The sequence below is a fragment of the Leiobunum rupestre genome, chromosome 8 (genome assembly GCF_980474605.1).
Source record: "Leiobunum rupestre chromosome 8, qqLeiRupe1.1.hap1, whole genome shotgun sequence".
Lineage (NCBI taxonomy): Eukaryota > Metazoa > Arthropoda > Arachnida > Opiliones > Sclerosomatidae > Leiobunum > Leiobunum rupestre.
The window spans coordinates 18,101,422-18,208,786 of record NC_143391.1 but is presented as its reverse complement, the minus strand read 5'-3'; the positions used below and the strand labels follow the sequence as shown (position 1 = coordinate 18,208,786).

Genomic DNA, 107,365 nt, shown 5'->3' with positions numbered 1-107,365 from the left:
ATGATGGCTAAGAAAAAGTTCCTTCATCCGAAAATATATATATAAAATTCTTTTACGTGGTCGTTACATTTTTAAAAGACTTAAAATTTCCAACTATTTCTTACGAAGGTTAACGCCGTAATGCTGAAATAGCGACGTACGGAATATTCGAAACATGATCAAAATTGACGTCCTAAAAAATCGTTTTGTTTACGTTAAAATTTAAGGGTCTTTTACGTTATCATTTTGGATGATAAAGACTTATTGTAGCCCATCTTCGTAGATTAGAAGCGAGTGGTTAGGGCATCTATTTACCTTTGTCTTTGGGGCTAGATGGCGCGTTACCGTTAATTAACTCGTCAGACGAAGTTGGTTCGCGACTCTACGGGGAATATCCATTTGGAGGGATGTTTATTAATAGAATCTGGCGGCCTACTCTATCATCGCGCTCGCTCATTCCTATCTATCCCGCTTCGCCATTTGCGGCGCTGCAATCGCGAATATTACCCATCTTGGTAATTAGGTCAGGAAGGGAGCCTATAACGGGTATATCTCTAATATTCTTTTGTGTTATACTTGTTTATCAGAATGTGGTTTTTTTATCCGACGATTACCGAGATACGTCTCCAAACTTATTTTAAAGTTAAAGTTAAATTATTCAGTATTTTGTTGATGATTTACTTTTAAAATATATCTAGTTATTAAGAAAATTATTGCGTGGTTTTCACGGTTCGATTTTTCGGAAAATGTTCTAAACGTGATCTATTAGTTCAGTGGCGTAGGAACGTTTGAGAAATTTGAGGGGAGGGGCAAAGCAGTTTAAACCCGACGGTCTGGGAGGGGGGGAGTAAACTGGCGATAATAAAAATAACATTGAAACGCAAAAAAAGTATTATTTTTTTTGCATTTGGACATTTCATAGATGAATTTAAATTGATAATTAACAGGAAAATAGAAGAAATTTTAGTAAGTTTAAAGTTTTTTTTGATACGGTACCAATATTTCTTAAGACAATTAAGAACCGTAGTCAGGAATCCATATCTCTAGTTGGAATGCTTATCGGCGCAGATTTTCGTCTCGATGTGGCTGACGGTTTTTTGACGTCACTACAACTACGTGAGAGGGGATTTTCTCTCTCGTAGGCGGGGCCAAAGCCGTCAGAGTGATATTACCATACGCCATACGCCAGGATAAGCATTCAAAATAGAGGTATGGATTCCTGCCGTAGTTTAATATATTCTACCTACCTCTTTTTCATAAATTTAAATTTCCAACCGGGTATGAAGTTGGGGGCTGGGGCACTTACATTAGTTGCAGGTGGTTTGGGAGGGGAATTGCTCCCCCTTGCTCCCCCCGGCCCCACCAGTTCCTACGCCCCCGTAATAGTCAATATTAAATTTGAGCTTAGACGTATTTGTTCAATTTCTGACGTCATTTGATTCTTAAGCATTCTACTACAACTGATAATTTTAAATTTATTGACTAACTCATTCTTTCGTACATTCATGGTACCTTTAAATATTCGAATTTAGTTAATTTTGAAACGTTTAAACTTTTCAGTTGTTGTAATTAAGTTGAATAATCGAAACGATGACACTAAAATTAAATAAATCTGTAATAATTTTATCAAAAGTTACAAAAAATAAATCGTGTTGTACATAATACATATGTAATTAAATATTAAAATCAAAAGCCACGTCAGTGTAATTTTTTCCTCGTTCAACTGTCCATTTTTGAACAAAATTTTTCCTTCCATATAGTCCAACTGGCTATATAAAATGTCATTTTAATATTATTTTTGCAAACTTTATTACGGTAATTTATCACTTTTTTTTATTACGGCCAAGATATATTTAGTAAACGTGGAGATTACGTTTAAAATAAAAAGGGTGGACGTAAAAACGAATGTTTTGGTCAAGCTTTGTTGGCTAATATTATTAGCTCCGAACAACGGTCGAGTTTGAAATATGAGACGAGATTAGAGGATCCGACCTATAAAAGTAGGTTATTTTATTTCCTATTAATTTTGACTAGGAACTTAGACCATCCAGACACTCCGGGACCGATAAAATGTGATTTCGAGACCATAATTGTTCCATTTATCGAAAAGAAGGTTACTTTGGAACTATTGGTTCGGGGCCCTAAAAAACAAAATAGAAAAAAAAATGGAGAGGATCAAAACAAAATGAATCCACGAAAAATAGCAAAGAGGAGTGGTATAGTGTTCCAAAAATTGGGTTATTTTGGGGTCGCTTTTTAGCGGGGATCCGGAGGCGAGCGAGGCTTAGGGTGAAAGGTTTGTTGAAAGGAAAAAAAAAGACTTTCCAGAGAATCGACGGGCCTCGGCAAATACGATGGATGATAGTGGATTGGGGATCAAGTCGAGGCGAGGACGGAGGAGCCCTAGGTGACCCCGTTACAGGTTCGGCCATGGTCGAGAGGCACGTCTTGACACTCCAATCGGAACGAAGGTCGAAATCGTGCGGTGGCTCGAGGGGTTGAGGCGAACAGAAAGGTTCCTTTTGGAAGAGGTCTTCCCCGTTTTTCGGTTTACCGGCGGCTATATTCCCGGAATTGGATCGTTGACACGACATTTTTTTCTCCAAAGATTCAATATCGCTGACTGTCAGTCGGATAAACGCGCCACCTTAACCAGTCTGATGTTTTCCTAATGTTTATTTCCGTTATTATACCTACCAAAAATGTCAATATTCGTTAAGCTAGGAAAAATTATTCGTATTACTGTATTAAATAACAAGATTTAACAGGGGTATTGAATTCTTGATAAATATTGATTCTGAAATGCAGGCGTGGGTCTGGTTAGCTTCGAAAATATTCGCTGAGCTTGGTTATACAGGGTGTTTCAAAGGCTTATAGGAAAATTTTAAGGAGTTGTAGGGGGTGAGTTGAGAAGTATGCCTGTTTTTTCCCCATTTTCCTACGATGAGTTAAAAGAGCGCCAGAGAGCTTCAAAGTGTGGCGTACTAGCCCCTGGAAGTACAAGCGCAAAACCAAGCAGCAGGGACTTTAAATACTGTTTAAGTTACCATTTTACGCTAGTTACTTCGATTTGTTTACAAAGTCCTTTTCTTGAATATAAGTCAAATACAGGGTGTTTCAAAAGGTTATGCAACAAGCGCAAAACCAAGCAGCGGGGAAAGGCCGAAAGGCGAACATTAAGGTTTGGGTTCGTGTGATAGGTAAAAAAGGATTTTGTATACAAATCGAGGTAACCAGCGTAAAAAGGTAAACTTGGTTTCGCGCTCGTTGCAGCCTACTTCCAGGCGCTAGTAGGCGACACTTTTGGAAGCTCTCTGGCGCTCTTTTAACTCATCGCAGGAAAATGGGGAAAAAACAGGCATACTTCTCAACTCACCCCCTACAACTCCATCAAATATTTGCATAACATTTGAAACACCCTGTATAATTCCTCATTTTCGAGGTCGCTTTAAAAGAGTCCCTCTAAAAAAAATACGAAGAGGAATGACTTGTCTGATTTTGGGCGCGCGAGTAAAGATGGCCAACCTCTTACTGGGGCGTCGTCGGGGGACTCGTGATTCTCCGCGCCTCGCTCCAAAAACTGCCAACGAACCAGACTCGTTATCCCCCATGTTGGGCGTCACTCTTTGCTCTTTGGGGTATAATTTTGGAAGAGACCTCTCTCGCTTTTCGGATAGAGAAAGCGTATTTTTATTAAAAACTTGTTGCGGGATGATTTTGCGTTAGTCAGTTGAACAATTGAACCAAAAAGGGGAGACTATCTTACGGCATTTGTATAAAGTGTCTGGTTAGGCGGTGTTTACGCGTGGTTTTCATTTTGAATACGAAATACTATTTGCTTTTCTCAAACTCCGAAAGATATAGCCTCGTAAATCATAAACTCCGCTTAACGTTTGAGTACGTGGAAAAACTACTTTTCCGACCTGTCTTTTCGTACTATTTTTTTTCCAGCTTTTGGAAAGCCACCATTGACAGTATCTATATATTAACCATCGTCGTTCACCGTGAATGGCGTCTAGCGAAAGGGAAATCCCGGATTTGATCCAGTCAGTTCTCGCGCGTTTGCGAATCACGTATTTAGCGGAGCGGAATGTGACGCATCCTCATCCTATTATACCTTTCATATACATAGTCCATACGGCTATAAATATCCGCTCTTCTTCTGTGGCGTCATCTCTACTTAGGTATTTTTGTCCGTTCGAAGGCGACGTATAGGCGGAAACAAATGGTTTAAAAAGCGGTACATCCCCGGTGAAGTATATTGGGGCCACTTTGACCCGGCACCGCTACAGGAGTTGTTGGCTCCGAAAATATATTTCCCCCGCTCCCCGGGTGTCCAATCCATCTTGTCTAAGTGGAGGTCATACCGACCAGCCAAGAAAAATGGACGCTCTGCCAAAAAATAACGCAGTTTCTCCAGTTCCATCATATTTATTTTCGCGACGTAACTCTTCCGTCGCGGATGACTCGTGGACTCGGCTTCAACCGTATACAGCTTTACGAAAAATGCTTTGGATGTTGTACTATATTATTGGAGAAATAGTTCAATATTAATCCGCATTTTAATGAATGGGCTTTGACCGGGATCAATTGTAGAATTTTCGTCCATGATCTCGAAGATTTACAGGGTGTCCACTGAAAAACGAAAAATTATTAATAACTTAAAAAAATTGAATGACCTTGAACCATGTCTTCAAGGTCATTCAAAAACTATCTCGAGAACCGTTGGGTTTACGGATTTGGTTGCAATTAGAAAGTTGTTGCTCGCCATATTATTAGTTCAAATAACTTTTAATTGACCAATCAGAAGCCGATAAAATGAAGGTTAATGAATTGAACCTGATTTATGTAAGATTGGTTGTCTTAGAATAATTGAACTCCGTCAAGCATGTATCGTAGCCGACGGTGGCATAATTGAACCGTTGTAAACTATTCAGCATTTATTTGATTAAAACTAGTCAAATTGTTTTATTATCAAACACTGAATTCATTAACCTTCAATTTATCGGCTTCTGAATGGTCAAATTTGGTCAAATTTAAGTTAATTGAACTAATAATATGGCGAGCAACAACTTTATAATTGGAACCAAATCTTTAAACCCAACGGTTCTCGAGATAGTTTTTGAATGACCTTGAAGACATGATTCAAGGTCATTAAATTTTACACTAGTAAATGAAATTAAAAAATAAAAAACGTTTTTCAGTTATTTAACATTTTTCGTTTTTTAATGGACACCCTGTATAAAAGAGTGGCCCGTTTCGAGGAAAGGGATAAAAATGATACGAAAGGGACGTCAGGGGGAAATGAGAAAACTCTTGATATGAGCGTCTCGAGATGGTGGAGAAGTCCATAGCGCGTTTTCTACCCTGTGGCGCAATTTTTTCCGTTTCTCTGACCCAGAACGAATGGCGCAATTGTAAACAGAGAGATATGAGAAAGGGAGCCAGCGACTTTAGGGGGGACAGGGAGTTTTCTCTTTCCTTTTTGTCGTCTCTTTCGACTGTTGTCTCCGGCTTATCACTCAAAAGGGGCGCGGGTGGACGTTAAAGGGACTTCGGAGGACACCGTCTCTCTCTTTCTTCGGGGACGACTGCAGTTTCGGATTGGTTCGCTCTATACCGAGAGCTAAATCGAGCCAAATTTCTTATCTTTCAGCCAGAGTCACCTTAAGCGTGAAATTACGTCCTCCAGCCCGACTCTTTTGGCTTTTGTTTTTCGTGAGAATGTAGGGATTAGGCCGAATCCTACGTTTATATGGACCCTTCGCTGACTGGCTAGTTTTCACGCTAAATTCGGGCTTGAATTTACGTTTTTTAAGCGGAAACTTTATATTTATCTGACGAGGATTTAAAGAAATCTCGTATACTTTATACTTTTTTTTTCTTAAAAAGAAACGTTAACGGAGGTATAAAATGTAAAAGAAGTTACGCCTCTGCCTCGAATTTGAAACATATACCTTCGTAGACTTTAGCTAGTTTTACAATGGGCTCAAATGTACCGCCAAAAAGCGTTCACTGCATAAATTAGTAATAGTTTAAAAAAGTTATATGATGTAGAGGTCGGGGACGGTTAATCATTAGGGCTAGTTTTTACTAGGACAAAAACGCCACGGCGGTTAGCTTCGACGCAAAAAATCCCCGTTAGGCCTAATACAATATTTTTGCGTCTCTCTAGCCGTCATCGCGTTTCTGTCCTAGTGAAAACCAGCCTTTATCCATGTTTAAATTGATTTTTTTCGGGGAAAAAATGTAAACAAAGAAATTTACCGGTTAATATTTCGGAAAATGATTAAAAAAACATGTATTATTCGTAAAATTTTAGCTTTTTATCGAAAAAATCGTCGTTTTTCCGATTAATTTTAGAAATTTATCACAAAATTAATCGGATAATACAGAAATATAAATAACTTGATCAAAACGTTTTACGAATAACTTTGAGAGCTTTATCTATTGAATAAAAGTTAACCATCCTCGACCTCTAATATGACGTAACCACGAATTTTTTTTCTGTCGAAAGATATTTCGTAAAATTCAGCGGGAGCTTGCAAAGGTTCATGTTTCGAGCGAATAAAATGATCAGTTTAAAAAGATGTAGGCTTTATCTCGTAGTAGAAACGTTATAAACTTCTTAAGTTACGAAAGGGAAATCCCTATAGCCAGACTGAGGAGTGGAGTGTTTTAGGGGACATTCCTGAAACATTCTTTACACGATTTGGACATAGTTTCGCGTAATGACTTTTCATTAGTGTATTTTAAGTTCCATATTAATTGGTCGACATATTTAAGGAAGCTTCGTAAGGCTTAATCTAACGTCATTATACTTTAAATGAGGGAAATAACTCGCAAACTCTCTCCTTCGAAAACGTTACTGGTATCTTAAAATCTCGCCAAATTTCCTTTGTTTCTCTGATTCTCTTAATTTCAAGTATTCTCAGTTTTAATTAAATTGTTCCCGTCCCCCGCGTATCTCTTTCTCGTCGAGTTTCTAGTAACGCGTCGCTTGTGGGGTAGTCAAAAGTTCTTACTACGCGCATTCACCCCTCAGGCTCTCGTCGCGATAGACGCTCACTATAGGTGGTGATATTGGCCGAGTTTTTGTCCTTAAAAGTAAAGCCTGTTTGATTCAATCAGCTTCGATTTGAAGATTGCTCGATGTCACTTGACAGCGAAGACGAAGGCTGCCTTAAGCGGTCATTAAGGGCACGAAAGTCGATCGAAAATTCGGTCGGCCGTCAGACTACGCCGTTTTTTCTCAAAGTAATCGCGCGCGAGGTCCAATAGCACGGCCTAGTTGATTAGCTTCAGAAATCGTGGTTCCGTGAGTCATTTGAAGTCGGAAGCGGGTAGCGGTGGCGGCGACATTGACTTTCGCTGGAACCCGCGTCTAGTACCGGAGTTTTCGCTAGTAAACGCCAACTGTTTCTCGACGATCGATTTCGTGACTGAGTTATTCGTTAGACGCGGAGATTGTCAGTGCACGCCGAGATATCCTAATCAAAAAGCCCCCGCTTGAAAAAGCGGAAAATTCTTAATCCGATTGAGAAAATGGATGTAGATCGTTACTTTATTGAACCTTTAAAAGAGTGAGTAATATTTCTTCGCTAAATTAAAGCGCGCTCTTAGACATTGATTATTGTTTAAGGGCGTATTACATTGGCTTTTGACACTCCGCTATTCGAGGTAGACAACGTCTAAAAGTTAGATATTTAGTTTTCGCCCTAGAGTCGTTATTTTAAATTAATGAAATAGTTTCGAATCGATTCGCGACCCTTTTTCTCGCCATAAGAAACCCGATAATTAATCAATTCCCCTGCTTTCTCTCTTAGTTGGGAAGGACGTCTAACTAGAACGTAATTAACTATCCTAAACTGGAGCACAGTTCGAGTGGATAATTAATCTATCAATTTCCGTTAAAGTTTTTATTCTGATGCCTTTTAATATAGGAGTAGTAGTTCCGACTTTTCACCCAGTGCCGCAAGCTGGGATCGAACCTGGCTCCTTTTGCTGCGAGGCACCCCATTACTGCAGCCCCTTTCGCTGCGAGGCGAAAGCGCTAACCCCTCCGCCACCCCAGTACTGCGGCTTCCAAAAAGTGCTTTAAAAAATCAGCGAGCGAGTAGCATTGGCAAAATAGGGAAATAGACACTTCTCGTGTGAGAAATATATACCTCTGATTTTATCGCATTTTAAGATTGTTTTAGTTTAAAATCACTTTAATAAAGTTTTAGTAGGTTATTACCCTTTAAGGATTTATAGTTAACTATCTCTTTAAGAACGTTTTTGAGATATCTTTCGGAATTTTTGTAAGTTTAATTTCGGTATTATACCGAAATATATCCTTTAATATAATCCCTAAATATATATCGGTAATATATTATACAGGGTGTTTCAAAAGGTTAGGCAAAGATTTTAAGGAGTTGAGTTGTATGCCTGATTTTTTCTTATTTTCCTACGATGAGTGAAAAGAGCGGCAGAGAGCTTCAAAGTGTGGCTTACTAGCCCCTGGAAGTAGGCTGCAACAAGCACGAAACCAGCATCAGGGACTTTAAATACTGTTTAAGTTTACTTTTTTTACGCTAGTTACCTCGATTTGTTTACAATGTCCTTTTTTCCTATCACACGATTCCAAACCTTAATGTTTGCATTTCCCTGCTGCTTGGTTTTGCGCTTGTTGCAGCCTACTTCCAGGGGCTAGAAGGCCACACTTTGAAGCTCTATGGCTTTTGAAACACCCTGTATATTATTATTAACTTAGTGTTTGTTTTGATAGACATTCAACTTCCATTCCATTCTATTCTATTCCATAAACAATTATATTTAAAAATTGAAAACTGATTTATGGTTATTACCAAAAATTTCATTGAGCAACCCGCCAAGTAATTTCGTTTAGAACCATAAATTCACTTTTCATCGTCTCCATTAAAAGCATCATTTGATCAACAAAAATGTATGAAAAATGTAATTTATTGTTCTTTACTGAATTGTGGAATACCCTAGAAAATATAATAGTTTGAAAATAAAATGTCCCATATACTTATAAACCCTTTTCGTAAGAAAACATCTCTCCGAGGTGGTGTTTGTGATGAGCGATGAATTCGGGTAATTCTATGGTTTTAGCCCATACACTCGCGATGGCAATGAAAATTGGACGTCGGCGCCCTTGGGGGAATCACTATGGCGAGAAAAATCCCAAACGAGCGTGACGAATGGAGATTTGGCTAAACTACCTCGTTCGGATTTAACCGCGGACTATCGTCATAAAACTGGCGTTTCGCTCATTAGCGGGATTACGTTTTTGTTTATCCCTCACCTGCAATGGGAGGATGCTTGCTTTTCCGTGATGGAAAGAGATAATTACTCGCGTTACGTGGGTTTTCGCGACTTTAATAACTCACGTTATAGTCAGGGAACGTGGTATAAAATTGACCTCTGAGAAGTCGCCATTTTATAATATTATATTATATTTTATTTAGAAGTTTCATTAATTGTAATTAGTGCTCGGAATTGTTTATTCATTATCCACAAGTTTTCCGATTTATTTAAAAAATGTTGGTAAAAAGAATATCATTTTAACTTATTTAATTATGTTTTTTACGCAACTAAGCATTTATTTGAATAAAAGTGGCATTTATTTAAATAATTGTTTGTTTTATTTAAATAATTGGCTTATTTACTTTCGATTATTTGAACATTTTACAATTTTTATTCAACTATTTGTTATTTAAATAAATATTATTAAAGGCTTTAAAAGTCGCTCGATGACTTAGGCCTAAGGTGGTGCCTTGGGTATTAGCCTAGCTGATTATTATTATTATATCGCCGAGCTTATTTTATTCATGGATAAAAATTTATCGAAATCCGAGCACTAATTATAATTAACCGTTTTTATTGCCGTAAAAGAAAGCAAAAATCGTAATAATTTAAGTGGCGACGTTTAGGGGGTAGTATAGATATTTTATGGCCTACCCTGATAATTAAAGAGGGCCCCCAAATCATACCAAGGGGCCCAAAAAATTAAAATGGTTAAATTTTTAATTTCTTAATATTGCTATATAAAATTATTACATTGAGCGAAGAAATTGCAATTTGAGTATGAGTTACCGTAGGTAGCTTTAGAAAATTAGAAGGGGTCCCAAAAAATTGACAAGTGTTTAAAAAATTAAAATTGGGTCCTCTCCTATGTTTGGAAATTAACGTTGTTTGGTACTTAAATTTTTGGTTTCCAAATAAATGAACGGTAACGCGAAGAGATTCATAGACACACAGTTGAGTCACCTTTTAGGCAGCCAAGAGACACGATTAGCCCCAGCATTCAGTTCGATATCGACGCAAATAATGTTTTTTTTCTTCTTTTTGGCAATGATATAACGACTTGGTAAATAGAGTGAGCAAACCCAGTTCAATCTCGAATTATCCCCGTTCAACTTCCCACGAAAAGGTCAGCCTCGAAGTTGATAAAAGGTCATTCCCCACAGGCGGATTAATTAATCGGGGGACGGCCAATCTATAGCGTCTATAAGCGAATCTCATTATTGTCCAGTCAGCCGCGAAGACTGACGTACATGTGACTACTTCAATACGAGCGTCCAACTCGTGAGCTACGCTTTCAACTCTCCTCAACCCCACGAATAGTATTTGCCGCGTAGTTCGAGCGTAATTTAGTGGCTACTCGAATGGTTCTTGATATTTGGAGTTGGTTTACCTTTTACTCATTAATTCGTGGGAGTTCTAATATAGGGATTCCTCGTTCCGAGAGATATTCCTGATAGGGCTGTGCGAGTAGTGGTTTTAGGCAATCGAGTCGCGTACCGAGTATCTGAAAATTATTTCGTTGAGTATCGAGTCGGATAGTATTATTGTCGAGTCGGGTAATCGAGTACTCGATTAAGCCCAAAAATTATTTATTCGAGTAGTCGAGTAGTTAAGAAAAACGTTCGGGTATTCGATCAAGTTTTTTTTCGGGTAATTGTCTTTCATTATTCATAACGGTATTCGTGATTATTCATAGCTGTATTAAACTTAATATATGATAATTCATAATGAATTAACAATTTAAAACTTAACAATTCATAGATGAGTTGACTGATTAACTGTATTATTAAACATTTAAACTACTAAATTGATACCTAAGTAAGCTAAGCGTAACGGTGCCGTAACCACCAAAGCGCCATCCGAACTCAAGGAGAAGAAAAGCCATCAGAGCGTCGCGTTGAAATGATTGCGGCGGAAACAAAAAATTAGTCAAATACTCGTTGAATAGTCGAGTACCCGAACATGATTGGAAAAATAATAACCGAACGAATTCAGCAAGGTGGCTTATTCGAGTATTCGAGTATCCGAATATGTAAATTTTCGATACTCGATAATCGACGAGTATTGCATTTTTCTTAATCGAGTTACGAGTTCGGGTACCAGACCTAAAAATATTACCCTTTAAGGATTTATAGTTAACTATCTCTTTAAGAACGTTTTTGAGATATCTTTCGGAATTTTTGTAAGTTTAATTTCGGTATTATACCGAAATATATCCTTTAATATAATCCCTAAATATATATCGGTAATATATTATACAGGGTGTTTCAAAAGGTTAGGCAAAGATTTTAAGGAGTTGAGTTGTATGCCTGATTTTTTCTTATTTTCCTACGATGAGTGAAAAGAGCGGCAGAGAGCTTCAAAGTGTGGCTTACTAGCCCCTGGAAGTAGGCTGCAACAAGCACGAAACCAGCATCAGGGACTTTAAATACTGTTTAAGTTTACTTTTTTTACGCTAGTTACCTCGATTTGTTTACAATGTCCTTTTTTCCTATCACACGATTCCAAACCTTAATGTTTGCATTTCCCTGCTGCTTGGTTTTGCGCTTGTTGCAGCCTACTTCCAGGGGCTAGAAGGCCACACTTTGAAGCTCTATGGCTTTTGAAACACCCTGTATATTATTATTAACTTAGTGTTTGTTTTGATAGACATTCAACTTCCATTCCATTCTATTCTATTCCATAAACAATTATATTTAAAAATTGAAAACTGATTTATGGTTATTACCAAAAATTTCATTGAGCAACCCGCCAAGTAATTTCGTTTAGAACCATAAATTCACTTTTCATCGTCTCCATTAAAAGCATCATTTGATCAACAAAAATGTATGAAAAATGTAATTTATTGTTCTTTACTGAATTGTGGAATACCCTAGAAAATATAATAGTTTGAAAATAAAATGTCCCATATACTTATAAACCCTTTTCGTAAGAAAACATCTCTCCGAGGTGGTGTTTGTGATGAGCGATGAATTCGGGTAATTCTATGGTTTTAGCCCATACACTCGCGATGGCAATGAAAATTGGACGTCGGCGCCCTTGGGGGAATCACTATGGCGAGAAAAATCCCAAACGAGCGTGACGAATGGAGATTTGGCTAAACTACCTCGTTCGGATTTAACCGCGGACTATCGTCATAAAACTGGCGTTTCGCTCATTAGCGGGATTACGTTTTTGTTTATCCCTCACCTGCAATGGGAGGATGCTTGCTTTTCCGTGATGGAAAGAGATAATTACTCGCGTTACGTGGGTTTTCGCGACTTTAATAACTCACGTTATAGTCAGGGAACGTGGTATAAAATTGACCTCTGAGAAGTCGCCATTTTATAATATTATATTATATTTTATTTAGAAGTTTCATTAATTGTAATTAGTGCTCGGAATTGTTTATTCATTATCCACAAGTTTTCCGATTTATTTAAAAAATGTTGGTAAAAAGAATATCATTTTAACTTATTTAATTATGTTTTTTACGCAACTAAGCATTTATTTGAATAAAAGTGGCATTTATTTAAATAATTGTTTGTTTTATTTAAATAATTGGCTTATTTACTTTCGATTATTTGAACATTTTACAATTTTTATTCAACTATTTGTTATTTAAATAAATATTATTAAAGGCTTTAAAAGTCGCTCGATGACTTAGGCCTAAGGTGGTGCCTTGGGTATTAGCCTAGCTGATTATTATTATTATATCGCCGAGCTTATTTTATTCATGGATAAAAATTTATCGAAATCCGAGCACTAATTATAATTAACCGTTTTTATTGCCGTAAAAGAAAGCAAAAATCGTAATAATTTAAGTGGCGACGTTTAGGGGGTAGTATAGATATTTTATGGCCTACCCTGATAATTAAAGAGGGCCCCCAAATCATACCAAGGGGCCCAAAAAATTAAAATGGTTAAATTTTTAATTTCTTAATATTGCTATATAAAATTATTACATTGAGCGAAGAAATTGCAATTTGAGTATGAGTTACCGTAGGTAGCTTTAGAAAATTAGAAGGGGTCCCAAAAAATTGACAAGTGTTTAAAAAATTAAAATTGGGTCCTCTCCTATGTTTGGAAATTAACGTTGTTTGGTACTTAAATTTTTGGTTTCCAAATAAATGAACGGTAACGCGAAGAGATTCATAGACACACAGTTGAGTCACCTTTTAGGCAGCCAAGAGACACGATTAGCCCCAGCATTCAGTTCGATATCGACGCAAATAATGTTTTTTTTCTTCTTTTTGGCAATGATATAACGACTTGGTAAATAGAGTGAGCAAACCCAGTTCAATCTCGAATTATCCCCGTTCAACTTCCCACGAAAAGGTCAGCCTCGAAGTTGATAAAAGGTCATTCCCCACAGGCGGATTAATTAATCGGGGGACGGCCAATCTATAGCGTCTATAAGCGAATCTCATTATTGTCCAGTCAGCCGCGAAGACTGACGTACATGTGACTACTTCAATACGAGCGTCCAACTCGTGAGCTACGCTTTCAACTCTCCTCAACCCCACGAATAGTATTTGCCGCGTAGTTCGAGCGTAATTTAGTGGCTACTCGAATGGTTCTTGATATTTGGAGTTGGTTTACCTTTTACTCATTAATTCGTGGGAGTTCTAATATAGGGATTCCTCGTTCCGAGAGATATTCCTGATAGGGCTGTGCGAGTAGTGGTTTTAGGCAATCGAGTCGCGTACCGAGTATCTGAAAATTATTTCGTTGAGTATCGAGTCGGATAGTATTATTGTCGAGTCGGGTAATCGAGTACTCGATTAAGCCCAAAAATTATTTATTCGAGTAGTCGAGTAGTTAAGAAAAACGTTCGGGTATTCGATCAAGTTTTTTTTCGGGTAATTGTCTTTCATTATTCATAACGGTATTCGTGATTATTCATAGCTGTATTAAACTTAATATATGATAATTCATAATGAATTAACAATTTAAAACTTAACAATTCATAGATGAGTTGACTGATTAACTGTATTATTAAACATTTAAACTACTAAATTGATACCTAAGTAAGCTAAGCGTAACGGTGCCGTAACCACCAAAGCGCCATCCGAACTCAAGGAGAAGAAAAGCCATCAGAGCGTCGCGTTGAAATGATTGCGGCGGAAACAAAAAATTAGTCAAATACTCGTTGAATAGTCGAGTACCCGAACATGATTGGAAAAATAATAACCGAACGAATTCAGCAAGGTGGCTTATTCGAGTATTCGAGTATCCGAATATGTAAATTTTCGATACTCGATAATCGACGAGTATTGCATTTTTCTTAATCGAGTTACGAGTTCGGGTACCAGACCTAAAAATATGTCGGCTACTCGATGATGATCGAGTACTCGCTCAGCCCTAATTACTGAAGAACCTTGAATCAACGTTAAAGTTGAAGTTCAAAACCGCATCGCTAAATGACCCGCTCTGATATTTTCGAACGCTCAAAAACACTCGAAAACGATCCGATCTTTTTAAGAAACCCTAAAAAAGTGAATATAATAACGATTGGCGAATGCCTTCGGGGCAGATAACGCGACTAATTCGAGGCTGTCCTTTCGTACATCCGCTGGCCCTCTTATGAGAAAGAATGGCTTTTGATAGTTGGGGGATCTGCCGTTTGGGCTGGTATGGCCATTCAAAAGGTTGTTTTATCGCCGAGGTAATAGGGGCTTTCTGCCAAAATTATCGCCACTCGTAAAAACTCAAATTATTTCGATTGAGGAAGGCCGATTTTTCTCTCTTCTCTCGGGGCTCCGAGGTACATTCCGCGACTAGCCGGGCCCCCCTGCCCTCCCCCCACAGTTGGTTGCCCCCCGCGGGTTGTGGAAGGAAGAAGTTTCGATCGGGCATCGGCGGCGCGCGCATTTGCGGAGAAGCGGCGTTATGTCGAGACCATCATCGTCTCGATGACGTCTCCGCGTGGCGCGTGCGCTTGACCGTTTGGCGATTCTCCTTATATTCTCGGCGTCCTCCCCCCTCTTCTCCCGAATGTCGGGAAGCCTTTTCCGAGCCTAGTTTCTTATCCCGTCGTCGTTGGCGACGAACTAGCGAAAATCCGAACGAAGGGGAAGAGGCCATTCGCGTCGTGGCCGGGTTGCCGAAACCAGCAGGCGCGGGCTCCCGAAGAGCTTCCCTCCCGTCGCGTGCTCTCTCCTTTCGCGCCAACGTCCCCTTCTCTTCTCCATCCGCGGTCCGAGGGAAATCCTTCCCCGAGCGGGAATCCGAAACGAAGGGGTCCCTTTTGGGCCCCCAAAAGCACCATCACCGGCCCACTTCCGAAGAAAAGCTCCCGTCGCGCGGTTCCTCTCTTTCTCCTCCCGCCGAGATCCCACCAGAAACGGCCCTTCTTCGATCAGTTTGGCCCCGACCGACGTTGCCGCGCCGCCGATCTCCAGACTCTTCCGCCGCCGTCTTCTTTTGACAAGACCGAGGCTTAGCGAAATATTCCCTCTCGACGCGTTTTTCGAAAATCCGAGATGAGACGCTCGATCTCCGCGCTTCCCCCCGTTCAATTCTCGCCACCGAAAGGACAATTATACCGAACGAAAAATCACCCCTCGACACTTTGTAAATAGACCGGAGGAAGAAGAAATAAGCCCGCTTCTGGGCTCTAGATTTAATTTTTTACGATCAAGTCCGGGGAACACTCTTTTTAAATTTCTTCTTCAAAACGTTCAAAACATAAGAATTTTTAAATTGAAAAAAAGCAAAAGCTAAAGTCGCTCGTGTATTAATTGAAGCGTAATTCCGCGCCACAGCTCGACCATGCCACGCAGTTTGAACTCTTCGCTGATGAAACCCTTGGTGGTGCTAGCCTTGCCCGGCATGTACCTGGCCTACAAGATCACCGAGTACAAGAGGCAGCAACAAGAACAGAAGAGAAGGAAAGTCACCGAGAAGGAACTCACCAACCTCAACCACAAAATCGTAGGTCCCTCTTTCTCAATTTTAATTTAAACTTGTTGCCTAAGCCACCGTCCCGTCACGCTAAATCCACCCCACTTGTTTACAGGGTGGAAAGTAAACAAAGCGCGCTTTTATCATATATACCGCTATCCTAAAAGGGCTCGTCTTCTTTTGAGGGTCACCTAATGACCCATAAAAACGAAAAGAGATCCCCCAAATTTGACCCTCAAGTTTGTCTTCTCTTTCTCTCTCGTCAGATGGCCGTCATTCACCACTCCGTGACTTACGCGAAAGCGGCCTCAAAACGTATAGCCGCCGTTGCGAGGGAAAAGGCTGGGCGGAGACGTTGGGGAGGTGTAAGAGGCCGAGTATTGTCGGGTAAGATCGGGAGAGCGCATCCATCCGAAGTTTCGCATCCGCAGTACGCCAAAAGACCTTCTGGCTGGGTCGATGGCGAGCTTTCCTCCGCGCACCACCCACCGTATATCGCCTACCGCAACGACCCCCCTCCCTCCGCACTCTCCGTATCTTTCATTTCCTCTTCCTAAAATATGGCCCCACTTCTTCGAAAAATCGATGTATTTCGACATCTTTTGTATACGGTCTACAAGTCAGGCATCGAAAAAAATAATTGCATCTTCGGCGAGAGCCCGAAGTTAAATTATTTAGGCGCGGAATATTTTGGGAAAAATCGATGAATAATTAATTTCCGTCTCGCGCTCGAGATTTTACCGCGCGCGGTTGTTTCTATATTTGAGCCTTAAAGATATGAAAAAAATAGGTCAAACGCCTGTAGAAGTATTCCACACGCCGAACACCAGTGTGCGGGGAGAAGTTAATTTACGGGGTCTAGACTACTAGCGTCATCTATACGTATACCTCGTTATACACCGAAATTTTAAGAATTGGGGTTTTTTAATACGTAATTTCCGTTATAGTTTGGGAAACAGATCTCGAGTGATTGTCCACTCTAAAAGCAATGTTCCGCTTTCCATTTTGTGTACCAACCCTTATCGGATTTCCAGAAGCGTATCAAACGCGTTTCGTCGCCAAAACCTTTTAAAGGTCAAAGGAAGCTTTGGTAGACTTAAATTAGGTAGCGGGGGGTGGAGGGGGGTGCGGTTAAAGAAGTGCGTAGATAAAATACGTCCGTGATTTAGCGCTTGCGAATTTCTCAATTGGTCGACCCACTTTCTTTAATTGAGGATGTAGAAACTTTAGTTCTGATGTATATTTTATTTGACAATCTAAATAGGATGAAACGTTTACGCTCAATTGTGCCCGTGACAAATTGAAAAGCGTCTATCAATTTAAAATTTACTGTACGGGTTACAGATATTTTATTTTCAGTTAGATAACACTTGCTGAATGGTGTGGCAAATATTAAGAGTACGTGACGTAAGCGATGCTAAAATTTTGCCAAATTAGATATATGTAAAATATATTTATATATACTATATTATACATATTCTATATATATTTATATAGACTATATTATACATATTCTATATATATTTATATAGACTATATTATACATATTCTATATATATTTATATAGACTATATTATACATATTCTATATATATTTATATAGACTATACTATGTATATACTACCTAAAGGTTCGTGTTTCCAGCAAAGCATATTAGCGAGATAGGGAGATAAATACTTATATATTAAACTTATTATTTACCATGGTGAATATTAGTAGAAATTATGTTTAATTCAGAGAAAACGGCATGGTATTAGAATATAAAACTTATTTTATACAAGACGTTTCGAGCCGAGGCTCTTCTTCAGTCGTTCGTTAGTTTTAATTTGATTTAAAATTTTACCACGCGCCATATTCAAGTTCTAATATCACGCGAGCAGAAGGTCAGCGTGTTAAAAAATAAACAAAAGTTTTACTGATTTTAACAATTTACGTGTGTAATAGAATCAATGTAACCGATAAATCCAAAGTATATGTAAGTCAGTGTGAATTATTAAAATATAAATATAAAATAAAATAAAATAAAATTTTAAATCACAATATTACCCCAATTAGTTACTTCTTGACATCCTTTATCTAAATTTAAATTACCTAGTTTACGAATATACAATCCTTCATAGAATTTTCTTTTGTACCAATTGGTTTCCCGTTTTAAAATTTTGTAATCATCCCATTTAATAGAGTGGTTTAACGTAGACCAAATATGTTTTGAAATTCCGTTATTCATATCGCCCTTAGCCACGCAGGATTTATGTTCACGTATCCTGTCTAAAATGGAACGTTTTGTTTCACCAATATACGTTTTTCCACATGAGCAAGGGATTTCATAAATAACGCCTCGAATGGCGGAATCTTCTATTTTAGGTTTTAAATGAGAAATTTGATTTTTTAGTATATTAGTGGTTTTTGATACTAAGTTTATTTTATAATTTTTCAAAATACGTTTAAGTTTCTCTGTGGTTTTAGGTATATAGGGTAAAACTAAAACCTCCTCTTTAGGTTTACTTTTCATATCAGAAGGCATGCTGATTAAGTTTCTGTCAAATATGGTTTCTATAAGTGTTTTTGGATAATCTGATTCAATTAACTGATTTTTAATTTTTAATTTATCCGCAATTGGGTTATCAGATATGGATTCAATATGGTGTTTTAAACCTTTTACGACTGATGTTTTTACATGGTTGGGGTGGTTTGAATTAAAGTTTAAAAAGGTTTTTGAATGAGTAGGCTTTTGGAATAATGAAAAGGTTAGTTTACCATTAACATTTTTAATAAATAGGTCTAAAAAAGGAATTTCGTGGTTAACTTCTAGTTCAAGAGTGAAGTGAATAGAGTTATGTAAATTATTTAAATCATTGTGAAAAGTCGTTAATGAATCCAAGTCTCCCTTCCATACAAAAAATATATCATCCATAAAACGAAGCCAGCAAGCCAAATGATTTTTGTCCATGTCCGACCCAAAAATGGTATCCTCTAGATTTTCCACGAAGAGATTTGCTATAACCGGTGATAATGGATTCCCCATTGCTAGGCCGTCTTTTTGTTTATAAATTTGGGAATTAAAGTCAAAATAAGTACTATTTAAACATAATTCGGAAAGCTTAAGAATTGTATTGATTTTAAGAGGAGATCTTTGTAATAAATTAGGGTCATTTCTCAATTTAGATTCCAATAATTTAAGGGCTTCATTTATAGGGATACTACCATACATATCGGTTATATCAAAACTCCCTAAGACGTCATTCTGGGATAAGACAGGGCAATGGGATTTTAGTTTTTTAATACAATCTTCAGAGTTTTTTAAACAAGAAATATTGTTTCCAATTAAAGGGGAAATTATATTACATAAAATTTTTCCCGTGTTGTACGTTGGGTTTCCATATGAAGCTACTATAGTTCGTAGTGGGTTATTCGGCTTATGAATTTTGGGTTTTCCATAAATATGAGGGGTCTGAACATTGTCATTATAGAATCTAAATCTCTCCTTTTCCGTAATTTCTTTTGATTTCACCGCTTGATTTATAATAATCCTAAGTTTCCTATCAATGTCCTGAGTACAGTCATTTTTTAGCTTTAAGTAATTGTTCTTATCTAAAGACTCAGCCATCTTGTGAACATAATCAAGTCTATCCATAACAACTACTTTTTTACCCTTATCCGCTTCTAAAACAATAATGTCCTTATTTTCTTTAAAGAATTTGAGAGCTGTTCTTTCAATTTTGTTTAGATTTGATGGAGTTAAGTTTTTCACTTGTTTCTCGTGTTTGAACGAATTTTTGATTAGACTCCTTATTTCCTGTTTATCTTGATCGGATTGTTTTGAAGTGCGTAAGAAATTTTCAGTTGTAGCATAGATATCATTGATATTGGGATTGGTTTGTGTTGGTTTGAAGTTAAGACCCTTTTCTAGTAGCGAAGTTTCGCCGGTTGTCAATTGTCGATTAGAAAGGTTGGTGATTATAGAAGGGTTAGATGGATGATCAATGTGATGTCTCGATTTCGGATTACTTGTAGCGTGTCTGAGGCACAGTTCGTTGAATTTTCGGATATGTTTAGATTTAGCTTCTTGGAACTCTTTAGAGTTAGAACGTGAGATAACGTCAAGTAAAATTGATAAAATCTGAGTATCAAGGGTGTTGGAGAGGCGGTTAGAGAGAAATTTAAATTCTTTTTGAAGGTCCGCTTTCTTTCGTCTTAGGGCTAGAATACTATCATGAAGGATGCTACTCTCCAGAGTATAAGTGTCGCGTTGAATTCTTACATTCCCACCCGACGTGGGTGTATAGGATGATCTAATTCGTAATCCATTAGGTATCAAATTCCATGACTTACATTTACTCAAGAAGGTTAGTTGATTCGATACTCTTGCCAAAGTATTGCCAACATGACGAGTCCGATAAAATGATGATACATGTCTCTGATCATGTATATAATCGTATATATTAAACTTATTATTTACCATGGTGAATATTAGTAGAAATTATGTTTAATTCAGAGAAAACGGCATGGTATTAGAATATAAAACTTATTTTATACAAGACGTTTCGAGCCGAGGCTCTTCTTCAGTCGTTCGTTAGTTTTAATTTGATTTAAAATTTTACCACGCGCCATATTCAAGTTCTAATATCACGCGAGCAGAAGGTCAGCGTGTTATTACTTATTTCTAATTACAACCACTTCGCCATCCGCAACACCCTAAAGTTTATATAAATGTTCGTTAGTGATGAGATTAGTCTTCGAGAATGAATCTTTTCCATTTCGGGCATTCGGGGATTATATTTATAGGTTCTCTCAACTCGGATCTCTCTCTTCTAACTGTCGCTGTTTTCGCTCCCTCCGATCTAATTTGGAGAATTTTTAGCGGCGTTGACGTCACGGGTGCATCCACCCTGAAAGAACGCTGAAAAGAGAGCTAATTACGGTCGCCATAGTAACGAGCTCCGGAAAGATTTATCCTCCTCAGTCTTCGCTCTTCAGCCTCTCTTTCTATCCGGAGAGTAGCTTATTGCGGCGTAAGAATGCTGTAGCGTTTAGGCTGGAATGATGATGCCCCGCCAGGAATATTAGATCGTGTCGCTGAAGAGATTCGCGCTTAGTGAGTCCGAGATGAGGTCGGGCCCCGCTTTCTATATTACCGACCGTTTCGAAGTTTTCTTTTACGCTTCTACCTGGAAATTTACCCGGAGCGTTTCGTACAGGTACGCGTTCGTACTTCAATGCCCCTAGGATAATCTCTCACTGTTTTAGGAAATTAAAAAACTTGCGGTAATGATGCCAGAAATATTTAATTATCACTCGCATTGGCGTCATCTCTATTAAATATGAAACATTTTGAGTAGTGTTGTTAATTTTCCGGAAAAATAAAATGCGGAAAAATTTCAAGAACATTTTCCGCAAATCGGAAAATAAAAAATTGAAACAAATTACTTTTAAAGGGTTTTTAATGTTTTTAACTTTTTATCGATATAAAATGTCTAATATCAGTAAACATACTACAAAACATTAATAGTGTTACATTGTTAATCAGTTTAAACTAGTTTAGTTTTACTTTCATATTTGAAAAATTTAGGCGAAAATGTAGCTTTATTTAAATTTGCAAGCAATATATTAGACTAATCATGGAGTGAAAACTTTTTTATTTTTTTTCGGAAAAATTCGGAAAATGTTCCGGAAAAAAGGCCTCGGTCATTTTCCGCGTAAAATTTTCCGACTTACAATACTAATTTTGAGTCTATACTCGAAAGTCTTGTTCAAAAAACCAATAAATTCGACCTATTTTATAATTCTATAATTTATCAGCTGCTCGGATAAATTGTTGTCTGATAAAAAAAAGGTATAAATTGAATTAAATTTTTATGCCGTTGCCAAAATTTATAACTTTACAAAGTATTTTCGGTACTAGAAAATACTTTTCGACTGGAAAATATAATATTTTCTTATCTTTCGCAATATTTGGAACGAGTTCGAAAAGTGATCTGTTTGAAAAGCTATTGAAAAGTTTCGAACCAAGTCCCGCGTCATTTATCAAAATTTTTCAGATTTTAGGCGCGGTGACAGAACGGCGCTTGGCCAACATATATCGACGCAACATCGTCCGCTTTTCGATGACCTTCTCGCCGGATTCTGCTTGCCACGGTGTTTTCCATCAAATCCCAGGATGAAAAGGGGGAGACACCTAAAAGGGCAATTGCCTCCCCTCTGTCAAAAATAGTCAGCCATAGCCCGGGTGATAGAGGCTAATCTAGGCAGTGGAGACTTTAGGGTTGAATCGATCGAATCGGAACCCAGATCGATACGAGAGCCCAGCAGGGGGGGAGGGTGCTAAAAAAAAGGGGGGGGGGAGTTTTTTTAATCGACGGTGAGCGTGTCACCATCAAATGACTTTCCGTGTTAACATCAATCTCTTTCGATCCAAACATGGGGAACCCTACCTTCGGCAACTTTGGACTGATTTTATTTTCTTTGCCATTGGCGCCCCTGGGCCAACGACACCCTCCCTTTAGATTGCTAAATTGACCCTTTTCCGCACCCGCTTCCGCCTCTGCTCTTCATTAGGTTGTCCGCTAGAAAGGTGTAAGATTTTGTACCGAAACGGGTGAAGTTTGTCCTATCGAAGGGTATACGTTATAATGCATCTGTTGTGCTTCTTTATGGTTGGATAATCGAGTTGAATGATCACGTTCCAGGTGTCTCTCTCTTGATTGACCGTATGAAGAAATCGCGTCGTCTTTTGCTAGCCTTGACAATGATGCTTGATGAATCGTTTCCTCAGCAAACCACACACTCCCTGCCTCCCTCTATCACCGAAGTAATTAATTCATCCGTTCCTTTTCGAGTCAAGCTACTGCAAATTTAAGGCCGCTAATAGGTGAAACTATAAAGTAAATTTGGTCTTAACCAACTTGTTGAAATGGGAAAACAAAATCACGTGACTACCTTTTCACAGCCAACTTCGATTCGGTAACTCGTGTTCATAGTTGGCCGGGCGACGGTAAAGAAAAAAATTATTCCTTCCAGATACTGCAGACAGCCAATTAACTTACACCTTTCTATTACAAAATGTTTTAATTAATAATAATAAATAGATCATTTAGACGAATCGATCAAAATTGAAACCACCATTAGCAAAATAAAATGAAAAATAATTCGTATTTCTTAGGATAGATGGCGTTGCGGTTCTCCACAAAGTCAAGTGACTACCATCTTTTCAGCCCCCCTGGACTTTATAGTTTCACCTATTGGAGTGTGACGTGTATTATACGTCATGTTTCGTGACTTACGTCATCACATTTTTATCTCTGACTTGGACGCTGATGGTGCGACCATTGCGTTGGGAATAAATAGAGGTACAGATAAATCTGGCTATCACGGGACAATTCTCGTCCAATAAGGAGACTTTATGATATTTATCATTCTACCGTGGCGACATCTTTCATTAGCGACGACAGTTACTCCTTATAGAAATTACCCTCGCTCCTGGTTCACGCGACCGAAGATAGGTGTCGCCACGGCCTAATGATAAAGTTGATAAAGTTTCTTTATTGGACGAGAATGGTCCCGCGTCACCATGGGAACAGAAATCGTAGTTGTAATTCTAGCAGTACTATTCCCAATTCAATGGGTGCTACCTCATTAATGATTGAATACGACCCTCAATTCATTACCACTCGCGATAGACCGGCAATAATCAATATTGATGATACATTTCACATTATTTTATATAACAATTGGCTTTACAACTTTTATCGAGAAGTCTACGACCTAAATTGCGTTTAATCCGTATAGACCCTCTGTGTGAAAACGTATTATTTAAATTTGTAGACCAAATCTGATACGATTTTCCCTTTGATGTTGCTCTATTTAAAACAAAGTACGAGTTAATTAAAGGTTTGAGCCGGATATACCGAACAAAGCATATATGTGACTGGGAATTCTTGCACTTCTCTCATTGCCCGACGAAGTACGAAATTAATAATCTCGCGACTGTTTGCTAACGTTCTTTTTCTCGGAAACCACTACTTAATTATTAACTCAGAGCGTCTTTCATGCGTACGCTTAAGCGTTAAATTATAAGCAGTCGCGATTTTGTTAACCTAACTTTGATTTCGTTTAAACTCGGTAAGTAGAACTTCGTGTAACTGGAAAATCCTTAAAAGGGTTGACAAGAATGGGCTTTCATTTTGAATTTCTCTACGGAAATTAAACAACTTTACCCATATTTACTCAAACTTACCCAATCTACGTATATTTACCCATATTTACTCAAACTTACCCAATCTACGTATATTTAGCCAAATTTACCCATATTTACCCAAATTTACCCATATTTACTCAAACTTACCCAATTTACCCAAACTTACCCAATTTACGTATATTTACCCAAATTTACCCCAAACTTACCCAAACTTACCCAATTTACGTATATTTACCCAAATTTACCCATATTTACCCAAACTTACCCAATCTACGTATATTTAGCCAAATTTACCCATATTTACCCAAATTTACCCATATTTACTCAAACTTACCCAATTTACCCATATTTACCCAAACTTACCCAATTTACGTATATTTACCCAAATTTACCCAAACTTACCCAAACTTACCCAATTTACGTATATTTACCCAAATTTACCCATATTTACCCAAACTTACCCAATCTACGTATATTTACCCAAATTTACTTAAACTTACCCAATCTACGTATATTTACCCAAATTTACCCATTTAATGTGTATTTACCACAATTTACCCAATTTAAGTATATTTACCCAAATTGACAAGAGATACAGTTGAATAAATTTCCCATCGTTCCATAGAGAATAAATGTAATTGACATTGACAGTGGGTTTATTTATGTATATCTAAAACCGCTAATCACCTGAATATAAAACTAAAAAAGATGTTGCTTAGGATATTTGGATGCAGTGTTTGTAATCTAGTCAAAATCTGTGAAGTCGTTTTCGATATATTACCGGATGTGTGATTGTTCCCATTTTTCCATTGAAAATATAAGCAAAATGTGAAAATTACTCGGACCTGTATCTCTTGAAAAAACATTTTGTCGGATCTAAAACTTTGAATGAATTCTTGTGATTGATATATAAAGCATCTGTGCAAAATTTCATCAAAATCGTTAGGGAGGGGGAATTTTCCCATGTTACTCCGCCCATGTCTTTTACCCAATTGAAGTATATTTACCCAAATTGACATGTATTTCCCCAAATTTACCCATTTAATTTACCCTTTCAGGGATTTTCCAGTTACACGAAGATCTACTTACCACCCGAGTTTGAACGAAATCGGGTAGTCTCCTTGTTAGTTTAAATGGGATTTTGGTTCATGCTCCTGTAATTTTCCAAGTATAAATCATAAGACGCTCTTAATTAAGGTCTATTTTTAAGTTTATACGTCAAAAGTTAACTGACGCGCCGGCTCACGCGCTAGTGGAAACCAAGCGTAAAGATATAGAAACTTTACTCCGTCACCCCGTCTTGGTAGCGGTAAAGGGAGATTTATCCTAGAAGTAGTATTTCCTTCGTGATCGCCGAGAATATTTGTCATCGGCCACCCGGAGATGTCCGTGATATAGTTCCCATCAGCCCCGCAATTGGGAATAAGTGAAAGCTTTTGTAACGTTTACGTATTGGTCCTTGTAGGGAACATTCGCCTTTGTCTTTCGTCTTGACGGGATTGGCTCTTCGTGTTTTACTTGTTGATATAGAGAGGAAGTGTCGTTCTTTCAATTTCCGGCTCGCGTGTCCCTCTCCCGCCGCTTTTCGCGAGCTACCATTTTGCCCTTTCTAAAGCTTTCCTCTTTATCCGAGAGTTATTCCGTTTCCTTACTTCCATCTTCGCCATCTTTCAAAATGCGTTCCACCGTAAGTAACGTAATAGAAATAAGTATAACACTTCCTAGGGTTCTAATGCTAATTTTATCATCGAATCTTTTCTTAGCAATAACATTATCGCCAGCTCCAATTTAGACTCGAGCTGTGTAGGGTTTTATAGTCTTTGGTACTAGTAGTATCATAAGTGTATAATATTGTAACATAAGTGTGACACTTCCTATTCTTCACGTTTTACTAAGAGCTATTCACATGACAGACTGCATTACGGGCTTCGTCGCCGTTTTGCATCCGCTTGCTCCCGCGTTACACCATTCCTCTATGGTCACACGTAGCCTTTGACAGCGCCTCACTAGGTGGATATTTTTTTGTGGTGATGACGTCACTCCATTACTAGCTCTCAGGAAAATATTCCCCAAAGAAACAAACTTATGGAACCATATTATAGACTTATGGTAGTATATATATTACCTTAGGCATATTTACACTCTGTGCCAAGAACGAAACCTAGATAGCTTTGAAAATCAGTTCGGTGATAATTTTTCATAATTGACATACTTATTATTTTACTTATGTTTCCAAGAATATCCACCGAAATATTTCCAGTTTTCGCGCATAAAGAGAATTTTAGTTTCTCTCGCCTAAAATTAACGGCTTAATGTAGCGAGGAATAAACCCCGGTAATTAATAAATCAAAAAGTACGACGTTTCAAAGTTCAGTTTTTGATTAATTTTTTAATGAATTTTTGACCTCAAAAAGGCACTCATTCGTCAACCACTCGCGCCGTTTATCATTAATAAGGTCCGGATAAGCCGTCACTTCGATGTCAACGCGCTGATATCTTTATAAACGTCTGTGTGAAATTAAGTTTGGTACGTGGCTAGCTTGTTCTTTTTTCGGAAAAATGTCGTAAATTCATTTTGGTGCCGAACATTTGTAAAACGTGCTCCGAATTCGATAGAACTCGAGATAAATTTCCCACCAACGAGACCTATTTTCAGTTCCAAATTTCCATTTTTCAGTTTCCTTAACTTTCTTTTATCGTAAAAATAGACGGATTAAGCCCGCTCTTAAAAACGCGTAGGTGGAACTCGTAAGAATATTGACGTAGCTTTAAGGCTAGTTCCCACTTGGCGAATTTTCGAGACGAATAAAATTTTCGCGCAATGAAAAAATACGCGTTTTTTCGGTCGCTGGGAAAGCGGTTCTCACTTTAGCGCGAAAATTTAAAAACGCTGAAAACAACTCGTGCGGGTTTTTAGTAATGTTTTAGGCCTAACATAAAACATCAGTTAAAAATGAACCAAATGGATGTTCCTGTTGATAATTTAAATAAATAAACGATTCTATTCGTGAGATAATTACCTTTACTTGAGACTCTTGGTCAAGTTGGCTGAGCTGCTCCTAGGCTTAATAAGTGACGGACGGGAGGGGAATAGATCGAGGGAACGCGTTTTCTGATTGGCTGAAGCTTTTTATCGCCAAGGTGTGGACGTCAAAAAATAGAACATTCGCTAGATACCGCGGAGACGCAACTTAAGCGGCGAATTTGAAAAAAAATCGTAAATTTTATTCGCGAGCGTCAATTTTCAGCGCGAAATTTTTTTTCGCTAAGTGGGAACTAGGCTTAAGATTGTTTACGCTACACGTTCCTCGTTCACGTTTTCTAGGGTGAGCTTATCCCGTCCAATATCAGCGAGCGTTTAGAGTCTCGAAATAAATCTTTTAAAATGGACGCTAAGCGCTTGACGTTTCGAACGGGAACGTCTCGGTTAACACTCGCCGTCTTTCGTAGACGTTCTGTCAAGGTAACCCAAAGCCGTCGTTAGAAAGTTTTTGCTTACACCCGGGGCGCGTCAAGTTATCGAGATCTAAATCTTACCGCAAGATTTTGTTCTTGCAAGACAATTTCTTAGTTAAAAGAATTTCAAAAAAAGTGTCAGGTTGTCTATCAATTTTCTTCGATAAGCTGGATCTGTAAAATAAGTAATACAACTTTAAGCCTTTTTGGAAATAATAGTTCGAAACGTTGCTTTAATTTAAAAAAAAAACGACAAAAACAATTACTAATATATTTACCATTTACAAGTCGTTGGAATTCTTCGGCGGAAACCTCAAAATTATAATTTATTCCCGTAATATCATCTTTTAGAGCTACGCCAAATAATTCATTGGCATTCGACGCCATCTTGATTCTTGTTAAAAACTACCTCGAAAGCGATCTTGGGAATCTCGCAAGATTTGTGAGATCTAAAGTTCTGGTTTCCGGTTTTGAAAATCGTCAAGTTAGCAAGATCGCAAGAAATCTTGCATTTCTTGCAAGAAATCTTAATAACTTGACGTACACCTGGTCTATTGTAAGGACAATGGCGTGACCTATTTGCCTATAGCACCTCCGGTTACGCAGTTCGAATTTTCCTATTTCTAATTTTCCCCATAGAGGTGGGCGTTCACTCTCTTTAAACACTCTAACAGTATAGCTAGAGGTAACGATCTTGATTGGAGCGATGTAACGGCGAGGGAGGCTCGTAAATCCATTTCGTGCGGAGAGGAAAAGTTGTTTTGGCCATTTGGAGGTGACATCTGGGGGGACACCCGAAAGAGGGTTTCATTATCTTTAACACCGTCTTTTCACAAAAGTTCATTTGGCGACTGTCACTGGCTGAATTGTCTTCGTTCACCGTCGCCAGAGGGCACCCGTCGTGGACCTGTTTTTCTTCGCGGTGGCTCGCTTTTGGTAAGCCTCCCTCGTCCCATCCTAGTCGCGCCAACTTTTGTTTTATTTTTTCTTCGGGGTGTCTTCCGGGCCGCCTGTTCCGTGGACGCGCCTAATCCAGCCTGCAGGACGCGTCTTAATGAGAAGCCTTCTAACCGAATTACGTTCGTTTGTTCGCCTTCTCCATTTTCACCTTTTTCTGGTCGCCTACTTCTTTGGAAGGAAGATGGCGACGCCAACCTTTTTCTCCCCCGGGGTAAAACTCTCTCTCTCGTTCTATCTTTCCGCTATATTTCCGTCAGACTTCGCTGGCTGTCGGGCCGAATGCGGTGGTGGAGTCGGGCCTCGCTTTGACTGCCATCTTCCCGTGACCCCGCTCTTTCTTCGAAAAACTCGCGGATGGAGAAGCGTATAGTATTTTTCCATAGCCGGCGCGAACGGCCGAGGATGGCGAATCCAACATCCGGGATCATCGATTTCCGATAATGGAAGGAGCGAGATGGGTCCTCCTCTTCGCCACACGCTACCCTCTCTTTTTTGGGGGCGAGCGTAGCCACCCCTCCGGAGACCTTCCAACCTCCTCCGCAGTTTCCCACGTAGCTCTCTTTAGAAAACGCGACGCCGAAAGAAAAATCATCCGATGGTTTTGAACTTTAAAGATGGGGCGGTTTTTTTCGCGTGGCCCACGTAGATATATATGCATGGAGAAGAGGAGGCGTCCGAGGCTAGATTAATAGGATTCATTTCAAACGCGTGTCCCCCCCCCTCGGGTTCCATCTCCCCCGCCCAGTTTAGGCTTTTTCCGAACCCCGACTAGAAGGTTTCGTGTAAACAGTTTTTGCTATTTATAGCGATTTTCGAAAGGATTTTAGGTTATTGGATTTATCTCCCCGGGGACTTCTTGTTTATTACGTTAGGTCCGTTGATGGGATGTTTCTAACGACTGTCCGTCTTTGGTTTGACTCGGCGAATATTTTGGCGAGGCCCGGTTATTATTTTTATATTTAATTTCTCGTAACGCGAAAGAGCTATTTTCGTATAGACAAATGGAAGGATGTTTTGGAGATTAGAATCGCTGACGAGAGTTCCGTGTGGAGAAACGATTGCTAACGCAAACTGGTAGACGGGTTCTGGAAATAAAAATAAAAATATATAATACACTCAATAACGCTGGACACGGAAACATTTCTTGGGAATTGGGCCACCTGCCTCCGACTAAATTGCGCCATTTATTCCTTTAAAAACTCTTTTTTAAATCTTTAAGAAAAAGAGCTAGTATTCGTTACGTTCAAACAATTCGTATATCCGCTATATATAGTCTCGAGTTTTAAACGAAGCGAAAGAATTCGCCGAAGAACGTTCATTGAAACTTAACGTCGTATTTCTCTCTACCCACTTTTAAAATAATAACCGTTTCAAAAAGTTAAAATCAAATTTAAATTTCAAATAAAATGACTGTTTAAATAAATAAGATTGTAGACTCGTAAACCGTTTTATTAGGGATCTATAGCTTTTGCGTACTCATTTGTTCGCTTTAAAGTTTTCCGCTAATAAACAAGCGGCCAACGAGGAAAGGACGTCACTTTGAAGAGTTTCCGTTTTGATGACGATTTCCAAAGCCGGCTTCGTTTGAAAACCCGGAAAAATATGATGATTCGTAAAGAGCGAAAAGGAAAAATGAAATCTAAGCGCGTCCGCGACTCTTCCGTAACCCTCGACATTTAGACGCCATTGTTGGTCGGTCAGGATCCAGTAATGGTAGACCCCGCGGTTAGGAGTCTCCGTTATCCGAACGGAAGTCGAAAACGCGTTCGGCTTCCGAAGGGACGCTGTCCTCGCTGTCCGATAAAGACGGGGCTGGAGCCAACTCGCTCGGTGGATGAGGCTGGTGGTTGCCTTTTTATGGGTCGCCGACTCGTCCACTTTTTACGAGTCATTCCAAAGAGCCCAAGTGCTCCATTACTTAATACGAGCGAGGCTTTATAAAGAAAAGACACTTTTTGGCTGCTAACACGCTTTTATCTCTCCGTTCTCTCGGAATGCCCCGATTCTCTCTATCTCTTCTATGGCTCGGACGATCCTTCCCGGCCATTCTCGGGCCGGGTTTGCTTAGTTCGTAGTATACGCCTTTCGAATTATCCCGCGCCGTCTTTAATATTAGCAATCGTTTTATATCTTTACGACTTCGTAACACGGACGCGTATCTTCGTAACGCTTTAGTTACGGTTTGATATTACACGACGCGTCGTGCTGGAAATATTAGAGAACTTAAGCCCGTACAAGAACCAAACTTTACCAAAGTGTAGCCCTAACGGACGCTCGTGTAAACGTAACCCGTTTGTGCCCATTCTACACGTAGTACGCGTCCTGCCTTGACTTATTTTATGAGCTCAATCTCTCAATTATACTGGCTTGTCTTAGCGAAGGGAGCTGTATGAGTAGTTTTATTGAAATGTTTTATCCACTATAGCTCTATAATAGTAATGAACTTTCTATCTAACAGGATTAGAAAGATAAGAGTTTTTTCCCGATTTAAAACCAGGGTTGGCAAGAACCAGCCAGACTGGTTTAAACTACTTTTTTATTAAAACAATACTGAGAAATGAATAAGAAATATTGAAAATTTAAAATACTATTTATTTCAAATAAAAAATGCATTTTTTATTTCAAAACGAAACTAAAACTTAACCTTCACTTTTTGTCGTCTGCTACGTCGTCTTACGAAGTAATGAGGGCTAGATATAAGCAATTAGGGGATCTTAAAATTCATTTGGCGCGTGAAAATATGCCGCCATGTTAGGATATAAAAGCGGGTAAATAAGCCTACTATACCTCACAATGTACTGCCACGCTCAAAAACGTAATTTTGAAATGGGTCAATTTGAAAATTTTCGAGGTAATAAGGGTTAGATATAACTTCATATAAGCAATTTGAGCATTTTTATTAGTGGCTTTAATAGGTTTAAACCACTGGTTACATTCCCAACTCTGCTTAAACGTCCCAATAATGCAAACCATTTGTTATTGTTAAACTCTCGAATTTTCACTAAGGTTTCAAATATATTTTAATTAAGAACGTCGATTTGATTTAAATTTAATCATAGGTAGTAATATAAACGTGTAGGGAAACCTTGTAGGGATGTAGATTGTACCCAATAAAGCTACGTTTAAACTCCTACCAGTTTCCTCTACAGGTTTTCTAGCGATGTCTAATATGCGTATGACCATAAAGAAGAGGTTAAGAATGAACTATAGCCATATTTCTAGATGAATTTTCCGTTCCGATCCTCTGAATTAACTAATAATTTTAGGTCCTAAATATTGGGGTACGAAAGATAAAGTGGAATGGTGTTTCTTCATTTGATCTGATTGAGAAACATGTATCATTTTTATGTTGCTTTATCACCACTTCCACGTTCAACAGCCCAACCCGGCCAGCAGCCCAACCCGGCCAGCAGCCCTCCGCGAACGTAACGAAAATAAATTGAAGCGAAACTTTTGAAACGTTGGAAATGATTTTTCTCCTGTTCCACACCAACGGCGGAGTTCTCGCGGTTCGTTGAGTTAGATAAACCATCCCTGCGTTCTGATTTCGATTTATGTCCTCCGAAATTTCGGCTAGTTGAGAGAGATATAGATCAAACTCCTCGTATCCAAGCTCGCCCGAAAATCGCGTTTTCTTTCCCGATTACGGTATATTTCTTTGACCAATTTTTTCGTCTTTCCCCGGAAACTTTTGATTTCTCGAACTAATTAAGCCCCATTGATGATGGTCTCTTATCGGCGAATTTTTCTTTTACGGATCTTCGTGAAAGGGTTTTTTTTTAAGTTAGAAAGATGGTAGTCATTTTGCTCTCGCGGGTCCCTTCAGACTTATCCGCTCTAATGAGGCCTTCACTGGCCGGGATTAAAACCACGGATATTAAGAGCAAAAATGCTTGTATAGCTAAGCCTAACGTTGCCAGGATGCCATTTATACTTCCGCGTACGCGTTTTATAATGATAAAGCCGATATTAAATGAGCGAAATTTTTAAAACAATTTTTTTCTATAAGGGAGAAGGCCTTTCAAAACAATTTATAAAAATTCGAGTTTACGACTAAGTTGAAAAATGGTAATGACCGGAATTTTTCCGAGGTAGGCTATACTATGATAAATGGGCCCCCAACCCCATACAATGATCAAAAACGCCATATCAGTGTATACATTTTGGGGCCCCTTCCAAAATTACGGATAGGCTGTAGCCTACCTGGTCTACCACCTAGATCACGAAACTCAGCGTACTGCAATGGCGTAGATAGAAATTTCTCAAGAGGGGTCAGACTATATAAAAATTTGGAGGTTGGTCCATAGCTGGGGAGTGGAAACGTAATGCAGTAAAAGCTCACAACCTTAAACCAAATCAAAACGTAGGAATGTTTTAAAAGTTGCAGGAGGAAAGGCAAGCCTCTCTAGTGGTCTGGAAGATCTTTTGCTTTTTGGAAAGCGAAAAACACCCTAAATGTAAAGGGGAACGGTCAAGCTTTAACCAGTTAGATAGCCCTATAGCCCATTAAAAACTAAAATTTATGGTGAAAACCGCATTAAAAAATATTGAGTGGTTAATTTTTAATAAAATAAAGAAATTTCGGGAAATCGAAAATCGCGCGTCCGCCGCGACACCTGGTGAGAAGTCGGTGAGACAGAAAAACAACGTAAAAGCGCGCAATGCTGAAGACGCGAAAAATTTGTTTTACACGCGCGGCGCGTTCCAGTTATAAGAGACTTAAGCCTAAATTGCGCGATTTTAAAAGTTAGGGTAGTTCGCAAATCGCTCATACGGGGTTAGGGGCGCTGGCGGTAGCCCCTAAGATGGCGGCGAAAATTCAAACCCAAACACCTGGCGTTATTTTTCGTTTCAACTTTTTGGGCCAAAAGCTATTTTTTCAAGACCACAAAAGGTACGTGTTAGTATGTTGAACGTCTTGTTAATCTTTTAATACGGAAATAAGGCCATATTTGGAAAAGCTTGGCCGTTCCCCTTTAATATTTTTTTTAATTAAAAAATATTCGTTACGGAAAATTTTGGTGTATTTCAAATATAATTATTTAAAAACACAATATTTATTCCACACTAAAGATGTAGTAGCGAAATTTGCTTCAATTAGCCTTCTTTAACGATTTCAACCGACCAAAAGTTAGAGTCAGGTACCTCTTTGATGAAAATATTTGGGAGAGGTAATAACCCCTGCCCCCTCGGGTTTCTACGCCCCTATCTTAAAAAAAAACCAAAGAGACTGGACGCGTGAATAACACTTTAGTGATAAAATTGAAAGTCATTCAAATTTACCTTCAATTCTATTACGAAAGCTTTTAACAATTCTTAAATAAGAGGTTTTTTTAATGTAATGCAATCTATCAGAAAATTTAGTATAAGTTGAGCTAAAATCATTAACAACTTTGAAATCACATTTGATTACATATTCAAAGATATTCTCGAATCTTAACTGGCCGCTCGTAGAACCGGCTCAAATCCATTTTTCAACACCGCAGCCCGACACGTTGTTAAACGTAATTTTAAAACTTACTTTTATACAATGAAAGTTTTTAAAAAAAAACTCTGTCGAAATGGCCATTTCGCTTTCAAAAATTTAATAAACTTTCGGGCGAGTTCAGAGTCACGCAAGCCGAAGAGGGCAAGAAAACCGGAGAAAATGTCTTTAGCTGTGTCTCGAGTTGATAAACGTCGTAAAAAGTGCTCTCCTTGAAATAATTCCAATTTATACGAGGAACCTTAAGTAGATCGCGTAACATGTACGTTTGGTAATTCAAACCGTCTATTTCGCGGAAGGGGAAATTTCCATTAAAATTCTCCATTTCCTTTAAAAAAATATTTCCATCTCTAGGGTGAGAAAACAGGCGAATTCTCGTTATTTTTCGGACGACGCCGTGTTTCTTCCGACACATTTTCAAAGAAAACTAACATTCGGACAAGCTGCCGTCGCGATAAAGGTTTCCCAAATGGCCCGTCTAGGGCTGTCCCTTAACGCCAAGGGTTACGTAATGGTGTCGAACGTCTAGGGTATCAACTGTAAGCGCGGCGCACCGAAGTTGAAACTCGCCAGAAATACCTTTGACGTACCCATGAATTAATAATAATGTCGACCCTCGTAGAAATGTATTTTGCTCTGTCTCGCAATGGGAGTCTGTTGAATAACAAATGTCCGTGAAGATTACGTATATTTTTTGAGTTTTATTTTTGCGCTTTAAATTTTTAGAGGACTATGTTGAAGTCGTGTCAAGGGTCTAGTTAACATAGCGTACCCCATTAGGAGCCCCCTGCTTTTTACACGCAATCCCTAAGGAATTCGTGTGTACTAAGATCACGTACGACGTAGCCGCCGCCGAATCGTACATAACTCTTCAACAATTAGGTCTAGAAAGCTCAATGATATATCAATCAACAGAAAATATCAGATCCTCAATAACCCAATATTCTTTTGGCGATGGGGGCCAAAAGTTGGCCTGTTGCCCATTTTAGTTATTTTTGACGATATCAGACTTTAAATCTACATACGTTTTTAATTTAAGACCGACTTGGTTGTAAATTATATTTTTAGTTAGTGCTGATAATTTCTGAACTACGTTTTCGGTTTCATTAGAAATTTTAATTTTAAGTGAGATTTTTGGCAAATTCGCAGGACCCCACAACCCGCCCATTGATAACGCGTTTCGTTACCTTATTTCGAAAACCAGGTAACTCAAAAAAATCATTTTCGATAAAATTCCTCTTTTCTTTATTAAGTTAATGTAGATTGAAATTTGTTCAAATTTAAATTTAAAATAAAGTTGATACATCGGGGGATTGTGTGTACTTAAATGTCCGTGACATCTTGTTTTTTTCTTCTTCCGTTTTTGACCTTTTTCACCCTTTGACCTTTTTCACCCTTTGACCTTTCATTATCCTTATATATTAGACATTATCTCGGACGCGCGTTGATATTAAACGGGTTAAGCTAACCCTCGAAAACGTGAACGGTTAAACATGTAGCTGACAAGGAGACTACCCGACACATCGATTTTGTTCAAACTCGGGGGATTGGTAGACCTTCATGTAAATTGAAAAATCCTAAAGGGTTTTTATTCAATGGGCAACGCTTTTGCCATGGCAACGAAAAATGTTTTTGACAACATAAAATGGAAATTTTCCCATTGAAAATAACATGGGATTTTGACCGATTCCATTTTACAAAATTGAAAAATAAAATAAAATACCAAAATTATTAAAAAAAAATGGATAAAAATTGACGAAAAAAATCAAAATTGATCACATTTTTATCAATTTTTTAATTTTTTTTTCACAGGGAAATTGGTCAAAATGCCATGTTATTTTCAATGGGAAAATTTAAATTTTCTGTTGTCAAAAACATTTTCCGTTGCCATGGCAAACCCGTTGCCCATTGAATAAAATCCCGTTAGGATTTTTCAAGTTACATGAAGGTCTACCAATCACCCGAGTTTGAACAAAATCGGTGTGTAACACCTCGGGTAGTCTTCTTGTGATTGTAAACGGAGCTTTGTATGTGTACAATCTACGCTGGTTTAACGTTTCTAATCTTTTAAAATTTTATCGTATAATTGGGTTATATAATATTAATCAGCTAGGCTGTTGCCCAAGGCACCACCTTAGGCCTGAGTCACCAAACGACTTTTAAAGCCATTAACAATTCAACTCAAGTGGCTGGTTTACAATGCGTATAGAGAGTGGTGGAAAGCCCTTTATGCCAAGCGAGCCAACAGCTCTCCCTACACTTACTATTAACGTTAACTTTTATGGGAAGGGAAATCGAAGAGCTCGGGGGAAACCCCTTTAACCAGTGGGGAGAGAGCCGCAAACTCAAGCGGAAGGAGCTGTTCCGAGTTTACACCCAATGCCACAAGGTGGGATTGAACCCGGTTCCTCTTGCTGCGAGGCGAAAGTGCTAGCCTCTCCGCCGCTCCAATTCCAAAAATTAATTTGCAAAAGTTAAAAATTCAGTACGGTTATTTTATTCGTCTCATTAATCTAAATCAGAAACTCAGCGTTCAAAGTGATCATTATTTGGACTTCGAAATTAAACTTTTAATTAGAGGTCCGGTTACAGAAATGAGAGGGTTTTTTATTTAACGTTTTAATTGGAACACTGATTTAAGTGCTTTATTAATTAGGACACAAAATTCAATCGCGGGGGGGTATTTAAATCTGAGCCAAGGGTTAACGATATTAATAGATTCAATTTAGGACTGCAGAAGGCAGATGCGAGAGTTTAGTCCCACCGCTTGTCGTATTCTTCATCTTCTTCCGCATTTAGAATCGCCTTCGTGGAAATTTCCTGTCTCTCTCTGGCCAAGGCTTAAAGTGTTCTCATTATAAAATTCCTTTCATATTTCTTGCTGAATCGGCTTAACTTCGAAAATTTAGGGTCAGCCTTTTCGCCAGAGCCAGCTCTCGTTAATGGAGAAGTTAGGATCATAAAATACGTTTAGGATTACGTCGAATATTTCACGGTTTTCGTAGGTACATCTTAAGCCTAACGACTCGTTGTTGAACACGTTTCAGGCTTAAGAAGTGCCTAGAAACATCCAGATATATTTGACTGATTATTTAGACGTATTTCGAGTTTTTAACCTCTTCGTCGTACGGAATTCTCTTCACTTCGCGATCTTTTATGCCAAGTTATGTCTAATTTATACCCGCGTTGTCGTGTGTCTGCTTAAAAGAAAGAAAAAGTAATTTCACGGTCGAAGAAGAAAGCTAATTAAGCTAGGCATCTTTGCGTTTCCTTTTCTGGCGCGAAATAACTATTTCAAAATTCCCCTTTCGCGGGTCGTTCTTCCCCAAAGTTATATACCTTTCGGGCTGCGTATCTCTTTAGCCCGCAAACTCCGGATTTCCATACTCATTATGAGCGAGGCTCCAGATCTTTTATTTACCCGTATAGAGAAGATCTCCCTCGGGACCCTCCACCGCGTATTCTCTTCCGATACTAGGGCCGTGCAGAGGTATCCTGGGGCCCGGGGTCAAACTTACTCGCGGGCCCCTTCGATTTGCACCCCCCCCCCTTAATAATCAGCTAGGCTAATACCCAAGGCACCACCTTAGGCCTAAGTCATCAAGCGACTTTTGAAGCCTTTAATTCAGGTGGCCGGGTTACAATGCGTAGGAGGGTGGTGACAAGCCCTACATGCCACGCGTTCGAGCCAACAGCTCCCTACACTCACTATTACCGTTAACCTCAACAAGTTTTTATGGAAGGGGAAACCGAAGATCTCGGGGGAAAACCCCTTTAACCAGTGGGGAGAGAACTTGCAAACTTTACGCAGAAGGAGTTGTTCCGAGTTTTCACCCAGTGCCACAAGCTGGGATCGAACCCGGCTCCTCTTGCTGCGAGGCGAAAGTGCTAACCACTCCGCCACCCCACCTTGAGCCCTGAAACTTTTTCCCAAGTTACCTTGAGTTGCACCCCCCCCCCCCCTTGAGCTTCTGCAGCTACGGGCCCCCCTCGTGGGCCCTTTTCATCCGGGCCCCGGGGATTTCGCCCCCCTGCCCCCCTCTGCACGGCCATGCCGATAAAGCGCCCACAAACGCCTTTTCCAAGAAATTCCCTAAGCTTTATAGTCCGTCCATTTTTAAAAACCACTTCGGAGTTCTAATAAGAAATTGGTTATCAAATTTATTAAGTTTATACTTACTTCAGTATCTCTTTAAGCCTCTAGGAATATACCGTAATCCTTGGATCGTAAATTCAACATTTGGAGTATGATTAATTTTAACGGCTGGGTCATGACTGCTATCTTAACGCGACTGCCTGTTTGGGATCTTTCTTTCGTCAAGTTTCCATGGCAACGTAGCACCCTGATCTCCATCAGAAGGATGTAAGAGAGACGCGATCCTTCACGCTCTACTTTCCTAATGCGATGCGTGTTCTTTATCTCAATCTTCTTTCGCTACATGTATTAACTAGAGAAGGTATCCTTATAATCAGGATGTTTCCCGAAAACGGCTTGTCGTTAAGGTAACTACTTTCTTGTAATTAAAGGCGAATTCTGAAGCCCTACTGACCCGCCAAAGTCGCCCTAAATTACGCCAACCACAAATTAGGTTTCCCGCGTCCATTAAAAATGGTTTCTTTCCATTTCCGTGATTTCATTATGGACTAAATCTATTTGGTTTCTCAATTACCAGGGCTCAGCTACTTGCATCGACAAATTGTCTGATTCCTTGTAGATGGTAGAAGCAAGAAATTTGTAAAAATTTCATTTTAAAATATTTTGAGAAATATCAAATTCAATGATTTGTAAAATTAATAAATCCGAAAATTGGTTGAAATATCAGATTAAATTATTTGTAAAATTAACAAATCCGAAATTTTTTAGAAATATCAGATTAAGAAATGTTTAGGAAATATCATATTCAAAGTTTTGTAAAATATGAAATCCAAAATTTTTAAAAATATCAGATTCGAGGATTTGTTAAATTATCAAATTCGCAAATTTTTACACTTATCAGATTTGAAAGTGGTTAAAATATAAGACACCAAAATCTTTAAAATTATCGGATTCGTCAATGTTTTAAATAATCAGATTGGAAAATTTTAAAAATTTTCAGATTGGAAAAAGTTAAAATTTATCAGACTAAAATATGTTCAAATTTATCAGACCCAATATAATAAATAATAATAATCAGCCATTAGTTCAGGTGGCCGGGTTACAATAGCTGAAAACTATTCGTGAGTTCTGAACCGTTAAGAGAACGGCTTAGGACTAGGCTGTGACGTCACGCAAAAGTTCTGGATAGTTCAGAACTTTTGTACGAATAGTTGTGATTCGTACGATTTGACGTACGCAGCCGGATGTGCAGACGAATTTTAGAGATTTCAACCTTGAGTTCCGTACTTGCTCTTGAGCAGGTACCATTTAGAACGGTTCCGAACGGTTCAACAAGAGGTTCTTGTCTGCGAATAGTTTGCATTTGGGTAGTTCTAGAATTTTTTTTTGCCGAATAGTGCGCATGGGGACTGGTTGAACGGTTCAGAACTCACGAATAGTTTTCAGCTAATGAACGCACTTCTGGGAAAACTTTTACCAGATTTACTGAAGGTGGGGCCCTAGACAGATTTCTGTGGGGGCCTATGTAAGGGAAGCATAAACACGCAAAACTCGCGTATCCCGAAGCTGAGCTTATGTCACGAGAATAATGATTTTTCAAATAATAATTAAGCCCACAAGCCTGATATGTTTTCTCTTAAGCCGAATCAGTGAAAAATCCATGGATTTCATCAGTGGTGGGGGGCCCATAGGCCTGTGCCTAGTAGCCTAGACGTCATTTCGAAAGTTTCAGCTCCACCCATTCGTCTCTTATCCTCAAATAATCATCGCGTGTCATTAGCGAACGTTGTAATCTACGCTAAAAATGTAAATCTTCGTCACGTAGAAGTACACGCGTGGATGGTACCCGGTAGAATGCTATTTAACAGAACGGCTTTATGATGGAAGTAAAATAAACGTGCACGGGGTTTTTGAGTTGAGTCTTAATTGAAAGTCTGCCCCCTCCCCCGCGACTCGTTCCTTTCGTAAAGGCTAAATGGCCCCCCTCCCAACGAGATGTATGTTGAGTCGCTAGAAAGGGCTGAGAGGGAGTTGTCCCAGATGGCTTTCAGCGATTTCGTTGTCCACTCGTTTCCCTCGGGTGGCTCCCGTGATGTGTGTTTAACCGCCAAACAGAAGCCGACAGACCGTGGAAAGAATTCACGATCAAAGTTTTAGTCATTAAATCGGAATTAAAGTAAAGCTAGCCTATATCTTCAATTCGAGTTTGAAAAAGTACCGTGATATAATCCCGCTGCTATTTAATCTCTAATCCGAATTAAATTGAAAACTGAGTCCGTCGTTAAGCCGTTTCTTTTCTCCAAAACGTAATTTTCTTTAAAAGAGACAAAAAAAAAACGCCCCGTAAAGGTATTCTTCACCCGTCACTTCCGTGTCCAGGGAGAAGTTAATTTACGGGGTTTGGCCAACTAAGGCTTTCCTTGTAAAAGCGTTGTCCGCGCGACGCGTCGTTATTTTCGTAGGTAGAGAATCGCTATTCTCTCGTCTTTTAGAAGTTGATGGCGGGTAAAGACGACGGGATTAGCCTCGTAAAAAAATATTTATACTCTCGCTAATCTTATTTTAGGCGCTAAGAGCGAAGTAGGCGCTTCTTTCTTTGTTTGTTGGGCTCTTGGCGCGTCGGGGAAGAAAGTTTATGGCGTTTCTGGGAGGATAAGACGATATTTTTTTGATCTAATATAGTGGCGCGATGGCCAAAGTATACGTTATAGAAAGTGGCAGATATTCCGAAGCAAATACCATTAAACGGCGGCGTGGGAGCCAACTCCGTACGCGTCCACGCGTTCTACTTTTAGAGAGCGCGGAGAAGGTCGGTATAGTCGCGGGCCGATCGAAGAGGGTTAATACATCGGGAGATGTTATTACATCCGAAGTTCGCACGTACACGACGAAGAGGCATTTGATTCCGGCGGATATTCAATATACCTCGGGGAGTTGATAAGGAGTTGGGCTGGGAAAGCTGCCTATTCTCTACCCACTGAATCACCAGAGGCTCTATTTATATACCTGGGTATAAATAAAAATAAAAAGGGTGGTCCGACTGTCTACGTGATAACTCCCGTTCGATCGGGAGCGCCCGTCAACAACCCGAGGCGAAGACTTTTAAAGAGAAATTGGATCTTCTCTATAGAAGGGTTGGTTAGGCCTAACGAGACGGCGGAATTTCACTCCTTCCTTTTATACGAAGTAAGAACGAACTTCTTCGGAGCTTTCTCTTCTATTTGGCGTCTCGGGGGAATTGATTGAAGAATCAGCACCGTTTGCGATTCGATTTATTCTTAAAAGGCTAATCCCGTTAAAGAGAAACTCGCCGTAAATATTTATGCAGTTTAAATTTTCAGCTTCTAGTTTTAGCTCCCTGATTCCGTACAATTATACGCCTTATAATGTATCTTCCAGATTATTTCCCCACGGCTAGTTTTATAAATTAAAGTGAATCGCGCTAACCTTCTCGCGTATGTGCGGGGGGCTAAAGATATATTTCTCCGGAGGGACCTTTAGTGGCATGACGTAATGGTTTTCGGAAACGAAAATTGTGGGTATCTGGAATTAGCCTTTTTAGTTAATATAGAGCCACTTAGTGGCCTACGTGAGACGTCATCTCAATGTTGTGGTAAGCAGCTTGTTGCACTGACAATGAAACATGCCGAGGTGCTTCACCCCAATTTTTTTTCAAACTCGGGGGTTAAGTAGACCTTCATCTACCTTGAAAAATCCTAATTAAATGATAAACGAAAAAGTGAACTTTGGGTAGTTTTCCATATTTTAGTAATAAAAATGTTTGCATAATTTATCAGTTAAAAGGGCAACGCAAGTGACCATGCAGGGGGGGTAAATTATCTTATAGATAAAAAGAACGACTGCGCATGCGCTATCTGCCATAGCCTTTCCCTCTGTAAAAAAAGCAGAACCATATTTGCCGAATTTATTTTGTATAAATGCGCCTCTCGCGGTTTTTACGCAAAATCCATGCATTCTTGAGTCGCGAAAATGGCCGAGGAAAGTGAAGTCTCCGTGCTTACCGACAAATCGGATCCTAAACTTCTACAAAATCAATGTAATAAAATAAATATTCTGTCGGGGTATAATGATAGGGAAATTGTTAAGGGAGACGGGATATAGGAGTGTGTGTGGTGTTGAATTTTCTTAATCCAATGTGAGGCTAGCGGCAGAGATTTACCGCGTCCAAGGCCTAATGTTTCAACTTCCATTATTAAAAATATTCAATTCACAAATAATTATATTCCAAAACATTGTTAAATCGAAAATATCAAAGTCCAACTCTCGGAAACTAACCCAGTTCTTTTCTCCGTAATAAATAAATTAAGCTAGGCCTAAATTCCTGGGTTCGTTAATTGCGAGCTAACTCAGCGAAGAAAATCGAAAAATTCGCGAATGAGAGCGAAATTGCGCCACGTGGTTACACCAAGGAGAATAAGGCTTTCGCGCTGTATAAAATCATCCTTGGAAAACCTATTTACGGCTTGTTGAAGAAAACATAGTTCCCCCCCTGCATGACCACTTGCGTTGCCCTTTAAAGTCTCTTCTGTTGACGAAAATATTTCTTTTTGGTTCGACAACCAGACGATAATAATAGGTCTGGTATTTGTGGTATCTTTATTGTACGAATTAGTTTGTTAATTCGAACGCTCTTGCTAATATCTTAGTTCACTCGTTTTCCGCTAATCCTAGATCAAATATATTACTTTAAACTATATAATATATAGCCCGGTTGATAAACTATTTTTCAAATGAGGTTAACGAGTATGGAGTCTCGAATTTGAGAAAAGAGCCCCCTCTTTTCGTCAGTCGCTCTTATCCGTTGTTAAACGAACCATTCCGGCTTTGCAGGATGGCGTCAAATACCTTTTTGTCTTTGTCTCGCGACCACTGAACGAGAGAAAGAGAACGAGTATTTCGTCCCTTTACGCGAATCGGCACTTTTGGCTTTCAATTCGAGCTGGGCATCGTTGTCCTCCTTCCGGGCTGCCATTCCGCATTCTTCGCTCGGGGAACGCTTAATTTACGTCGACGCTCTCCTTAGTTCCAACGACGCTTCCTAGGGGGAGGCCCGCGTTCGCCGAAAGAGCATCCATTATGTATGAAGCCAGCTTCTAAAATCCAAGTTCGCGCTCCCTCCGGGACCGGCACGAGCGAAATGCCAAAGGTTCCCGAATCAGCGCCGATTCGTCCGTCCGATGGGTCGATGCCCAAACTAAAACGCCTCCTATAATTCCATTAAGATTCAGCGATTTTTACTGATACGAACCCCTCTTTTCGCGTTCCATAATCAGAGTTTCGTTGTATTTGTTTGAGGCAAAATGAACGCTTTACTCAAAACATTCGCGATAGTTCGCGTCGCGTTTTCCTAACGCCAATAATTTATTGCCAGTCTCCAGTCTACCAGCTTAATACTAGCGGGTATTGCAAATTCAATAAGACTCTACTCGGAGGGGGGGTCAGTCGTATAAAGGATGGGGGGATGTCTTGCCGGATGTTTCGAAGGAAGCGAAGGCTTTGAAGTCGAATTTTAAGCTAAGGTAAATGAGCCCCTAATTGATGAGGTCCTTTTTATCAGCAGTAAGCGTAGGAAAAGAAGCTTAGTTCTAAGCCGCGGTTTAAGTGTTTCTCTAGTTAGGCTTCGCTATTTTCTCCTGGTCGAGATAAGAAGTTTTCCTTTGGTCTTCCGGAGAAAGTATACCGTAGATCTGAAGGATGTTCCGGATCACTTTTTGCCCTCAATTTTTCTTCCGCGATGGTTTGCTCGTTGCAGCTGCCACTTTCCCCGAACTGGCCGCCGAAAGAGGGCGTTCGACGCGCTTGCTATATTTAGAAAGAGCTTTCGTTTATTGATTATTGCCGTATTAGGAACCATGCCCAGCTAGCCGGCAACGTGATGCTGTTATACTTCTACTCTCTCGCCACTTTCATGATTTCATCTTTCTACGTATAGAGTCTAGGGCCGAGGTTTAAATTTACGAGTTTTAGCGTTCGCTTTTTAGGCTTAACTAATTTGCGTTAAAATGCTTTTATATTTTCATATTCTAAATTATTTCAGTGGTTTTAAATATTTTTTTTTTTAGTTCTGGGTGCGAAGAAATTTAATTTATCCTCTTGAATCTTACTTATACCAAAAGTAGCATAGGATCCAAAAGTGTGTCAGCTGTACCTTCGCGCCTATTAACATTTCTAGTGAGACCTAGTCACACTATAGACTACATAACCTACTAGTTGGAATAGTACTAGCGACTTTATATTTAGTCTTTAGTCTGGCGCGATTTTCTCTCTGTGATTTACTCGCCCGTAGACATACGTTCTAAAACGCTTCACTCGGCGGCGCTGGAGTAACTCGATTTTGATGACGTATTTTCCGACCCCCTCTTCGTTTCCCTTTTTTACTTTGCAACAAACTCTCATTAACTACTATACCGTTCTAACACACTTTTGGGTCTTATGCTACTTTTGCTTATACTCTGATATTCCGCGAATAAAAACTGAACAATAGTTGCTTACGTAAAATATCATCAAAATTAAATATAGAGTTTGTGCTACAGCCACTAAATATATGAACGGCTTTTCTCTGTACTGCCAAAGCTGTTGTAAAATATTTGGAAGCATGCTGAACAGTCAGGAAGATATTTAAGGAAACAAACATTGATGCGAACTACTTAGGGACACTGCAAATGATTTACAAATACAGACGATCCATAACAGTTGAGTTATCTGAACTGGGTTAAATCAGTTATCCCATTATCCACATTTACGCTCAGATTTTATTATAGCAGTTTATACAAGCCAAAATTAAAACCCCATTGTTTAAATTCGATACAAATCTGAATATATCGTAAACCGACCGATAGAAGGTGAACAGATTTCGGATGTCTTGAAGTTATCGATTTTCCACATCCCTCCATTAAATTGCTTTCGAAATTATAATTTCTGTTTATTTTATTTTGCTTTCTCTAAAATATTATATACACTTAACGTAGTAGTCAGATAACTGAATCTGATCAGATTAATCGGTTCAGATTGGTTTCTGGAAATAGTGAATCGGATGAGGGGTGTATAAAAGATTAACAGGATCTGATTAACTGAACAGTTGGCCATGGGAAGCGCTGTGTATTCAATTTCATTTGATAATAAATGATTAAACTTAATCGGTTATTTTTCTTTCGATATAACGTGATTCTCGTTAGGCTTAAACTCCATGTAGTAATATTTTTAAGTATCATGACTATTTCAATTTAAATGTTTTGTATTTGATATAATATGTACTTAAAAATGCTAAAGCACCGACTTAAATTAGTTTCTAGAGATTTTAGATGAAAAATATCTATAAAATTGTATTTTTTGTACCTTTTTCATCGAAATTTTTAATTAATTTAAAACGGGGAAAGGTATGCTTGATAATTTCGTCGTGTAAAAAAATGTTGTAAAACAATCCGTATTTTTTTCATAGCGAACACTTATCCCAAAGAGAAAAAATCTACAGAAGGAGATATGTTTTGAAACAAGAATTTTCCAATCATAATGGTCTATTTCTAGATCCGTGTCTTTACTAAGAATTTATTGGACTCTTCGATCTATATTTCTCCGTGGCAAAATAAACCAATATTTATACATTAAAGTAGCGATTCGTATTTTTCCTGCCGGTATACCAATATCAGGTGGACATTTGAAAAAAAGACGCGCGAGTAGTATTTGGAAGAAGAAAGCTAAGCCTACTTCCATCCCATTATTTAGATGGTCTCGGAAATGCATTAGGATAAAACACCGACTATATATACTCGCGGGTAAAATATTTTTCCACGAAAAAAAAATGTTTTATTTAGCGGAAAAATATAGAATTGAATTTGCGGGTGATACAAATACGGAATTAAATATGTGGGAAAAAACGTCCCACCGACTTCTTCCTTTTTACAGTAAAAAGAATAATAAAAAATCCGCTTTGAAGTAGAAATTTTTCCGGGAAACCCTTCATCCGATTAGAATTTTGGCGAAAGACTATTTTCCATTTGGGTGAAAAGGGTTTGACCATTCGACGGCTTCTACTTTTTTCCAACGGAATCTACTTTAGGAAGGGAATCCGCTTTGGAGCCTATAGGTAAAGGCTCTTACCTCCCTCAAAGGGATATTTATTATGTTAAGTAGAATTCTCTATTCTTCGTAGCTTTTAGCGGAAGTAAGTGCTTTGAATTGATAACGTCCCTTTCGCGTTATAAATACGTGGCGTTGAAAAGCCCGCGTTCTTTCACTAATTTAGGCGGCTTATTCGGGGCTTAAAAGTTTAAACTCTCTCTAACCCAATTTATAGGGGCTTTTAGACGCTAATGGCGCGGTCGAAGTGGTCGCGAAGATGCGTACCATACTTTTTAGAGTGCTTATTACGATAATTAAGAAATCTGTTGCCAATATTGAAAATATTTTTCCGCTCGTGTGGTCACACTGCGGCATACATCGGTGGCTCCGGCCTCCATGACTGGAGACCTACGATTTCTATGGAGACTGGAGGACCAGATACTGGAGGCCACTAGTCGGGATGGAGACTGGAGGATCAGATACTGGATGCCACTAGTCGGGATGGAGACTGGAGGATCAGATACTGGAGGCCACTAGTCGGGATGGAGACTGGAGGATCAGATACTGGATGCCACTAGTCGGGATGGAGACTGGAGGATCAGATACTGGAGGCCACTAGTCGGGATGGAGACTGGAGGATCAGATACTGGATGCCACTAGTCGGGATGGAGACTGGAGGATCAGATACTGGATGCCACTAGTCGGGATGGAGACTGGAGGACCGGAGACCGGAGGCCCAACCTTCCAGTCGATACCGGAGACTTGATACTAAAAGTGTTGCCGACCCATGCACTGCGGGAAACTGCCTTTGTCTATATTGATTCTATGTCCAATTCCATCCGTGGAAATCAGTTCAAACTGTTCAATAAATACGAATATTTTAATTTAAATGTTTTTGGGCAAGAAGTTTATAAACAAATATTTTAAAGGATACATTAATGAAAAAAATCCCTGGTAAAAATATATTTTTGACGAAGTATTTGCATGAATTTATTTAACCCATGAATATTCAACTCTATCATTAGCTCCAGTATACTCCGAGAGAACGTGGGGCGGAGCCTATTTTCGCGGAACACGATTTGTTTACTTTTTTAAACCAATAAGAACGAATTCGGAAATGATGTCATTTTAGCGTAAGAATTATTATTAGCAGAATAACCACGAAATTACTTCTCGCGAACGGTTCCCGTTATTTTGTTAAAAATAAGGTTTAATGTTATAAATATTTCTAGAATAAAAATACGAAATTATTTTTTGGAAGAAAACCTGAGTCAGTGTTTTCCATATTATTATTAAATAATAAATGATCTCTTATAATTTTATTATAATAATATTAACAATTATAATAAAATTATTAAATAAATACATGAATCTATTTAATTAAATAGATTAAAATTAAAATTTGCCTCATCCGCAGCTTCTACCCATCTTTGACTACTATCTCATTCCTCAAAGGATTCACGGTTGAATCAAAGTTCATACCAGCCAGAATCCGCATCCATCCAAACAAATCCAATCCTTGGAGTTAGAAGTCAAAATCCCTAAAAACCTAATCCGTTCAATAGTCTCGCTATGTTAGTTTTGAGGCACTCTGATCCGCGTTTAGCAAAACTATCCCGGCTACATCTACTCTCTCCCACCCTTAAATAAGCAATTATCAATCGTCGTTAAAATTTGAAACCCTTCGGGGCTTCAACCCGCTCCGATGTAAGAGTATATTCGGCAATTATTCGCGTAGATCTTGTATTTCTTCGAATTAAATTTTTCCAATAAACCAAAGCATTTTCAGAATTTTATTCGAATTAATTCGTATATGAACAAAAGAAAAGAAGTAATTAAATTAGTGCCAACATATTGGGCGAAAGCGAAAATTCTAAATCGGTGACGAATTTTAATTAATTAATTAAGTTTATTTAATTAATTAATTAATTAATTAGAAATTCCTTTTAATTAAGTAGTCCGAAGCCGCTTCTGCGACTCAATTTAATTAAATGGGAGAGCTGATCAGTATTGATATGAAAATGTTGTTGGTACCATTGACCTTTAAATCCTGACACTAATGGTCCCTTCACTTCTCTAATGGTCCTTAGCAGCAGTGACCTTGCCTATTTGTTCTTCAACCGGTTCCCGAATTATAAAAGCGATCCTCTAAAGTTGGTAATAATAATAATAATTTATATTTAGTTTACAGCTTAGCTGGGTAGCAGTGTACATAAGGACTAGGTCCCCACAGCGAAATTTATGCGGACTTGCTTAACACTAACATCGTTATGGCTTTGAGAGCAGTATCTTAGATTTAACTTTTCTCGACCGGAAACTATCGCTACGCCTTCTATGGTTCGCCATTGAAAGCTAGTTAGGTAGCGGCTAAAGCAGACTCTATTAGTTTTTCCTCATCGTTATTCGTAAAATTTATTTTATAAATAATGGTACTTGCATTTTAGTATATTTTTTTATTTTTTTGCTTATATTTTGATAAGTTTATTTAAGAAAAAACGTTCCTTTGACTTTTTCATTGGTCTGTAGCAGACGCTAGATCATAGGCTTTCCTCGGAGAAGCTAGCACCGTTACGCCACCTACACTCGTTTCGAACGCGAATAGCCTACTTAGCTCGAATGTGTAAAATTCATTCTAATAAGTAATTTAGCGACCACTCAACTACAAAATTGGTCCTCTGGTACGAGCTTTATTTAGAGAAAACTGTATTGTATTTCTGATATCAAGCGTTTCTAATTTGGCTTCTGATTAGTTCTATTGTCGTTTTTAAATGAGCCTATCATGTATGTCGCGCGGCCATAGTCACCGTAAGACTCGTGAAAGGAAACTGCGGATAACAACCTTTTTTTTTTTCCTTTACGTCTTTAATTAGTAGGTGTCAAAAGTGATTAATGGAAGCTGGATGCTCTTTCTTGGTATCCCATCTTCATTATGGTTCTTGATCTTTGGAGCGTAGTGGCGTTCTATTTCCCCGGGAGAGAACGCCGGCCAATTTGCCCAGACTGACAAGGAGACGACCCGACGTGTAACGCCCCGATTTTGTTCAAACTCGGGGGTTTGGTAGACCTTCGTGTAACTTAAAAAACTCTAATTAAAGGAAATGTCTACATAGGCAACCGTTTTACCATGGCAACCAAAAATGTTTTTGACAACAAAAAATTTAAATTTTCCCTTTGAAAATAACATGAGAATCTGACCAATTTTAAGGGTACCCCCTGTAAGAAATTAAAATTTTTGAAAATGCTAAAAATAGAAAATATATTTAAAAAAAATAATGAAAAAGTTCGATTAAAATTTTTACATGCACTTAGGATTTGTAAGCTCCCGTCCGGCTCCCGTACCGTAAATAAATTTTAAGGGTACCCTCTGTAAAAAATTTACAGTTATATTCAATGGAAAAATTTCCATTTTGTGTTGTCAAAAACATTTTTGGTTGCCATGGCAAAACGGTTGCCAATGTAGACATTTCCCTTTAGGGTTTTTACCTCTCCGAGGGGACAAAGTCCCCTAGGAGGGGTTATTTAAGTTACACGAATGTCTACCAAACAACAAAATCGGTGTGTTACACCTCGGGTCGTCTCCTTGTGGGTGCGCTTCGTTACCTAGTTCGCGATTTTGGGTTTTAGCTGTTCGATAAGAAGGCGAGAATGGATAATGAGAACGGTATGAGATAAGCATTGGGGTTCACCGCAATCCTCAGTTATTTGTATCTTTCTACGGTATATAATAATATACGATCAGACTGACCGGGGAAGATAAAAAAAACCCCGAGAAGGCTCTCGGGGGTTTATAGTTATCCCCAAATCTCCAACTGGCCGGACGAATCGGGTCGACTAGCCGCTTCCGGTCAGCGGGGTTATGTAGGACGCTGGTCAAATTGACTAAGCTCTTCATCAGGGCTCGCGGGCTGCCTCGATATCTCGCCTTCCAACGTTCATTTCCGTTTCCTATCTCTCTTTAAGCCTTTATTTTCTTTCCGAATCAAGCACGAAGGGACTGACCCCCCGACCGCGGCGATATCAAAGGAGCCGCGGAAGCGATCTGGTCTGGACCAAACTCTCTTTGAACCGTCGCGACCATAGATAAAATAACTTCGTATATAGATAGGAAACTTTGTAGAAGTGACGCCAGAGTTTTGGCCGACATCTGGTGGCGGCACCCGAATAATATTATTTGGTGAAGTTCGCACTACTCGTAGTCCGTACTAGAACCTTGGTGTAACGCAATCCCAATTGCAAAGGCTTAAGCGAGCTATATGTATTAAAAGTACTTTTTCTTGAACTGAGAGCAAAATTTAAAAAAATAGCACTAAAGAAATAGCATTCAGTAAAGATTTCAAGTTTGTTTTAAACGCTATTTCTGGTATATTTGAAGACATTTACCTTGCAAAATACATTTATGCCCAAAACTCCGACCTCAAATTCATCAATACGTTCTACGCTCTTGAGAACACAGCCAACTGGCGCAGTCACTAGATGTCAGGGTAATCTCGTGAGAGTCAGTTTGCCCCATAGATATAAGAAATGTATATAAAGGTCTAGATAAATTTCGGGGCGTCTAAGCCTAACATAAAATACGGAATTGACACCTAGCAGACACCGAGGAAGGCACGTGACCAAGAGCGCGAGCTCTCTTAGCATTTTAGTACTAAGTGCTTGACCTTTCCGCAGACCGTAGTCTTTAGACACCATCTGCTGGTGACGTTTAGTATCATTTTTAAGCAGGAGACAATGGCTCTCGCGACGATAGCACGAGCTTTCTTACCGATAGATAGCGCCTTATAAGGATAGCCTGCAGAAATTACGCGTTTCTGCTAGCTGTCATCTCCGTATTCACTCCCTTTGAAATATTTTATCTAGACCTTTATATACGTTTCTTATATCTATGGTTTGCCCCATTGAAGTTTCCTATCTATATACGAAGTTATTTTACCTATGGTCGCAACGTTGACTATACGAATTCAACGCGTTTGGGTTGAAGAACCTGACCATGGATATAAATTTAGGAACTTAATGAAGTTTACCCGCGTAGATCCCGGCCACAGGCGTGTCTTTTAAAGCGGCTTAACAAGCAGTCAACAACCTTTTGCCGTCTCTAATCCCCCGGCGAAAACCCTCCGCGCTTCCTAACCGTCGGTAACCGTGATGATCCCATTACGTACGCCTCGAATGCCCGATCGAGGGCTGACTGTTTACGTTAGGAAATTTCGAACGACTGGTCCGTGACGGATGAATCCGTGACGTTAGGGTTTTAAATCCAGTCCCCGTTTTATCGATTATTGTCGAAGTAAATTGGCTATTTCGGTGACTCTGGCTGCCTTCAATCGCTTCGGGCTGATTCGAAGCCCTTCTCATTCGAACGTCAGCGAAGCGGAATATGGACCCGCGAAAAAACGCGAAGGTTGCGAAACGCTCCGGAGATTCTAAAGGGCTTTATTTTCTTTTCTTTTTACGTTACATCGTACCACACTGCCAACTTGGATTCTATAGATAAAACGAAGTTGGCGGCGTTCGTACCCGCTTTGAAAAGCTTCGCTTGTCTTTTAAGATTAAGCTCTTGTCCACCGGATTTCGACGTCGCGAGTTTCGTGTCGAGAAAGACTTAACGTCGTAGATACAACCATAAGTAACAAAATAACAATAAGTATGACACTTCCTATTGCTTGAATGCTAATTCTCTAACCGAACCGTTTTTCGGCACCGATACTCTCTTCAAGCTGTGACTTGGACTCGCGACTTTTGCATGACTAATACGTTTTGATAATAATTTAAGCGCGTTCTGGAGTCGCGAGGGGCTTTGGCTTGGTTTAGAAGCGCGCGTGTGAATCACGCGTGATTAAAAAAATTAAAAATCATTTTAGCCTAATATTCCGCCTTTCTATCGGAAACCAGGGCTACGTTCAGCAGCGCTCATCGGACTCACCGATTAGTAATCGGTGACATCGGTTTCCTACTGTACGTTTTTTCGCGTTTCCGGTTTTGACGTCCCGATGGTCATCGGCTGCTCACCGAAGTCATCGGCTTCAAGAGCCGGTTTTACCGATGACTGACGTAATTACTGACGTAAAACTACTATAAATTCAACGCCATTTTAAAAAAACACCGATGACCGAATAAAAGCGTTCAACAACTTACTACGTCATTATGACGAAAAAGCTCATCGGTGGAAAATATAAATCCATCGGATTTTTTTCCGTTGACTGTTACTGAACGCACCCCAGTTATTTCGGCTTAGCGGAAGTCTCGCGTATTTTAGACACTAGAGGGCTCTGTGCTGAGAAAACATCTTGATTACGCAATAACTATGAAAATCAGTTTGGTTGTAAATCTCGTTAATTGTCATACTTATTTAAAAATAAAAACAACAGTATTTTAAAAGCCAAGATACTTCATGGTTAAAAAATTTTTTGTTTATTTACATTGGCGAGCTTTCGGACCGCGGTCCCTTTTCAAGCCGAGAGTTACAATAAATGAAATTTACAAAATTAACAATTTCCGACATTATCTCTTAACGCATTTTTTAGACCTAATCTTTAAGTTGCCTCAATTTTTTATTTCTATCTGTCCTTTATCTTGATTTAATTTTCCCTGATTTTTTATATAGACCGCCTCTTTAAAATTCCTTTTAAACCAATTATTTTCTTTTGCCAATATTTCTGAATCATCCCAAACTATTTTATGACCAATATTATTATTTATGTGATTGGCCAAACCATTTTCAATGCTTAGTTTTTTAACCTTATCCTTATGTTCCTCTATTCTTTTCTTAAAACAACTAAAAGAATGCAGTTACCCGGAAAATTGTATAAGTAATATTTTTGATAATAATGTAGTAAAAAACGACCCCTCGCTAAAGATTCAAAGAATTAAAGAAATGAAAGAAAAATCAAATTTAGTATTACCATATGTTAAAGGTATTAGTGAAAAAACCAACCGCCAACTAGCAAAACATAATATAGGTCTGGTTAATAATAATTTCAATAACTTATTGAAAAATTAAAAGAAACAGGTATAATCTATAATATACCATGTAATTGTAATGATAATTATGTAGGCCAAACTAAAAGAAAATTTAAGAAAAGAATAGAGGAACATAAGGATAAGGTTAAAAAACTAAGCATTGAAAATGGTTTGGCCAATCACATAAATAATAATATTGGTCATAAAATAGTTTGGGATGATTCAGAAATATTGGCAAAAGAAAATAATTGGTTTAAAAGGAATTTTAAAGAGGCGGTCTATATAAAAAATCAGGGAAAATTAAATCAAGATAAAGGACAGATAGAAATAAAAAATTGGGGCAACTTAAAGATTAGGTCTAAAAAAATGCCTTGAGAGATAATGTCGGAAATTATTAATTTTGTAAATTTCATTTATTGTAACTCTCGGCTTGAAAAGGGACCGCGGTCCGAAAGCTCGCCAATGTAAATAAACAAAAAAAATTTATATATTAAACTTATTATTTACCATGGTGAATATTAGTAGAAATTATGTTTAATTCAGAGAAAACGGCATGGTATTAGAAGATAAAACTTATTTTATACAAGACGTTTCGAGCCGAGGCTCTTCTTCAGTCGTTCGTTAGTTTTAATTTAACCATGAAGTATCTTGGCTTTTAAAATACTGTTGTTTTTATTTTTAAATTCTAACGCCATGGTTTATCAAACCTTTAAAATTAATGATGTCATACTTATTGTTATTATGATACTTATGATACAACGTAGGTGATCAATATTGGTTTATTTAGATTGGATTTTTAATATGAAGTAACGGGAAAGTAACGTTTATTTTAAATATTAATCTCGCAAACACAAGCGCGTATAATCGATTTTCGTATCGTGTCTTATCCGTTCCGTGGCTTTCAATTTCTGCGGTTATATTGGAAGCTTAAGTATCGAGATAACCCAAAACGATAAGGCTTAAATCAATTTTTGAGAAGGTAGACTGGGGACTAGACGGGCCGACTCCTCTTATACGTCTTACAACGGGAAAATAACTGGGTTTTCTTTTAAGCTTTGATGTATTTGAGCCTCCTTTTTTCTTCAGTTTTTATCGCGAAGAGTTATGGCTTTAAGCTACCAGTTTCGTTACCGTTTAATGAGGTGATAAAAATAAATAGGCGCTCGCTTTACAGTGGTTCAAAAACTAAGAGAATAATTTACGAAAAATTTCTGAAACATTTTTACGCCAATATCCTTATCGGTTCTTAAAGAATCCGGTTAAAAACCTTCTTCCGAAGAATTAGAAAATGAAAATGAAATGGAATGGAATTTAGCGTAAAAATATCACCTTTCTACGAAGGTTTTCAAAAGTGTATGTTTATATATTTATACTTTCCTTCAGGAATCCATACTTCTACTTGGAATGCTTATCCTGCCGTATCGCGTATGGTAAGATCACTATGACGGCTTTAGCCCCACGTACGAGAGAAAAAATCCCCTCTGCGCGCGCTCCCCTCTCACGTTGTTGTTTGTTAAGTTAACGTAGTGACGTCAAAAAAAACCCGTCAGCCACATCGAGATGAAAATCTGCCGCGATAAGCATTCCAAGTAGAGATATGGATTTCCGTATCTCTTTAATGCGAAATCTAATAACCTAATAGTCACTAACAAAGTTATTTTGGATATTTGTCAATAAAATTACTAAACAAAATCAGCGGTTTTCATTGCGCAATGTTCAAAAACCATTAAAATACCCGAATGTAGTTTTGGTTTCTTTAGGATGAAAAAATTAGACCATCTTCGGGGCAACAATTTGAATTGTTTTAAAATATTGGGCAATAAGCACCGTTGATTTGACGGAAATTTTATTTAGTCCCAATAGTCGATAGAGAGCGGTGTAATTATTGAAACTTGTTTGAGCTATAAGCGAGGTTCTTCTTATAGAAATAGCTTCGGGCAAAGTCTATGTGAAACGATCATTATCAGGGCTAGACCGGCTTGTTTATCTCTTTCTTTGTGCACGGCTGACTCTAAGCTTCTTTTCATTGTTGGAAATTCTTCTCTCTTGACAGCGAATACTCTCAGCCTCCCGAATTACCCTTTCCGCGATCCGAACGTCATTATTTAGACGGCGCCCTAGAAGGGGCTCATTTTTTAATACGCTCCTTTCGTGATTTTACGCACGCCCCTACAATGTGACGATATGTAACATAATTACTCATAATTATGCCTCTGTATAACATTTCCATTGAAAAAATTCAATGAGACCTTGTTTTACGCGGAACATACATTAAGCGACCCCAAAAATGCAAAAAATGCTTATAATCCTTGCGCTATTGAAAAGGTTTCCATGGAAATGAAATGACGTGATCGCGAGGCACGAGCTAAACTTGACAAAGCCAGAAACGCGCGAGGAATTCTCACTAACTTCCGCTTCCCATCAGTAAAGTTGATGGCGCGTATTTCGTCACGGAGTTGTAAGTGACGTAATTGACGTCATATCCCGTGAACAAGGTTTCATTAAAGAAAATGCTTTTATGGCATACTTATGAGTGATTATGTTACATATGATGTGACGGATCATTATCAATTCAATAATTAGCATAAATCTTTAATGGTTTGTTTCCATTACATTTATAGACTAATCCAGATAGACTTATATTAAGGCTGTACATGGGCAAAACCTAGTAAACGCCAATTTTAAAAAATTCGAGTTAGTAGTAAATTTAAATATTTATTTATTTATTTATTCAACAACAACTGCGAAGCCGAATGCTGGCTTATGCGCAGAAAGACAAATAATCAATATAACAAAATCATATAGATAAAAAAATACAATAACGAACATATTTTAAAAATCGACGTTGTAAAAGAGGGACAATTTTGAGCGGAATTTGAGATAATTTTTAATCATTGGGGAGGGAATTAAAATCAATAATTACACTGTTTGAAAAGAAAATGAAACGAACAGAATATTCACATGTAGGTTTGTGAAGTTTGAGCGAGTGCCCACGGGTTCTAGACTCCGCACTTAAAGCAAAAATATATATACACACACATATATGTGAATTGTACACCTTATGAAAAAAATTCCATCTTGGTGAGTTATACATTACCATAATAAAAAGTCGCTAGATGACTTGGGCCCAAGGTGGTGCTTTGGGTATTAGCCTAGCTGATTATTATTATTATTATTTAACAAATAATGATAATAGATATAAAGAAAGTGCAATATCTTAAATTTCCAAAATGCAAATTCGGCAAATGACCGAGGGGCAGGTCACTTCCATTTAGGTAGCGTCAGAATCATAGTAAAATGATTAAATCAGATTAATCGTGATTAAATCAGGGTAATCAAGATTAAAAAATATAATCAAGATTTAATCAATCTAATCACGATTTAAACGATATTTAATCATTCTAATCACGATTTAAACGATATTTAATCATTCTAATCACGATTTAATCAATACAATCGGTTGAATCGAGATTTTATAATTAAAATCAAAACTAAAGTACGATAATTTAATATTAATTATTATTATTGATAGTTATATCGCAATTGTTTGATTCTCGTTCTAATTTCTAATCACGATTTAATCGTTTCAATCAGGATTTAATCATGATTAAATCCGATTTAAACATTCTAATCATGATTAATCGTGATTTAATGAACATAATCACGATTAATCGTGATTTAATCAACATAATCACGATTAATCGTGATTTAATCAACATAATCACGACTAATCGTGATTTAACCAACATAATCACGATTAATCGTGATTTAATCAACATAATCACGATTAAATCGGAATTAATTTTTTGAGGGGTGCGTCGTTAATCAAAGAAGTGACCTGCCCCTCGCCAAAATGACGTTAGCTAGGTTTTGCCATGAGACAGCTGATCGAGGGACTAACCACTTCCTTAAATTCTGTACACCGATTACAGCGAGTACAGCCTTTGGTAGTGCTAAATCCGTAATCGATTACGTAATCACTTTAGTACAGACAAAGCTACGGATAGTGGTCAGCCCCTCGCAGCCGATTAGGTACGCTCATTACTATTGAAATACATTATCTTAATGTAGTCTAAATTATTTACTTTAAAAATTTCACTTTAATACTTGCTACAAACTTATTTATCAAATACTTTATCCGATTATCCCTTCCGTTGTTTTAAAGCGCATTAATATCGTGGGAAAAAAGAGTAGATTTTAGCGTGACTATTATCGGTAGTAGCGCAGCCCCATTCTCGGTGTACGATGTGCGAAATGGAACATAAATTCGTTCATCCTCAGGGAGATTTTGGAAAAGAGGCGTCATTACGGCCCCTATTCCCACCGCTTCGCTATCTCTCTCCTGGTTCGTGTTAGACACAAACACGTCAGCTTTCCAGGAAAGAGGATGACTAACGATCTTTATCGCTATCTTTCCCATCTTCTCTTCGTTCTCTCCTTCGAAGAAAAGATACTATCTCCTCTCCTTCGAAGAAAAGATATATATATATATATATATATCTCTCTCTCTCGCTCGCATTGGGAATGAAAAAGCGATACGTAGGAGCGAAAGTCGGTCGCTTTAGAATAAGTTTATTTAATTAATTTAAAAAGGGCCCCTCGAAGAAATCACGCAAAAAAACTTTCCAAAGAACGAGATAAAAAAATCCCCACTCGGTAATAAATTTGACTAAACAAGATTACAAGAATACGGGTAGTGTTGGATAAGTAAAAGGCCCGCTGAAAAAAATCAAAGAATCGTTTTTGGGCGCCTATACAGCGTCGTAGCGTGCTCGGAGATCGTTTGAGACGGTTGCTGGCTCCCCGATCGTTTCGTTTTCTCGTTGTCCACCGCCGAAGGTCGAATTTAGGTCACGGCTCTCCTCCTTTTCGTATATAGGTGAACGCGGCCCGTTTGAAGTGGCCCCCCTTTCTTGACCTTCCAGAGGAAACGAACTAGCAGGCGCGTCACGGTCTATCGGAATGGATTGTTTCCGAATTACGCGTTGATTTAATACTCATTAGCCAAGAATTAATTGCCCAGTTCGTCGCCTTGTTGCCGCGATGTATCGGCCTTTACGCGTTATAAGTCTACGAGTTAAAGCTAGTCGTAAAAGGAGAATTATTATCGAAAACATTCCGCAACCCCCCTAAAACTTTCAACCGTAATAGAAGTTTTATCCATTAGCATTAACTTACTTTATTTATAGAGCTGATTTTGTAATAGGCTTACATGACTCAGCTTAAGTTCTTTAGAATGTCGAAACCATTGAGTTGGGAATATTAATCTAGAGGTACAATCAAAACGTCGGATTTCAGTATTTCACGAAAAAAGTTTAAAAAAAATAAGATTACTGCCGTCTGCTCCCAAATGACGAGAAAACTTTATCATTCTACCCGTGGCGCCGTCTATCCCTCAATGGTTCATTCAAAGAAGACGCGTTTTCCGGCAAAAAGATTGGGTTTTTTTCAAAAATAATGGATGGCGCCACGGGTCATATGATAAAGTTTTCCCGTCATTTTAGAGGAGACGGCACATTCGTAATTTTCAAAAACTTGTTTCGCGGGGAGCAGATTTGATTGGATCTCTAAATTTATATTCCCAACTCAATGGTCGAAACGCTTCTAGTGGCGGTGTTTAGTAGGCCAAAACCGTGTAAATTAACTTCTCCCTGAACACGGATGCCGCGCGTGTGAAACACTTCTACAGGCGTTTTGGCCTATTTTGTAGCGCGTATTTTTACGATTATCAAACCTAGGAGCAACAAACACAAGGAGAACGCAGCTAGCCTTTAAACACGCTAACGAAGGGTTGTGTACGAATTTCATTGGACGAGCGTCACGAGCCTTTACGCTGAACGTTTTACGGGCTGGGGGGAAGACAATTTTCGAATTTTCCCCTTCCGACGGCAGCAGGCGCTAAAGCGTCTAGCCAATGAAAAATGTACGCAAGAAAATCCACGACTTTTAACGGGTTGCGTTCTCCTTGTGTGGGGTGTTGTGTTTGTTACTCCTAGATCAAACGAAGTTCGATATTCTAAAATTTCGCTTAAAAATCCGTAACAAATTACATTAAATTTCATTAAGCTAGGCTATTTATAGATCTTTTAAACGAAAACCTAATTATTTAAAGTGTACTTTCCCGGAGTAAGTTCGGAATATTGGAAGTAAACAAAGATTGAAGCCTTTAATGTACAGATAGACCCGGAAAATGTATTTGACTAAGTACTTAGTATGTTAAACCGGTTCAATCAAAGAACGGAATAGTCTAGACGTCAACGAAATCAAAGGCGGGGTCTTCAGGCGGATAGTTAATGTTCTTTCCCGTAATCTCTTTCCCCGATTGCGCTATTTACCACTTTCTATTTTGTCGCCAGTGATGCGCTCTCGCTGTTTTCTTTGTTATCTTCGGAAAGTCGAAAATATTCCACGATATGGTCATTTACGGTAGAGACTTTCTTACGTGACAAGTGGAAAATCGTTCTTGAGGCTCCTTTGTGGAAATCAAGGAGAGTATTGGCCTACGCGAGAATATTTTCTAAGGAAAAGTGTTTTGACAAGAAGAGTCACTTCGTTTTGCGAAACCGGCGCCCCATCGACATTCAGTCAATCACTTCGGGCTTATCTGTCACGCTCGACCCACCACACCCCCTCCCTCTCTCTCTCTCTCTCTCTCTCTCTCTCTCTCTCTCTCTCTCTCTCTCTCTCTCTCTCTCTCAAGTCTCGCTTGGATTAGAAACAGTCTAAGCGAGAGTAGTGACATCCTTCGGCCGTACCGAGAAACGAAATTCGTGTGACTGACTTAAAAGAAAATTGAAACTGATATTATAAATTTGGCGTTGGCTTATATTTATACACACTTACAGTGTTTGCTATAGTTGTACACTTGCCTGATAGCTGACATTGTACACTTTCCTGATAGCTGACATTGTACACTTGCCTGATAGCTGATATTTTACACTTGCCTGATAGCTGACATTTTACACTTGCCTGATAGCTGACATTGTACACTTGCCTGATAGCTGACATTTTACACTTGCCTGATAGCTGACATTGTACACTTGCCTGATAGCTGACATTTTACACTTGCCTGATAGCGGACATTGTACACTTGCCTGATAGCTGATATTGTACACTTGCCTGATAGCTGATATTTTACACTTGCCTGATAGCTGACATTGTACACTTGCCTGATAGCTGACATTGTACACTTGCCTGATAGCTGACATTGTCCACTTGCCTGATAGCTGATTTCACAAAGACAGTATTTAGTCCCGAAGAAATAAACACTCGAAAGCTTGTTCGTATTTTGCTTCGAAATCCGAATGCGTATAACAAGTAGGCTTCAGCTGGAAATAGATTTCCTTTTACCGGTAAATATGTCTTTTGAAGATTACAATTCGCGAGAAATAAAATGAAAGAAATAGGGAGCTTTGAGTTCTCAGCATCCTTTCGGAATGTTAGTAGGGATTCTCCGTAGATAAATTGACTCTTTTTCCGGGTGTACGACCATCTCCGAATGCCGAGACTCGAAATATCGCTCTCGGCATTTTTTCACTTCCTTTCAATGAGAAAATATATCGCCATCCGTTATTTTCTTCACAATGTCTTTCATTTTAAATCGAGAACTGCCCATATACCAAAAAAAAACGTGTTCGCGGGTCCCCCCATACCATACATACTGCCAAATATCAAAATTGAAATATTTTTCCAAAAACTGAATTTATTTGGTAACTTGACACGGGCGATAGTTCTTCTCAAATGAGCGTTATAGTTTGAATACGCGCAATTTCCAGCTTGTTGATTTCGACTTGGTTTGTATGATATTTTTCAGTTCGTATAAAACGTTACGCTTTACTTTATGGAGTGAAACGAAATTTCTAATTAATGTCGTCTTCATTTTCTTTTCGTAGGATAAGCTCCTGACGAGGTTGGAAGAGCACGAACCCGAGCTTGCTTCGTCTCAAGATGAAGAGGTAACTTTTAAGCTCTACTCTCTATCAACCCCTCCGAGAACAAAGTGTATTTCGTATCATTCGATACGTAAAAGCTAAACTTTTTTTAATTACAATTAATGATCGAAGCTCTTATTATCGCGTTTTGTTTAAGACGAATGGAAGGGTGTAGTCTGCTTGAAAATGAAATTTCCTTGAAGCATAAGTAACATAATACCCCTAAGTATAACATTGGAAATGTTTTATACTACATCCTTTCTTCACAGTGACGCTAAATTTTTTTTGAAATAGCGCCACTCGGTAGCGGCGCCATGAACTAATCTAACCCGACTTCCGGTAACGTGAAATTCCGAGAATTTGGCGCTCAAATTGTTTTGGGGGGTGCCAATGCCTTGATACTAAAAATCGTAATTTTCAATTCCCGCTCCTGAAATTAGTAAATATACCGAAATTGGCTTTATTTTGTTATTTTTAAAATTATGAATTTCGACTTCGTTGAAAACAGAATATTTTATTTTAATATAGTAGGATATACATCTATGAAATAGTAAGCGTGAACTGCAGTCCTATGAAAGTTTTACCATTGTAAAATCTTGGACGAATAATTACTGGACCCGAAACCAAATGTCGCGCTTGTTGCTTTTACGGCAGCGCCGCTTGTAGCGCCGTAGTGTCAAGTATTGGAAAGATTTCTATCCAGATACTAAACACGTGCCCAATATTAGCGGACGACGTTAGGCCTAGCGTTCTTAGCTCGTCACTGTGTCAAAGCTTACACCTTTATATATCCATTTTGACTAGGCATTTTTAAATTTATAATATATTATCTATTTAAACCTTCATAAAAACTATATAACATTAAATCGAACTTCCTATTCAAATTAATTAAATCATTACCCTTTCATTTTTATTCCAATACAATTATTACTGAAAAATCTAAAGCCTATTAAAATTCCAAAAGCCTAACTTCTATTAAAAACAGCAAAGCAGACGACGGAATGCGGGTCATCTGACATTTTACGCACGTGTTTTGTATTTGGATAGAAATATTTCGCGATTCTCTCGGTAGGAGCGCTGACGGGCGATGCAAATTGTGGAACCGTTGATTTTGCTTAGGTTTCGAGTCCAGTAATTATTCGTCCATGGTCCAATCAATTTTCTCTATTTCGTGTATCCTTGCAATGTTATATCCGTCAAAACACTTTTTATTTGCTAGTTCGGTATTTCTTCAATAGCTCTTTATATAAAATACGAGAGGTCACGTGATAACGTTAGATTCATCGTGCAGTTAAAGTTAGAGAGCGCGCGCATATTTTTGTTTTTGTTGAGCTCGCGCGAAAACGCACGAGACCCTCTACACGGAAATATTCGGAAGCACGCGCTCCCAAAAATAACACTTTTTTTGCATGTATGCGTGTAATTATTTTATAGAAAGAGCTATTGCAATATTTAAACTTTTGGTGCAGTGAAACGCGCGAAAACAAAATGTTTCAAAACTATAGTAAAAACGTATTTATTGAAATTAAATTGAGACAGGCGCCCTCTCCTTAGAACATATCTTTTGGTAGATGAGCAATCGATTTTTTTTTTGGTCGGTCGAGTTGGGGATGCTCAAGTATTCATTTGGGGGCGCTGAGCATCCCCTGGTGCCCCCCTCCCCTTCATATACGGACCTGCTCGCGGCCCTGCAGTCTAGATACGTAGTAAATCCTTGGATGGAGGGTATATCTCTCAAGGATGCGTACAACTTGCAAAAGGATGAAAAATAGACTATCGAACGCTTGACTTTCCCTACTAAGGTTTTAAAGGACAACAACCGCGTTTGAAATTGACTCCCACGACCTCTGGAAATAAGGCTAGAAAAATCCCAGAATATAATAGACCGGATTTGCTATCGCGGAGGAGGAGGAGATTTTGGTATTTTAAAATAGTGTTGTTAATTTTCCGTAAAAAGAAAATGCGGAAAATTTTCCGGAAAAGTTTCCGAATTGTGGAAAATTTTCCGCAAATCGGAAAAATAAAAATTTGAAACATAAATTACCTTTTAAGGGTTTTTAATGTTTTTAACTTTTTATCGATATAAAATGTCTATAATATCAGTAAACATACTACAAAACATTAATAGTGTTACATTGTTAACCAGTTTAAACTAGTCTAGAGGTTTGGTTTTACTTTCAGATTCGAAAAAATGAGGCGAAAATTCCGCTTTATTTAAATTTGCAAACAATATATTAGACTAATCATTAAATGCAAACTTTTTTTTTCGGAAAAATTCGGAAATTTTCCGGAAATAAGGCCTCGGTCATTTTCCGGATAATTTTCCTATAGGGAAATTTTCCGACTTACAACACTATTTTAAAATGAAAGCCACTCGTCGATCGCGATCGATCGCATTCCATCGAAACATCATTTATGACGAATTAGCATAATAGCCGCGTTAACGACCATTATCCATTGCTCCGATGGCTTTGTGAAAACGGCTCAAAATAGCCCGGATAATTTAGATATCGCTTCCGGATGTCATACGTTTGTTTGCTGGCGTCCATCGAAACGAGGAATTTAGTTATTAATATCCTACGAAATACTGGCGTATTGAACGCGCGTTAAGGATCACTTCAAAATTTATTCGTATACATATACCGGTACAGACGCGCAATATGTTACGGTCGAGATAAGTTACGGATTCAATCAGCTGCGAAGACGGACTAAAAAAATTCAAGCTACCTAACTAAATGCCGTCCAATTTAGTCGTTCCGTGGCTTAACGGGGGTAGTGCCGAGCGAAGTTCGAAAGAGCGAAAGGTGACGGTGGCCAGTCCGTAAAGGACGGATGTAAGGAGGTCAAAGGTGGTGTTAAAATGTTCGGAGGAAAGGTAGGAGGTTGTCGCGTCCGAAATACTCTTCGTCGTTATCTATGAAATGCAAATGCCGTTAGTTTGGGGCGAGCTGGATCATTAACTAGCTTTTCGATCGTCAGCGAGGGAATTTTGGAGAAGGTGGATGACGGGGGCTTAGCATCCGCGAAATATATCGGCGAGGGAAGCAAATTTAAAGGTTTTTGGCAATGGGCAAACAATGGCCGCGAATTTAGGCCACTCTAAAAGTTTTAACGAGAGGATGCTCATTAAGGAAACGGTGTAATTGAGGTAATTATTCCCGATTCCCCCCTCCCATACACTTTCAATAATCGTAGGTAGTTCGAGAATTGATTAGGCCCTTCATTTTTCTGATAAAGCCGCTATTTTACGACTTCGCTCCGAAGATTGGGGTCACCATAGGCTTAGCAGTTAGGAATGATCGAAGAAGATTCGTTTCCGGCGCTTTAACCATCGGTTTTATAATTTCCCGTGATAGAACTTACTATATAGCGCTATAGGGGTAAGCGAGACAGGTTATAGACTACGTTTGTTTTAACTTAGGGGCCCACAAATCAACTTGAGGAGGCCTCCAGTAGCGTAGCAAGGGGGGTTTCGAGTTAGTAGACAGCGAACCGTTTTCGAATTTACTAACATTGGCCGATTGATAGGCAAGATTTTCGCCAATTAGTTGTAAGAATCCTTACGATTATAATATTGTGAGTAAGTAGGTTTTATTCATTGAGTTGGGAATATTAATCTAGAGGTCCAATCAAAACGTCGGATTTCAGTATTTCGCGAAACAAGTTTTTAAAAAATAAGAATACTGCCGTCTGCTCCCAAATGACGAGAAAACTTTACCATTCTACCCGTGGCGCGGTTTATCTCTCAATGGTTCGTTCAAAAAAGACGCGTTTTCCGGCAAAAATATTTTTTTTTTCAAAAATAATGGATGGCGCCACTGGTCATATGATAACGTTTTCTCGTCATTTTAGAGGAGACGGCACATTCATAATTTTCAAAAACTTGTTTCGCGGGGAGCAGGTTTGATCTAAAAATCTTCTGTCGCCGCCCCTTTAGCCTAGTACGGTTAGTTTAATTGTAATGAATTTAGCTTCACACTTTACACGCTAAAACCGTCATTCGAATCGTTTTTAAGTTTGGTTTAACTGAAGATTTTGTTAGCGTAATTCGGTACACCATCTTGAAAAGCAAGTAGCCCTTATTCGGTGCTTTTGTTTGATCTTCAATCCATTTTCTCGGTGGTGGTCCCAAAGGCCGGAAAGCGAGAGAAGCAAAGCCTCGGGCTGCACCGAACTCCCTCGCTTATTTTGTTTGGTCTCGCTAACTTTTCAGCGTCTCTCAGTTTGAAAAAGTTCAGTCCTCGGTATTCGTCGGCTTGATTCCGCTGGCTATAAAGTGATTCGGTCCCTTTTGTTCGAGCGGTGGTCCGGCAATCAAGCGTGTCCCCCCAAAGCTCAACTTTGTTTTCTAGTCATTGTTGCTTGTTTTGTTTTTGTTTCCATAAAGTAATTAGTGGCTTGTCTCTCTATTCGCTCGCTCTTATAGTGCGGCCAAGAATTAGATCCGGATTAGATGACCCGGCAACATTTTTACGTTCTTTTTTTTTACGAGCGCCATCTCTTTTTCTGTTAAGAAGCTTTCGTTTATTCTTCCCCTCGGGGTCTAGCTCTACTATACAGAAAAATAAATAAAGATGGCATATTTCATTTGAACTAGCCGTTATTTTAGCTTTAACAATCGATTTTTCGAGAACTATATTTAGAATGTCGGGTCTACAAACGCGCGAGTGGCGTATCAACAAAATCCTTTAAAGAGGATTATATAAATTTAACGAAGAGTATAGCTTCGGTCTTGCGTAAATCGGGTTATTATTTGAAATAAAGGTCTAAAAGAGCAATTTAAAACGAGCCTATTTTAAAAAGTAGCTCCTTTCCCGACTTCATTTAATCAGAGCGACTCTATTTGGCGTTCTTCCCAACCTTTTACCCTTTATCTCTTCGTTCTTTTATTTATTTTTCTTCCTGCCGGAAATGAAAAATCTGGCTTTACCTGAACATGATTATTTTCCGTTATTATTCCCAGAGGCAGCCAAAGAAAGATGCATTTTTTCGTATAAGCCCTCCAATCCTCTGTTGCGTTCGTCTTTTTCTCGGGGTCCGTCCCTGCCTCGTAAAGGGCGCGTCTCTCTCGTGGGAAACCCTTTTTTTTCCCGATCTCGGAATGGAATGGACCCCCAAAAGTTAACTTTCCCCGCTAGCAAGCACCCTCTAGAGTGATAAAAAGTCGTACATATTTTACCCTTTTTTCCTCCGTATAAAACGAAAAGGAGGCTGGAAACGTTCGGAACTGACTGTAGTTCTATATTTTTATTTTGACGCCTTATTTTTTCGCAGGCGTAACGACTCCCCCTGGGGAGGCCTTTGCGAAAATATAAGGCGCAGGCGCTGTGGCCAAAATGTACCCCTAGCAATCGATATTTCATCGATTATTTATCTTCTTTTTTCGGCTGAAACGTGAGGGGTCTTGAGCTTTAGAGAGTCTATAACGTAGAGGATGGGATGGAAGATGCTATTAGGGAGCGCGTGACAAGAGCCGAGGAAAAGGCGAGGGTTCGGGGATAATCAACTGAAATTTACATGGAAATGCCCGCGTAATTTATACTTGTTCGCTTTCAAAGTCTTCCGATTTTTGGCCCCCCTCACTCTCTATCTAATGGATTGGACCGTTTGGACGGATAAACTCTAGGATCCCGCGACGTTCTTATAGCTTCGCCGGAAAGAAAGGGCTTTCGCGAATTGTATGTCGCCTCCGCGGGGAGTTCCCTCCGAAGAGATGTTTTGTTCCGTTTTTTCACATTGACGCGATGATGAGTCAAGGGTGGAGTTTGCTGGTATATTTCGATTAACGTTGCAGTTTCCTACATTTTTTACGGCAGCTCTTAAAACACTACCTACAAGAATTAACGCTCTCTTTCAAGATTATATAGATGAGGCGTCCGCGAGAAGGCGTAAATACTTCAGCCGAAAGTGATTCTTTTTGGAAAGCCATTTCGTTTATTACTCTTTCTCGGCTTCTCGAATCGAGGCTAATTTCGGTCTTTAGTCGGCAATTATCCCCAAATGGCCGTTGCCGCGCCGGGCCCATACCGAGATTTGTTTCTATCCCAACGGAAGAGTTGAAATATAATGATTAGAGTCTTTAACTGCCCTTTCAATCCTGCCTGATGTTTTCTTCCCACATTGAGCGCCCGGGCAGCCGTTTTCCAGGGCACGCTTCGGGAAGCCGAAGAATTTTGGCCATCATAAAGGGATATATTGGGCTTATGATAAATTCTCGGGATTTAAGCGCGGGGAACGCTCTCCGTCTCCTGCGAAATAAAATTGAAAAAATCTGTATAAAATCAATATTCGCGACCTTTCTCTGTCAATAACGGGGGGAGGGGGTTTCGTGGAGCTCGAAGAAAAAGATTTCGACCTTTGACCTTCCTTTCCGGCACGCGATTCTCGAAGAATTTTAGTTGAGCGATTAATTCTTTTAACAACTTTTTCGTATTTTTCTTCTTCCGGAGGCGCGACCTTGGCGAAGACGGTAAACGCGTCTTTTGGCGCGTGAAGGATTCGGTTCTTGATGGGCCGCTGTTGGGTGTGGACGCTATTGTCAACGCCATAATTACCTTTTCCCCAAACTTTTCATTCTCGCGGCAGGAAATCAAATTTTACAAAATTTATCTACTCCTCCTTCGACGGCACCTTTGACATTTTAAGAATAATATCTTTATAAAGAGAAAAATGTCGGACGTGTCTCGTCCATCTTCTACAAAGAATTTCATATGACATTTTGGACTTTAATAGTAACTAAAGGTCTTCTCTTTCTTTTTTTCAGTGCGTTATTTGTATCAGTGCCAAAGCTACCATGCAAACCTATCCGTGCGGCCATCGAGTCGTCTGTCGCAAGTGTTTCGTCAAGACGATTCAGATGACGGTGTCTCAACGTCTTTTGCCTCTCCGTTGCGTCATCTGCCGGACCAAGATCCTCCGGCTGAAGCAGTCCGGCCCGGGCAAGAACTGTCCGGCCCCGACGCCCATTCCACCGGGCAGCTTAGCGTCGTTGCCCGTGGCCGCTTTGAGGCAAGCGGCGAGTGCCAATGGAAGCGGGCCTCCTTCTCTGGTCGCCGGTCTCGACGGCGCCGTCCCGCTGCATGGCGCGCACACCAAGTGCGTTCTCCACAAACACAACAACCAGAGGAGGCATTCCCTATCTCCGGACCCAACGAACCACCTGGCGCTGGCGGCCGTGACCGCGGCTCACTCGAAGGCGCACGCGGAAGACAGTCCGGTTTCGCCGAATGACTCGTCTTGCAAAAGCAGCGCCCGACCTCGAGTCGCGCCATTCAGCGGGAAGCCTTCGATGCTCTTTACCATTCCGGAGAAGGAAGAAGCGGACCTCTACGACCCTCTGTCCCTGGCTCAAGCAATAAGGTTACGAGCGGAAACAGGCTGCGCCGCCGTAATCGAATCCTCCTCATTAGCCGGAGCAGCAGTGGCGTCCACTTCCGTTTCTTCCGACTTCCGATGGTCGAGGTTGTCCGATCCCTGGCAAGCTTCGCCTTCGAAGCTACAGTCCAAGCCAGGAACGAGTTCTTCCAGCAGGCCGTTGAGTTCATCATCTTCCCTACGTTCGTCATCTTCGATGTCTTCCAACGGCGCCAGCGCGAAGGAGCTTCGGCAAATAACGAGAGCCGAAGTCCACGCCAATCCGGAGCTTCGCGGGGATTCTCCGTGCAGAAGGGCCAAAGAGACCCACAGAGGCAAACATCCGGAAACTCCGCAACGAAAGAAAGCGGCGACCCAAGCGGCGTCGCCCACTTTGGAAATCCGCCGAATGCCCGAAATCGTTTCGGACACTTCGCCCAAGAAGACAGCCCACAGACGCTCATCGCCATCGTCATCGTCATATCCGTCTCCATCAACATTATCATCTTGTACCTATTCGTCTCCCACCACCTCATTCTCGAGCAAAGAACACCGCTCCCGCCAATCCCCGATGGACACGGCGCCAGCCGCTCCCGACTTCAATTCCGCCGGGCAGAAACTATTCGTCACCGCCGCCGAAGTTCATCTCAACCCGGGAGACATCTCTCCTTTGGATGATTTCCCCGAAATGGTGATCGCCAAAAACTCTCGCGGTTTTTCTCCTCAGATCCTGACTCCCGTCAAAGCGGACACTCCCGATCCTTGGGGGAAGGAGCTCGCTTCGCGCGGCTCGCTAAACCAAGCGTTGCCAAATACCTCCCTGGTGGATTATCACCGACATCTGGACGAGCCTCTGGCTCTCTTCGACCCTCTCAAAGAACCACCGACGCCAATTTCTCAACCAGCTACTCCCGGTTCCAAAACTCCCACCTTCGCCAAACCTTTCGCCGGTACTCCGGGCAGCGGCGAATCTCCCAAATCCAAAGAATTCGCCTTCGCTCATTTGGATCCTCCGCCGAGAAAACCCTCGAAGACGTTCGCCGCGTCTCCGGACATCAGCCCCAAAGTATTCATTTCGACCGACTCGAAAAACGAAAGCGAATCGAAACCGATCCAATCGATACCGCCGAAAATACTGGCGTTCAAACCGTCTTCGGCCACGACGTCGACGGCCATTCAGACGACTCCGATTTCTCATACGTTACCACCGCTGCCGCCACCGCCGACCATTTTCGTCAAAGAGGCGGAGGGCCTAGCCCACAATCCGTTCAAAGACGCCCCGCGCGTCATCGAGCCAGTCACCAAGAAATCGTTGCCGTCTGCCGCCATCGAGCTGCTGGCCAAACCGTCTTTGTGGAAAGAAAATCCTTCCAGGTCCAGACTGAAAATGGGAAAATCCGGGTCCGGATTGTTGGGCTCCAAGAAGCAGGGCAACCGCGGCAACTCGTTCGCCCCCGAAGTGCAGCCGCTGGTGGCTAAGATGCGCTCCGCCAAGATCTCGCCGGCCAAGTTCGAAGTCCAGCAGCCGATGATGGCCGCCGACGGCTGGAGCGAGTCGCCCACGAGAGGAGGGTCGACGCGATCGGCGCTGGTGGACGCCATTGACCCTTGGAGAGGCTCTCCATCCAGAACTAAAGTCTTTCCGGCCACCTTCGAGATAACCGAGATGTGGGGCGAATCGCTGTCCAAGCCACTCTTGTCTCCGCACAATAGCCCACGAAAGCAGACCAAGATGTCAGCCAGGGCCAAAATGGCCACCCTCTCGCCGTTGGCGAGTCTTCAACAGTTACGCAATAGATCTCCGCTGAAAGTGCTACGACTCAAACACTCGTAAACGCCACCTTCCTCGGAATTCTCAATATTAAATAATAATAATAATAATACTAATAAATCGTAATAATAACAAAAGTACTTCGAAATACGTTATCCTCATTCCCCCTTTTAACACGCCAGCGCAAACACGCGGGATGAGCCGAGAACGAAACCGAAAGAGAGACCCCCCGCGCGCGCGCCCATCCCACCTTACCAAATACCAAATCAAGCGACAAAAATGAAAAGATAAGTCGCGCGCGCGCGCGCGCGGACGAGCAGAGGCAAAAAAGAGAGAGAAAGAGAATGAAACAGAACGAGCGGCCGACTGTCGGAATTCCATTCGATCCAGTTTTTATTTGTCCTTTTTATTGTTATTATATACCATGAAGAGAACGATTCCTTCGGGTTATACCGAAACGAGATCTATGTGCGAGAGAAATAAATAAAAGGTTCTTCGGCGAATAAATATCCAGAGAGAGAATGGAGCGAGAGCTGAGAAGTTTCGCCGGAACTAAGTACTTCCCACCAACAAAAATTACTCTCTAGTTTCTATACTAATAATAACATCGTTTGAGACATCTATATCGGAATAGCTAATAAGTAGTTGAGGTGTCTTTTCCCTCCTCCCCGAGTCCTCAGAGCCACTACTTCGCGAAAGATTCCGGTTTGGAGCTTCTTTCCGATCGTCGGACGCTAGTTAGCTGGCAGAACGATGGAGCGCGGGAGGGAGGTACGGCCTAGCCGCTTTTCTCTTTCCCATCGTACGATCGAGTTTAAAATAAGCGACGGCGGGGCTACTGCCTAAATTGCTCGTAGATGGCGCCAGCTATTACCGAAAAGTAAAAATGTTCGAAAAGAAGCTCCAGGGATGGAAGATGGCCGCAAACATTTGTGGTTTTTAACTTAGGCCTTTTCTATATCTATCTCTTTGTTCTTCGTTTACCAAAAAATAAAAATAAAAAACAACCAAACACATTTAAAAAAAAAGCGTAGTTGGTACCACGTCGCGCTTCAGAAAACTTTCAATTAAGAGAAAAGTGCAATTAGAAAGGACAGGATGATATTTGTTGACTTTTTTCATTTTGCTAAAATATTTCTTGCAAATCAGAGTGCCTTGCTTAATTACTTTAACAAAAACAAAGAGAAATAACGAGAGATACAAAAAAATAACGTAATAAATAACGTTACAATAAAAAAACAACAATAAAATGAAACAGCAAATACCATGTTGTCATGTAGATGATAAAAAAATTACAATAAAATTGAGTCCAGGTTATTCACTAAATTCCCGGTCTTTGGCGTCTCGTAGAGTTTCAAAGTTATTTTTGCTAGAATTGTTCATTTTTCTGCTAATGTCAATATACGCGTTTTAAGATAAAAATAAAATATTAATAATTATTATATAGTCTGTTTGAACGCGGCAGGTATAATAATAAAAATATTAAAGAAAAATTGAAGAAAAAAAACTCTTACGAAAAAGAAAACAATATTACCTTAGGCCTAGGACGAGCAAAATTGGTTCGAGTTTTACTTCTTGCGCTAAAAATATAATAACCGATACAAATATAAAGAGATAAATAAAGATATTTAAAAGAACGTTTTTTGAAAATGGTTAAGTACAGAGAGCTGTTAGAGAATTGGTGTTAAAAAATTAAACATAAGATCGTTATTAAAAAAATCCCATAAAAGTTCTAGAGCTTTAGAAAAATTATCGACTTTTTAAATTATTGGCGAGGTTTACTGAAAAATCTAGCTTGAAATAAAAGGAAATCTTAAAAGTTTTTTTTACCAATAATTAATAATAAATTCCTTTGTTACGGTGAATGTTATCTAGCTAAAAATAGACTATGCATTAAAAATTGTTCCTATGGACGTCTAGGGTTTCTTTTCTAGAATAATTTGTAAGTTTCAAACGTTTCGTCTCAAATGAGCGTTATTTCGGGCTAGATTTTTTAATCGATATTTTGAAAAATCTTTAAGAACAAAAGAAGATAAAAGTGTTTTTCAAAAAGTCGGCCATCGTGGAAAATTATTTGAAAAGGTCGAAAAGTATTGTTGTTTGCTAAGCCTAAAAAAATAAAAATGTTATTAAAAACCTGTCTCAGTGCCAGATGATATTAAAAATAAAAACAAATGTAGTGAAGAGATTGAAAAAAAAAAAACAAAGTTGTATCTTGAAGATCTATTATCAAATATTGAATGAGTAAATAATATATATTATGGTAGGGAATATAAAACAGTTTGATTGGAAAATTTATTTCTACGCGATTTTTGACATTTCGAAACATCAACAGACACTCGATGCTTTAGTTTTAATTTTGTTTGCGAAAAAAACAAATATACGACAGGCTTACAAAAAACACAATAGGCGCTTCAATAAAAGAACCTCTTTGTCAACTTGCCCCCGTACGTGGCGAAAAGTGGATCGCTGAATGAAATAGTTCCGGTTGGTCGGTTACCAGAATGGCCTACAGTCCATACTCAAGCCAAACCAAGTCAACTAGGCTGGAAATACACTTTATAAATACCATTTTTCCTAATTGATGGTTTTAATTTTTCAAAATTCTTTAGGCCTAAATTATTTCTCGCGTCGACGCAAAAATCTCCGTTAGGCCTAACACAATTTTTTCGCGTCGATGTCCTTAATTTTAAAAACCACCCATACAAGTACCATATAGAGAGTAGCTTACACGTCCAGGCACTATATTTTAATACTTCCTAGCGAATCGCTGAATTGGTTTTATTGAAGCGTCTATTACGAAGCGCTGATTTCAGTAGCTACTACCTTTTTACCTTTTATTTTATTTTATTTGAGGTTTTTATATTATTTTTTTCTGTTTTATAGTCGAGACCTATTATTTTCTCAAGATTTGTTTGTGCATTGAAATAACATCTGTAATGAAAATATGGAAAGATAACGTTTCCCTATCAGGTTAGTAAAAAGAATTTTTAAACTAATTATTATTTTTACACTAAATATTTCATTGATATATGAAATAAGAATAAGAGTTATGAAAAAATATAAATTTATCGATTGAGCCTTGGACGAATATTACTGGACTCGAAACTAAATAGCGCGCGGTTCTTTTATGGCAGCGGCTCCTCCAGCGCCATAGTGGCATTTATCGGAAAAATTTCCAACCGAATAATAAAAACGTGCGCGAAATTAAGCAGACGACGGTAGACATTCGTCCATATCGCTCGTAGAAAGTAAGTTAATTTCATTTTTAATAATAACTTTCAGGTTTACTAAATTCTTTGTGTATTCTTTGTTCATTTTTTGATAGTTGATATTTCGGATTTGGAATTTTGAAGAACGTAACAAATTTTATATCAGGTTTCCAAGTTAGAAAAACGCTTATGTTTTTACACACTCCATAAGAGCATCTAGTGCTAGGCATTGTTTATATTTCACATTACAACTAGTTAAAACTATCAGTAAAAATAACTTAGAACGGTAATAATTGATTAAATATTATAAAACAGGTAATTCAGTAAAAATAAACTGTATTAAAACGTCAAAAAGAGAACGAATGCAAAAAGGCCGTGAAAAACGCAACTAACTCTAGTTAGGTGAGAGAGAAAAGACGACGTAATGAAAATATAATTTTCTATTTTCGTGGAAATGTTTCGCGATTCTCTCGGTAGGAGCGCTGCGGGTCGATGCCAAATGAAGAACGCGGTTTGTTGCTTAAGTTTCGAGTCCAGTAATATTCGTCCAAGATTGAGACATCATTTCCTACTTGACGTACTACATTTATTTGAAAACTAAAATTCACTCTATTCTCAACCGAAATGAGTCTAGATGGCGTTAACTTCTCCTAGGTAGCGCCTATGATCTAGCGTCTGCTACTGTGCTACAGACAAATTAAAAAGTCATAAGAACGTTTTCTCTTAAATAAACTTATCAAAATATAAGCAAACAATGCAAAACTTATATTAAAATTATTTATAAGTTCAAATTTTCGAATAACGATGAGGAAAAACTAATAGCGTCTGCTTTAGCCGCTACCTATCTAGGTTTCAATGGCGAATCAAAGGGGGCGTTGCGATAGTTTTCGGTCACGAATAAATATAATATCTGTAAAAGGGTAAACTTTAACTGGAAAAATCGTCTTTTAAGACGCTCTGCAACTTGTTTTTAACGTAACTAGCGCCAGTTAATCCAACGTTCTGAGTCAGAAATGTGAAATTATGCGATCCACCATAAATAAACTTTATACTTCATTTAAGAAACTACCGCTTAATCATCAGTTGGCAAAAATGTAACGAAAATAATTTATATTTTAATCGATTAGAAATGTCCTTTTGCGATCAATAAGCATAAAATACATTCCTTTTTTTTAACTTAATCGATTTTTGCCTTTTTCAATTAGCTTAATCTCATTTAATGATTGAACCAAACGTTTTTCAATAAGTAATTAAATGGAATCGTTAAAATGTATTTAGTTTAAAATTTACGGCGGTATTAAAACGACTTATAGTGTATGGCCACTAGATGGCACCACCCAATTTTAAATCTAGTCTTTTGATCAATACCGCTTTCTAAAGGGAGGGATTATTCGAGACAACAAACAGTTCCAAATAAGATATTAATTTTAATCGAATATTTAATTCGAACCTAGATGAGATAATGCGTTTTCATCTTAGTAATAATAAATTTAATCAGTTATATTGAGATGTAATAACATAACCGCTCGCTTATCCATAAGTTATTGAAATCTAAATTATAATTAATCAAATTTATTTAATCTATAAATAATATAGAGTGCGATAAAATTAATAATTAACGAAAATTGTTGATCCGTTTGCAAGTAAGATTAGTACGAGTTTGCTTTGAATACGTTAAGAGAGATAGTATCGGAGCTAGCAAAGTTATTATTTTATCAGAAAGGTGGAGAGTGAAAAGCGGATGATGAGGGATGGAGAATTTGGAGATGCGAGACGGAAGGATGAGAGCGGAAGAAGAATAGTAAGAGAGGTTGATGGTCGCCTGTGGAGACGCGCGTTGGGGTGAAAATGAACGGGGGGGGGGTCGGAACCGAAAAACACTTTGTTGACTATGTTTGACTGGGAAGCGTGAAATCTGGGGCTTTTAGAGATGGAAGGGAGGTAGTGGCTCGCTCTCTTTCCTAGTCCAGATCTGAGAAGGCGGAAGATGGATTCGGCAGGAGTGTCATTGGAGGGGTCGGAAGTATAGTAGTAGGAGGGGGGCGATTCAATATTAGGAAGGGGGTCATTGCGAAGGGGCAGCCGAGTTGGGCAAAAAAAGGAGAGCCGAGAGAGGCACGCGGTGTCTGTGGTAGTGGCCACCTATCCCGCTGACTGCCTCTCGCGCTGGTGGGAATGTCAGAAGCAGGATCTCGATGAAGGCGGATGGAAGCCGAATCCAGCTCGGGAGCCGAGGAAACGCCGCCGGAAGTAGAAACGGAAGTTTCCCAGAAAAGCGGAAGAGGAGTCCTGGTGGTCCCGCTACCTTCAGTGGGGATGAAAGTTCGTCTCTTCTTTACCCTTCTTCTGTTGAGTTTCCATTCGACGTGGATCGTCGTCGACGCCAAAGGTAAACTTTTCGATCCTTTTCAAAACAAACTTTTCTCTCTGGGCCGGGAAATATCTTCTTCCTGAAAGTTCATTTTATAATATGAATAAACAATCATATTCTAGATGTTATATCAACACGTATATCGGTTGTTGTTAAATTAAACTATTTTCCCTTTTTGTAATTGAATGAATTTTCTAAAAAGAACCACTGTTGAATATATTTAATTTCAATATGACGATAAATCTCAACCAGCAAACGGGACTTCGTACGTTTATTGAATGCGTCCACGTGCGAGGGTACACTGTTTGGCGGAACTGTCGCCGCGTTAATGGCTTTCCACTTCAGGCCATTTGTCGGAATGGCTTGTCAGTGGCAGACGACATCTTAATCGCCCCTTCCTGGGGCACCCTCTCTCGAACCCACCCAGTCTGATCGAATGTCATTTCTGTGACTCCCACTCAACCATCCATTCGCCGCTTAACTCTAATAGCCCTGGCGGAGATGAGCTCTTAGGCACACACGAAGAAAGCGGCTCGTTCAATCAATTTTTATCCCGCGCGTCTGTTCCGAGTCTACAATTGTTAGAGTCGTTCCGTTCGAAACTTTGTTTATCTTTGTCACCGCGAAGGGACAAATAAATCGGCCATAAACCGCGATTCTCCAAATTTGGAATTTTCGTTTTATAAAAGTGGCGAAGAAAATTAATAAAACCGAGTAGCGTGTTTAGAAGTTGTAAATTTTATCCGAACAGTTTTGGATGAGAAAGTGGGTCAATTTGCCGTTCTATCAATTTTTTTTTTATTTATTCTTATAGCGCTTAGCGATAAATTCTGCGGGAATCTATTGTCCGGAGAATATTTGTATCTGGCTTTCCTCCGCTCTCCCTTCGCGTCGACGAAATTCGTTCCTTGGCGTTTAATAACTCACGTGGTCTTTTGTTGAGGTCCAGAAAATTTCGGTTCCTTAGGTGAATACCGCTATAATAGGCCTACATACCTTCGCGATATTGTCGACTATATACGCTATATAAGTACTGGAAAACCGTTCCACGCGACTCTGTTTTGGGCCCTTTTGTTGAAAAAAAACCCGAACCGTCAGTCGACGAGGGAATAGATGGGATCCTACTTAATAGAACCCAGAGCGAGAGATAGACGTTCTTGTCGGGGTCGCCGGAGAGTGTCGCGTCTGATCTGACTGATGACCCTCGGATTTGGCCCCTTTTGCCACGAACGAGGGGACAGAGACGAATAGCTCGAGTGTCCCTCCCCTCCCGGTTTAGCTTCTCACTCGAGATCTCTTCTTTGACCGAAATCTCGGATGATTTGATCCTCTAACACGCGAAATTTCGTCGCATTTTCAAACGAAATGGTCCGTGCATTTTTCGGCAGTTATTTACTTCGGACTCTCGCGGAGGATTTGCCACCCATCCGACCCCCTCCCCGTGTAAGTATAGATCAGGGCGCGTATATAGAGTGGCGGCGGGACATATAGATTTCCGACACTCGCGGTTTCGCCGCGGATGATCAAAGAGCGCCTGTAACTTCGCTCTCAGACCATGCATCCATAGGAAATCGTTAAGTCTCTCAACTCCTTCTACGGCAAATCTTGCGGGAGGAGGCTATAACGCGAAAGAACCCCAATTTTTTGGCGACCAGCGCCGGGGTGCAACGCGTACGCCACAGACACTTTCGGAAAACGAAAGGAGGGAAAAGAAAATTCGGATTGATGTTTGGGCGAACTAGCTCTCGCGCTAACGTAGAGCCGGCAACAATTCTAGTCGTAACTGAGCTGTCAGGTTACTAGGCAACTATCCTCGGAGCATTGAGAGGAAAATATTGGTCTTTTGCAAAGCCCCAGTCGGGACACTAGCAGCTGGAAGCCCGACTACGTGGATGTGACACGCGTCTAACTTTCTTCCAATTTTATCCGTAGCGCTATATAAAATATATGATGTTCGGAAATTTTTTTTTACTTCCAGCTTTTGAAAAAAAAATTATAATTTTCTTTTTTTTTTATTCGATAGAGATATGAATAATTCTGAGACGATTGTGTCGGGCGGGATGTCCACGGACTAAAAGCGATAGCTTTCTCTATCTCTTTTTTCTCAATTCCGCATCGATTGCGCTGTTTTACCGCGGAACCGTGACAAGCAGAAACGATTTTGAAAAGCGAAGCCGATATAGATCTATCTCTCAAGTTCACTTTTTCTCGGGGTTCGCCACTCATCCGTCGCTGGCTCGTAAATGAAACTTTTATAAGATGAAGTGGCCCGATATAAGGGTGACTGTCCCCTCTCTCGGTTCTTATTAGATTTCCCCACTCGCCCTTCGCTTTAAAGTCTTTCTCCCTTATTGTTACCTCTTTTCGTCTATAGCTTCGTTGTAAAGTTAGCGCCCCTTCTGTTCCATTTTATCCTATTATATTATACAGTTGGCCTATAAAGTTTCGACTAAAATGTCTTCGCGAGAATCCGGAGATATATAGCTTAAGCCTCCGTCCGTTCTGGTTGGATTGAGAAACATTCGGGAAACGCTAAAACCGCGATAAAGCGCTCCTGGCAGCGCTATTTTCTTTAACGGCTTATTTTCTCCCGTTCGTCTTTCTATATTTAGGATGCAATAAAACCATCAGGACCACTCGGACCATTCGAAGTCCAAAGCTGACCCGAGCCAATCAAGGGCGACCCATAACCTGCGTTTATAGTTTCTTGGGCTACGGCGACTCCAAGGCCACCAGCGTTTTCGAATTGGTCATCCAGGAGCTGCAAGTCGGCCAGGTCTATAACGAGACGTATTGCGCCGGGGGTTACCTACAGCTGGTAGAACACCACGAACGCTCGCCTACCGCTCATTCCAAGTACTTGGGCCCCGCGTATAACGATCTATCCAGGAGCGAGTAATTAATTCTTTAATTTCGAATACTCGAGAGGTTGGTAATTAACGGGTCTTCTTCGTAGATTCAAAAATAGCTTTATCTCCGCCGGGTTGATGTGTGGGAAGACGCGCCGCAGTCGGACCTATTTGGCCGAAGCCATTTCGGTTACTTTGGTCTTCTACGCCGAAAAATTTACGAGACAGACCAGGTTTAAAATCAGAAGTTCCGTACTTCCGCACAGGCTAGCCAGGGAAAGGCACAAAGAAATGGCGTCTACCAATCAAGGCGTTCGTGTCCCCAATACGCGTTGCGATCGACTGTTCGCCGATTGTTTGGGTAATTGCGACTTGATGAGCCCAGGATACCCGGGCTTCTACCCGAGGAACCTCACTTGCGTTTATTCGATAGTCTTTAATAGTACAGGTACTTCTTCGCCAAAGTGGTACAATTTTCAATGGCTACTGACACGCCCTTCTTTATTAGATACTAGAGTTACCTTAGGAGGTCATTACCTCGATAAATTTGACGTCTGGGGTGCGCCAGGGTATCAAGGTCATCGATTGTCTTCATCTTTCTGCCCTCACGATCGATTAAGAGTGTACGAAGATGTATACACCAAATACAAATCCAACGTGAGGAACGACCGGAATTTCGTCGGCCAGTTTTGCGGAAGAGGCACTCTGCCGCGAATTGTGTCCAAAGGATCCAGGGTAGTTTTCTAAACCTAAATAGCTTCGGGTTTTATTTTCACGATTTGAACATTTTATTTCTTATAGTTAACTTTAATATTCGTGTCTTCACCGGCTGGGACTCCGTTTTCGGATGGTTTCCGATTGTCGGTTGGTTCCGAACGCCGACCGAGTGGAAGTCACGCTATTACTAGCGCCGCTTCGAAATGGGGACAGGAAATGATGAGTAACGGGTCTTGCGATTGGTGGTTGAACAGCGGAGACGTTCAACAGGGAGTTATATCCAGCTTAAGGCATTGGTATCCACCCGGTACTAGGTGCTCGTTTACGTTTTTGGGCAAACAAGGAGAGAAAATTTGGATCCATTTTCAAGGTGAGAGTCGTACGGAGATAGTATAGCCGCGTACTTAAGACTTTATACTTTTCGTGATTATGAAAGGGTTCAGTTCCCATCGAAACATCGGATCTGGAAGTTTGGGAGGCTGTCGCGATCGGCTTCGTATTTACGACTCTTCTACGGAAGACACGTCTAAGCTGGTGGGAGACTATTGCGCCGGATCGAGCAAAAGACCAAATGAGACGTTAACGTCAAGCGGCGACAAGGCCCTCGTAGTGTTTGAAAGCGCCGATGGATCGTACGACGGTTCCCAATTCGACTTTTCAGCCTACTTCATGTTCTTCAATGGTACTCCTCCGAAAACGGCTGTTTCTGGTACAGCTTGCGATCAAATTTTCGACGTTAAGAATTCCAGGTACGACTTTACCTTTTTTTCGGTTGTTAAAAACAATGAATAAAGGAATTCAACTCGAACAGAAACGGGCGATTCGATCTTTTACCGGACCGTCTTCAACTGCGTAAACGCCAGCTGACATGTAAAGTTGAATTCATATCGTCGTCTCCCACTGATCGAGTCCGTTTGATCCTGGAAGAAGTTCATTTGGACCCCGTGAAACAATGTCCTTTTCCCTATCAGAGAGCCCAAAGATCGCCTTCCACCGTCAGTACTCTGGAAGAGCCCAAGAAAAGATCGGCTTGTGACGAAACCAGAGTCAATCCTCACGACCACGTGGCCGCTTACGACAGCGACGGCACTCTTCTGGAATGCCTTTGCGCGGACACCGAAAAACAAGTCGAAATATTGTCTAAAGGGCCCAACTTAAAGTTCATCCTTCGGTTGTACCACATCCACTACTTGGCCCACCGAGAACCGACGGCTTTCGTATTTCGTGGACGCTACGAATTTGTGGCGGCCGGTTGTGGTACACCTGCATTTGGCAATCGAGAAGACCAGAGGGTTTTCGGCTTACCGGGAGGCGAAATATCGTATCGGACGCCTCTTCTTGGAAATAGAGGTAACATCATGAATACAATAGAACCATACGTGTGATAGGGTATGATACGACCTTTCTTGGCTATTGACTAGTTAGAAACTTCCAGAGGCGTAGTGAGGGGGGCAGGTGGGTATACGCCCCGGGCGCCGACGGTCAGTGGGGGCGCCAAAGAGGCGCCTAAAGTATTAAAGTGGATATTGGAAACTTGAATTTTTTTTAATTAAATTAATATTTATTTTGTTATTGATAATGATTAGGTTTCATTTAAAAACAAGGAATTTTATGGCGGAAATTGGGGCCGGCGTAGGTGAGGGGGGGGCGCAAATTTTGGAGTTTGGCCCTGGGCGCCAAATAACCTCACTACGCCACTGGAAACTTCATAATCCATAAATTTAATAGCCGTTGTCGGTGTCTTTTGGACCCATTGATCAATTATTTAATAAGTTAATTCTTGGAAAATGTAGGTTTATAATAATTATCTCTACACAAAACACGGTTAGAGCTAAAATTCAAAAAATATAATAATCAATTCATAGTCCTAGTCAAGAAATAATTTTTTTTTGTGATAGTACGCTGCGTTAGTTTTCATTTTGGGCTCATGCAAACAGAGGCTTTTACATTATCGGGGGTACAATTAGCTAAATCACTAACGAGTGGCGCTATTTCGATTGGTTTTGGCGTCACTGCTAAGAAATTATGTGGCGGTAGGCTAACAAATTTTACACTAGTGTCATACTTATGGTCATAATTTAATTAATGGTAATGGTTAATTGCCGCGTCTTTAATATATATACGCGTTTTGTTGTTTTTGATCGAATAGGGTACTATAAGAATTATTCGGGTCGTGAAAACGCCACCTGTCGATGGTCAATCGAAGGCACGCCAGGCACGACAGTCTTGGTCAAGATAATATCTTTGGCCCTACCAGGTAACTGCTCGGAAGCATCCGTGAGCTTCTATCAAGAAGACGCGCTGAGAGAGCCCTACGCCAAACTTTGCGGAGGTGATCAAACTAAGCTGCTGGAAGTATTACCGCCAACGGGGACCTCTAGCTTTCAGGGGCTTCACGCCGGTGCGGGACGGATCTTGAGGGACGAAAGACTGCACAAGATTTCCATCGTTTTCCGCGCCAAAACAGGAGCTCAGGTACACTTTCGGCTTCGTTGGTCTCAAGTGAGGGTTCGCGCTGGTGGTCAAAAAGAAGCGCGTTGCGAGTTTCAATGTCCCGATAACCGAACGTGTCTCGTTTACGAGCAACTTTGCGACGGCTATATCGACTGTCCGCAAGCTAATTTCATCGGGGACCCGTTGGACGAAGGTCCTTCCGTTTGCGGCGGTCAATATGGTCAAGAGTACTTCGTGGCTTGCCTTTTAACGGCTAGCGTGGTCAGCGCCGGCGTGGTGACTTCGGCCGCTTGCGCGGTCATTTGTTTGTGGAAGAAGAAGGAACGGGTCGACAGTCGAATAACAAGAGCCAAACTGCCAATCATCTCGGAGCCGCAACTGCAGCAGCCTTCGACCAGCCGAAATACGAGATCCTTATCTTAAACGCGTTTCTCTATCAAACCAGACATTTCGTTTAAAGCGGTAGTTCAAACAATACGTCCGTGGCATCATAATAATATCCGAAGGAGTGGATGCGAAAAAAGTATATATAACTCTAACGATTCCGTCTTTTTTTATCAAAATCTTCAATGTGTAGACGTTTCGAAGAGTTAGAGAGATAACATTGTCTATGCAAATAAAAATAGAGTCCATCTATTCCTTATCCAAACTGGTGAAGTTTATTTACTGAAAACCAAAACACTAATACCAGAAAACCATATATGTTAGACTGGGAATATCTAACGAGCCATTGTAGTCGGGCTCCGAAAGAGGCTTGAGAAACGGGTGGGGCTTAAACTACGTCGAATGCGTTTTTTTTTAATTCATTGGCCGGCTGACGTTGCTAAGTTATCACACCACATATCATATTAGATGGTTAAAGCTTGGACGAATAATTACTGGACCCGAAACCAAATGGAGTGCTTGGTGCTTTTACGGCAGTGCCGCTTGTAGCGCCGTAGTGTCAAGTGTTGGAAAGATTTCTATCCAAATACTAAACACGTGCCCAATATTAGAGGACGACGTTAGGCCTAGCGTTCTTAGCTCGTCACTGTCGTCAAAGCTTACACCTTTATTTTCATTTTGACTCGGCATTTTTAAATTTATTATCTATTTAAACTTTCTCACAAACTATATATGAAAAAACATTAAAGCGAACTTCCTATTTAAATTAATTATTTTTATTCCAATACAATTATTACTGAATAATCTAAAGCCTATTCAAATTCCAAAAGCCTCACTTGTATTAAAAACAGCAAAGCAGACGACGGAATGCGGGTCATCTGACATTTTTACGCACGTGTTTTGTATTTGGATAGAAAAATTTCGCGATTCTCTCGGTAGGAGCGCTGACGGGCGATGCAAATTGTGGAACCGGGGATTTTGCTTAGGTTTCGAGTCCAGTAATTATTCGTCCAAGGTTAAAGCCAGGAGCAACAAACACACGGAGAACGCAGCTAGCCTTTAAACACGCTAACGCGGTGTTGTGTACAAATTTCATTGGACGAATCTTTACGCTGAGCGTTTTACGGAAAGGGGGAAGACAATTTTCGGATTTTCCCCTTCCGACGGCAGCAGGCGCTAAAGCGTCTAGCCAATGAAAAATGTACACAAGAAAATGCACAATTTTTGACGGGTTGCGTTCTCCTTGTGTAGGGTGCTGGGTTTGTTGCTCCTAGGTTAACGAAAGTGAACTTATATTCGAGACAATACGTACACTACGCAACGGGCTTAGCTTAGTACGCCCGAAATTCTCGGCCCGGTCGGCTGTAAACCCCCGCCATTTCTACGAGAATCATCAGGGGTAGCATATTCATCTTGAGACATTCCGAGTGTATGTAGTTTATTAGCGGAAGAAAATAGCAGTCCTATCGTAACAAACTAAGATTCGATGATCAATTGGCTCTCGATTCTCGAATGCACGTACAAAAGGTTGGGGATGATGAGTCCGTCTAAAGATGAAAGGACACGCGTGTAAATAAAACGGAGAAAGAGGAGTCCGCCTTAATCCAATTGATTCGTCTTCGGGGGAACGGATGCTTTTCGGTTATGACGCCGAAAGGGGGATCATCCGAGTAGCGGGGGGTATAATGGAAGCGGCCCAAACTGTTTTTCTGAGGGACCACATCCTCGGAAGGGCGGCTCATTTGATGCGATTCTCGCTATGTGGCGCGAGTGTGTGGAAATTGACATCGGACCCCTTCATCGGGAGAGAGTCTCTTCACGTGGGCCCCTAATGCAATTGACCCGCGCGGGTCGCCCATGATTAAGTGGGGAGGTGGATTCCAGGATGGTTTTCTAACGCGAAGACGGAATTTTGCAGCGAGCGATACTCCATTGACCGCTAATTGGATTGCTCGTCGCGTTCTCCCGGACCCAAAGAGATGGCCCTACGACGTACTCCCTTTTATTGGGACTTTCGCAGGCCGGAAGACGCTGAACGGAGAGGAGTGTGTCGTCTAAAACACTCCAAACCCCTCTTCCCTCGCAGTTTCTCTTCACGATTCGCGAATCTACCGAGTGAGAGAGAGAGAGAGAGAGTAATATCATCGATTGCCCGGACGCGCCTGAAGGTAACATCGCGGTTAACCACACTTTCAAAGGATAACTTTTCCAAGTGGTCAATGGGAAGGATTTTGAAAATGGTACTTGAAAAACCCCGTTCTTTGAAACGAAGCGCGTTATCTAATTATATTTTCTAGAAGTTCGTAATCTTAATTAAATTAGACCTTGATAATCTCAAGGAGAGAAGTAGGTACGCAATTATACGTCCTATTTCTTCTTTTTCAACCAAAGTACTACAGTAAATATAACGCTTTTATTGAATGGGGGAACGCGACTCCGGAGGGGACATTCCGCGTGACCGGTAGTCCGTGAAATAACGCGTATTCAACTCCATTCAAAACGCGACACAAAAAGAAAACGGGAAGAAGTGAAAAAGATTCGGTAAAAAGTGTATCGCGAGCGAACATTTTTATCGAATTAAAGAGATTTTGGGTGAAAGAATAATTCCAAAGAAAAGATTTCGGATATTTTCCGCCGGTTCCTTTGTTCCTCTTTTTGGAACCGTAAATAAAATGAAAATTCCAGTCGGTCTGGTCCAGTAGCGGTAGCGACCCCCGCTGTGGACCTCTGGCCATTATTCCGTTCGATTCCGCTCACTTTAGCACGCGTTAAACGCTAAAGTGGTAAATAAGAAGAATGGTTTAAGCTAGCCACTGACTCTTCACGTAGGCACTAGGCAGACGGGATAAAGAAAAGCTAACTTTTTTATTATATAAATTCCTTTGTGTCGCTCTTTTTCGCTAAATGCCAGCCAGTGTATAGCCTTATTTATCGTACAGATGCGGGAAAATTTTGAAGGTCTAGCGGAGGCCCATAAAAGAGAAGCCCTTTTGTAAGTTCAAATTTTGGTGATAGGCCAGACTCGCGAGGGTCTCTCCCCTCAATAATGATATCGATTTACGACTTTTAGGGGTCAAGAGCGTCGCGGGAGGACCGGGCGAATCTGGCACCGTCTTGTTCTCAAAATTGTTTCCTTTCCCCCGCGTGGTGCGTTTTATTACTCTGGTTCTTACTTTAATCCGCGCCTTTACTGTATTTGTCCCGGCTGCCACGGACGGTGTCAATTTTAAATGTCTGAAAGGACTTTTATTATTTCACCCATTACTTCAATTGCTCGACAGAAAGACAATAACAAAGAGTTGAGTGCCTCTAGTGGCCAATCCCGTTATAAAAACTTTTTATTAGTTTAAGTCTATAATATTATTCTAATAGTTTGTCACTTTGGGGAATATGTTACTTAGAGCTAGTAACGAAGTAATGTCATCACAAGAAGAAAATCTCCCCCTAGCGAGTCGTTGTCAAAGGCTACGTGTGACGCGTTAGCAAGCGGACGCAAAACGGCAACGAAGCCCGTAATGCAGTCCGTCTTGTGAATAGCTCTCAATAAAACTTTTGTATGTGAAGAATAGGAAGTGTCACACTTCTGTAACAATATTATACACTTATGGTTTAATGTATTGATTTGTTAAGAGCTTAAGGTATGAAGTGAACAAAATTTTAAGAGCTAATTACTTGAAAAAAATGTTGTCCGCCTGATTAATGGATTTCGAAAAACCTGGTGTTTTTTTCAAAATATTCCGCTATTTTCTAATGATTTATCAAAATGTTCGACTGATTTCCTTCAATTTCCCATTAATTTTATTAACCGTTTACCCCTGAATACCTACGATTTGTACACCTGATTAGAGCTCGGCGGAACGAATAAATTAACCGCCAAAATGTCGATTATTCATAAAAATGTCGCTTAATTGTTTATTTATGGATATTATTCGCGGTTATAAAACGGTTTAATATGCAAAAAATAAGTTTTAATTCGGATAATTTTCGGTTATGGATAAAAAACAATAAAACGAATATTTCTTATCCAAAACCCGATCTCTACACCTGATTACTTAACAACAATAATCAGCCAGGCTAATACCCAAGGCACCACCTTAGGCCTAAGTCATCAATCGACTTTTAAAGCCTTTAGTTAAGGTGGTTAATTACAGTGCGTAGGAGGGTGGTGGCAAGCCCTTCATGCCACGCGAGCCAACAGCTCCCTACACTAACTATTACCGTTAACCTCAACAAGTTTTTATGGAAGGGGAAACCGAAGAGCTCGGGGGAAAACCCCTTAAACCAGTGGGGAGATAACTTGCAAACTCATCGTGGAAGGAGTTGTCCCCCCCCCCCTTGATTTATCTTGAACTACCATCGTACAAATAGTTCAAATAAATTTAAAGATTACGTGGAGGTAAAATTTAGACCCACCCATATTAAAAAACTTCGCAAAAGCGTATACCTGTTCTCCCGTACCCTCCAATCAAAAATACACCTCGAACGTTTTCTCCTGATTTTAAACTCGATAAAAAAAGATACTAGAAAAAAGTTAACAACAACTTTATATTTATTCAACCTTTTTACAAATTCAACGCGAGTTCCTTTCACGGAAGAAAGCCCGAAAGTGGGATGCGGGGAGATATAGGGCCCAAAATCAACGACGACCTTCTCTGAACATTGATCCTCCTTAGGCCTTATTTTATATTCCGTCATTGTTTACATCGTTGGGGATTTGACTTTAACATGGGAGGTAAAATAGCGGTGAGAACGGCTGGGATCCAGTCGACGGGAGAAGACGCGCTGAGACGAGAGAACCGACGGAATGGAGAAACAAACTTTTGTTTTTAGTATTCCGACTGGGAGAGAGAATGGGCGGGGAGCTCGCCGCTAAGCCCCTCTTTCCTCCTTCGATAAAGCGGTCGCGTGGCCACCCCGTCGCCGACCGAAATCCCCGCCAAAACCCTCCCCACAAATCCCAGCTCGCGCCTCTCCAGCAGAGAGATGATGGTCGTCGTGAGTCCTCCAGGATATTTTCTTGAAGGGCTTAAGACGGAGGAACGCGATTTTAAGAAACATCCCGAAATCGTCTCTAGTCCCTCTTTGCTTTCGCGGGTCCGAGCGTGACGGGGTTTGTTAAGTAGGCCTTGGCTTTGTTTCGTCTTTGCGCGTCCCCTTTGATTCGGATATCTCGGCGGGGATTAGCTCTCGTTTATAGCTATTTCTATCCGATGAGAATACGCCCTGTCATTTCGTTCCTTCGCTAGCTTTCTTATATAGGGTTGTTAAGTCTCGATTCTCGGGGTAGATTCCGATTCGACATCTTAACGACAAAAGTGGTTTTCGCTCGAGGCGTTGCTATCCACTTATCGTTCTATATTTGAAAAATATAAAAGAAGTCACGAAAATTGTTTATAGCAAAAATTCATTTTATTCAGTTTTTCATAACGGGAAACTTTTGTCTATTTTTGATCTACGAACGCCTGTAGAAGTGTTCTAACAGTTTTGCTTCAGTCGAACGGATTCGCTAATTGGAAAATTTTAATTAAACTAAGGCGACTTCGTGGGCTCCATCGGCTGGTTTGCATACGTAAAAAGTCGCTTTTCTCGAATATTTTTTCTGAAAATATTGTATGACAATTTAGTAAATAGTCCTATCGCGAAATTGATGAAGAAAATGCTAACCTGAATATGATTTATAGTTTCTGTTACGGCGTTTGACCATAGCATAGTAACAGTACACCCTCCGAAACCACCGCCGGTCATTCTGGAACCCAAGACGCCCTTGACCTCGAGAGCGGCTGCGACTAACTCATCCAGTTCCGGACAAGAGACCTCGTAGTCGTCCCTGTCAGAAAGATATTACCAAAATTAGATTAAAAAAAGCTATAGCAACACCAAGAATAAGTTTGCTTAAAGGCCGACTACATAAATCTTCGGTTTACTCTGTCTTTCACTGGAAGTAGGCTGACTGCATGGCACACGTGTATTGCAGTAAGCCTACTTCCAGTGAAAGACAGAGGAAACCGAAAATTTATGTAGTCGGCCTTTAATATAACTTGCCTAAGAGAGATATGACTCTGAACCATTAATTTCCCGAAACCTTGGAAATCAGAGTTTTTCAAGACCTTGGCTGCCTCTTCCGTCCTCTTAATTTCGGTGAGGACGTGACGTACTCTCCGGTACAACTCGCTGTCTTCGTCAAAACCCAGAGCTAAAAGTGGTGTAATAAATAATAAAAAGATAATAATAAATTGTATATTAACGCGTTTACAATTTAATTCCTCAAAGTTGACGTATCTCAAACTAGGTTTTCCCGCTTTTCGAGCCGCTTCTTCGCAGATCTCTCTTCGATCCGAATACTCGGACCCGGTCAGTTCGTGCCGGACGTTAGAATTCGTGATGAGGATGGAGATGTCGTCGTTCGAAACGGGAACTAATTCGGATTCTAAAGAGCTGAAAGAGAGATCACTCTTATAGTCGAAGGAACTAAGTACCCTTCAATCCAGTATTTACCGACAATCGATTAAGACAGCGTGTTTTTCTTTGCCCTTGAAAGCGATGAATTGATCCATAATTCCGCAAGGCATCAGCGGAAACTCGTGTTCCGCCTTTTGACAAGCCAGGGCTTTTTCCGTTAGACTGAAAAGAGAGGATGACCTCTTTTATAAAGATCCACTACTGCTTAATTACCCTTAACAGACCTAGTTTTAGAGGCCTCGCCAGATAACGCGTCCAAGAACGTGTACATGGCTACTTCCAAAGACGCTGAACTAGAGAGACCACCGCCAATAGGAACTGATGAAGTTACAACCGCGTCAAACGCTTCTAATGTACCTATTTAAATTGAAAATTGAAACTTTGTCTAATATATTTTTTACCATTTCGGGAGTTTTCATATCGTATACCTTTGTAATTGGCGACCACCCCTTTCACGTAATTGGCCCATTTTGGGTGCCCGGGTAACAAAGGTTTCTCTTCGCTTGGCAGGTGGAACTCGACCACTTTGGGGTGGTCTGCGAACGAGCATCGAGTTAAAATCCGACACGTGTTGTCATCTTTTTTGGTTATTCTTCTTCCCACAATGACGGTATAGAAAGGAATGGCCTGTAAAGAGGAGGACATAATACTTCTGGTCTTTGTATCAAAGTTGTTTAGTTAGCTGTCCGGCAATTAGACTTCACCATTGGAAAGCAAAATCCCTGGACGTAGTCTATATGCTCTGGGTAATATTTTAAATTAATTAATTAAGGAAATAATTTATTTACTTATTAATTAATTTACCCCCTATGAGATTGACCCTTCCCGGAGCAACGGCGCATTTTTCGGGGTCGATTTCAAAGTTTTCCCGGAATGCTTCTACGCTCTGGCTAATTAGGTCATTTAATTTGGGGATGGGTTCCGACATGGTGTCTCTCAACGTAAGAATGGAAAGGAATTAAAGTATTTGGCAAAACGACGCGACAGAAGAGAATCCACTCGTATTTCAAGGGGGCCTCGTTATCTGAGCGCGTGTTCCTCTGTAGGACTTTAACCTTGATCGGAGTGTACACACGCTGATAGATACAAACACATACACGATGCATTTCATATTTCTACCGCTAGGGCGATGGAAGGAACGAAAAATAAAATGCTTCGAGATTTATTATACAGATGATTATTCCATTCTGGATGGTTTGAAATAAAAACTGATCCTCGCAAGATTGTTTTCCCAACTCTTTATTATTCATTTTTATTTTCTTCTGCTAACTCTACATGAAAAAAATATGGGGTTCAAATTAAATTTTGATTTCAATTGTGAATCAGGGCGAGTAAAGTTTACTCAACCGCTATAAGACGACGTACCATATTTATATCCGTTAATTATAAACGCAAAGTACACTTAACTACTGTGAAATTAATCCGTTAAAGCGGATATAAAAATGGGGACTTATTTAAACAAGCTGTGGCGTCAATATATTTGATAATGTTCTTCATTGAATTATGTTCGTAAATACGTTTATATTATATAAATATACAAATCAAAAAACGTATACACTTTTATATTTCCGATTTAAATATAAAATAAAAGGTTGAGATTTGTGTATGCATAGTGTTTCTGAGGAGCGTTCATACAGTGAAAGACATTCATAAAGAGGAAATGCGTTAGCCGATCGTTCATTTTGTGAGCAATCATCCGATTTAAGTGTTCTATATTTTTCCATCACACTCTTATGTACTGACAATAAAATATAATAAACAGAGGGTATATTTGCGGATGCTCTAATGTATCTTACGATTAATCTTTGATTAGTTTGTTTAATCACTGTTTAAATGATTATTTTGGCACTTCATAAATCCAGTTCCGAATTTTTGTTATTGGTTAACGAACTCTAAGGTGGTTTTACTTCAACCAATCGGAACGTTGTGGTATTTTTAGCAAAAGACGCGAAAGTTGTTCGAGGTCGGTCGACTTTTCGCGTCGTGAAAATGTTTATACTAATAATCAATTATAATTAATATTTTAACAGTTATACTAAGTATTTTTATTTAAATATGTTTCGTGGTAAAGGATGGTTTTCGGGAAGTCTTTGGAAGCCCAAAAATCCTCATTCTTTAGAGCATTTAAAGTAAGTGTATATTGATAGTCCAAGGCATAGAAATGCGTGTTCCAACTCCTAACCATATCCCAACCAACCTCCCGAACATAAGATACACCTGTTTAGCTCGGTAGAGGTTTAATTTTCAGGTCAAGGTCTAATTGTATTTAAATAATCTAGGTACCTCTATCATTTACTATCAAAGAATCAAACAGTGTCGGATCAAAATAGAAGTTTATTAGTTGAAACTTTAAGATCTATTGCTGAGATACTAATTTGGGGTGATCAAAATGACAGTACCGTTTTCGAGTAAGAACTTAAGCCGTAAAACGAGTAAAATTTGCTCGATAAGAAGGTTTATGATTTTGCTTTTCATAGCTTCTTTTTGGAAAAGAATATGCTATCATATTTCTTGAAAATTATGAGACAAAAATGTGGAAGATACGTTTGTATACAGCTTCTACAGACATTAAATATCTTATTTGAAAACATAAGGAATGAAACTTCATTATGTAAGATTTGAAAACTTTTCTTACAAACTTTATTTTCCTTGGTATATTAATTTATTTGCGTATATTTTTCGTTAATATAAGATTATTTGTTGTCCAACAATCATGTTAATTCTATAATCGTGCATAAATTTGATTTCTCCGATGAAGAGGTTATGGCCTATTACATTTCTTTTCTGAAGACACTTTCCTTAAAGCTCAATAGTCATACCATCCATTTCTTTTATAACGAAGTAAGGTCTATATTATTGGTAACTTTAATTTGAACTGAATTTCAATGATGATCTTATTTTTGCAGCATACAAATGATTTTCCTTTGTACACTGAAGCAATCAAATTTTTTAACCATAGTGAAAGTATGGTACGAATAGCCGTAAGAACTTTGACTCTGAATGTATTTAAAGGTATATTTTTTCACTTTTTGATGGTTAAGGGTTGTATTTAAACTAAACTTTGAAATCTTGAAGTCCTTTCTGGTTTTGCCATTGCAGTGGATGACAAAGCAATGCTTAAATTCATCCGAGACAAAACTGCAGCCCCTTATTTTTCCAATCTCGTTTGGTTTATCGGAAATCATATTTTGGAGCTTGATACTTGCGTTCGTGCGGACTCTGAGTAAATTAATTTTATTTAAAGTTTTTTAGGAAGCGTGTTTTAATATTTTTCTATAAAGTCAACAAGGGAGGCTTGCCGATCTCGTAGCGGAACATTTGGATCACTTGCATTATATAAACGATATCTTATGCCTTCGAATTGACGCTCTAAATGATGTACTATGCGACCATCTACTCAATAGGCTTTTAGTTCCTTTATACGTCTATTCACTTACAAAACGGAGAAGGCAATCTCAAATTGAAGTAAATTAATGAATATTGAGTTGGAAGTTTAAATCTTTTGATAATGATTAATTTCTAAAGGATGATCGGCCTCATGTCAGCAGCGTAGTGTCTTTATTTCTGCTGTCCCAGGTTTTTCTAATAATTTCTCATAAACCTCTGGTGCAGCAATTGGCGCATATAATTCTCAACAGAGATATGTCTGTGTTTAGTAGTCGGCATAGCCATGACTCTGCCTCTACTAAAGTAAGTATTTGCGTTTAAGATTGGAAACTTTGAGCCAGCTATAATTAAAAATATAATTTTTAGGGGGAAACAAGTTCGGAACCAGAGTTTGTCCCTCCTGAAGAATCATTAGAGAAATCTCTGGAAAGCACAATTAGGCAGCGAAGTTTTAGTCAGTCACCGAGTCAAGATGATCTGGGACTCTCGGATGAAAATTTCCCTCATTGCTCAAGTAGATTAAGTACAGTTACCGAAAGTATTTCGTCAGATGTGGGAACAAAAATTCAAGTAACGGAGGGGTTGCCAGATGAAGTTTTATCCCAAGAAGTGGAAGAACCAAATGATGATGTATTTGTTCCCAACAAAAGTGATCAGCCTGAAGGTGCGCTTTTATAAATAATCCAGTCTTTTTATTTTGAGGTGTTTTCCATTTTTTAATGATTTTAGTTCACATACAACCAGACATTACGACGGATGAGTTTATAAATGTAACTGATGAGGAAAAAGTTCAGGCGGCGCAGCGTTTTTCATTGACCACTTTGAGTAAACTACAGGAGGAATTTACTTTGAGTGATAGGTAATGTATTTTTATCCTTTCAAAAGTTTGAAATTGAGAACTAATTTTTATGTTTTAGGCCCTTTTTGGAAGCTGTTTTCAATGCTTTAGAATGTACTGAAAATGACCATGCAGCTTTATTTGCGCTGTGTTTGTTGTATGCCTTAGGACATAATGCTGGTAATAACTTTTAAAAAATTACATGAAATAATTCATTTATATTTAATTATTATAAATTTTGCTGCTTAATGTAATTTGGATTTTTAAATTAGCTGGTAAATAATGGTTTAGGTGTTACATTTTCCCCCTATTTACATTATTAATTTTTTAAATCTCTTAATTTCTAGGAATTAATCAAGATTTGCTAGATTCAGTTTTAATGCCAACTGATAGGTCCGAGACAAAAAAGTTATATAATGTGCATTTAGTGGAAAGGTTAATCAAAATTATTTTTCTAAGTTGTCAATATAGTAAGTATTTTCATTTTCGTTCATAGTTTGATATTTTGGACTAATTATAAATAATTAATGTCACATTTGTTTCTCAGATAGCAAAGTTCGATTGGCGACTTTACAAATGAGCCTTTTGCTTCTGAAACAGCTAGTTGTTAAAGATGGGACCAGTTTCCTAGAAGATCGCCACTTGGCTGCCATAGAACAATCAAGGGAAGAAAGTAGCCAACTTCTACGCAATTTTTTTAAGGTAAATATACTAATTTCCATTCATTTTAACGTTTAATTTAAAATAATAGTAATTTGTATTATTATAGAGTGAAGAAATTTTCTTGGATATGTTTGAAGATGAATATCAGGAGCTTATGGTAAAGGAACCACGTTTTTATCCTCCTAATCAAAGATCCTAAATTGATGATGCAAAAAAATTTTTAGAAACGACCTCTGAATGTGGAATATTTGATGATGGATGCCAACTTGCTATTGCCACCTACAGGTACCCCCATGTCTGGAATTAGCTTCAATAAAAGACTTCCCTGCGGAGAAGTTGAAAGAACTAGAAGGGTATACTTTGTTTTCAACCATAGTTACTTAACATTAACCATTATTTAATCAAATTTGTAATGGATTTTTAGGCTATTAGAGTATTTTTTCTACTAAGGGACGTCTCTCTAACTTTGAGAGATGAGAAAGAAACGCAACTTCCATTAACAAACATTTATCAGTGCATCCAAGTTGATGAAATTTTAGATCATAGTACGTCTTTGAGGTTAAATGTATTAATATCAATTTGTTAACTAAAAGTTTTAAACGTTTTCAGACAATAGTGATCTGTTAGGCTGTATAGTTGTAACCAAAGATGGGACCAAAGTTCGAAGGTTTATGGTCATTGACGTTTTCCAGTTAATTCTTGTTGAACCAGATACCAAAAGAATTGGATGGGGCGTAACCAAATTTGTTGGTTTCTTACAGGTATGTAATTAATTGAATGATAGAGATGTATATAGTTTTATTAATTTATTTCTACAACCTTTAAGGATATCGAAGTAACAGGTGACAAAGATGATAGCCGTTGTCTTCATATCACCGTTCATCGTCCAGCGGGAGCGGCAGCTAATACTTATTCAAATAGCAATCTGTCAGGAGCAGCTAGCTCAAGCAATATTCGCTCTCCGCTTTTGGCAGCCCGTTTTATTTTCGATGATAATATCAGATGTAAGGGAAGAGTTTCTGAAGATTATAATTCCTTGGAACTCTTATATTAATGAAACAAATTGTCTTAGGTATGGCTGCTAAACAACGACTAACAAAGGGCCGGTTCAAAGCAAGGCAGAGAAAAATGCATCAAATAGCCCGTTTATTAGAATTACCCGACCATATCCAGCCCTGTCCCTCACCCATGAGGCATTCTATGAGGCCCTCCAGTATCGCTGTCTCAACCATTTCTGGTAGTGAGGTAACTAACTCTGGTAAGTATGGAAAAAAAATTTCTATTAAGCTAAGCCATCAATAGTTAATGTACTGATTTTTAACAGCGGCAATACCAAGAAGTCATTCTCAAGACATGGGGTTAAGGGGCAGGTCTTCGTCTTTAGCTCCAGCGAGTAGTTCATCACATTCCCATCATCACCATCATCACCACCACCATCATGGTGTATATCGACCTTTATTCTCTTCTGGTAGTAAAGTTCCAGGTTTTGCTACTGCCCTCAGACAAGATGGCTCTGGCCGAAACCATTCCAAGATGAACGATTCTAGCGCAACTGTAGCAGCTACCAAAGGTTATTTAAACTGCGTTTTAAGAACAAGTACCCAACTTTAACATGTTTTACATATAAACTCTTTAGATACTAGCTCAGGAAGTAACGATCGGCACCGTAGAATAAGTGGCAGCCCCTTAACTAACAGAAAAAGAGGATCGTCGGTTACAAGATCACGAGAACATTCTCCGCGAATGAGGACTTACAGTAGCGGGGGTGGAAGCAGTAGTGGTGGGTCTGAAGAAATTCCATTAGAAGATATGTCGAAAGGGAGGGGATCTCGTCACAGCAGCCCCAATTTGAGGAGGAGAAGCAGCAGTGGACTTCCACAGGTATGAATAAAATGGTAATATAATCTTATCTCATACCTAACAATGTTTTCAAATATGGTAGGCTCGTATTAGTGCACCTCCGTATATGCCTCATTTACCAGTGAGCAGTCCCAATATATCTTCCAATAAACAAATCGATGCTGAGGAAGAAGATGTCTTCCAAGATAGATTATCTAGTCGGGGATCGCGATCGGACCAAAGTAACTCGTCAAACGAGGCTTCGGTAACTCGTGGTAATGTCCTCTGTTCGGATAGTGAGGGAGATAGTCCCAAAGAATGTACAAAACCTTGTTGCGCCAACGAGAAAGATCAAGGATCATTTGATAATTCCAGCAAAAAGAGGAAAAGTAAAGGGGCCATTCATACAGTGTGATAAGGGAAGAAACTGATCTTTCATCATGAATTTGCATTTTCATTTTATCAGTTTAATTTCATTTTCGTTTTAGAGCAGTTTTTTTTTTCTTTTTTTAATGTTGAAATTGGATTCAAAATACTTTTAAAATATTGGAATATATCAAGTTAAACTTCAATGTAAACAAATTTATATATTAGCAAAAAGTAGCTTAACAATATAAAATAAACCAAAACAAAATGCAAGTTATTTTGGAAGTTTGGTTTCTGTGATTGTGAAGGTTAATAATAATAAAGGTTGAACCTAAAATAAAAGTTAATCTATTCAGGTTTTTGTTATGTATTATTATAATTAGGTCTATAATCTAGTCTAAATAAGCCTTACTTTTATTAAAATAAACAACTTATTTCAATGATATGTAATAATTTAAATAAAAATATTTTTAAGGAATGTTTATTTCCTTACGAATGCAAACACGATACAATGACATTTCTAATATATAATTATTAAATTCCAACTTTTCCTAATCTAGTGTCTGTTTTTGGATTAGCAGTTATGGTTTGAATTTTGACAATTCCTTCGTTAATTTTGGTTTGAAGATTTCTGAGATCTCTAATATAAAGTAATCTCAAGACTTTAGCTGCCGAGCTCATGACATAATCCTCCGTTTCAAAGCCCAAATTTGTATCTTTCAGGGATAGAGTTAGCCCGGTAGGTGGAGTTTTCTTAGTAGCGACTTCAATAGCTTCTTTAGTTAACCTTTCTGTAACTAAATTGCTTATTGCTTCTAAAGTGACCAGGTGATCAGGATGTAAAGCCACGTTAAGAATGCGTGCCAGCTTCTCAACTCCGCTCTTGAATTCTTGACTTTCAAAATCTAAGTTATCAAGTGTGCTTTTCTGAACAACCTGGGGTACACTGTAAGTTTTCTTGACCTCTTCAGAATTTATGTCTTTGTATTTTTTAGCCTGCTCGCCATAGTCGAGTCTAACTGCGTAACCAAGTAGCCAATCTATGGCACTTGGTAGATTTTCATTGACATAGGAATCTTCAAAAGGACATCCAACATCCTTCAGATATTTTTTGAACGCTTCATCCCATTCTGGTGAAGAAACATTCCTCAAAGCCGCTCGATCTTCAATTGCATATTGCCTTATCCTTTGGTCTTCGAGCCACGCAACCAAGAATCGTACGTGATGCGGATTTCGTACGTCAAAAGCATCAGGGCCGTGATATTTTAGCGCGGCAAGTTTCCGTTTATAACTCATTTTCAAGAAACAATAATTACGAATAAATAGCTGATAATTAAATTACTATTTTGAATTATAATGATAACTGTTTGACGTTTCGGCCTTTGCTTTTGAAGCGCCGCTGCTGTGGCACGGTGGCACGCCGCAGCTTTAATTTGTACTTTTCAGTTTTACATGTAGATGGCAATACCGGACCCGACCCTTAATTCAGAAATTAAACGGTAGACGGCGATGCTGTTCTGCAAAATAACATTTTGCGTCGTTTGTGAATTTGGCGCTTCTTTACAATTGTGCTTAGCAATAATTCCTAGTTTTTAATTTAACAAGAACTACCTTGAGGACATTTTTGTAAGTACTCATATGTTTATATTTTGTGAATAATGTAACCCACGGCTAAAGTGAAGACACGTCCAAATATGCCACCCATGCTTTTTAGGATATACGGTTAACTTTAATGGTGACCCGAAGTCAACAGAATGATGTACCGTCCCACCTAAATATGCTAAAACATGGGCGTGATATAAATATAAACCCCAATTCCGTATATTATTTACAATTTTAACAGCCCTTTCAAAATTAATTCATTATACTAGAAAACGAAAGCCTTTAAAAGGGAAAAACAAAAGCCTTTCAAAAAGGAAACGCAAAATCTTGAGTTTTTTTCTGAAAACGAAAACAGAAAACGGACAATGCGAATCATCATAGTTGACCTCCACGCGCAAGCCTCGCGTCCCACATTCAATGTCAAAGCTATTAGAAATTGCAACCACGTCCGAGCTCCGCCAGTCGAAACAATATAATACGTCGGGAAGAAACTGCCATTAGAGAGTTAAAAGCGCGGGCTGATAAAGAAATTAAAGGTAGCATTGGAGATCTGGAAAATGTTCCGTTTATAGACAATGGAACAATGGGCATTAAAGGGGCAGATGCGAGGAGTCTCACCGACCGAAAATGGGTCACTTTTTTCCTCCTATTTCCATCCTTTCCCATTAATAATAGATTAGAGGCGCGGCACATACGTGTAATTAACCTTATTCCATTTAGTCATCAACTTTTATAAAAAAATAAAACACAAAAAATAATCAAAAAGAAGAGTTACGAGAAATGTGTGTACGTAGTTTTTACAAAACTAGCGAAATGGTGGTTCGACAAAGTGTCGTCGTCAGTGACTCGTGTTTTGGGGTAATTTACGTAGGCAACCCACCTTGACCGCCCTTGTCGAACTTGGGAAAAGTGGTAAGCCCAAGGGTTGCGACTAAGCGTACGTCGCGAATCGCTCGAGGGGACTGAGGAAAAAAATTATGAGTCGACCCTGACATTATCCACGTATTTTATTTCCTCCCAAAACGCCAACAGATAAAAAAAAAAGTCGTCCTCTTGCCGAAACCATCCGAAATGATCCCTTCGGCCATTTCGAGTGGCGCGCGCGCTCGCTTCCTGGTCTGACTGGCCAGACCAAAGAAGATTTTTGGAGAAATATCTGGATTTTTCATCTCTAATATATAACCGGACCGGTTTTTTATGGCCTTTGTGCGGTTTTTTGTTGATTTTGGGTAGGAGCTTAAGCAACATAATAACTATAAGTATGACCATAAGTCTATAATAAACGGCGACGAAGCCCGTAATGCAGTCTGTCTTCTGAATAGCTCTCAGTAAATATTTTGCATATGAAGAATAGGAAGTGTCACACTTATGTTACAATATTATAATATAATAATAATAATAATCAGCTAGGCTAATACCCAAGGCACCACCTTAGGCCTAAGTCATCGAGCGACTTTTAAAGCCTTTAATTCAGGTGGCCGGGTTACAATGCGTAGGAGGGTGGTGGCAAGCCCTGCAAGCCAACAGCTCCCTACACTAACTATTTCCGTTAACCTCAATAGTATGACAAATAGCCTAGATTATCACCGAACTGATTTTCACAGTAATTGCGTGATCCAAGTTTCGTTCAGCAGAGCCCCCAAGTGGCTAAAATATAGTAATGCCAAGGACGATCATATACCACTAAGTTCAGTTGCGAGTTCCAGCTTGGATGAATGAAGTATATGGATATATCACTCGTACCTTTCCCAACGTTAAACCGGGTGGCCCTCAAAGTTCTCTCGATTTTTTAAAAAAATTGGTGGTACAAATTTGTTGCGCATGCGCTGCATGCTCCTTACGCGTGATCTTTGGACGCGACGCGCGCTTAAATGGGTCATGACCTATCATTTTTATATTTTGATAATATAATCCAATTTATAACATCACAAAGATCATTTACGTTAACAAATTTATCTAATTTAGTAACTTTATTTTATTAATTAAAAACACTAACCTGAAAATAGTCCCGTTAATTCCGAACCTTACAACGTAAGCCTAATTTAGTGAGATTTTTTAAATCCTCCCGCGTGCTTTTGTTTGTACCACCAAAACAGGAGTTTTAGCCGTTAGGTGGCGCGCAACTCAGTGGAATAATGTGGGCCGCGTTTCCGAAGGAGTTATATATCCATATACTTCATTCATCCAAGGTTCCAGTCTGCAGTCTCAGCTGGGTGGGAGGGTCAGTGTTGAAAATAGTTTCGGTTAAAAAATTAGCATTGAAACAATAAGAACTGTTATACTTATAGTTATTATATTACTTATGGTAGGAGTTGTAATTAGTTATTCAGCCCACAGTACACTTATTACTTAGTTACAGTTGGGTGGTAAGCTTTAGACGCCAAATATTAAAAAAAAACCTTCAATTTAAGGGAATATAACCTCAGGTTTTAGGTGTGGAACACCAAACTTCGACCATTTCCCGCTCCCTCCTATGACTTTAGATATTTTTGGCGCTGTTAGTGACTTCCCGCAAAAATTGCTTACATAAAAAAGCATAAAAAAACATAAAAAACGACTTGAGGTTATATTCCCTTTAATAATTAATTTTTGGTTAAAAAAATCTCGATTGTTACTTTACACGTAAAATTGTTTAAATTATATATTCGGCATCCGTCTGTTTTTGGTAAATAATGGGGTATTTCTTCAATATACGATTTGCAAAAACCGAGTACAGTACTTTCCCATTTTTCAAAAAAGCGGGCGGTTCTTTTATGAAAAGACGGAACCCAATTTAGTTTCCATCTTCATTTTTTTCTTGTTTATTTGTTCCGTATCGGTGTGTTTTTTGCCCAACTGTTAACGCTCTAGAAACTCTACATTGAGAAAGATATTTGGGTCCTTAAATAGCGGTTGTAGTCTACATTACTATAATAAACGTTGTTCGTCCTCTTCGTACGATCATAATAAACCAATAATTTATTATTACAAAATACGCCAAGAACGTTTTTTTTTTTAAAGTTTTTTCTTTATAAAATGAAAGAAATATAGAAACGAGTTCTAATATTTTTTCTTTCAACTAGGCCAAAGTTTCCCAAATACCATCGGTAATTTTATTGTAAATTATCTACGTGTTTTTATTGTTTTATTTTGCAAGCTGTTTTTACGTTTGAATTTTGAAAAATCTAGGGTTAAAATGAAGGTAAAACCGATCCAAACCGAATCTAGTGATAACGAAGTAAAGCTATTTTTGGCAAGTCAAATAGTGGAAATGGGATCCTTTATAATATATCTAAAAATATTATTCCAAAACCGCGTTAAAGTCGTGTTTGTATTGTCTTATTTATCGTAATAAAAATCAAGGTCAAATTTTATCAAAACGTCTTTCGTAAGGTTTTAATCTTTCCTTCAATCCTTCCTCGATCTATTCATTCAAGATTATCTGTCAGAAAGCTGTCATTTACTCGGGAAGGGTACACATTAGTTAGTACTATTCAAATTTTTCCGTAACTATGTACAGTACTATATAGTTTTACTGTTAAATGTTTGTTTTACCGATCAGTATAGATAAGAGTTTATTAAATTTGGAAACCATTCGTAACTAACGGACCGTTTCCGCTGAAATCTCTTTCAGAAGCTAAATGAAATGAGGCACCTCCCTTTACTATACTGGGTTAATGTTCTATAGCGTAGGGCATTGTGGCTTGAGATTTTATACCACTATATAGCTACGTTCTACTTCCGTCGAGGCCTAATCATCCAACGCGAGAAAATAGGCCTTTTATTTAAACGCTTCTTCTTGATAAAAACCGCGCTTTTTTAAACCAGAGCAAAAATAACATCTCTTTTAATCACGAAGCGTATCACAAAACTTTATTTATTTTCTACTTGGTCAGAACATGGTCAGAATGACTATTTAGAGACCATCATGGTCCAGTATCCCCCCCGCACTAGCGTGTGTTTCAACCGCGTTGCAAGACGTCAGTTTTAGTAGACACCCAATGAGAAACCGCCTCAATTTGATTGACACCAGCGTTGCCATACGTACTATAATTATGGTACAAATACCATAATTTTGCATCATATTATAAATGGTACTATTATTTTGAGAGCGTACTATATAGTACCAAAATGTACCATATTTCCAACCTATTGTACTATAATGGTACTATTTTTATAATTACGTTCTTTCTACAACTAAAATAGTGATAATTTCTTATTAACTAGACATAAGATCGTGGCCTGAAAGCAAAAACCACGTAACTTTATACTAATTAAAAGTATAGTTAAAGTTATGTAGTTTTTGCTTTCAGGCGACGAAAATATAAAGCCCACGTTCAAGTGTTGCCAGATCACTCGATAGTCGATACTATAGAAATCCGAATTTCTAATCGGTGCGCGCGGCAAAATTTCAAAAATCGTTCTAGTAATTTATTCCGATTTCTACGGTCGATACTGACTACATCCACTCCCCATTAAGAAACGACACACGATAACAGTTTTCTGCATGTTTTCCAACAAACACTTTACATTAAAGTAGTTTATACTATTTTATATTGGTACCATAATTTATATTGTTGTACTATAATGTTTAGCCTTTGTACAATAATTCGGTCAGAAAAATCTGGCAACGCTGATTGACATTAAAAGGGAGGAGCGTAGGGGTGTTGTTCCGAGCGGTCCATTTGTACTATTTTAATACGTTTTAAAATTTTAAGTACGAAAATACGTTTTGGATTTATTTAATCGTATTTAGTACGTTTGGAAAATTTATGATACGAAAATACGTTTTGTTATTTTTTGGTATATATTTAGTACCTTTTAACTTTTTGGGGTTCGTTGAAAGTTTTATAAATAGTATGTGGTCTAATTTCACCACCAAAGCATGTGGCTTCTCCGAATTTCTCTTGTATGGCTCTCTATTGAAAGCGACATACTGTTTTCAAGGGCATTGTAATTGTTGACAGCAGTTACAATGCCCGATAGTTAACGCAGTAAGCGGTAAATCGAAAAGTACGTTTTTACCCAAAAAAATGCTTCGAAAATACGTTCTGTGATGTACGTTCCTGAAATCCCTCGGAACAACGAGATATGCTAAAAACGATTCAACGTAGTCAATCTCGCTATGTATAAATATATTTGTTATCGTACAAAAGTGTATCCACCGCATGATCTTTCAGATTTTGGTGGAAAGAGAGGGTTACCGTCATTTTAAATATATCTTTCTTTAATAAATATGCCGTTTTTACCAAATTCGAGGAAGTAAGGGCGATTATTTTAGCGAATCTTCCGGAAGTAAACTAAATCGTGGGGCGTGACTCGGCTCGAAAAGTAATAATATCGTCATCGACCGATTGTCGCGACATTTCCCGGTCACGAGGCCAAATTATTCCGCAAATATAATTCCTATTGTTTTCCCCAAATTGTAGAAAAAAAATTATCATTATACCCTCTAATTGGCCCTTTTAAACGGGATCTCGTTTCTGAAAAAATTATATTAATAATAATGACCATCCCGCGAACACTATTCCACGAGAAAAATTATTCGGATGAGTTAAAAGAGCGTTTAGGAGTGCCAACCCCAATTATGGTACTACTTTCTCCGTGATACGATTAACGCAGCGTCCCGCTTTCATTTATTTCGTTTTGTTTTCATGATATCGGTGGTTTTAAGGAGTTGCCGCTTTACATTAACCATTTCAGACGATTTTCTTGTTTGTATATTTGGGATCGTAATTGTTCGGGATTGTTTGATTTTTAGCCTTTATCCCCTCTAAGTATACAGAGGGAAAGAAACTGTTGTTTTTACTCTTGTCGTTGACTGTGTGGATGGTTTCTAGAGGTCGGGGGCGGTTAATCATTATCCATGATTAAATTGATTTTTTTCGGGGAAAAAATGTAAACAAAGAAATTTACCGGTTAATATTTCGGAAAATGATTAAAAAACATGTATTATTCGTAAAATTTGAGCTTTTTATCGAAAAAAACGTCGTTTTTTTTGGTTTAATTTTACAAATTTATCAAAACATTAATCTGATAATACAGAAATATTAATTACTTGATCAAAACGTTTTACGAATAATTTTGAGAGCTTTTTTTATTGAATAAAAGTTAACCATCCCCGACCTCTAATTTCGAATATAGTCCGAATGGGTCCCCGCGAAGCGTCGATTTCTCCTCAACGGCATTTGATAAACATTTAATTTAGGCGTAGTTTGAACGGTATTAATTTCCTCTATCTAACTATGTCAATTATTATTAATTAAAGGGGTTTTTCGACCCCATATGACGTATTAGACTTCGAATTGGTCCCCTTGAAAAGTTGCTTTCTAGGATACATTAATTTTCACCTTCGTAAGAAATCTTAATGAAGAGGACCTGTACAATTAGCGCATAGGTCAATTCGGCACTGTATATGGATTAAAGGAAGTGTGAACTAAATTAAAACCCCACCTTCTAACACCCGCGACGACTTGTTTTAAGCGTTACTATCGCCAATCATCCCTGACTTCTGTTCTGGATGATTTTAGTTCAATGTGGACAAACTTGGCGTCGCTGAAGTCGATTTCCGACGTATAATTTTCGTAGAGAAGCTGGAGCGTTAACGTTCAATTTTGACAAAATGGCACCGTTGTTGTTGGTTAAATAATTACTCTTAGTAAGTTTTAGATCTATTATTTTTGAGATTGGTTCTTTAAAAGTTTAAGTAATGGTAATTAACCATTGTGTTAAATAAAAATAACCAGTAAGCCGCATATGGCTAAGGTTTTTTAATCAAATTAACGCGAAACTATTTCATTTCTAAACTTAAAAAGTTAATTAACGAACTAAGCCTAACCTAACTTTCTCTTACGTACGGTCGCCTTAGCCCAATGAGGTAGAATAAATAGAGATCCAAACAAATCTGGGATTTTCGGGACACGTTTTATTTGAGTAGGAGAATTAGGCTTAACTTTGAACTTAATCAAATCGTGTGGGCGCCATCTGTTTCTATAAGCAGACACTTTTGCAAAATATATTAAGTTTTAGTTTTGCAATAACACGATAGATGGCGCCAACACGATTTGATTAGGTTCATTTATTAGGCCTAACTCTCCAACTCAACATAAACTGTCCCGCGAAACGGTAGGTCCTGGAAGGCGGATTTGGATTTCTATTTATTCTACCTCATTGCCTTAGCCATGGTTTTACCTTGGAGGAATAAAACAAGTATACTTGTTTTATTCCTCCAAGGTTTTACAATGCTACGAGCGCGTATGGAGTCGCGAGGAATATTGTATCTTCTAGCGCGCGTGCTAAGATTGTACTGGTAAAGCTCTGTTTTGTGACGTAATAGCAACATGTTTTATTTCTTTGTTTTGGTTAAAAAAAGTTAATGTTATTTTATAGAATGTTATAGATGTTAATACGGGGCAACCTGGGCTAAGCGAATATAGAGATAGCGGGCGCTACAGTACTGGTGGCCCCAACCAAGGGTAAATAGTCGGGGATGAGGCAACTATTATGCCCTGTGCCATCTTGTTAATTTTGGGCGTTCCTCGTTAGTATATCGAGGGGAGGGCCAGCGCGTGGTTTGGAAGAGTCGCTTAATCGGCCATTGATATTTAACGGGTCACAACCACTAATTCGATATAATTCTGTGTTTACTTTTCTAAACGGTTTAATATGTCGCTATCGCTTTAATTTGATTCAATAATTTCCAATTCTTCCTCCTTTTGCTCATTTTTGATCAAGATCCTTTCTCAAACATTTAAGGAAGCTTGGTCGAGTTTTAAAAATGGGCTGAAAATTAATACTATTCAGTGATTTCAGTCTCACGTGACACGACGTCATCCATGCTAACCCACACAAATGGTGGCCATAGTGAAAGGTACGAAGTGGAATTATTCTATAAAAACTACGAAAAACTGGCGTAGCCAGGATTTTGACTTAAAAAATTAAAAAAACTTGGGTATACAACAATACATTAAGGGGGGGGGGCACTCGCCATCCATTCCCCCCTGGCTACGGCACTGCTCGATACTTGGTCCAATGGAGGTACGTGGTCAGTACCCGGAAACTGTTTCTCTTTAAAATACCATCTAGAAAATAAATCTTGCAAATAAAAATAATTTCGTATTCCTTGTAGATCTGGTGTGTCGGTTCCTCGAATCCGGTAGTGGGTGGATTTGACCCCACTATTGTTATAAGAATATATTACTATTTACGGTGAATAATATGAAATTTTATCGTTTGTAAATGAAAATCGATCTAACCTATATCCAAATGTGTTTGAAAATGATATTTTGTTTCGGCTAAGAAATTGAAAAATACGCGCGTTCTTAAAGATTACGATTGATGAAATAATAGGAAAGGCATTGTAATACGCGTACTAGACATTTTGTCGATACAATAAGCGATAAATATAAATTAACTTCTGGTAATAGATATACAGGGTGTTTCAAAAGGTTATGCAAAAATTTGAAGGAGTTGTAGGGGGTGAGTTGAGAAGTATGCCTGTTTTTCCCCATTTCCCTAAGATTTAAAAGAGCTTCAAAGTGTGGCCTACTAGCCCCTGGAAGTACAAGCGCAAAACCAAGCAGCAGGGACTTTAAATACTGTTTAAGTTACAATTTTACGCTAGTTACTTCAATTTGTTTACAAAGTCCTTTTCTTGAATACAAGTCGAATACAGGGTGTTTCAAAAGGTTATGCAACAAGCGCAAAACCAAGCAGCAGGGACACGCGAAAATTAAGGTTCGTGTGATAGGTAAAAAAGGACTTTGTAAACCAATCGAGGTAACCAGCGTAAAAAAGTAAACTTAAACAGTATTTTGAGTCCCCGCTGCTTGGTTTAGCGCTTGTTGCAGCTTACTTCCAGGGGCTAATAGGCCACACTTTTTAGGCGCTCTTTTAACTCATCGCAGTAAAATGGGGAAAAACAGGCATACTTCTCAACTAACCCCTTATATACAACTCCTTAATTTTTTTGCATAACCTTTTGAAACACCCTGTATATATATATATATTATATCAATTTGTTAGTGTCGAAACCTTTCGCAGTATGTATGGATAGAATCGTGTCATTCTTGGCACGCTTCGTACCTTTCGACGCTCGGAAATTTGGTACGCTTGTTAGCGAATTCTCCCTTTTGCTGAACTTGATTCGAATGGTGTCAGGATAACAATTATAATTTCTTTTTTTGTGAAACCTTCCTTTCCGGGTAGAGCCCCATCAGGCGCTCGGCCATTCACGAGCGCCGCGGCGTACGAGTAGCGTGTCTATTTAAGCCACGTTCACACTAGAGCCTAAAACCCAGTTTAGGTCGGTTTGTATGCCAGTTTTGACCGCCGACGATAATTCTTGGTTCACACACACGTGCGAAATCCCCGGTTCGCTTATAGCCAAGGCTTAACGCCATTTCAAATTATGACTAGAATTTTGAAAATACTAAAATGTATCCCAAAACAATTAGTTAATCACGTTTACTATACATACAGTAATATTATTGGACATTATTTAGAATTCTATTCCCATTATTTTGGAAAATACGAGCAATTTGACTTCCCCGCCTTGTCGTTTTGAAAGCGATTCTAAGCGAGCGGACTTGGACAAGTTGCTTCCCGAACCAACACGAAGCGATTTCTCACGCTGTTTTCGAAAACTAGTTTAAGGGGTAAGTGTGAACGCGGCTTTAGTGTATTCGTCCGCCGGTAGGGTTTGGTCCTGGGCGCGCGTACGGGCTTCTCGCTTGGATGACCAGTCTGTCCTTCAGGGAGCGAAAAGGACAACAACGTTTCCAGCGAGC

At 39.3% G+C, this 107,365-nt stretch overlaps 5 protein-coding genes across 7 annotated transcripts; 3 read left to right on the top strand and 2 right to left on the bottom strand.

Annotated features, from left to right (window-relative positions):
- The first annotated feature begins 15,191 nt into the window (after window positions 1–15,191).
- Window positions 15,192–71,458, top strand: LOC149932557 (uncharacterized). Its single transcript, XM_090155813.1, has 3 exons — window positions 15,192–16,206; window positions 61,295–61,357; window positions 68,097–71,458. The coding sequence occupies exons 1-3, from the start codon at window positions 16,045–16,047 to the stop codon at window positions 70,518–70,520; spliced, it is 2,649 nt and encodes an 882-aa protein (XP_090011939.1). The 5' UTR covers window positions 15,192–16,044; the 3' UTR covers window positions 70,521–71,458.
- Window positions 71,459–75,874: 4,416 nt separating this feature from the next.
- On the top strand, window positions 75,875–82,547 carry LOC149932556 (uncharacterized). The gene is made up of 8 exons (XM_090157139.1): window positions 75,875–76,058; window positions 78,653–78,935; window positions 78,997–79,337; window positions 79,398–79,624; window positions 79,691–79,976; window positions 80,043–80,355; window positions 80,418–80,956; window positions 81,756–82,547. The coding sequence occupies exons 1-8, from the start codon at window positions 75,875–75,877 to the stop codon at window positions 82,481–82,483; spliced, it is 2,901 nt and encodes a 966-aa protein (XP_090013265.1). The 3' UTR covers window positions 82,484–82,547.
- A 5,284-nt stretch (window positions 82,548–87,831) lies between these two features.
- Window positions 87,832–89,907, bottom strand: LOC149932555 (galactokinase-like). Of its 2 annotated transcripts, XM_090155575.1 has the most exons (9): window positions 89,708–89,903; window positions 89,608–89,645; window positions 89,332–89,530; window positions 89,128–89,260; window positions 88,940–89,065; window positions 88,698–88,879; window positions 88,487–88,637; window positions 88,109–88,271; window positions 87,832–88,043 (listed from the first exon to the last, which is right to left on the bottom strand). In XM_090155575.1, the coding sequence occupies exons 1-9, from the start codon at window positions 89,829–89,831 to the stop codon at window positions 87,969–87,971; spliced, it is 1,191 nt and encodes a 396-aa protein (XP_090011701.1). In that variant the 5' UTR covers window positions 89,832–89,903; the 3' UTR covers window positions 87,832–87,968. The 2 variants fall into 2 exon arrangements, with proteins under 2 accessions (XP_090011701.1, XP_090011700.1); XM_090155574.1 differs by having other exon boundaries at window positions 88,487–88,879; window positions 89,708–89,907.
- A 917-nt stretch (window positions 89,908–90,824) lies between these two features.
- ema (C-type lectin domain containing ema) lies at window positions 90,825–96,338 on the top strand. 2 transcript variants are annotated; one of them, XM_090155192.1, is made up of 22 exons: window positions 90,825–91,032; window positions 91,183–91,311; window positions 91,381–91,514; window positions 91,596–91,744; window positions 91,810–91,915; window positions 91,979–92,126; window positions 92,185–92,368; window positions 92,429–92,593; window positions 92,657–92,954; window positions 93,020–93,149; window positions 93,208–93,308; window positions 93,476–93,598; window positions 93,676–93,830; window positions 93,898–93,948; window positions 94,016–94,144; window positions 94,216–94,336; window positions 94,401–94,552; window positions 94,618–94,795; window positions 94,864–95,049; window positions 95,116–95,361; window positions 95,428–95,672; window positions 95,734–96,338. In XM_090155192.1, exons 1-22 carry the CDS (start codon window positions 90,959–90,961, stop codon window positions 96,043–96,045), a joined length of 3,516 nt encoding a protein of 1,171 aa, XP_090011318.1. In that variant the 5' UTR covers window positions 90,825–90,958; the 3' UTR covers window positions 96,046–96,338. The 2 variants fall into 2 exon arrangements, with proteins under 2 accessions (XP_090011318.1, XP_090011319.1); XM_090155193.1 differs by having other exon boundaries at window positions 90,826–91,032; window positions 92,003–92,126.
- A 123-nt stretch (window positions 96,339–96,461) lies between these two features.
- LOC149932553 (tRNA-splicing ligase complex subunit RTRAF) lies at window positions 96,462–97,427 on the bottom strand. The gene has a single exon (XM_090155194.1). It carries the CDS (start codon window positions 97,290–97,292, stop codon window positions 96,531–96,533), a length of 762 nt encoding a protein of 253 aa, XP_090011320.1. The 5' UTR covers window positions 97,293–97,427; the 3' UTR covers window positions 96,462–96,530.
- Window positions 97,428–107,365: the final 9,938 nt, after the last annotated feature.

Bases quoted from the DNA above. Each gene is read 5' to 3' on its own strand.
- LOC149932557 (XM_090155813.1), top strand. From the start codon at position 16,045: ATGCCACGCAGTTTGAACTCTTCGCTGATGAAACCCTTGGTGGTGCTA. The intron at 16,207-61,294 runs GTAGGTCCCTCT...TTCTTTTCGTAG, and splicing joins CCAACCTCAACCACAAAATC to GATAAGCTCCTGACGAGGTT. The intron at 61,358-68,096 runs GTAACTTTTAAG...TCTTTTTTTCAG, and splicing joins CTTCGTCTCAAGATGAAGAG to TGCGTTATTTGTATCAGTGC.
- ema (XM_090155192.1), top strand. From the start codon at position 90,959: ATGTTTCGTGGTAAAGGATGGTTTTCGGGAAGTCTTTGGAAGCCCAAA. The intron at 94,145-94,215 runs GTATACTTTGTT...ATGGATTTTTAG, and splicing joins AAGTTGAAAGAACTAGAAGG to GCTATTAGAGTATTTTTTCT. The intron at 94,553-94,617 runs GTATGTAATTAA...ACAACCTTTAAG, and splicing joins AATTTGTTGGTTTCTTACAG to GATATCGAAGTAACAGGTGA.
- LOC149932553 (XM_090155194.1), bottom strand. From the start codon at position 97,292: ATGAGTTATAAACGGAAACTTGCCGCGCTAAAATATCACGGCCCTGAT.
- LOC149932556 (XM_090157139.1), top strand. From the start codon at position 75,875: ATGGAAGCCGAATCCAGCTCGGGAGCCGAGGAAACGCCGCCGGAAGTA. The intron at 78,936-78,996 runs GTAATTAATTCT...TCTTCTTCGTAG, and splicing joins AACGATCTATCCAGGAGCGA to ATTCAAAAATAGCTTTATCT. The intron at 79,977-80,042 runs GTGAGAGTCGTA...TGATTATGAAAG, and splicing joins AATTTGGATCCATTTTCAAG to GGTTCAGTTCCCATCGAAAC.
- LOC149932555 (XM_090155574.1), bottom strand. From the start codon at position 89,831: ATGTCGGAACCCATCCCCAAATTAAATGACCTAATTAGCCAGAGCGTA. The intron at 89,646-89,707 runs GTAAATTAATTA...AATATTACCCAG, and splicing joins AAGGGTCAATCTCATAGGGG to AGCATATAGACTACGTCCAG. The intron at 88,272-88,486 runs GCAAGTTATATT...TCTTTCTGACAG, and splicing joins CAGAGTCATATCTCTCTTAG to GGACGACTACGAGGTCTCTT.